At 39.3% G+C, this 128678-nt stretch overlaps 2 protein-coding genes across 4 annotated transcripts; one reads left to right on the plus strand and one right to left on the minus strand.

Moving 5' to 3' along the window:
* Positions 1-57809: 57809 nt before the first annotated feature.
* Positions 57810-101041, minus strand: GALC (galactosylceramidase). 3 transcript variants are annotated; one of them, XM_049828546.1, is made up of 17 exons: positions 100861-101041; positions 99757-99825; positions 97789-97852; positions 96230-96343; positions 94658-94797; positions 92372-92410; positions 81281-81411; positions 73837-73992; positions 71671-71795; positions 70323-70450; positions 69776-69865; positions 68376-68465; positions 67883-68027; positions 67168-67348; positions 64252-64415; positions 62410-62486; positions 57810-60667 (listed from the first exon to the last, which is right to left on the minus strand). In XM_049828546.1, the coding sequence occupies exons 1-17, from the start codon at positions 101026-101028 to the stop codon at positions 60524-60526; spliced, it is 2025 nt and encodes a 674-aa protein (XP_049684503.1). In that variant the 5' UTR covers positions 101029-101041; the 3' UTR covers positions 57810-60523. The 3 variants fall into 3 exon arrangements, 2 of the variants coding, with proteins under 2 accessions (XP_049684503.1, XP_049684504.1); XM_049828547.1 differs by lacking the exon at positions 81281-81411 and adding an exon at positions 87041-87168; XR_007509583.1 differs by having other exon boundaries at positions 60639-60667; positions 64252-64347.
* A 3672-nt stretch (positions 101042-104713) lies between these two features.
* GPR65 (G protein-coupled receptor 65) lies at positions 104714-111801 on the plus strand. The gene is made up of 2 exons (XM_049828680.1): positions 104714-104797; positions 109744-111801. Exon 2 carries the CDS (start codon positions 109865-109867, stop codon positions 110870-110872), a length of 1008 nt encoding a protein of 335 aa, XP_049684637.1. The 5' UTR covers positions 104714-104797; positions 109744-109864; the 3' UTR covers positions 110873-111801.
* The last annotated feature ends 16877 nt before the right edge of the window (positions 111802-128678 follow it).

The raw sequence follows: 128678 nt of genomic DNA on the forward strand, positions 1-128678 counted from the left end.
ATAAAAGTGGGAGTGGAGGGTGTGAGAGTCTATTGCTGCAAATGTCCAATATAAATTGTATAATAAAGGCAAAGCATCTGAGTTTTACAGTGCAAACATCAAACTGTAAAGCTCTGACTGGGGCAGTCCTGGATCTGAACACTAGCCTGCTCTTTCAAGAACCCTCTCTCTATATGATAATTATAGAGTCCAGAATACATTACTTAAAAATACATGATCACAAGTGGGGAATAACTCTTATAAATATAGCCCTAGATAAGTCATCTCAGGTTTTACACAAATAGCCCAATGAATACTGGGGCATGTTTCCAAAAGTTTCAGTTCATTATTGGTGCACACTAGGGTCAGATAAAAAAACCTGCTATTTCCAGCAATTTCTAAATCTAAATGCAGGTTACCTTTTGATCTGTTTGAAACAGTCTTGCTAATTTGCAGCTTTTGTTGGTTTGGTGCATCTTGCTTTCTGAACACTTTGCATAAGTATTTACTTATTGAAAAGGTAGTGCAAGACTTCTGATGAGAGGCATAAGTCACACTGTACATTTCTATTTTTCTTGTGAATACATATAACTTTTTAAAGCTAACTTCCAAGTCAAAAGGTTCAAATATGAATTTGACTTTTGCTTTCTCCAAGTATTTGTGAGCAAAAAGGTTATTTGAAGAAATCCCTCCTGCTAAAATTAGAGTATTTATGGATTACAAATTCCCAGATGGTACAAACAAAGTCACAGCACATTCAATAAAAGTTGAAACAATTAAAAGATCCATAGAAAATAAGTGGAATAATTTGTCTGCCTCCTTCAGATGTCCATGCAAGCGGGCCCGGTCCTTGAAAAATGTAGAGTTCTACCTCACATACAAGCTCCTCAGACTCCCACCATTCACTTCATCTTCTTTCATCTTCTCTTTGACTAGCTTCCTCCTTGAGCATTTCCTCGCTTTGTTTTTTCTCCTTAGTATGTGGTGACAAAGAGACTTCCTTTTCTCCTTCTCCAATGCCTCCTTCCATTTAGGAAAATTCTGTAAATATTTCAGAGGGATCATCCCTCACAGTGAAAGGCCTAAGGAGCTCAAATCACCTCAAAACTTCATTACTGGAGACTTCATTATTGTCTATAAGCATCTTTGCTATCACGTGATAGTCTCTGACTAGAAACATAACCAGGCTGGAAAATTCCTGCTACAAAATGGGCATGCAACAAAACTAATCAAGCACTGGAACAAGACTAACGAAGGTGGTAGATTCTCTATGACCTGAATAGTTAAATCAAGGTCAAAGATATAGCTGTATCTCAGCCACAGCTTGTGATCCCAATGTGAGAGTTAATGGGTAGCATTCTGCTGCCTACATTACTTAGGAGGTAAAGTTAGCTGGACATGTGTCCTGGTTTCAGCTGGAACAGAGCTAATTGTCTTCCTAGTAGCTGGTACAGTGCTAGGTTTTTCTGAGTTAGGTATGAGAAGAATGTTGGTAACACACTGATGTTTTCAGTTGTTGCTGAGTAATGTTTAGTCTAAAGTCAAGGATTTTTCAGCGGCTGATGCCCAGCCAGCAAGAAGGCTGGAGGGGGACAAGAAGTTGGGAGGGGACACAGCCAGGGCAGCTGACCCAAAGTGGCCAACAGGGTATTCCATACCGTGTGACGTCATGTCTAGTATATAAACTGGGGGCAGTGGGGGCAGGGGGATCGCTGCTTGGGGACTAACTGGGCGTCGATCGGCAGGTGTTGAGTAATTGCATTGTGCATCATTTCTATATTCCAATCCTTTTATCATTACTGCTGTCACTTTATTAGTGTTATCATTATCATTATTAGTTTCTTCTTTTTTCTTTTTATATTCTATTAAACTGGGGATAGATACTCTCTTAAAAATCTATTATCTCAACCCACAAGTTTTATTTCTTTTTCCGATTTTCTCCCCCATCCCACTGGGTAGGGGGGCAGTGAGCAAGTGGCTGCATGGTGCTTAGTTGCTGGCTGGGGTTAAACCACGACAGCATGGTATGTTCTTATGGATTTAAAATGTGAACATTTTCACTCTAATCAAGCTTCCTGTCATATTATACAAGCTACAACACGTGATATGAGTATTATGTGAAAGAATATCTTCTTCTGTGTTTGTTACAGTATCTGCTGCTTTTAGAAACTGACATCAGAGTGTTTTGAATTGCAGCCCATTGCGTGCACTATGTGGCATCACGAGTCTGATCTTGAGCCCACTGAAGTGAGCAGCACTGACTCATTAACTGAGAGAGAGTACATGACTACAGCCTTACTGATGGCTGTGGCAGCAGAACTTCAGCTTTCTTATTTACAGTCTGAGTGTTCTGAACACTATGTATTTGTGTGTGCATACACAGGCACACAAATGTATGTACTCCTGATCTAGTGAAAGATGATCCTACCAGCTTCGTTACCAAGACCAGCATATCATTAAAGATGAGAGAGAGAGAAAGAGATGAAGAGGTGGCAATGGCATCTACCAGAGTGGACTCCCAAAGTGGGATGGTATCGTGGCATCTCTGTCACAGTTTTGACAGACTAGCTTAAGGGTAGTGCACCTGGGTCACCTGGCAGATAGGTCTCTTTGAAGGCTGGATTCTTTCACAGGTGGACCAGAGGATCTGGGTGAAGGATGCCAAAGCATACAGGAGGGTATCTTGTAGCTAAGGACATGATTAATATGCCTGTTAATGTACCCAGTTTGTCATCAGGGAGCCCTGATGCTAGTCGTTCCAAAGAGCTAGATGCATGTTATGATTCCTCATGAAGAAAAAGCAAGCAGTATAATGTCTTTTGCCCTTCTGAGCTATTCTAACAGCTTTTCTGAGTGTTATGTTATTGACCTATCAATAACTATTCAACACTAACTCCAGCAGAAATGTGCTGGAGAAAGATATGATCGTGTCTGCCACTATAAATTTCCAGTTTGAGGCATAGTTGATTATTGTGGAGTTAATCATGGAAAAGGGGGTGTATCAGGAGTATTTCCTTATATCTTTTTTTTGCCTTCCATTAACAGGCAGTTCAGGATCATCAGGTGCTCAGATAAGCAAAAACCACATCAAAAAAAGGCAAGTTTAAAAAAAAAAAAAAGTACAATTTTCACTGTAGCCATCAGCCTGCAGCTATTATAAATGAGTAATTTATCAGCGTGTAATTTACAGAATGTGTATGGAGGCACATTTAATGCTGATACCAAGACAGCTTGGATGTGTAATGAGGTTTTTATAGCATATTGTGCTAGGTTTAATGTAGGCATGTAGGTATAGCTTCCTCAGCAGTCACTGAGGGTTGGTTGAGGGTGTTTCTTTTGATTGTAAGTCTGAAAAATGTGCATTTAATAGGACCCTAGGTAAATTTACATAATTATTTCAAATCTGTCAATGTCTGTTCTTTGGACATGATCACTCTGTGATGTATGGAGGCTACATTAGTTATGAGTCTTTTTTAAACTGTCACAATGCTACTAAGATGAGAAAACTAATCCTGTGCTTAATGCATGGCTGGATCCTTCTGGAATATGATGAGAGGCATCCTAGGGAGAAAGGTCTACCTACCATAATATACGTTTTCAGTATAGTTCTTCTTTTTTTTTTTTTTTTTTTTAATTTTATTTTTTTAAGCACATTTGCATGAGAACAAGATCTCTGGCTAAGGAAGACTTTTCTCTCTGCATTCCCAACCACCACCACCACCACCTTGGTATTTTAACATCCTCTTGTGGTGACGAGGGTCCAAATCCTGTCAACACTTACACACATTCTTAATCTTTCAAAGACACCCACTGATTTTCTTGAAGCAATCTACTGTAGTACAGTGCAGCACATGTGTAAGTGTTTGCAAGACTGGGGCCCAGATGATCATTTCCAGATGAGTGTGTGCTGTAAAGAGAGTGGTGGAACCAGCATTTCTGGAAGAAGGAATTTTCAAGGAACTGAATTCAGCCCAAGGTTATACCACCCAACAATTTCTTTGCCTGGAAGAGCTAGAGCACAGGACAAGTTTTGCCAGTGGATCTGAGGAGAAGCTAACGCTACAGAGGCTCAGAGGGAACCCGCGAGAGACAAGAGCAGTGCACACATGCACACCCTGAAGGGATTTCCTCCTCGGGATGCTGCTGGCCAAGATGGCAAAGCCGAGATGATTTATATCTCTGTGGTGTGAGCTGTGACTCCAGTCTTTATCAAAGGGCTCATTTTTAACTGAATCCACAGGCTAAATTTTCATGCAGTGTTCTTGATCTCAAAGAAAGACCACTGTAGTTATTGGATCAAAACCGTTAACTTTTCTAGTGCTCTTTTTCCATGATCACGGTACTGGAGAATACCATAAGTGTAAAAAATGTTGATGAGGTAGATTAAAGATTTTAAGGCTATTTCCTCTTAATTCAGAAGTGACTTTTTCTGTAGGAAAATCACATCTGTTTACATTTTGCTTTAAATAAGGAGAGATGCCTGGTTGTTTTCACATGTGTCTGAGCAAAAATTCTAGAAATGGGCTGCATAGTCCTATGTGCTGGTGTATTCTACCTCTGTAGCTGAAGACCCCAATGTGCTGGCAAAAGACATCCCATCTGGGGTGGTCACGACCACTAAGGAAGCATTTCCCAGGTTACCAAAGCCAATAGAAATTTTGGGGGAAAACAGAGAAAAAAGAATCAGGCTTACTTTACTGGCAGACAGAGCTGAAATTTGAAGAGGAGATAGTTGTGTTCCTCTGAGGGGTAGTTCTCATTTGGAATTTTATCACCAGAAGAAGTAGCCGGGTTTGGCCCTGGAACAAATACACAAATACTTCTGAGAGCCGGATTTTGCTCCGGGTCATGTATAGACCTGGAGAGAATAACATGAAACTTGGCAGTTTCATTGCATTGCAGTGCACACAAAGCTCCAGTGCACCTCCTCATTCCCAGTCTACCATTCAGCATCAAGAGAATTCTAAACCTCAAAGAAAAATTCAACCTAAACCACTGAGTTTCATCCTTTTCTGAGCTTAGTTTCTGAGATTGTTAGAGTTTCCAGCTAGATTCATAAGTCAGGCCAACATTTACCAACTAAACTTTACCCAAAGGTCCCAGAATCTCAGCAAATCTTTAAATAGACCTTGACCTGTGGTTCAGGTTTCCCATACAATATGGAACCTGGTGAATTTTGTTGTGTGGCTTGGGGCTTTGCTGAGGATCCTTCTCAGAGTGCTTATCTGAGGATTCTTCTCATAGCGCTTCCTGCGTGCATATACCTTCTTTATTCTGTTGTAGCTTTCACCATTCTAGATAAATGGCAATAAATACCAAGTTTATTTTATGAAAAATTAGACACTGCCATCTTCCTCCATGTCTTCGTTTGTAATTGGCAGTTAACATACAGTTGGATTTCACACACAGTTGCTGACCATTGCAACCACAACTTGCAGGAGGAATCTGACAAATAAAGAGAAGCAAAAGTATGAAAAAGAATAGATTTTGATTGGATACTAAAACTAAGTAAACATGGCATGTAATTTATCAAAAGCATAAATACAAGCAATGCCAACATGTTTTTTTCCTCTAGAATGATATATTTTACCAGAGGGATATTTTAGATTTTTCACTTTGAGCCAAGGTAAGTTTAATACCTCTCTAATCTACAACATATGGGTCATATGACATTACACATTATTTGCATCACCAATAAAACAGCCCATTAATCAAACATGCCACCATAACTTTTAACAGTAGAAACTGGAAAAATGTGCTTTTTAAATATTTTAAGTGGAATTATTTGCTTGAAATGCTGTCTTTTGGTACAATAACCATCTGTTAATTTTAACACTGGTCAAGCATACTGACAATTTAAGTCTCGGTTTAATTGAAGTCTTCACTGGAAGTAAAAAACACTCTGTGAATACATTTATTTCCAAATTATCTGATGTGGGTTTATTTATTTTTTCATCAGCATAACTGTGCAAGTTTTGAACAGCATCACTGTGAAGTGACTAATATCTATTCTTTGTGTAATTATATGATATTTTACTTGAGCTAGGTCAGTCTGTAGCAGGGTCTTTTAAAAATAAAAATCAAATTTACATTCAAATAGATAATTTTCTTTATAAAATCTGATATACTATAATGAAACATTTGTGTGAAGCAGGAAATTATATGTACTGTTCAGAATTCTCAATTCAGCCTTTGGCTTGTAACAGTTTCAGACTTTGAAAACAGGCACAAAAATATTTCAGATACAGGATTTATCAGCATTTTAGTATAAAACTTATCAATTTGAGACAACAGGAATGGCTTTTCTCTTAAACAGACAAAGGCAAGAGATCTGAATTCTGTTTTTATTACCATGTTACAGAAAATAGATACTTAAATAATAATTCTGCAAACATTTACATTAAGCTGTCTGGTAAATGGCAATGTCCAGATGAACACGGGTTTTGTTGGTCTCCATTCAGAAAAATCAAACTTATCCCTTTGTTTACCAGATTTCATCTCCAATTCTCAAATCGGGACTGAATCAAAAAGCACTTAAGCATAAGGTTGGCTTTAAGCACATTTATTAAGTCCTGTTTAAAACAATGATAAAGTGAGGCTATGAGTAAGCATTTTCTAACCAGGAATAGTTTGCCAAATCAAAGGTATAGTTATCTTCATCCCAGGTATTAGTAGTCAGTCATAAAAGTATATCCAAAAGAACATGGCTGATAAATATGGGAGAAGAGATTTATGTGTGAGAATAAGCCTGAATAACCAGCACTGTGGACTCTATTCAATATTTTCATTTTCACAGCTCAGTCTCTATTTTAGCCTCCTGTCTGCAGATGCAGCACAACAATACTGTTCCACTTAGGGTGATGTGAGATTCATGAGGCACGTTCAGAACCTACAATGAAAGGCACTATAAAATCACAAAGTGTTACTGCTGTTTATCAGAAAGTACATCCCATTAAAACTCCGTAACTCTTTCATTAATATTGTTATTTTGAAAACAAAACACTATTCTCATTATGGAAGGCCAAGCTATTTTCAGCTAAAAAGAGAACTGACCTTAAATTTCTTTCAGTACTCACAGGGACGTTTAAATTTCAGAAAAAGTTCAAGAACCTATTTTTACTGATCTCATCTGAGTCAGATGTAACCAAACTGAGAGTCTCTTCTGCAGATGCTTACATGTGTGCTCAGGTTTAGGAGGGTTTCCATCAAGATTAGTTTCTTGTATAAATTTAAGCAAGTACATCACTGTTTGCAGACTCAGAGTCTAAGAAATAATTTTTTTAGCATTTCTCTGAACCATTGCTCTGAACCTGCTAATGATAACAAACTCCTGCTGACTTTAAAGCAAACAACTCTTTCTCAGTAGTGTTATCAATTAATTTCCTGCTGAAAAACACTTCTAAACTCCCTAGATATTTTAATTTCATAAGAATTTATCAAAAAACCTATTTTCCAAAACATCAGAACAGGTATACTGAGCTAGCCAAAAGAGGATATAAGATTGAAAAAGTGTGAAATTTACACCAGGTGTCTGCCTAATGTAAATTTTCATTAGGTGTCAAGCTATCCAATTATTGTGAAATAATAAAATACACCCAAAGAGTGCTATATTTTTTACCTCTGGGTTTTGATGACAGGCACAAGCTGTTGGACCAATACTGTCACCAGCAACCCTGGATAAAACATAGTTCTATTTAATACAGTTGGGTGCAGTTCACTCTCTTTCTCTATTGTAAATATAATGCAGAATATCACATGAGAGTCACTAAATTATATAACTGCTCATGCAAACCTGTACAATACCCCTAATGGCCCCTCATAAATCTGGAATGTTTTGCTATTTCTTCCCCTTCTCAAGCATCCAGACTTGGGTGTATTTCTTTTCAAATACTTTATTTAGTTGTATAGATCTTTTTCTCCACCACTGTCAGCCAAGTTACCATTGGGGTGAAGGTTCAGTACTGGTCACTGTGCATAGCAGGAAAGCAAAACCTGCAGACAATACTTGCCAGCAACAAGAGGAAGAGCTGAACTGCCTGCTCGACAAATGCTCCTTAAACCTAAATAAGGCAAAAAGGAACAAGCACAATGTTTCAGAGAACCAGTCTGTGGTAGTTTGGATTTAAAGAGAAAGTGTGGAGGCCAGCACTCTCAACTGAAAACATTTAAAGTTTAGCTATTGTTTCTAAATAACAGTAAAACACATAATAAAATCCCTATTATATAGAACAAAAAATTAAAAATTTCCCACAAGAGTTGATGGCACTGTCTGATAAAACCAATTGATTTGGGGTTTTTTTTTTCCCATCAGAAAATGCCAGTCCATCAGAAAATTCCAGAAATATATCAATTTCCTTGACTTTGACCAAAACACATGGAAGGTCATAATGAGTCAAGGCAAGGTAAAGGCTGCTAACAGCTCCATTTTCTCATTGCAAAAATGAATTATGTCATCTCTATTCTTCTCAAAGCAATAATTTTCTTAGATTTTCTTCTTTTCTGACTGTTCAGGGCCCTCATAGCCAGCAGAGGACAGTCATTAAGAGCTTGCTTCACTTGACCCTTGAATGGCTGCTTCATGATAAGGACCAGCTAGACACCTCCGGTGAGGGCTAAGAGAAAAGCATGGTTTCATTCCTCTGAGCTATATACAGTTCAGCCTACCAAATGTTTTGCAGTGGGGACCTCTTCTGTTCTTCTTGAGGGATTTCATGCACTCTGGCTCCTGCAGATCCTAGCAAGTGACAGTGGGGCTTTGCTGGAAGAACCCAGGGGTTAACTGTAGTTGCCTCAAAGGTGGATGAGTTAGGTGGTTGTACACAGCTAGGTCAGAGATTTGTGTCCTAATGCTCCCAAAGCCTACCTCCAGACCTCTATACATGACCTTTTGTTCCAAGTATCTGAACGAGATGAGTTTGGTTTTGAGTGCAAGTTCTCTTTAGCCATTCTATCTCTATTCACATGGATCATTCCTGGTCTATCCCAGGGAGTGTTCCCTGTGGAAAAAATCACTAAGAATGAAATCTTACCCCTTTCTTCTCAGCTTTCTGGCTCTCCTTTTCATCTGCTTGTCTGTCACTTTGATCTGATTATTATCCAACTCTGCATAGACATCTTTTTTTAATAATCTGTCCAGGTTCTGCCCTGTCTTGACAGAGTGCACTTAAGTTTTCTTCCAAGATACAGTCAGTGAAATATCTTAAATTCAGAAATTACATCTGTAGAGGAGGAAACAACATCTGTAGGTGGATATCTCCATCTCTAATTACTGTACCATCACCTAACTCTTTTTTTCACATCTTCCCAGTGTTTTCAGGTTCAAGAAACATATTATTTTCTTCTTCCATATCTGTTATGTTTTCAAAGCTATTAAAAACTTGTCATACAGCATCATACAACACTGCTGAAACTTTTGCAGCTAACTTCCTATGTTTAGTATTGAAAATTACAAGCAGATAATAAACACAATCAAAACAAGTCCTCCTTCAAATGTATTGCCACCTTTTCAGGATTTCCAAGCACATAAGCAGCTTTATTTCACCATAAATTTGTAAAACTGTACAAAATACACCTGCAAGATCACGAAACCATCTAATCTACCCTTCTCACACCAAGATCAACCATATCTAAATCATCCATCACCTTTTCTTTTTCTTCCTTAAATTCCAGTTGTACAGATTTCATGTCACCTGAAACACACATTGATAATAAAGTGCCAGTTCGCTTTCTGGTTTTTTTCCCCTTTCTGTCTCTTGCTGTTAAAGCAAATTCACAGCTGTTTGCCCTAAGTGCAGGGATATGATACCAGTTTTAGTACTCTTAGTCAGCTGTGGTAAATTAAGGTATTTTTCTATCACACTCTAGATGACTGGGTTAAAGAGAGTTGAAGTGGCAGTTAAGAAACTGCTTTCTTGAAGACAAAAGAAAGTTAATGCCTTGGAAAGCATCCTGTTTGGCTGAAAAACTTTGCTTATCCAAAGAAAATCTCCTTTTTGCTACAACCTGGAAGAGGGAAGGCTGAATTTAAGCTATGCTGTTTGAGAAGTGTGTCGGTATTTTGACCATATTCAAAAACTATTCATAAAGTCTCTTGATCTCACAACATTGATCAACATTTGATCAACGCTTATTCATCCTATCAAGACAGAATGAGACCGCCTCTCGTCTCTCTCTCTGTACAAAACACTTACATGTAGCCCTAACCAAATGTACTGATCCCCAATTCACTTTGGGCTGTATTCCAAAACTGTCCTTTGGTAGTGGTATTTTGGGGGAACGAAAGAGAAGTTTAGTAGTGTGCTCCACAGACTCCTTCCAATCTGAGGCATTACTGCTCTTTGCTTACTGCCTCTTACCTCTATTCTGCGGTGATAAACTCTCCCAAAATCAAGAAATCTGCACCTTCCTTCATCAAAATTCCCTTCTGTTCTCAGCATCCCTCTGTGAAACATAAGTCCTTTGTTTTCAGCCATTACCATTTGTCTTCATCTCTTATTGTATTTGTTCAGAATGTTTGTTCTGTGTCGTGGTTTGACCCCAGCTGGCAACTAGGCACTACACAGCCACTTCCTCGCTCCCCTCTGGTAAGATGGGGGTGAGACTTGGAAGAGTAAAGTGAGAAAACTCATGTGTTGAGATAAAGACAGTTTAATAGGGAGAGCAAAAGCTGCGCATGCAAGCAAAACAAAACAAGGAATTCATTCACCACTTCCCATCGGCAGGCAGGTGTTCAGCCATCTCCAGGAAAGCAGGGCTCCAGCACACGTGATGGTGACTTGGGAAGACAAACGCCATCACTCCAAACGTCCCCCCCTTCCTTCTTCTTCCCCCATGCTTGAGCATGACATCATATGGTCTGGAATACCCCTGGGGTCAGTTGGGGTCAGCTGTCCCAGCTGTGTCCCCTCCCAACTTCTTGTGCACTCCCAACCTCCTCGCTGGTGGAGTGGGGTGAGGAGCAGAAAAGGCCTTCACTTTGTGTAAGCACTGCTCAGCAGTAAAGAAAACTTCCCCAAATTATCAGCACTGTTTCCAGCACAAATCCAAAACATAGTCCCATACTAGCTACTATGAAGAAAATTAACTCTACCCTAGCCAAAACCAGCACATTCTGTAAGGAGGGATGGATTCCACCAATATACAAAATAAATCTGCCCTTTTTCGTACTGACAGCATTCTGCCACCTTCATCAGCCTTCTGTTCAGTAACAGTAGTTGTCTGGGAGGTTACAGGGAAGCTCCCCAATGGAGAAGAAAATAGTTACATGGAGTCTGAAGATGTTACTTATTCTATCTATGTACATTTATTAAATGAGGTAGTCACATAGCATATAAAGCTGCTTATGAATCTCAGCCTAGTCTACTGTTTGGCATCAAGGGAGCATTTCTTCCTTGGCACTTGGCCTTTCAGTTAACTTTTTTTTTTTTTTTTTTTTTTTTTTGGCTAACATGCCCTCTTCCTGTACCTGCCTCAGCCCCAAAACTTGTTTCACTTAAGCATCTTCAGAGCTGGTGGTGGAAAAGGTGTAACAGTGGCAGGCTTACCAGAGACAAATCTGAGACAGCCCTAGCAAGCAAGCAAGAGAGTTCATTACAAAAAAAATCCCAAAACTAAGAAACATCATTTCAGTCACTGGACAATACAAGTTTGGTGAGCTGCTGGCTGCAGCTCTGCTCTATGCCAAAATACATATATTTCTCTCCTTGTTTGTTAGCTCTGCCTTTGAATTTTCTGTGCCAGTTCAGGACCTATTAAGGCCATATATTTTAACAATGATGATTTTACAGTCAAATATACAATGCATGAATTCATGGTGGCCAAACCCAAATGCACTCTCAAAATGCTAACGCTTAGGGAAATAGTCCAGAATAATATTTATTATAGCAATACCATAGATTCTGTTAGCAAAACCACTGCTGTGTCAGCATGTTCTGGAAAAAAAAATAAAAGGAACTATAAGTAAAATACATAAATTTAATTAAAAATTATATCTTTAGGCAGAAACCCCTCCTTAAAAGGGACTACAAATATGATTTCTGTTGTTTTTTCTTGGTGATATATCTTGGTTTTCTCTCCAATTTATACTTTAGTAATCTGGCTGTTTATTTACAGACATAGTAATTATTCAAAAGAATGAATGGATGGGTTTACAAAATCACTGGATACAAAGCTATTCATCTAATAAGTAATCCAATCCCTGCTATAATAATTCTATAGAAACACACCACAGAGGCAGCCAGGTCAAAAAAGTGAATTTCCTACATTTTTTCATTGCTGCTTTAAAACAGAATGTTTTTTCTATTTTGAAAGCAAGATAACTTGTTATTCTTGGCATATAGAAAAGGTTAACATTTAATAAACAAAACAGAAACATTTAAACATATATTATTGGTTTAGTATAACTGCTTATAATTTTGAAATGTTCCTCATTTCCTGGGCTGCCTTGTTTCAGCATCAGTTTGTGTTATAATTCCATTCTTTCCTGCAAGTTCTCGTGAAAGGCCTGTATTTATGCTTAGGACAGAGACATGTTACTATATATGATCAAAGCTGTTGTTCCTACAGATATCCTTAAATACCATTGTAGAGCTTTCAGATAGCTGGTGGAAAAACTTTTAGGATACTGTCATCCAATTTGGAGTACTTGCCTTTCAGAAGACAGCCTGTAGTGCAGGCAGATGGACATAGGGGGGTGTCTCTGAACAGCATGTTGTAGGAATCCAAGGTGGCTACAGATTATGTTTCTTACGTAAGACAGGTGACGTGTATTGCTTTCCAGAGCTGTCTCTCTAGGTGCTAAAGGCTGTAGAGGACACAGAAGGAATCAGGGGCTGAGATAGTAGCCCTAATTTTCAGTTAAAAATAAGGGACAAAAGAAAAAGACAGGTGGTTTATATTCTGATCCCAGGGTCAAAAGAGCAGTCAAGAGCAGCCGAAGAGAGGTATATCATGCATATTTGTGACGCCAGCCCACTGATGGATGTTGACATCGCTGCGGGGAATCTGAACCTGAGATCACCAGCTGAACAATAGGAGGCATTCAGTGGTCTGGATTCACATTCTGATGTCCATGGAGAGGTGAACAAATTGCTCGGCATCCTCTAAGCATCTACAAATATCCCAGAGATCTCAGGAGGGCATTGACTCATTGAGGCTAGTTAGTAGGCAGGTGCTAGCAGCAGCAAGTGAACAAGACCCTTATTTCATTGCTTGCCTTGTGGAAGATGACTAGGTAAAGTGAAAGGCCTCTGAAGTCACCGTCTCCTATTTCTCTTCACTTACTGATGGCTAGAGTCCGGAAGGATAACTGTGCATCCAAGATTGGCACTTTGTTATCAAGGCTGAAGCTTTGTTCCTTCTTCCAGGTCTTTGATTTAAACATGCTGGGGTGAGCTAGTCATGGTCCAGACACGGGTGAACACAAGAGCAAGACAAGGGCAAGAATTTGGCATGAGAATTGTCTTGCAGTCAGGTCTGGGCAAGGGCTAATGCTTAGACACAGAGGTGTGAGCATCACGTGTGTGAAAAATCTCATGTGTGTGAAAAAAGGCCATTCAACGTTAGGGACCTTTGAAAACTTGATGAATACAGACAGCAAATATGTTATAGAAATACCAAATCGCTGATGGGTACCTGCTTGCATAGAGCAGCCTAAAATGTCTAGAATGGGAGATGAGTCCCAGCTATGAAGCTTGGGCATGTGAATCCCAATCTTATCACTGCAAATAAAAGACCAATTAGCTCCCGAAAGGCGTATCTTGTTAAGAGTTTTGTGGGTTTATATAACAGAAATAAGGACTTTAACATGAGAGGACTTAGATTTTTATTAACGGGATAATAAAGCAATAAAATGAGTAATGTGTTAATATGTTAGTTTGAAGTATGTACAGACAAGATAATAAAGATATTTAAGTAGCCAATGTCCTTAAAAGATACTAGTGCAATCAGATTTTTGACATCATACATTTTGAGACAGAAGGTCAAGTTTTTATGCGAATGCATTATGTTAATTTTAAAATTAAATTTACTATCTGACAGATACCATAAGGTATCTTAAGTATCTTATGAACTGCATAACCTTATATAGCTAAGAAGCGAGTAATGGCCCTAGGTGTCTTTAGGTTTTAACAGTGTGTGTTTGCAGAAGAGGGGAGGAGCTGAGAGCAGTTTTCCCAAAATAAAGCTTCTGATATCCATCACTGCCCTAGCTACTGCCAAGTCAATGAGGTTCTAAGTATGATAAGCAACCGAAAAGTTCAAATTATTACTTGATTTTCTCAACCTAGGGGGAAATTTCATGTTGTTTCTTTCTCTTGTCCAAGTACATAGTACTTGCTCTAATCACTTCAATAAGTTTAATAACTTCCATTTGAATGTTTAGAGAGGCATAAGGGTATCTAATGGATGTGGTGTTAGTTGTTTTGCACCTAGCAGTCAACTAATCCTGTTTTCATTTGGTGAGAGAACATACCCTGCAGTATATGTCTTGATGGCAGTCACTGCACTATGGCCATAGTGCAGCTGTATCCGAGCTTGCCTTAAATTAGTCAGTTCAGGAGCTGGCAGCAGTTTACCAGCAACAGTGAGGAGCTCAGTACTAGCAAACGGACCAGCCATTTGCCCTGCAGGAATGTTTTCCAGGTAAGATCCAGGCTGTCACAGCTCTTGGTGTTGGAGCTAGTTAGCTGAAAATGGATCACTGCAGCTGTACTGTAGCAGTGTTTTTAGGCACCTATCCTGTTAGAAGGAGGTCCCTCCGATCCTTTAAGTACACAAATAGTACTAGCTCTGTGAAGAGCTCCCAGTTGGGAAAAAAGAATTCTCTGTGCTCTTACTCTGTTAAATTAGGGAGGTATGAGAGGAATAGCCCATGCCAAAGGCTGCAGCAGAAAGAGTTGCAGAGGATGGCCGTTTCTCCCTCTGCTATTACATCCCCCTTTCATGGCGCTCTCCCAGACTGCACTTCCATCTCCCCAGCCCTGGCAATCCTTCGTGCTCCCCCATGCCTGCTGTGCCTAACCCGCTCCCCTCCCTCCAGCGAACAGCCCTCTCCCACCAGCCTCTTCAGCACCTGCCACCACCTCCACACAGAACCTCTCAGCAGGGAGCATTCAGCAAGTGGCAAGTATGGCCAGATCCTTCAGACTTGCCCAGAGAAAGTGGCATTAGTTTCACAGCTAGAAAGTCACGTATCTTTGGTATCACTCTGATGTACGAATTCATCAGCCTTCACAAGAAGAACATCTAGAGCCCTGACCCCTCTCACGCTTTACCTGACAACAGCTTGACCTACCACACGTTTTGCTGTGCTATTCAGAGCCATAAATAATGTATTTGTTTCTCTCAACAGAGCAACAACACATCTTCATCTCTGGCTAGGCTTTATATAGAAACAGCATGTATCACCATACCTTGTGCTGAGACTGGAGTGGTAAGCATGGCATGAGAGCAGCACTCACATGTGGTAAGAGGGAGCAGCAGCAGGTGCTGGGGGCAGGATGGCACCATGCTGCCACACTCCACCAATCTGTTACTGACAGATGTTTGCCTAATCAAGGCCTCCAAGGATGTGAGCACTGCATCTTTAGGCAATCCATTCTGGTGCTTCAGTACCTTTACTGTTTTGTTTGGGTTGTTTTGTTTTTCTTTTTACCTAATGGCTAACCGGGATTGTTCTTGTTGAAGTTTAGTACTTATCCCATGTATGGTGAAGTGTATAGCCTTTTGGACCTGATTTGCTTTGATTCCTTTATCAGCAAAACCAAAACACCATATGAGATTGTGAAAAGTAGCAAATGCTTTTACATTCCCTGTTAATCAGATCTTTGAAAAAAAGAAAACAATTTTGGCCATATATAGGAGGTTTTAAGTTCTCTGAGACGTTTGTAAAGGAATGTGTTTTCAACCCTTTCATCCCCCAGAAAAATTTCAAACTTACAATCAACTCTGCAGAAGCTGAACACTGCACAATCTCTACATGGGTGGGTGTTTGCCCAGTTTCTCTCCAGCCTTAAATGTTAGCAGAGCATGGACTGAAAATGTTTTTCATATTTACAGTCATAGCTTTAAAAAAAAGCTTTTTTGCACCTTTTATAGTAACAAAACAGAAATGCAAGTTACCACGACTCCTTTACATTCTTGTTTCTAGTCTAATGAGCTGCTGAAAAATATAGATGTGAACAACTAGGAAAAGAAGTAAATAGCTAGTTGAAATAAGCACAGTACTGTTAAATTACATGTTGATGTTCACACAGTGACTAAAACCCACCATTTTCTATTGTGTGGAAGGACAAACTGAAAAAAATTCAGCTAATGCCTGTTAAAGTCAGGAAATACCTCTCTACTATGATTGAATGGCATAGAACAAGAAAGAATCATTTTGTCAGACATGAGACAGATTCCATTCAATACAATTAAACATTTACCTTTCCCTTCACCTTCATCATTACTATAACTCTCTGCCATGCTGACATGGCAAGGTTATAAACATGCAATGATAGAATACTGTGAGATGCCTGTATCTATCAAAGAAATAGCACAGAAATCAATAGCATAGAGGAGGAGGATCCTGGGAATTCTACAAGTGGATGGGGGAAACAGATATCTGCAGGTATGCCAACGTCTTTGTGTCTGTTCTGTGACAGATTGTTTCAACACTGCTACAGTGTTCTCTTTATTGCTTTTCCTCCTATAGCTATAATATAAACATCTCAGGAGACCTTGTGCATGTTCCACTTAAATATTTGGGTTTGTATCTATTGGAAAATATGTTTCCCACCCACCTTCTTAACCTCCTGAAGTCACTTGGTTTTCAGAAGTGAGTAATACAATATCTATTCTGCAGGAGATATAAAGCCTTTTGCCTCAATGTCATTGGCAGTAAGCAAATCCACTGGGGTTCACTGGCCATTAATTACCCAGGTAGGAAAAAGTACATGATGCATCTGAGAAAGCAAGCCAAGTAGTTGTGACTTATGTCATTCCTAAAACAAAAATACAGTTTAAAGACTAAAGCAATGAGAAACTGCCATTGCATTTCTGTGCAGTCAGAGAGCAATAGTCCATTCTAAAATGCATACTAATAAAAATACCTTCTATTTTATTACTCTATAATTGGAAAAGCCACACAAATTTTGCATGTAGGTGATGTGATAAAACTGTTACATTGGCTCAACTCTATACAAAAAAAGAAAACATTAAAAATTTTTGCTCTATCTTGAATTTTTAAGATTTATCATTTCTTACATTAACTGAAAATTTCAAAGGAGTGCCATTTTGACCCAAAGCATTGAGCTTCCTCTTTTAAAAAATAGGAAAAGAAGAGGCTCGGACTATTTCAGAACTGGGGTTTTTTTGGGTAAGGACAGTAAATTCATGAAAATATCATTTCCTCAAGAGCAGCTTCAATAAAGATAATTGACATTTTCCAAAAAAAATAAAGATTCTCAGTTAGCCATATTTCAGATTTATAAGAATCACAGAACCAACCCTGAAACTCTGCCAAGCACCCCAAAAGAACCACATAAAGGTAGCATGGGCAAACAAAGCACTTTAAGTACGACTAACTGAAAATGAGAGAAGAGATTGGAATGGTGGAGGCCAGGCTGGGGAACAAGCACATGAATTAGGTTAGCTGTTAAATCCACAATGCAGGCACCATTTGCGTTTTTTAATTCTATACTATTCTGTTGCTATGCAAAGCTTATTTATTTAAAACATTCGTGTAACTCCTCCACCTTCCTGCGAACAGTTTTGGAAAAGGATCCTTACTACTGAACTACAGTAAGAATGTGAAAAACTAAGTGAAATACTTTTAAAAAATGTCAACCACAAGACAGTAGTAAATATGTTTGTACCAAAAAGATAGCCATTAATTTTAATGAGATTTTCTCATGTGGAACATTTACAGGATTCAGCCCAATGGCTAAAGTGTAGCATGTACCACTGTTGGTAATAATACTAAATTTGTTCTCTAATGTTGTCATACTATAGAGTAATTATAGGTGCATTTGATGTGGAAGTGATAGCTCTGGAGTTTACTTACTTACTTTATGCAAAGTGTGTTCAAGTTTAGCTGGCCCACTGGGCAGGTGTGGCTAGCCACGTCAGCTACTGAAGCTGATGGGATGCATTCAGGATTTTGGACACATTTGATTCCTCTGCTTGAATGAGCCATTTACAGTTGGATGAACTGGGGATAAGGCTGGAAGTTTTACCACTTCAGTCATACTCCTTGTCATCTCTAATTCTTCTTTTCTGTGAACCAATATAATTTCAGACCAATTGCTTGAGTTAGAGGAATGATGAAAGAGGTTCCACGTTGTTCATTGAAAAGTTGGAGAACTAACAGATTGTTCTCTTGGTGCTTTGAAATACAGCAAACCACTAAAAGCAAAATATTAGCTGTCTGTCCTTGTCTTCTGACCCTTCAAACAAAATAACACATAACTGATAATCAGACAGAAAGATCCAGATCTCCTTTTGTGATAGGCCCAGAGGCATGAATTTGAATGCATCTAAGTTTTCTGATAAGTAAAATTTCTGTCTTCTATGCACTTTCTCTTTGTTTCTGTGTGACAAAAGGAGCATTTTGTGAGAAGTTACAGGCTGTAGAAGAAGACTTAACAGAGTCCAGACAGGTCAAGAAACAGGCAACTAATAGGCTTAGGAAGCAAGGGGATTGTGCAAAGTTTGGAAGTCCAAGGAGGCAGAGTCCTATTAACTCCTCTCTTCCTCTTCCTATTATGAACAGAGTGAGCTGGTGACATTGACCACTTCCAAAATCCTAGCTTTACAAGCAAAACTTTACAGACAGTTATGCTGGATGTTAGAGATAGAAATAATATATTCCTGTATGTAAATGAACATTTTTTTTTTAATATTATTTGACCTGCGATGTCTGCTCACTAGCATGAAGGATTAAATGGGAAGTTATTTTTTTCACCGATCTTTTTAAATGTTTGAACAGGCTTAATTCACCTCTTCACTTGGTTGCACTTTCATAGCCCTTTCCCATCTACTTGTCAGCTCTCTGAAAGGTCCCTCTCAGATTGGCCAACATGAATGCAATCAAATCATATGGGGGAAAAATTAAAAACAAAAAGCTGAACAAAATAAAAGAACTTTCCATCATGCAATTGTGATTTAAATTTGTATGTATCCAAATATTTCCTTTGGTAAATCTTTTCACAGTCCCCTGTGCAAGGTAGCAATCAGCTGTTAACAGGAGATAAATTAAAGAATGGAAAATTATAACATACATTCCACCTGCATATTGGCTTTAACACAAACATCAATCATTTTCCAAGGTAATTAGTATTGTGCTGGCCGGCAGGGACCAGGCAAATGAAAAGGGTAAGATTTAATGCTCTATGCAACATGCATAAACACATGCACATCCAAACACATGCACGCACCTACAGCAAAGAGTTTTTTCATTGCTAAAGAGCTTGCTGTAAAAGCTCCCTGTGAACGTGACAAATCTCTTGAGACAAATTTAAAAACTAAAGAGCCATATACTGATCATGTTTATACAGAGGCAAACCCAGAATAATACCACTAATGTCCACACCATTTCTCAAAGTTCACACAGAAGTAAATGAAATCTGAATCTGGCTTAAAGTCCTTGCCAAGTTCTCAGGCAACAATACTTTCTTGATTAAGCAACAGGCTATGAAGAACAAGGAGTTATTGTCCAAGCAGCTGGCAGCAGACTGATTAATAATAGCACTAGCAGACATCTGAGACATGCTAGAAGTTATTGAATTCATTAAGCTAAATTCTGTTGCAACTTGAAATCACTAGGAGTCCTGCCACTGATCACTGTTTAGCCCAGCCTGTCATTATTTCCCGTATAAAATAGGCAATGAAGCAACAGCGCCAAAAAAACATTGAAAACCAAAATTGGGCAGAATCCTAGGAAACACACAAGTTGTGAAACCATTTCATTTTAGAAACTGAGGATGGATAACAACTGTAGTAGAAATCAGAGTAAAAAGACTTATGCCACAGTTCATCAGATACCCTTAACCCCAATATGCTATTAGCTAATATAGTAATACATTCATAACTGCTGGGTTTTGTCTTTGCAAAATATTTTTTGTTTGTTTTCAGCACGCACACACATATGCGCACAAAAGTCAAATGAACAAATCTATGATCCACAGTCACATTAGGACATTCTATTATTCTTTTTGAGTCCATGCACAAAGGAAAAATAAAACAACTTTCACTATTGTAATTAAGCTTAAAACATTGGAAAAGGATGTGCAAGCCATCACTTGGTAGCTCATAAATGATTAAGAGGATGTCAGATAAATATTTTTAAGAGTACCTACAGTTTTAATTTCTGTTCCCCCTCCCTCTCTTTTTTTCCTTTTGTTGTCATTCGAACTGGAGTCACAGATGGTTCCTGACCCCAAAACCCCAAAGCAGCTTAGTGGCTAGATGCAGGGAACCTAACGCACTTGTGATTATTATTGCCATGGCATTGTCACTCAGCTTGTGCCCTGTGCCAATTCAGAAGATGAAAGATGAACCTGACCATTGAGAAACTTGCATACAACCAGCTTACCCAGCACTTACAGCTGCAGGGCAAAACATGGACGGTGCTTAATACAATAAGCTTTGGAGACAAAAGCCAAAGAAGAGGAGGGATTTCTTGACAATGCTGCAGCCTGCAAATGAGGAAGACTTGCCCTTTGGCTATTGCTCAGGGATGATACAGACTGGACATCAGAGACTAAACCAGGGAGACTTTACACTGTTATGCTGTAAATGCCCTTTTTCAGGTATCATGGAAAGAAAACAGGTTGCCCAGATCAGAAGGCAAAAAGTTGGTGTTACAGCCTGAACAAATTAAACCCCTATGGGGATACCAAACCTAGTTCTCAGTAGCCCAGCTGAGGTCTGGGAAGTAGTATGGCCCCATTCTTCTGGCAGTCTGTCTAGACTAACAGACAGGCTAACAAAGCTGGGAAGCTAGCTCTGCTGAAGTGATTAAACTGCATTCAATACCAGAAGGAGTTGCTCAGGGATAGCTGTATATCTGCACACCACTGACACAGGAAGAATCAACAGTGGGGAAAAAAAGAGATTGGAGGAGGTGGCAGAAGGTCCTCCTGTTCACTTGCAGCAAGCGTGACAGCAGCTTAGGAAATGGTTCTTTGCGACCGGTGTTACAAGCTCATAGTCCCTGCATGTTATTATTCAGCATCCAGCACAGGAACCAGCGAGCGGAGTAGTGGAGGACAAGGAGACTGGGACAGGAAAGTGCATGAGGGAGAAGAGCCTGGAAAAGGCTGGGCAAGGAGGTCAGTGTGAGTGATGACAAAAAAGAGAAAACAGAGGTTTGACCTGGATCTCAGGCACGCATTGGCTGACTGATGGCCTGAAGACAAGCTGATGGAAAGGGATGAAACTGCACAAGCAGTCTGAAGCCTAGGACTGAGAAATGTCGTTGGGGTGGGTGCAACAGCAGGCTGGAGGAGCAGAGACAGCAACTAGATGAGGAGGTAGGAAAAAAGATAAGAGAGAAAGACTAAGCAAGAGCCTGATTATAGAAACAGAGCAGGGAGAATGTGAGTTACAATCACACACATTGCTGTTCTTCCAGTATTTCCTCATGTGGGTGCCAACAGCTTTGTAATTTATACATCCTTTTAACCCCCTTGGAGGTCTAGTGAAAAAGAAACTCTGCACAAATGAGGTCAGCTTTGCCCTTCTTCCAGGGCTCAGGCTGTTACTTGTTTATTCTTTCCCCCATGCTGTGGATGACCCAGAAGAAATGACACGTATCCAAGAGTGGAGAACAGTGTCTACCCTTTGCTGTTGGATTTGGTCATCTTGCAAAGATACTGATGATAAATTCAGAGATTCTAAGAGACATCAGACACAGAAGTATATCTGTTCAGCAGTAGTATTTCTCACTTAAAAATCAGGCACAGGTGACAAGGAGACTGTGTGTGGAGGATTTTTGTTTGTATTCTTCTCGCTTGCTTTTATGTTTCTGCTCTTGAAGAAATCTTTGGAAAACAGCAATTTATTCAGAGTCTGTCACAGAGCTGACAGTCTGCTGCTGCTATCAGGAGATACAGCTCATTTCTGTTGAGCTGGTTTGACAGACACTTGTAAGGTTTCTCTGCTTTATATCTCAGCTCCAGGAGACATCCTTACAGAAACAGAGAATTCTATCTATTCCACTTGTGGTTAACAGATTATTATTATTTGTTTCTTATCCTAAACCATCAATACTTGGCAGTCTGTCCTGAGCCACACCACTTACATTTCTTTGTCCTCTTTGCTAGATGAGCTTTGCCCTGTTATTAACTTCATTTTCCTGCACGTAAAGCTGACTGGTGAGGCTCTTTGGGACATTGCTGTCAAAATGATTTTTCAATAGAAAACACTGTTTCTGCAAAACTGAATTTTTTTACTGAGAAAATGCAATGAGTGCCCAGCATTCAACCTCCCTCAAGAGCCAGGGTAGCTCATGGGATATGTCACTCCAGAAGTGTATATCTGCATCCTAGCTCAAGGGTCAGCCATCACTGTGGGGTGCCCTATGATAGGAGGTATTGGGTGGGAGATGGCAAGGAGGCAAACATGAAAACAAGAAGGACCAAGGGATGTGCAGATTAGATTTCTGTGGGACTCCGCTGTATCCCCTGAACATGAAGCTTGAGATGCAACCTGCATTAAGGTGAGATTTCAGCACATTTTAAGAAAGTTTTTGGGATGAAGGAAAGGAATCTGTGATCTGTCTTCAAGCCATTTGACCATATTTAATTAGTGGCAATATTGTGCCACTAAGCCCCGATATATCCAAGGCGCAATAGCTCAAACTATGTACTATGCAAGCATGATCATATGGCTTTAAATCAAAGCATGGCTTTGTCTTGCTTCTATATTCTTTGTGAAGCAAAAAACATTCATTAGTTCGATTTTTTAACCTGTTTTATTATTAAGCTGAATCCTGAAGTTTTTTCTGCAGGGCAGAAATTATGATTTTGCATGTCTGTCTTGAGTCTAAAATGTATTATGATCCTGATGGTCTCACCCTCCAGGACCCTGTAAGAACTTGTCCTGTCTTGTGTGCTTCAGAGTGTCAAACGGGTCACGGATAACCCAGGCAAAACCCTTCACTGCAGCCTCACCTCTGCTGAATCCCTTCTGACAGCACTGAAAGTCACAGCAAGACAGAAAATTACAGTCAACTTCCAGGAGGTCAGTGCTCCTTTGTAATCAAGGTCTTCATTTCCACCAGTTTAACAGTGCTCAAGGACCCTCAGTCCATGTGCATGGAGGCAGGCAGACAAGAGCCCATCTACAAAGCCAGCAAAGCCCCATGAGAATGGCATGTTATTTTGTCCACAGCAGATAGAGATAATCAAAGAAGATCATCCTATTTATTCCCCACTCCTTATTTAGACTGAGAGCTTTTCACAGCAGGGAGGTATTTTGTCCATGTTGCATAAGCACAGGGTGTATTCAAGTCACTTTTCCAGTGTGTTACACCAACCCTTTCCTCCTTTAAGTTTTCATCCCTAAAGGAGGTCCTGTCAAGCTCAGGGACAAAACACTATGTCAAAGAAGTTTGAATGACTGCTTCTCTTTTCTTTTCCTAGGTTGTTGCTGTATTTAATTCACAAGCACATTTTCAATAGATGATCAAAAAAATTTGCAGTTATGTTTCCAAAGAATTAAAGAAAGTAATAAGTGGATTCAGGACTTTTGTTAATCTGCTTTTGGTAAGACATGGAAACTTAGCCAATGGTGTCCCTGAGGGTATTTTCTAGGGCCAAGTCACCAGAATATTCTCCTGACACAATCTGAGGAAGGGAAAAGAGAACAAAAACATGGCTGGAGCTGCATGGCAGAACTGTGGATCAAAACAGCTCCCTCAGCATTACAGTGTCTGCCTCTTGATTCTTCTCTTGGCTTGCCCTGCGTTCCCAAGCAACCAATCACATACAGCTTCTAGTTTTAGGAAGTGCATGGCACTAGCAATGCAATCATAGTTCCACCGAAGTCAGATTTACTGAGGAGGTCAGCTGGCAGTGCAGCTGCCCCTACACCCTACCCCTAAACACACACACACACACACACACTCTCTCTCTCTTGCATTCCCAACGGGTCACACAAGGTAGTGACCACATGCACTATTGCACCCAGCCTAGGCTAAACGTAACAGCTAACCTGACTGCCAGAAGAAACAGAATTAACACTAAGGAAGAAGTTACCCAGAGCCAAAATACCTGGATTGCAGATGCTGTTGAATCTACATTTTCCCAAAAGGTAGGGTTTGCAGCAGTAGAAAGGAGAAAGCTTGGTTACAGTATTGTGGTACACCCATTACTCCCCAGCTACTATGCCAAACATAAGCCATTTTTTTGCCTTTTGAACCTGAGTTCAGCATTTCTGTTGGTATTACTGTTGCCTTTCAATTAGTGGATTTTTTTTCCACAGGACTGTACCTATCTCACTCATTTCTCAAAAATAAATTCTAGGCATAAACAAGATCTCTGTGGGGTGTGGTGTGTAAGAAGTCTTGTCAAACTTGTGTCAGAAGCTGAAAGTGCTGTCAGGCAGGGAATGCTGGAAGAGATGTTATGTGGTCTCCTTGTTAAGGCTGTTGAAATTAACCTTGGTCTGGCAGAGTCCTTCTCTGCCCTGCCATGGATTTCCCACCCTACCCCATGAGAGGGGATGAGGCACACTGGCCAACAGCTGGTCAGTTGTAGTAGTCTCACTTCCTGTCCCTGAAAAAACAAGCCTTGAGTTTCTCATATTCCACACACGTAATAACAGATACTTTGTTCATAATCTCACCATACCTCTCCTTCACTGCGAACAACTCCATCTGTGAAAAGGGGATAACAATAAGCCTTCACATTAGAGAATTATTTAGAAATAAATTTATGATAATCTATGAAAAGTATGGTCAATCTAAAGATGAGCTGCATTTTAAAAAAACATGAAAAATGGGATATTCCTTTGTACGATTTGAAGGAGTTCAGGATTAGGCAGAAAATGACACATAATGCTACATGACAGACAAGAAGAAAATAAAAACCTGAAGAATACTCAGCATCACTCTATGGCTGAATGAGGCAGCATTCCCACAGGAAAAAAGATATACTTCCATACATTCAAAAAACATATTGTGCTGCTCATACACATAAAGGTGGCATCTGGAGTGTCCTGTTTCTGACCACATAATTTTAAATCAGTAGTTGTATATGGGAACTCTCTATAGCTTGCCAAAAAGCAAAAGAGGGAGAACTATTTCTAAATGTAGTAAGAGTTTAAACATGGAGGAAGAAAAAACATCATTCGTGGTACTACAAAATGGAACAGGACCTGAAGTTTGTGAGGAAGATGATCCTAAGGAAAAGCTCACAAACAGCCCCACAAGCAAATCAATCTTACTTCTTGTCATGATAATCCTTCAGCACATACCATACCTGAGACTTAACCCATTATCAATAGAATACTTTGCATTGACTTCAGAAGAGCAGCCCTGAAAGCAGTGTAATAAACAGAAACAGCAAAAGGTAGTTTAGGTGAAGAAAACTTCCTGCCAAAAAGTTCTACCAAGATAGAGATCCTTAAAATTGTAGTGCTCCTTTGCTGAGGTTCTTGCACAAGAGTCACCCAATTCTTATTCCACAGATCCATCACTGGCCTGTAATTCACAAGCAAGTGAAAATCGGTGCTAATCAGATCAGTATGTGTTAGTCAGAAGACACGCCCAGTAAGACAACAATATATTATGAATCCATTTAGCAGATCACCCTTCAGGATGAGCTTTCTGCTCACGTCCACAGAATACTGTGTTGACAAGGAACTTAACAATACAACTTACAGCTCTATTATATGACATGGATTTTCAACTAGAGTCATCAGAAATATCACTTAAATGTACTTCAAACTAGTTCATTATTGACATGATGCCCTGGCTACAATATTCTCTCAGATAGCCATTGTCATTAGTGGAGCTGCTCTGACATTCTTTGATCCAACTGCCAAGCACAGTTATCTTCTAATTCAGTAATTTATAGAGCAACATACTGCTTCTATGAGAGACGGGAAGGAAAGAGGAAATCTTTCTCTACCGCTTCAGTCATTTCATCACTATGGTTATCCATGGAGATATGCCTTGCCTGGAAATTTTCTGTAAAGTGCGGAAGGTGGATTCACCTCCACAAACTGTGGGTAGGTAGGACACCCACTGAATTTATTAACACCATTTATTAGCAGCATAATCACCAGTATAACCCCAAGGAGGCATCTTCTGGCTTTACTCTTTCACTTGCATTGTGTAGTCCATGTCCTCTACATAGACATAGGGCAGTACTCCAAAGGGAGGAAAATTTTTCAGGAGCTGAGCTGATTCAAATACACATTTTCCTTTCCTTAATCCAATTCCTACAGCTACATAAATGTACACAGGTGGAAGTGAGATAGCAAGACGGCTGTATGTTCCAAATAAGAAATGAAATGGTCTTTTGTGGTCATAAAGGAAAGGACCATATCAGGAAGGCCCTATCACTGTGTTGTAGGTCACTATGATGAGAGGCGCCAATCCCCTCACAGATTCTTTGCACAGCTACAACATCCTAATTCCTTGTGTCTCACTCACATCACTGTCTGAAGCACAATCATTTCTGACTAGACTTAGAAAGCCTAAGTCTACTTCTCACCTCAGTCATGTAAAATACACCGTCCCTGAAGGCAAAGGGCTTTTGCCTGTGACAAAGTAGGCATTACAATTGATAACAGAGTTAGATCCTAAATCTGGGAGTCAGCTAATCAGTACACACACCAGGGATCTAGGAACATCTAAAAGGGTGGAAACAACAAATTGCTGTTTCAGAATTATAACCCATATTGTTATGACCACACAAGTCAGATTTACTGGGGGAAAAAAAGCAGCAAGAGGGTTAGAAGGGCTTTACATATATAATGCAGCCATCAGATCTGTCCCTGGCATTTGAACACATGCACAGATGCTTTCTACACTAAATAGGGGAAAAAAATAGACGTTCTTATCTAAGTCATTGAATGCCTAGTGGGCAGTCTCTTCTAGATTGAGCAACCTGTTGCATTTTTACAACTGGAAAGTGAGAATTCTACAAAGTATCACCAGGACATTCCAAACATCCTCACTGTCACATAATGATAACAGTGAACTTCCTCAGTGGCTTCCTAGTTGCTGCATTTGTTTGTCAGCCTGGTTGTCAAAGCCCAAGTTTATCCTGCCAGGAAATAGAGAAGAAAGAACTGAAACAATTGGTAGGAGAGTTGTTTGTGCATCGTACTCCAGAAGTAATAAGCAGGGGGAAATATTTTCTTCTCCTTCCCAACTTGACCCATATAATAGAGTGTTTTGATGCAGCTCTGTATGTACAGCCATGTTCAATAGAGTGAAGCTCAATCACTGAGACGGGAACTGCTGCAGATCACAACTAATAGTGGCTGGCATGTGAAGATCTGAAATGTCAGAGAGAAGCCAGCAGTCAGTCATCAAAAATGAGTAAAAAATTCATAGCTTGAATTACATCTTATCCAGTATGGCTTTGTATGAATTAAGTGGGATTTTTTAATAAAAAAATTCTCCCTCTTCCCAAAGCAATCTGACAATCACCACCTAAATTGGGCTTGGATAACATGAGGGTATAAACACAGACAACTTCAGAACTGGATCAACAGTAGGTCAGCTGTCCTACCAAAACCATTATTACCCACAGGGAGACAAAAGCATTAACCCTTAAAGGAAATTGTTTGTGTAGAAAGACTTCAGCATCCAGTTCACAGTAAATTCACTGATTTGGTGATAGAAATCTGTTCTAGAAAGAAGGTTTACCTTTTAGTAAGACCTTCAACATTTTTTGACCCACCATGCTTGGTGCATTCATGTGTGCATATGCATAAGCTCTGGAACTAAGTGTTTGTAGCACTTAGCTCTGGGAGTCCAGAGAATGGAGACTACGCTTGGTTGGCAACAATGTGTGGTCAAAGTGAGTCCACACACACACATATAAATGTATCCCATGCACCAATCAGGATAACCACTGCTAACCCAAGAGGCCTTCTACCACTAGCTATATCAGTCATGACCCCATCAAATCATGCTGTTGTTAACAGAGCTTCTTCAACTGTGATGCTGAAATAGCTTATCAAAGAATGCATCAGCAGCTTCATTACTTGGTTGCTTTAAATCAAGATGTCCTGTGTGAAAGGGAAAGAAAAAGCACACTGTAGTTTAAGTGCAGGTATCAGTCTTAAGATAGAAATTACTGCTTAAAATTTGATGGCCAGCTATAGGTCAGATTAGATTATCATAATGATCCCTTCTGGCCTTAAAAATCTATTAATTTTTAATAAAAAAATGAATTTAAATCAAACTCTGTCTTGTCTCTTTTATGCTGCTGCATTAAGATGAATTTTCAGGATCTGTTATGCAAAATATTTCAGTAAAACCTTACAGAATAATTCTTGAAGAAAATTATGTCTGTGGACAGGCCTAGAGATCTCCTTCATTTTTTAAATTTTATTCACCTTATAAAATCTCTCTCTCCCAACTTAAGCCTCAATATTCATAACTCAGTACCCCTAATATTGCATTATATACATGAAAGTGTAAATGAAAAAATAAGCTGCTATGTGACATTTCCCAGACCACATCTCCTACCAGATGTTTGCAGCTTACTGGGCAATGTACATTATTTGTTCCTACTTGATGATATCATAATCAGAGGAGGGGCAGTTCCTTGACTCTGAAGCTATGCAAATCTCTCTGTCAATGGATTTGCTAAATGAGACAAGGTTCCCAAAATCTCTTATCTGTGAACTCAAGCAATGGCATATTTCTTAAACTAACACAAGGGCTACATTCTGTGTCAGAGCAGAATACTAAGGCCAAAGAATTTGCAGAAACAAACAGTTTGTAGAGGATAGTAGAAATATCTCTTAGCATTTTGCCCTTTTTCCCATCCATCTTTCTCTATGCACAGTTGTGTCATATTCAATATTTTACACCTCCCATCCTGTGATCAGTTTTCCATGCTATCTGTAGCTCAGCTTTCCCCTCTGCTCTTTCTCATGATAGCTGACCTAGGCTGAAACAGGAAACCAATAAATTCTGCAGTTCTGTCAGACTTTCAAACCCACAGTACTTACATGAATTCTAAATTGGTTGACCACAGAATGGACAAAAATCCATTAAAGTGTGCATAGTCCTTCTGGAAACAATGCTTCGTCTAATCAGTTTTTTACCAACTCCAGTAGCAACCCCAAGGACAGCCATGATGATAGCCACTGTGTAGTGAAAGAGCATTAACAGCATTTTACATTTATTTTTTCTGCTGCACCAGAGAATTTTTTAATTTAATTTCAATTCTCATTACATAAGTTCTGATCAAAAGTAACAAACCTAAAAGGAAAGTGATCTTATTTAATTGTAGTGCTTGGTTACACTTCATTTTTAAAGGTTGCTTTCACTTTATTTTATATAACTGTTTTTTTTTTTTTTATGACAAATAGTGAGGGGGTTTCATTTAAAATCCTACTCAGCAACTTGATATGCCTCACTACCAGAAAGTGCAAACAGTGAAGGAATTATGGGCTTCATTTATCTTTCCCTTTTTATCAGCCATGAGTTACGTTAAGAAACTCACTTATTCTGAGTGCTGTTGGCTCAACTGCTTTTGGAGCTGGCATATGTTACATTGTAATGATTGATCATTGTGTACTGCTGCAGTGCTATGGCAAGGGGATGAATAGCAAATGAAGAAGTGTCTCTGGGAAAGGAAGGGCAAAATATGCCCAGTTTAAGACTAATTACAATAGTGCTTATCACTGAAGGCTCATGAAATATAGACCAAGAGTATAATGACAAGCAGCCCGATTGTTACAGATCACAAAGTACTGTCATTAACAAAAAAGACACGAACCTCAACATCCATATAAAGTGTGTAAGATTATCTTAATTTTGTAGACAATTTAAGACAGAGAGAATAATAACTCAAGTAAGGTGATGTAGGAAGTCAGTGGCAGAGTCAGGAATACAGTGCCAGGGGTCCTTACTCTACGCCGAGTGCTCTTGTCACTGGGACACTGGCCTAAGACAATAAGAAGGCTCCAACCTGATAGGAATTAAGACATCCCATAGCTTCTGCTTGCAAGCAGGATTTGAGCAGCTTGGCATGTGCATTTCAGTGCAAGGGGTGGTTCATATCAATCCCTGCTCCTGCTCCACAGCTAATGCAGAGGTCATGACCACTTCTTTCTTCTCTTCTCATTCTTCATCTTGATAGTTATGCCTTCAGGGATTATTAAATATGGTTGTACTATACATTTCAAAAGGCAGAAAGCTCATGGCTTTTTCTACTGGGAAGACATTGCACAGTCAAACAACAAAGATAGGATTTCTGCATGTTACTTCTTGAACACAACTCTACTCTTATACAGCCAATCTCACTCAGCATTCCCATCTTGTAAGGCAGAATCACGTAAAAAGAAGAATTAGCACTAGTGATCTGCTAGTGGAAAGGGAGAAGAACAGGCAGCAAACTGATTAAAAAACCTACTTCCAACCCTTTGTGAGAAATGAGATGTAAAAATATGAGCAATAATGGATAACTGAACAGATGGGTTATTATCTTCATTGAAACACAACATTTCCTCAGGTGGATGGCTTTACTGGTTGATCAAGATTGGCACTTTGCTCTCAACAGTCACCATTATTGAGTGCTTGATTTATTAAAAAAAAAAAAGAGAAAAAAAAAAAAGAAGACATAATACACATAGCCGTTGAGAATTCTCACTGGCATGTGACGATAGTTCATATTTCAGTCAAAGAAGGCACACACTCTTGAAGTTTTTCCAGTGCATTTTGGTTTGAAAGCATAACCTTCCAAACTAAGCTAACTTAAAGCTCGCGTTCAGATTAAAGTCATCAACAGACTCAGAAGTCAATGTAAACAGGAGATTTTGATGTAAACAAAGCATCAAAATCTAAGCAGAGCAGATGCAGTGAAAATCACTGAAGGTCTTGGCCCTAAACTAGTAATCCTGAGGGAAGAAATTTACCCATTGTCCCCATGTATCCACAGCATGAGTCTTCCAGAAGGATCCTCTGAAAGAAAGATATTTCCAGTCAGCTTGTTTTCCCTCTTGCCAGCATAGATGAGAGAAACACAAAGTCAGGCTGTGGGAAAAGGAGGCCAGGAAACATAAATTATTTTGATTTAAAAAAAAACAATACCAGAATGGGAGAACCCTTTTCTAAAGGTTATCTCACTCCCAGAAACAGGCTGATCCACCTGGATGTTATCTACCCTAAGATTTTTCAAAAGTTGGGATGTTGATTGAAATTTTGTGCCATGGTTCGTTTTGGTTTCTAAACTGACCAAGGAGTGATTTCAATCATTTTGTGTTTCTCCACTTTGCAAAAACCTTCAGTAACAATGTTTGAACCAATTTTATCCCCTTAATGATGTTTACTCTGTAACAGCATCCCAGGGCCAAACTTATCACTTCCCACTGACTTAATAAGGGTGGAAGGGAGCGTGGGTAATGTTTCATCACGACATCTTGTTGTAACACAACTATTTTTTTCTATTTGTGTACACAGAAAGAGTCAGGTTGTGGAGCTGTTAAATGGGATTTAAAATGTTTTGACAGATGTTACATTTGAAATGGGATTAACCTCTCTTCAGCCTCCAAAGTCTGAACAAATTATTAAATGTATCCTACAATGATACTGACAACAAACAGTTAGAATCCACCAGGTGAAAACTTCAGTGCCGTAGCCTTAAGCAATACACAGCTGGACAGGGAGCAGAGAAGAAAAATGGCATGGATAATTATGAAATATATTAATAGACTCAGCCTGGAACAGAATTGCCATGCTCCACTAAGAAGATGCAAAGGCACGTGCCGGCAAGATCTGATGCACCAGGTGTGGCATGGGAAAATGAGAGGAGTGGTATGTCTTCAAGACTAGAAGCCCCAGGGGAAGAAATCATCCTCTTCTCCCATAAGCTTGTGTCAGACTCCTGGATGGTCTGCTAGGAAATTTGTCTTTCCTACCTATTTAATCTTTCTCTCTCATGCCAGCAGAAGGAAACTCTGTGGAGCCAGCTTGTATTTAAGATTGATCAGAAAACAATACTTCTTCTCTGTCAAACAGCCAAGATTTTTAAAGATGTTTTCATTGCATATCAAGAGAAGCTGTGGATTTTTAATTATTTTAGGGGTGGGGGGTGGGGGTGAGGGGGTACATTTTCTAGTTGCTGTTTTTTGATGGACAACAGTGTACTTCCCCAGAACATGCAGCTAACCATGGGATAGGGCAGCTGCATGGTTTTGTGAGTACTTCAGATTTTAGGCCAATGTACTAAGCACCAAGCTGCTGGCCACACTGACAAGGGTTGGTGGTTCGCTGTTCCATTGTGGTCTGACCCAAATTCCACATCAGAAATTTTCTTGAGAAAAGAATTTAGTCAAAACTCATCTATTTCTGTGAAGAACTTCAATTTTATACTGAGTTCTCTAACAAAAGATTTTGCTGAAAATGTCCTGTTATGTCTACTCATGGACCAAAAATAGCTTCATTTTTCAATAGCTACGAGATAAATGTCTGCTCTCACCAACATCCATGTCTCCACCACAGCCATTTCCAGACAAATTAGGACAAAGGGCAAAGGCTGTCGTTGCCTTGAAAATCCCACTCCATGCCTTTCTTTCTTTCTTCCTACGGCTGCTGCTGGAGACAAAGTATTTCCAGAGCTGTATTTCTTCAAAGAAGGTTGAAATTCTCTTCTTAAAACCAACAAAACAGAAGAACCTTTAAGGGAAATAAATCTGGAACATAACCTCTGCCCACAATGTATTTCATATCCATAAACAAGTTATTCTCCAGCAACAGTGGCTCTTGGCTTAAGGGACAGCCTTCATGGGTGGGTGAAAATCAGGTGAGAGACATCAATATACCGTAACTGAAGATCTAAGTCTCTGTGCATGCAAACTACACTTCCAGCCAAGAATGTGTTTCATAACTTTTTCTAGCATTCAGAAAATAAAATAACTTGTTACCGGTGAGATGATACAGTTACTCCACTAGCTCAAAGTGGCAGGAATTAAGCCATGCCTATGATCTACAGTGAGGCAGTTAGACAGGTTTTATAGAAACCAGTCAATATCAAATATTAACTGCTCAGCAAAGGTAGTGAAAAATGAAAAGAATTATTTTACACTGTTTCAGGATCATCTCATCAGAAATTCATCTGATGATGTTCACATTTCTGTTGGCAGGTTACCACATGATGGGTGTTATGTGGAGTATATTCATACGAATGTCTGAAAAAACCAAATTCTTGACTTCAAAATTCATTTAACTGCAAAACTGAATTTGTTTCATGTACAGGCTTTGCAGTAGTGTCTTCTGTGGAGAGTGTAGCATTAGCTATTAAAATGCTAGGCTTTGAAAATATCTACAGTTGATATAGATAAGGATGAAAGAATATTTTCTGATGAAAGAAAAAGTTCAGGTCATCTAATTTAAAAAATAAAAAGAAATTGTATCATAGTGTAGGTGACCAACTATCCAATTTTAAGAGACACTTCCAGTATGGGAATAAAAATTCCCAGTGAAGAATCATGAGATATTCAAGGGTAGATATTTGTTTTTACAAAAGATTTAACAAATCCTAACAGTCAAATTCATTTAAAGAAGCAGTCCCCTAAAAAAAAAAAAAAAAAAAGGCAACAGGAAAAAGGTCTTAATTTGTAAAATAAATTGTGAGTTGTGAGTTGTTTCTCCAGATGAAATTTCCAATTTGAATAACCGATTTCATTCTTTCTCGCTCTCCTATGTTCTTTTCTTCTTCCCCTGCAAAAAAGAAAGTTTTCTTTCTTTTCACACATGAAAATATATAAAGTCAAGACTGTTTATTACCTGACGTGTACCAATTTGAAAATAAAACAAAAGAATGTATTTTTTAAACAATAAATTTCCAGTATGTTTACCCCTTGCATAAACAAATAGAGCTGGAGTTTGCAAGAAATATTAAAGTTAATTTAAATTGCAAATCTGACCTTATTAAAATGGCTTTTCAGAGAGCTATAAACAAACAGTGTGTGAGCTGGTAATGTCGCCAAAATAACAGAACACAGTCTCAACTAGCATTATAATTAAAGTAAAAAAATATTGTTTTCACAGTTCTGAAAATCTCAGAAGGGGAGGAAGAGTGGGGAAAATGTTTTAAGGAAATCTCAAGGTTGGGGATGGAGGGAAATGTTCCAGTGGATATCTCCTCTAAGAATTCTTGGGACATTTACTCTTTCAAACTCAAAATATATTCTGATGAACAGCTTGAAAACATTATTAAGCACTTACTAATTTAATGTGTTTTGAATACTTTTTTCCTACAGCTAGTACATTGCCTCTTAATGTTTGAAGCACAACCGTTAAGATTTACTGCATTTTCTGTGAGAATAAAAATGGAGCAATTAAGACCATGCTTGTATCTGCAATGGATGTGGAGAACTAATAAATTTCAGAATTAAAAGCCAACAGATAAGCTGGGCTGGTTTCTTGTTTATGGAAAATCTATACCTGAAGGTCTATTTAAACTAGTGTATTGTTAGCAACCAAATTGTTTCCTTTCACTTAGAAAAATAATACAGTCTGCAGAAGACCAGGGAAATTAGATGGAGCTGAGGTGAAACTCAACAGGATAATACTACCCCCCAAAAGTCTTACATGATTATGTTTTTTTGGTACAGCATGCATGGCTCTCAGTAAGCATAAAGGAGTACCAGCTCTACTGTGTGAAGATGGTTTCTGATCACAAATGTATTTTTACTCATGCCTGTTTTTACTCATGCCCATGTCGGAATAGTTTGTTTGTGCATTTATTTCATTGAAGTTGGTTTAAAATAAATTTATTTTAACGTAACTAATTTAGTTATTTAACTGTATTGTCAAGAGTACATTCTCATTTGGACTCAGTGCATCCAAACAGAAAATAGCCAAGGACTATTTTACTTATAGAAAAGGAGTAAATCGAATACTAAGATGGACAGTGATCCTCTAAGGCTACTTTAGGCAGGGTTGCAAAGCAGAGGTTCTCTTTCTTTGAGTATGTATGTGGGGATTGTTAGTATTTTGTAAGACCGGATTTGATTTGATTTCCCATTTAAATGGAGCATGCAAGGAGGGTATAGCAGCATACAGCCAAGGTGCTCTTTCTCATGGCTTCACAGGCACAAAACCTCCTAAAACTCTCCAACAAGCAGAGACACAAATATCTTCAATATCTAGAGCTATGCCTGAAAAGCACCACCTAGCCTCTGATGAGAACTTCTTCAGTCCTTCTTACTGTAGCAAAAGCAGCACAGCAATTCTGTGCAGGGCCTTCTTTCATGTCAGAGTGGTGCCTAGTGTGAGCACGTCCTAAAAAATGAGCTAAAACAAAGAGGCAGGATAGAGCAGGAAGGCAGAGGTGCTAGAAGGCATAGGGTTATAAAGTTACTATTTTGTATAACTAAGGTGTTTCTCTTCCCAGGGTCCTTCTACGTTTAAGCTACAAATACCCCATCAGCTACATGCAAAACCTGGGTTTATAAGTTTATATGGATATGATGAAGGTGTATTTGCTTTCTCTAGTTCATGTATACAGAACTTGGATCTACTTCAAGTGAGACTGGAGCCTGACCTCTCAGCCTGAGGCTTCAGTTGAAACGCAAGCTGCAGAGCACAGGCCTGTAGTCAGTACCACCCTGCAGTTCCTCTGGCCTGTTTTTCGGGCCCCTTCATCTACACTCTCTTCTACCTCAGCCATAAATGCTCTATGAAGTGTTGGCCTAAAGACTGTGGGCTGTCAGGCTGCTCCAAGCTTTTGGTGACTTCTGGCATAAAACCAGCAGGAATCACAGTTTGGTGACATGCATTGTCTGGGTAATAGTATAACAAGATCAAACAAAGTTACTGAGTGCTAACATTGAATTCAAAAATTCAATTACCCACTGTGTGACAAAGGAGCTAAGACTCCTGCCTACATCCTTATGCTATAAAGTCTGCCTGGGTACTCCTCCCCGTCTGGAAAGGAGTCTTCAGTTCCTGTTGGCATCTAAACAAATACAGCCTCCTTTTTAGATTAAGGCTAAAGCAAAAGAAATGATAATTTAGAACAGACAACCCCCTTCCCCCAAACCTTTGGCTGAGAAAAGAGACAGCAGCAGAAACACACCACTGCCAGACATGCAGGAATGTGAGCCATGTGGGGATATATCCAGGGACTGGGATGGAGATGAAATGTAATGGGAGCCGGCGCCTCAGCCACAGAAGAGCTACCTGCGTCCATATCATTATTATGAGGGAAATGCAGCCTAAGAGTATTTTCCATACTGCAGGAATGATTGTATGGAAGATACTATATTTTAGGGGATGACAGTAGTAATAGAAGCCATCATACATCTTTAGTTCCCTTTCCTTCATACTTTTTTTGGCCATGTGTTACCAGATGAATGTGAAATAGCCCATAAATACAAACCCAACATTAATTTCACTTTTTTAAGTGCAGAAAAAAAAAACCCTAGGACCACAGGTATGGCAGATGTGACTACATGAATAAACACATACTCTGCCACACCAAGAAGGTTCTCAGAGACTTAAACTGATATAAGTATTACCCAGACAGCTCTGATTACAAGTCTTGGAAGCTGTACGAAGTAAATGTGTCGTAGTGACAGCAACATTCGGCTTCTGCATTCATGACACACTGTAAATGTGGTGGGGTCTGAGGGGAAAGACCACCTTATGAGTGCAAACATCTGAATTCTAGTTCAGCTTCCCGATAAAGCTGATCTCATTCTAGGCTGGGGAATTTTTCACATAGGAAAAAGTGAAGATAGATGTTCCTGGGCTGGTAACTTCCATTGATTGTTTCCATTTGTCACTGTGAAAATCAGTGAAACAGCAACAAAAGATTTCCTTTTCATGGTTTTCCTGCAGCTGGAAAATTACTCCTCCTTCCAAGCAGGATGTCCAGCAGATTAAAAAACAGTATAAAATTTCCCTAAGTCACAGATAACATTTGTATTACTATCAGAGCAGATAGCCTGACTGCTTTCTGACCCGTTACAGACTATGGAACGGGTTACACATGTCATGATTAGGGTCATGCAAGTCAGGCCATATGATGGTTTTCAGTGAGATCATGAAGGAGGAAAGAGGAAGATGTTGAAGTCAGACTCTCAGAGGTAAGAGACTCCTGAAGAATGATTTCATTTGCAGGATCATATTTGGCCCTCTCCTGTATCAGTCTCTTGCCTGATTCCCAGATCCAAGGTCCTTCCCGAGTTCTGCTGCCAGGATCCCTGCCCAATGTACACCAGATTTTTGCCCCACCTGTGTTTAGATCAGAGAGCTGTCCCACAACACCACTGTCTGGACAGTCACAGGTGAAATTACGCTACACAGCTCTGACTGGAGCACCTTTTATGAGAATAGCAAATAGGTGACTAATCAGTCACTTGAAAGAAATACAAGGCAATGGAGAATGCTCAGAGAGATGCAGAATTGCAGCTTAAAACCATAACTACTTGTGCCCTGGGCATGGAAAATGAATTATTGCCTTCCTCTTTGCAGCAGTTTTTTATATACATTAGAAGATCAAACAGCCACACACTCATTTTTTTCCTCACAATCCATGTTTCTCTAGGCTGTTGATTATTCCCATTGCTCTTCTCTTCAATCACATCCACATATTTCTTTGCAAACATACAATTTACACTAATAATAGTCAGTAAATGGGATGACCAAACCTCCAAACCAAAGAAAGAGAACAGCTCTCAAAAAAACCTGGGCTTCAAATTTTAAGGGAGGGAATTGTTTCTACCATCAATAGATATAACAATACATAACAAACCTCTCTGGACTTGTTTCTAGAACTATTCCATAAAGTGATTCATCTGAAGCAGAGATGTGAGAATTCTGAAAAGAGAGAAAAATGTGAAATATTTAACTTAGAGCCAAATTAGAATATGATAGAATAGAATAGAACAGAACAGATTTCAGTTGGAAGGGAAAAATCACCTAATCCAACAGCCTAACCACTTCAGAGCTGACCAAAAGTTAAAATATGTTATTAAGGGCATTGTCCAAATGCCTCTTAACACTGACAGGCTTGGGGCACCAACCACCTGAATTACAGGACCAACAGTACCCATAGTTTAGCCAGATGATACAAGATCTGTCTGCAAGAAGAAATGACCCCCTAAAACACACGATGTCTGCACAGCCCAGTGTGTGGGCTCACTGCTCTGGAAATAAGGGAGCCCATTGTCTGAACTCAAAAAGTGGCATAAGCCTGGCGTACAGATGTCCCTGAAGATGTATTTAAATCCTGTCTTCAACTTAGAATGTTGTTGCCACCTCCTCCTTTGAAAACCTTTCCCCCGAGGGCACTGACTGGCTCAGAGGTGAGTGAAACCGTTATATAGTTTGCCCTGCATACTAACACTGCCTCTGAGACAAAAACACTGCAAGCACTGCAACTATCAGGACAGATATCTCTGGGTACATCTCATGGCATGTGCTGTCTGTCCTACAAGTTTGTTTGTATTTGCAGAGATCCAGAGGAGTCAGGGAAATGCTGTGTTTCCTCCCCAGTGCTTCCCTCCCCTTCTTAGATTTAACAATAATAGTAATTCACTGTGAGCATGTACAAACACACAGTTTAGAAAAGCTCTGCATGTTAATCCCTGCAGAGAAGTTAATTTTTTGGTTGATACTATAAACTGAACTATATTCTTTATTCTTATTAAGTTACAAATCATCTACCAACGTACTTCTTTCCTACTCCCCCACCTCCTTCATGCTGCCCCTACACAAGACTGACTGATACCAGAAGCAAAGGGGAAGACCAAAATCAAACTTCCGAAACAAACTCAGAAAGCACATTGCATTGCTGCAAAGCACATTTTGCAAAGAGCACTGAAAGCGATTTCAAGCACAGGCAAAAAAAAAAAAAATCCTAAACCATGGGATTGAAATTCATATATCCATGGCCAAGAAATTATACACAAGACATGCCAAAAATGAGCTGAAAAATTACATTCACAAACAGCCACATGCAACAGCCCTGACTGTTTCTTTATTACTGCATTAGATAACGATCAGACCAGGAAAAGCATCAGGTGACACATGAAGGAGGCACTGCAACGCTTACATCTCTCTGTTTCTTACTTCATGGGGTTGTTCGAATTCAGTCAGTTATTATCCAGCAAATAGATGGCAACAATTAAAGGCTAAAGGATAATATTCAGCTAGCCTATAGCCTACAATAGATGAAAATATCAGCAGGAAGAAAATGCACCTTGACTATGAAACTGATTATCAATTTTTAATAAAACTGGAAATATATTGAAGGTACAGTACACATATGCTGTATAGCAGGTAACATCATGCAGATTGTTATGGAAACACATTCTCACTGTCATTTGGGTGGAAACTCTTAGAAAATTGAAGTGACTGCTTGCAAAAAGTGACAACAGTCATATCCTTACATCTCAAGCACTGAATCAAGTATGAACTCCCCAAGACAACCCTTTGACACCAAAGAAATGACACTCACATGTAAAAGGGAGAGAGGCACAGACCATTAAGGAGTCTTGCTGTTGTTTGAGTTCCCCAAGTACCAGGACAAGAAGTCCTGATACCCTGTGACTAGCAAAGCAAAATGTGACAGTTTGAAGATGATTCGGGGTAAGAAAAGTGCTGGAAGACTGATGGAGATTGACTTAGACAAGTACTAAATATAAGGCAAATAGAGTTACTGTTTGATTAATAAAGCAATAGATCAGGCCCTGAAATAAGGACAAGCTGCCACATACTCATTTTGTGGAGAAAAACTGACTCAGATAATAGCCTCAGGTGGCTGGAGAGTTCAGTGAGGAGTAAGACGCTAGGACAGACTGACCTGGAGGGCTATTTAGAAATGAACCTACAGAGTCAGCTCAGCTTTGATGGTCAGCAGGAGGGTAAGTAGGACATGATGTTTCTCTTCACAAGGACTAGGCAAAAAAGGTTAGTACTAAGCACTGTTTTAATAGAGGGAGAGCTAACAGGTGAGGATTTGACCTTTCTGAGTACAGATCCAGGCAGAGAAGCTTCCTTTGGTAGAACCAGTGGGAATTTCAGCTAAACGTCTCACAAGCCCATCAGGCAAATATTTGAAAGAATAATGACACAATAAATGTGGCATTTTATAGCCTCAGCTAATGAGCAGGCTTCAGCACCTACAGCTCTAACATAATTGAAAAGCAGAGCATTACTTAACCTATTTCTCATCAGTGTAGGTGTTTCATCCTCAAGGCTCAGTTCAATCTCCTTCACTCACTCACTCCACCAGCGATCTGCCAAGAGTACTTCCCCAATTGCTAGGCTGATGAATTCTGCCTTCTGTAAAAAGCAGGACTATTAATTGGAATAACGCTGTCTGGGATTTGCTTCTGTTCCTTGTTTTGATGGGTAAACACCAGGTCCCACTGCCTTTTTCCTCTCTCTTTTTTGGTGATATTACTGCCTTTTTCCTCTCTCTTCTGTGGTGATATTAAACACATGCACTGCTCTTACAAGACCTATCAAATGTAAAAAAAATATTTTCATGCAGGTTTTGCAACAGTCCTCTTCAGAATAAAATGGTTAAACAGGTAGAATTGGCAGGTTAAAGAAGAAGACAAAAGAGCAAGGCATCAGTCTGATGCTATATACTTGCTACAGCTTGATAGGGACTGACTCTGAGGTGCTGTTCACCCCAAAACTCTTCCTCAAGTCCACTTGAGTTGTGGATGCTCAATCTATCCCTTTGATTAATCCTACAAACGTCTTATGAATCAAATTTGACCTGATTTTCTGAAGCACTCAAGATTTCCCTATCACTCTGATATCACAGAGCAGAACAGCAGCTGCTGGCTGCTCTGTTCATGTAAAAGGGGGGTCAAGAACACCCTTGAGAAAGTGTCGTGGAAGTCAAAATCCTGAAAATGAAGAACTCTTCATTAGAGAACCAGAACTTACCTCTTCACTTAGGAGTGTTCTAGGGCTGTTCAAGCCCTGCTCATCCCTTCCTTAGCCTTCCAAGGAAATCTCCAGTCAAACCAGAAAACATCATCTTAATGTTCCCAGCATCGACAGAGGTGGAAACAAAATGTAGGGAAAATCCTGGGGCTTTTTCTTGATAAAAAACCTTTTGGGTTTTTTCTGCCTTCAGATAAAGATATGAAAAAGAGTAGAAATTTGATTCTGCAGGTCACCCTTACAGTCCTGACTAAATAATAGACACAATGGTGTCGTTGACCCTCTTAGAAGATGGTCATCTGCTGACCTGCTTACAGCAAGTTGCACCTGCATAGAACTGGTCCCACTGACATGTTTACAGCTCTAAGCCCATTACAAAGGCTGAAGGGGTTTAGAAGAAGGAAGAAAGGAATATGTGTTTTCTGGGATTTATGTCTACAGGGGGGTGGTAGTATAAAGAATCCTATGGAAAAGAGAAGTCAAATACTAATCCTCTTTTATTTCTTGTCTCTGTAGCAGGAGCAGAAGGCTCCACAGGCAGCAGAAGTGCCTCCTTGGGAGAGGCAGGCAACGAGGCTGAGAGCCCTCGGCTGTATTTGTGCATCCCAGGCAGGGAGCCGGGGCACTCATGCAGGAGAGTCAAGGCAGTGAGTAACAGATCGGCTGCTCTGGGGTGGAAAGACTTAGTCCTCTTCTGCAGAAACCTTGCCTGCAGCTGCTATGGCAACAAGATAAGGAGGATGCAGAAGGGCACGTTCATTTTTTTTCCTCTACGCTGACACACCTGCTCCGCCATGAAAAGCAAGTGAGTTTGTTTCATCCTGAAGCAGGTGGGTTGTTTTTGTAGTTTGGGATGAAGCATCACAACGCAGTTAGTGCATATCACAGCTGTAATCCCAGTACTCTGTATGAAATAGGTCCTGCTCACTACACCTATTGCTGAAACGCAGCCACACCACAGAGGGACAGCGATGCAGAAGATAGTGTACCAGTAATCAAGAGCCAGTGCAGGTAGGCAGAGCACAGTGCACATTATTACAGGTTACCAGACTCAAAGCCTTAGTGTTGCAAAGCCTCAGACTGCCTAATTAAGTCCTACAAATAATTAGGCCTTATATCATACTACATCTAAAAGGCTGTTATTGAGGAGGCACCGTGCACCCTAACATCACTGCGTACCATCGGCTGATGCACGGGCCAGTGAAAGAAATCTCCAGCTCAGTGGCCTACAGCATCCTGGGTTTCCCTCGGAGCTTTCCTGCCCAAGTTCTGGCCAGCTTATAAAGACTCATGAGCTCAGGGTCCCCGAGTGTTGGTGCTCTGGGCATAGCTAAGATAAACAAAGACACTTGATTCCACCCTCAGCTGACTCCATCAGCTGTTGCAGGAAGAAATATGGTTGTGCTGTACTAAACAGGGAAAGCCTTGCTATCGCTGTCTAGGGAAAAACGACACTCCTGTAAATTGTTATTTGGGGAGGATTTTTTTGGTAATTAACATAGTGGTCCAAAGAACACAGCACCTTCACTGAGCAAAGCACACTCCAGAAAGAATACTGCCCCAAAGAACTGATTCCTACAACAGCCAAGACAAAGTGCAGGAGCGGGAAATAGAGTCACATCTGCAGAACTGAGGCAAAAGGGATTTACTAACTGCCGTGCAGGAAGTCTGTGGCCAAAACAAGCTGCTTTGAGACCTGTCAGTCTAACAGCTAAAACACAAGATGTTCCTTCCTTTGTAAGCCCAGCCCTGACAAACTTTCAGCTTGATTTTGAGGCTTTCATTTCACTGCACTTTCACTGCTAAAAGTAATACTGATTATCCCAAGAGGAGGAGAATATTTCTTTGCCTCTCTGAGGTGCCATGGCAATTAACATGGGTATAACTTTTTAGGAAGCTACAGAAATGGAAGGCACTGTGGAAGTTCAAAGCAATATTATTATATGGCTCAGAAAATGATACAATATGCTGACAGAAATTACTCAGTGTAGTGCTTAATAAACTTACAGCCAGCATAATAAAAATTCTGTCAGTAATAAACTCCTTTCCCAGTTGACTGCAGACCTGTGTTGCCAAAAGTTATCACCCCCTTGCGGATCCTGTAGCATTCCACCTTCATACTCAGTAAAATGACATTGGCAGCCATTTTATTTATTATCTACAGTAATGAAAAATACAAATAATTGACCTTAGAATTCTTGGGCTTAGTCCTAAATTGATGCATTAAAAAAGTAATAAGACTTTATGCACGCTTAGGTGAATGTGTTTGCATCTAAGTGAGTAAGCCATCAAGCTGTGGACCTATCTGAATCTAATATCTTAGAGGTAACCCTTATTCCCCTTTAGAAGTCTCTTCCTTGCTGCCCCAGATGTTACTTACACCATGTCTTATTGCAGAATCATCTAGGCAATCTGTTCTTACATCCCTGTCTGGCCTGCAAAGCAACCAACACACATCCAGAAGCCTTAAAAATAATACAGACCAACAATAAAGCATTAGTGGATATTTGTTCATTTCTAGCATGATGGCAGCTTTTCCTATTACTTTAACAAGTAGCCGCAAGGGATGTATTTGTGCACACGAGTGATTGTGGAGAATAAACGTGCCGCCAAAAATGTCAGTGGCCAGTAATGTCCATGGGACCATTTTGAAAGGCCTTTGATTTACTTCTTATTAGGCATAAATGATCTGGTCATCAATTATCTGATCTAAAACAACATCTTGTCCACTCGGCTGTCAGCACTCTCCAAAAGGAGAACAACACAGTCAGAGAATAATTTGTAAATAACAGAGTGAAAGCTGTTCACGTAAATAGATCAATGGACAAATGCATAGAGAAAACAGGGCCTATTGACAGATTAGTCATAAAGAGAAGTGATTAGAATTCATTAAATGAGTATTACCAGTTAGGCAGCTTTAACTATCACACCTCAGCAGACGCCTGATTTCAGAAGACATGCCTCAGTAGTCTGAGTACAACATGTTTGAAGTATTTGAATGCCCATGAACTACTGGTTTGAATCCAGGCATCAGTACGACCTTTTGTCCCTTTATGGATGATAGGCCACATATTGGGATGTTTACTGAATGCAGATAAGACTTAGAAAGCAGTCTCCCATGCCAGGATAATAACAACCACATATTAGCTTTTCATTAAAGGAAAAGAATTACAGTGTCCTTGGCCAATCTTCTGAAGTCCGGCACGAGCATGCTATGCATGGCTAGTATCTTTCTGTTCATTCCAAAGCTGTGGACACTGGCTTTTTATTTTATGCATGCCACATATTTCTGTTTCTGCACAGTCCCTTGCCTTGTCACACTGATCTGAAAGCTTAGTGCAGACCATGAAAGCTACAGGTTCTGTCTTTCCATTTCATTTACCAGACTAGACCGTAACTAACGTCGTTAACAGAGAAAGTGTCAGTTTGTCTTTCCCATGCGAAATGAAAGGCAGCCCATAAGCCAAATTCAGCTGACCTCTAAAATACAGCCCATGGTCAAAACAAGGGGCACACAGAAGTTGTGGTGATGGGGGGTGTGGGAGGGGGAGAGGGGAGCCCCTAGAGCCCCCTGACGCCAGGTTTGGGTTCTTTAGTCTCTACAAATAATTTCTATTTCAAAGGCTGTTGAAGCTGTGTGACTTCCAGAGACATCACAGCAGGGCATGACCATAGAGTGCTTGTCGCATCCATGGGTAGGACATCCAGATTTAAGAGAAAGCTGCTGTCTGCACCATGTGATTCAAGCGCAATGGCATAGATGGTGCTGGCCCTATCCATAACCAGCCAAAGCTGGTTATGCCTGGTCAAACAGCGTCAGCAGGGAATGTAATTTATTACAGGGTACCAACTGTGCAGCTAGAAAGATGCTATCACCAATGCTACAGCCATAAATCTTTACCTGAATCCTACTGGAGAGCTTAAGCACCACCCTGATGAGATTATTCTCTTTGCACTCATGACTTGGAACTGATTCAGAGAAAAATTATTGCGTGAAATACGCAAAGTCTAAGACAAGCCTGGTTCCTTCTTGCACTAAGCATTTGCTTATGGATCCTCAAAAAAGCACAAAAAAAAAGATAGAGAGCTGAGCAAGTCATTTGGCAAAGGAAATGATGAAGAGGGAAGTGCTTTCTCAACACAATAATATCTCAAGAACAATACAAATTTATCGTACCGTGGGAAATGTCAAAATTCTTTTGATATATTTACAGTGCTGTTACCCTGTGTTATGTCTTCTAAGGATGTGATGACCAAATGCCACAAAGCCTTCTCAGAAATGTAGCATAGACCTAATAAATACATAAATAATCCAACATTTCTTTGACATTTATTGACTTCCCAGGAGCTCATGGAATATGAAAGACAGGCCTCTGGAATCTTAAGCAGTGTTGCTTTGTGTAGTTGAAAAGCACAAGATGGAAGGACTTTGTGTACCTGTAGTCTGAGATGTGAAGAGAATAGAAGAAGCTGAAGGTGGAAGGTGAGGAAGTAGCTACTGAGCATGTTCTGAAGCCAGAGATAATACAGGTACCAATCTATCATACAGAGAGCACATCAGTTAAACCTCATCCATCTGAGTGAACTGGGACTGGTGTTTAACATTCGTATTCCGTGAAAGAAAGTAGAATTTAGGATTGAGCACAGTTCAAGATGCCTTCTCATGTCACAGTGCCTTTGCTGAGATTTCTCCCTTGTCCACTCTATTGGGATATGGATACTGCTAGAATCATTCAGTGCAGAACCAGGAAAAAGAGTTTTCCCCTCCTACTACTTCCTTCCCCATCAGACAGTGGTAAAGGGGAAACAGATTTTGTCATTATTCAGGTATTTACTCCTTCTACAAGATGCTTCAAAATGTGGTTTATGAAGCTACTCAGTTTGGACAAGAAGTAATGTACTGAGGAGGATTTCATGAAGCAAAACTAGCATTATTGGTCCAATATTGTGACAATCTCAAAATTTTGGCTGTTTTCTTAAAATGTATTGTGGCTGTAAGCAACACACTGAGTTGCAAAATTATAAATGCCAATAGTTTTTATGTCTGTGTACATATCAGGAAAGAAGCAGAATGTAAAGACAATGGAATAGCTCAAACTCCAATTCAGCTATCATGCTTGCAGAGCTTGATTTACTGTTTTTAATAGGGTGTCTTCTCTATGCTGGAGCTGTCTTAAGCATCATTAAATTACTAAAATTTGTTGCAAGCTAAGAACATACATATGTTTTTACAATGGCTCAGCTCAAATACCATAACTCATCTGACAGCAATTGTAAACCACCATGATGCCAAGTCCAGAGTGAACCCTCATATAGCTCCCCCCCCCACCACCCCCCCAAATAGCAAACGATCTCAACATTAGGGAATAACAGACTGCCAGTTTAATTTCCAGGACTAAATCAGAGAAAACAAGGGTCTGAATCTTTTTTTTCCCCCAAATCCACACCCACCAATCTGGCTGCCAGGCTATGTGTTGCTCTGAATTGTGAATCTTCTTTCCTCTATCTGAAAAATCCTGATCTGCTCTGGAATGGTATTATATCCTTTAAAAATCAGCATTAGGAAGGGCTGCCCATATCTACTATAAGCCATGAAATATGCATAGAAAGCACTGACGTCAAGCTTGAAGTCTCTTGTTTTGGTGCTTTTGGTTGAATGCAAGACAAGGAGACATGCCAGATGCATCAAGTGGATTCAAGAGAGGACTATACTGAAAAAGACTCTTCTTTTGAAGTTCTTATGCTCCTTAAGCAACAAATCCAGGGAAGTTATAGGACCTCTTATCTCACTTTTGCACATTTTTTGTGAACATAATGGATCTAGTATAGCTTCTCAGTCTGAATTCCCCTAAAGATAAAATCCTGATCTGTATGCAATTAATGGAAGCTCAAAGAAAGAGGTCACCGAAGCTACAATTTCACTGCAAATGATAAATTCATTTTTCTTATAACCATGATGAAAAATGTCACTGCCTTGATATCCTTTCCTCTCCCATTCCAACCACAGACACAGGTGACAGGTACCCTGTATTATGCTCAAGAGGATGCTGCAGCAATGAGATGGCTTTCAAAGTTGCCCATTAGTAGGTCTTTCTCTGCTCTTGCAGAAGTAGTCTTGAAAACATCACAAGGAACGTATTGCTATCCCTTTGCTACCCCATCAGGTACTTGTTAAACACCATCATTTATTTGTGAGAAACTGATTCTGATTTCCTCAGCCTCCTCATTTTTTTCCAGAGATCTGGCTGCCTTGACAAACTAGGAAGATATCAGAACCATGTTATCATTGTTCTCTCCAAGTGGAATTTTTCCCCAGAATTTTCCAAGATTATTTTCTTCCCATACCAAAGACATCTTTTGCCACAGGATGGAAATTCCATTTTTCCATGACAGTTATAAAAAGATGAATAAATAAAATATGAAAAAGAAGGCTTATCATTGCATTCATCCAAATGAAGTTACATATTTAGGCATACTTCACACAACAGACAAATGCCTCTTAGGTCTTGTCCACAGTCCTCTGCCTGAAGCAAGTCCCAGCAACCAGAGCTCGGCTTAAACCATTTTTGTGGGCATAGCAACTGATACTTCATTTCTGAGTCATTGCATTGCCATCACGTAACTACAGTCCAAGTTTTAGTATTCCAGTTCTCTAGGGTAAATACCATTACATGATGCTGACTTCCTATAATGCAAGCTATTATTTGCAGAGGGAAACAAAAAGGCGGGGGGGGGGGGGGGGGGTGTTGGATTTTAAAAGGCAAGAGTTGTAATTCTTGTATTTGCTGTCTGAGTTATAATTATAGTTTCTCATTTGTGATAGCATTTTTATTAATAGATTTCAGGGCTGGGAAAATGGAATAATGTCACTGGCACACCATTTTATAGACAGGGAATCTCAGATACAAGAAACTCACATCAGCGGCACAAGACTCTACAAAATCTTGACTCCAGGCCTGCTGTCAAGACTGGGTAATTCTTCAGTAATTCGCAAACATTTCATGTTCAGGTACACAAGTGTTTCTATTCTCCAGTATAAGAACTCTACCAATGGGCTGACAACACTTCTGTTTGTCCTATCACTCTACAGGAGTATCAGCGGTACTAAAAGCCACCAGCAGATTAAGGTAGCGGCCTTCTGTCCCCTTGCTCTGAAGGTGAAGTCCCACCTCCTAAACTTCCTTAATCATGTGAGAAGCCTTCCTGTCTTTTCACCAAGTGAGTTGTAAGGACAGACTGCATGAATGAAGCCTAACCAGAAACCTTCACGGATCTGATCTGCAGAAGGGCTAACTACGCACTCCTCCAGCTGAAGGTCACCAAGTTCCAGATCTTCACTTCCTCTGGGAGGTCTGTCCATTCCCTCACTTAAGACATCTTATGACTAACAGAGGGTTGCTTCTCCACCAGCTGTTCCCAGGTACCCTGCCTTACTCCCTTGGTCTAGAGACTGGTGCGAGCCCTCCATTTGATGTAGCATTTTCCACATTACAGCTCTCAGAAGACTGTGCTCTGCTGAGCGTTATGTATGGCTCTCTGAGGCACCGGATTATAGCTCAGCTCTGTTACTAGAACTCCTTCTTATTAACTTTACTGCTCTGTGCTATGTATTACAGCACGAAGCAGCCCAGGCACCCACCAGTGCTGCACATGGATGCAGTGCTTTGTCATTACGGACAGGGAAGCCGGGAACAGGAGCTCTTGCCAGCAACTGGCAAGCACAGATTTACAACAGCGGCTCGTCCAGGCTCTTCCTTCTCTCTCAGGAGCTAAAGGCTCTGTCTTAAGCAAATTCACTCACTAAATAATCCACAAGGAACTTTTCAAAATTACTCGAAACACTGCTAACAGGCTGCCAAGCTGCATCCCTGCGCTGACTACACAAAAAAACAGTCGTACTCCTGTTATCTTGCTGGTTGAGACAGGGCCATATAACTCACCTGCTCCAAAGACACTTGTAAATAACTACCATCCTCTACAGGCCATACAATATCTTGGGATGTCTCTTCCACTTTCCTGTATATCCTTCGCTTATCCTAGCACATTTTTTGGTAAGCAATTTGCCTTCAAAGTACTGTGGGTGAAAGGGAAAACCTATCAAGGTTTCATGATCACATTTCAGTCCCTTAGCATCTCATGGGAAGGTTTCTTTCTCACTTTTGCACAAGAAGCTAGTGTTGTAGCAAGGAAATGCAAAATGAAAACCTGAGATGTTCCTGAAGATCATGTTCTGTCAGAGCAAACTACAAGGAAAAGAGCCATGTCCCAGACAGCACAGAGCACCTAAGGACCTGTAAAGATAACCAACACCACTCAGAGGAATTTCATCAAGAAAATGGACAAAAAATACACAGACAGTATTGATTATAAACCAATAAGCAAAATTTCTGTATTTCTTCAAAGATGTTCCCTCTCATTAGATAGAAAGGCACAACACTCCCACAGAAAACATTATCTTCCTTCTCCACAGAAACTCATATGAAATGCTGGTCATAAGAGCCACTTAAAACAAATAAGCACCAAGTTCCCTGCCTTGTGCCTTCTCCCCACGACAAAAATGACATATCCACCCTTTAGAGAAGCAAATCTCATGGATGCCTTACATAAAAGCAGGACTAAAGAAGAACAGTCCCCACTTCAGTTTCACATGTCCTCTGGGTATTGCTATAGTCTCCATCAAAATCAGAAACATTTCTCACTTTGCTTTCCAGGAGGCAAGGCATAGCGTTACTTTTTCATGTCAGGATCTTGTACCTGTGTTTAAATACCACAAAGTCCTTCTGCTTGCTAGTCCCTACACACATCTGGGTAAGCCCTTTCTGGGGCAATGCAAAAGGCACAGAAAAAAACCCCTGTGAACCCATAACTAAGGATTTTCTTGAGCAAGGTGTTACCTGAGAGGCTGAGCCGAGACAGCCCACGCTTATGCCCAGCGTTGAGCTGCCTGACATTGGTGGCCTGTGAAGGACAGGTAAGGACATCACCTCAGGAAGTGTGGGGCTTAATCCAGAGTGAAAGCAAATAGCTGGCTATTAACCTACAGCACATAAAGCTTTTGAAAACCTGGCATGAGGGAGTGAATTGCTTTCCCGGTAATCACTGCTCATTTACCTGTCCCATATTTCTGATTATGCTGTTCTGAGACATTTGATAATGGCCAAACCAATCCTCCCTTTCTGCTTTCACATTGTTGACCCCTCTGTTTTTATAAGTTTCTCAATCATCCTGAAGTCAGCCAGTTCCAGTTTCTAACATGCTCTTTGTGTCCTCCCTTCACACGTGTTTACAGGGCTTCTGCCTTTCCTTGTCTCCAGACCTCTTTGGGCAAAGAACTGCCTTGTTCAAGGGTAAGCTGGATGACAATTCCTCTACCAGTGCAAAGACGTTGCTTCTTTCTCATAAAGTGTCTCTGTCCCTTGCAGCTGCCCAAGCTATCAATTCGGTATTTTAAAATTAAAGCAGAAAATATGAGCCACACACCTCAGAAAACCTCAAAGCGATGGAAAATAACAATCTTGCAGCTGTACGCTACAGAAAGCTCCTATACACCTTTCTCATTTGCTGTCAGACCTAGTCTGGGGTTTTGACCTGTGATCACACGTGTGCACGTGCACAGCTCTCCTGTGCAGAGTCTCAGCAGAGCAGCCGTGGCTGCGTGCAGCAGTACACATGTGTATGCTCAGAGGGAGACATTCCAATATCGGGGCTGTGGCATATAAAAGGCTTTTAGGATATGAGGTGTAGCACCACAACTACCAGTGCAGAACAAACTCATTGTGCAGTAAAAACAATCACTGCAGATCCTTTCATAGTTTGAACATGAGCTAAAGATTACCAGGACTCACACAAAAGCTATGGCACTGGCAGCAATTGGACATTTGGGGCTTTTTCTTGTTTTAATGACTTTGATCCAGACAAACCACTGTAGGTAATAGATGCTTTACAAAGCACTTGGATTTTATAGGTTAATCTGCTTAAAGCAGATGCAAAATTATTAAAAGACAAATTAGTATTCCTTGTAAGGGAAGCCTTGGGGTTTGTGCACAGAAGGCCGTCCGTAGTCTCCACCTTATCTTTCTTATCAAGTAAAGCTGCCTTCATTCCTTGTTTTCATGGCTCGGAGAGCCTGGCCCCAAACCCAGCAAGAGAGCTATTTTCTTAGTCATACTTCCACTGCCATCTAGTGCCTCCAGCACAGACCGCAAGTTCCTCTTTACGAACTTGTCACAAAAGATAAAAAGTCCTAAGGTTCATGTCAAACCTCAATTTTTCATTCGGAGACCAATCTTTGTGATACCACTATAGATTTTTTTTCTGAATACAGATCAGACTTGCTGTAATGAGGTTTGGTGGTTTTGGGGGGGGGGGGGGGGGGGGTTGTAGCCTGAAGTATAAGCTACCCCGCCTGAGTGTCTGGGCTAAGTGGTGGTTTCAAATACCGTGTCAGTCACACTCAGTGAACTGGAATAGCATTGCTGTTTATCTGGTTTTGGTTAGGACCAAGAGACTTTTCACAGGGAATTAGGTCTCCGGAGAAAAAGAAGTAGCTCTAGTTAGGCAATAATGTGAACAGTGTTCATTAGCTTCAGGAATACAACATTGAGAAGAGGTGACTGCAGATATAACAAGTGGGCTTGGCCTTGTTTTCCTCTCATACCATTCTGCTCTTTTGCTAGGTACAACTTACATCATTTTTTTTCAATGAAAAGAAGGGAGAGAGCTTGGAGAGAAGCATTTCTGAGGCCGTATTATAGACTCAGGCTTTTTATAGATGCATTAACACAACTCCTCCCAGCTTGTTAAGTCATGATAAGTACGCAGGGTCTAATACAACTCCAAGGAGACACTATGTAAGCTTCACATCACTCCCCTATGTGTTTCTATACCAAACAAGGCCATTTCCAACCTATCTGACTCATCTCCATTCTACTGGTTCCACTAGAAAGGCAGCCTCATGAAGCACAGCATGTTGCCTTAACTTCTCCGGAAGATTTCCTTGCAGGCAGTGGCAGCTGTTGGTGATGTGCCTATGTTTCAACTCACTAACTCCATTGCCTTTGCCTAGTTTTATCCTACTGCGAGACTGTTGGGCAGATAAACCACAGGGTACCAATGTACTGGTGGTACATGGAAATCAAGAAAGTCGCTTCCAAAACTCTGTGAAAAGACCCACACCCATAGTGTGACTGTCATTAGAGGCAGAGCGTCATCACTATCCTATGCACTGTAGCTCTGACATGAAGAATAAAAAAGGAAGCATGTTCAGTAGCAGATTCAAAAGCAAATAAGTCACCACTCCCAGTCCCCCACCATCACTAACGCAGAGCTGACAACTGCCGAGCGGAGGCACATCCGCAGTGGCTTGCTGTCAGAGCACTGTCATTTTCCCACTTACACTTTCGATAGGAGGTGACACTGAGCTTTTAATCAGTCCTTTTCCCTGCTAATGCTTTCAGTCTTTGTAGGAAGGAAGTTAAAGTAGCAGCTCTATTTCAGGTCTCTTAAAGCAGGCGCGCTCAGTGCCACTATACCCCTATGTTGCATCCATTTTCTAATGAGGAAACTGAGGCATGGAGTGAACCCAGGATACTGTGTTAGGAATAAATACCATACTATGACATCCAAGACTTGTTTAAATCTTCACGCTACTCATATTCATTCTGGGTTGCACAGGCACTTTGAACAACAGTTGCAGTTTTCTATCCTTTAACTGATGCACTCCAAATCTCCATCCACCACTCACTTAAAGCTCTAGTAAGTGTAGTGAAATTAAATGTTATTAAAAAATCCAGGACTATCCAGGACTGCACATAGGGCTCCATAGTCACTTAAAAACAGAACAGTATGTTTTGAAAAGTTAATACAGCTTCATAGGTAAATTCATTACATTCTGCTTTCAGAGCACTCTCCCCAACAGAGATAAACCTAAATAATCTCCAGATCATCAGAAATGTACAACATGCAACATGCACTCCTCTTGTCTGCAGCAGAGGGCACTGGCAATATTTACATGGTACTGAGCTCCTTGCAGGATTAAAGAAATGGGTTGTGGCCCACAATCTTTTGAAACAAGCAGGTAGAGGGAGAAAAGACACTTCTGTTAAACAATGCAAGGCTAAAACCTCACAGGGCAGAAAATAATCATCACCACACTTACGATGAACACATCACTTTAGTGGAAGCTAGCAACTTTTTCAGAGAAATTGCCTTCTGAAATGACCTAGTATGGATAACTACCCCCAACAGAAGTCTTCAAAGGCATCTGAGAATGCAGTATATGATCATCAGAGAGGCTGCTAAACACAAAATTGATGTAATCAGGTTTTGAAGTAATGAAGCAAGCCAGCACCCTTTCTGCATCAGGCTTCTTCGGGCGGGGGGGAGGGGGGGGAGTAAAATGTGAACATTTTGATGGTAGAAGGAGAAATGATAAATAGAAACATGGTCCAAAAGGAAAGAAAGAAAATCCTTCAGACTATTAACACTCCAATGCCTGATTCTATAAGAAAAGTGATCAAAAACCTGCCTGACTTGTAGGAGGTTCAGTTCTACAAAGAAGGTACAGAAGATTGGCATCTACCATTCTCAATTCACCATGTAACACCCAAGAAAAAATACTCACCTTCAATCCTTAATACTACCATTGAGGATGTTACCATGGGAGCCACCCTATATGGCACAAGGGAGTGTGTGGGGCAATGAAGGTAGGGAAGAAAAAATACAGGTAAGATGACTTGTGGCTTGGCAGCTAAAACACCAGAAGAAAGTTTAGTTGCCTGTAGGGTCCTGCTGATGCCTCCTTGCAGAATGTGATTTATATGAATTTTATTTATTATAAAAATCAGGTTCCAGTGAAAACCTATTCAGTTTCATTAACTGTAGACTATGTGGCAAAATCCAGTGAAGTGACAATATTTAGATTCAACACAAGATAAAAATATTTAGCTGTAATATAGAGCTAAAAAGATGAAATTGTACAAAAGATGAAGATTATTGCATTTTCACCTGTCTAAGTGTTTGAGTGGGAAGGGTGACAGATGTCTGTGAGTATTCACCATTTAAAAAGTGCTAACAGGGAAGGAGAATGAAACCAAGGGGTGTAAAGAATATATTTACATTCGGGGAGGGTGGGATTTGTGTTGCAGAGATCTACTAGAACTATCACGAAGACAAAATTATTTACCTTTTCTCATTATGGCATTTGAAAGCAGTCTCCCACATGGATTCAGTAACACCATAAGAGAAACTCCCATTGGCTTAGGAAGTGGTTATTCATAGTTGATATATCTATATGAAAGCATTCATCTAATCAAAGCATTTTGTCTCTCAAGGTAGAATCACAGGTGTTTCATGAAGGACTCAAGCCACCCCACAAGTAAATACTAGAGCTCAATAAATATTAGACACATTCTGCAGTATTAGCCTTGCTTTTAGCATGAATTGGGAAGAAAAGCTGAACCATCTCCCTCCACCCCTTACACAGATCATAAACAAAACTAATAATGCCGTTTGTTTTACAATCAATAGTAGAATAGCCACCTACAAAAGAGAAGTGGAAGCTTTCCCACCCTTTTGTCTCAGCACTCAACTAAGGTGGGCCCCAAAAACGTACAACAGGAAAAAAATTCTAATTTGGCAAGGAGGTAGGCTGAACGATCAACAGGGTATTCTCAGCCTCCTCCTTCTGGTACAGACTTGCCCTGTTGTGTTGAGAAAATTTCCTATAATGCTGGCCAAACATTTTTTTTAGGATAAAGTATCAGCGGAGCAGTGAGAAAAAAAATTGTAGTTGAACCTTTAAGCAGCACTCTTAGACTGAACGGGAAATAGGCAGTTTATGCCAGAGACATCGTACATCCCAGTGCAGCTTTACAGATCTCTGCACTGAGACATTAACGTGCACCTCAGCTCAGCACAAAACCTGTCTGATCTCTTGCCAGCAAACACTACCATTTATTGCTCTCACTACAAGAGCAGTCACATCAGCAGGGAATACGAACATCCTTAGTAGGATTTGCTGTTCATCATTGCCACATGCTCTTTCAAATGATTCGGTTAACTCTGTATAATCAAGCTAAGAGGCTACAGAGCCACTCCTGTGAGATCTCAGATTGACTGATGTACAGGAAGCTTCCCAAAACCTTGGAAGGAGGGTGGCAGTAACAGAGAAACATGTTCCCTTTTCTTACAGCTCTGCTGCTACTCCAGCAAAGAAGAAACCTTCTGCAACCAGGAGCAAGACCGATTCGCACATCAGACATGCCTTTCAGCTGCATAACCTGTTGCCATGTTTCCTAGCCTTTTCTAATCCTAGTGTTCTTGGAACATGGCAGCCATCTATAATTAGCTAAACAACATTTGCTTTTTAGCAACAATGAAGTTTTGTATTCTCTATAGACATTTTAATTATTGTTTATGGAAAACAGCAAAGAAGAGGACTGCATTTCCCAGCAGGAACTGAACAAAGGAAGTCAGGCTAAACCTGGACTGCTCTTTGCTTTTACCCTTATTATTTGGGTACACATGTGCAGAGTTTCTTTTGGTTGTTTCTTAGTGTTTTTTTTTAAATAGTCATTTTGGTGTTATCTTCTCTGTCTTAGACCATCAAGGGTTTCCAGACCATGGCTGCACAACTTTAGCCTAGTGTATTAGGTTCTGTTTCCTCCTGCAAACCCTCAAGTTAATATTGTGCTGAGCCATCCTTTACTACGGTTCTGCATTTTGAAATGCATCCATGAGCACAGTCAAATCAAAATTACTGTCTTCCTGCTCTAAGTGAAGTTTTAACTCTCAGTCAGGTACACTTGATACCAACAGAAAAGGCATTTTAAAAAAAGTCAACACTAACGAATTCTTTTAGGTTACTTTCATCTCCATTTTCCAGAGATATGTCTAGGTTTAGCCTGGGGTGTACAAAAGTAAAGGACAGGTTTAACGCACTAGTTGCAAAGTTACTTGGAGCCCCCTGACAAAATTGATGTTTGGGTTCTGCATCTGTTTCTAACCTTATCCGAAAATAATTCCTTAAGGGGAAAAATACTGGTTTATAGTTGTTTGTCTCAGCAACTATGAAAACCACATAGGAGTATCTTGGCACAGCGAAACCTTGGCAACACTGCTGCAACACACATTTTTCTCTGCTCAGTTGCTAGTAGGTGTTTTGTGTTTGGTTTTTTTTTTAATAAACACAAGTTCTAGAAACACCACCTTTATTTTTTCAGTGACACTTGAGCATAAATGGAAGGAACATATCTTAGTGGCAAGAGGAACTTGCTCGTGCTAATTTTTCATGCATTATCAGTACTGGCAGGATGATTGCTAAGGTTCCCGCCACACACAAAAAGCATTTAACCTCTACCTAAGTTATCTTTGTTAAAAAAATGGATAATCATTTGCTTTTTATTTCTCTGTTTCAGAAAGCCTTGATGTTAATTGGCACATAATATTTCTTCTCATCAAGTATCAAAGTATATGCCTAAAACCTTAAAATAGCTACCTGATGATTCTGCGACAAGCCTAGCAAGTCTTTTAAAATTAGGGGTTTTTACAACCTTTTTCCCCTTACCTCCCAGCATATGCTAGACTTGTATGAACGTGGTACTTACAAAGCACCAATTTAAAAAAAAAACCTAAAAAATCAACAAACAAAAAAACCACCCCAAAACATCTAAGTGAGGATAATAAGGTCTCCAAGCACTGTCCCTCTGGTCATGCTGCTGAAATTTTCAAAGAGCAATAATTATCGTGACTATTTTCATAATAGGCACACCCCTCCAGAAAATGGACTCTGGACAGAAACTTCAGGTAAGCCAATGAAAAATTATGAAGTAAAAAAAAAAAACCAACCTGCTGCTACCATGCAGAAAAACTGATTCAATAAGGAAAGACCAAACCACTACCACTCCAAATCAAATCCCAAACTAGAAATTTACTTTTGATACAGTGAAACAAGGAGGCGGCTGCAAAAGGAACCATCATCAGTAGCCTAAAGTAGTAAGAGTCTCCTGTAATTTTAAAGCAAAGGAGTACTGCTGTTTTGCAGGAATTTGAAAATCCTAAGAACTGTTCATCATGTCTAACCTCAAAGGTGGTGTGGCAGAGAAGGGACGGAATTGATTCTGATGCAATGTTTGTGTAGGTGGCAGTACGTACCTGGCTACTGGAAAACAGTAATTCCAGGGTAATTTGCATCTACTGGCATGATGGCCTGGAAAACATGACTAGCTCTGTGGAATTTCTCCCCTCCTTTTAAAGTTGAACCCTTAAGTTTAGGGAAAAAAAAAAAAAAAGCAGCACGTTTGAAGCTAGATTCAAAAGGATATTCAAATTAAAGAAGCCTAATTTAAACTTTAAAAGTACATCTGTACAGCAGTGTTTCCACACCTAGAAACAGACTTTCAGCTAAATCTCACAAGGCCTTACTACTCAGCAGTTTTGCATGACTGGACCTCAAATACAATTTAATTCCCTTCAACTAAATGCAGGAAAAAAACCCAGAAAGAAGCAAAATTTATATTGAGCGCTATAAAAACATTTTATATACAGCACAAGTCCTAATGCATATGGCTTTTGAGATATTTGTTAATGAGGACTGTTTGGCTATTCAGTGTCAGAAAAAAACTCTTCCAACCCAATTAAGCTAATGCCAAGCATATTTATCAGGAATCACAATGGAAAAACTGTCAGCTTTCTTACTGGAGAAAACCAAAATGCATTTACAGAAGCATTCTGCACAAATAAAGGGGTTTTAAGTGTTTTATTTGTCCATTTGCAATGATTAGTATTTATAATCAACAACATAAATCCACCCTTCAGTGAAAGACCTGACAGCTTGTTATTGCCAAACATATTACAGCCTACTGAAGGGTGAAGAATTACAGACATATAAAGATGACTAACATTATATCACCATTAAATCACTTACTCTGTTCATAACAGTTTAATCCTCTAACATTATAAATTAAGATTAGAAAAAAATCAGCACTTCCAGTGATAAAATACATTGTGTTTAGTGCACAGTATAACAGTACAGTTTATTCCACTATTGCATTAAAAGGTAAAAAAACTGGACAGCTCCTTTGAAATAATTGCATCATTGCTGATCTCTCTCTTACACAAACACTACTTGCAGCCACAGAAGCTACCAAGAAGTCTCCAAGTATCCTACCAGGAAAAACCATCACAGCTAAAATAAGTTGGGTTTTTTTGAGAACTACTTCTCCTATACTCATATTATTTGAATATGAGGACCTAAAATTAGATTCCTTCATATCTGGAGTTACCAATGACATCCCTTCTGAAATCAAGCAAGTAATGAACAGATTTGCACCTATACTTCAACCATCAAAGGAAACTGAAGTGGAAAAATGGCTTTCATTTTTCACCCAGTTATGTAAATAGTTACTTAATATTTGGAAGCCTTCTAAAAGAGTTTTAAAGTTTAGTGGTTTGGACCATTTTCAGGGTTACTAGCATGTATGAAACTTGCACATATGAATGACTCATAACCAATCAATAGCAGTATCAGTATAACAGCTAAACTTATTAGAGATCGAGTTACTAATTAGAGTAACTTATTAGAGATAAAATTTTGAGATCTCTCCTCCAAAAGCTAACTTGGAAGATAACCTTTATAAAAATTTTCCAGTAATGATTTGTATTAGATTAACTCTGTATTAGATGACAACTTCGAAGACTAAAGTTAACACTTACTAGAATCAGCCTTCAAAATAAAGTGGATCAGAATAATTATCTGTATAAATCAAAGAAGACTGCAAATCTGTTTCTCAAGATAAGATACTGCCTGCTACGGATAGTCTCATACAGCTATCAGTGCACTATCAAGTGTGTGGAACTACTTGCTTGTCAATTAAATAGGATGTGAATGTGAAAAGTAGACGGACACAGGAGGCATGTTTTGCTATGGCAATAGATATCATCTTCATTCAAATTGACCAACAGCAAACAAGAAAAATTCAGAAGCCAACTGAACTTGGAACGTGTGTGATGAAAATCCCATTCAGTACCTCATTATATTCTCAGTGATTTTTTTTTTTTTGGTAGCACAGTAACTTGGAAAAAAAACAATGAAGCAACAGCAAAACAGAATCCCTCTTTTCCCAAGGACCTGAAATTCCCTCTGAACTTTACTCCGTGATGCCTAGGAAAAGTTTAAAAACAGACACTATTGTGTCAATACCACTGCCTGGCATACTAAACAGTTCTGCCTGTGTCCACCTGCTGTCACTTAGCTTATGAATAGACTGCAAGCTCTTACAGGCAAAGACTATTTTTTTTATTTTCTTTTATACTAGGATGTCATAGTATCCGCATCTCCTCTGTGCTACAGTAATATAATAAGCTAAAGAACATTGTCATGCTTTAATTATTTTCTGCTCTAAGCTTTAGATCCATCAAAAGTGAGAGATGGTTCCCAAGTTTCTAGGAATAAAAGGCCATTTTTCCCACATGTGACCCGACATGAAAGTAAGCACTCTGCTTGCCAGCATCCATGATGCAAAGTTTTTATTATTCTTCACACCATGCAATGCAAAAAAAAAAAACAAAAAACAAAACAAAACAAAAAACAAAAAAAAACCAAAAAAACCCAAAAAAAACCAAAACAAAAACAAAACAAAAACAAACAAACAAACAAAAAAACAAACAAAAAGACCCACAGAGCTATCATTAACAAACTGCAAGTTACGGTATCTTTTCAACCATTTCAACCCTTTCATTGGAAAGGGGAGGTAGTTTAGAAGTAAGGCACGTCCTGCACCGTCTGACCAGCCATAAGGCACATTTCCATTCGACTGAAAATATGATCTATTTTAAGACTGGCAATGAAAGTTTGAAGAAGTAATCAGGAAGAAGTAATCAAATGCACTTGGAGTACTGTAATGTCTAGCCTCAGATTGTAGCAGAAACACAGACAAAACATCTTTTTTTTTACTATAGAAAAACTACGTACTTCATCCAGTGAAATTTGAGAATGACAGACCTACAAAAGTATGGGGCCACTGGCTCATAAGGCTTACTGGCATTTAATTCTTTCTTTCAGAGTGAAAGGAATGGACACAATCATGTAAGTATTAAAAATGCAGCTTGAGATGCCTCTGTCTTCTGTTAACTTCTACAGTTATCTTGAAAGTGAGCTGGGAAGTTAAGATGTTGTTTTATTAAAAGAGTTTTAAATTGATGATTCTGTTTTCATCATTACCTTGAACTAAAATTTACCCCCAAAGATCGAAGGGCAAAAATCACATCGCAACCAGGGGATAAAGTTACAGCTGTGTTCATACCTGCTCAAGTAAACCTTTAACAAATAATAAGGACAGAATTCAGATTCCTTGCCAACAGATCAGTCTCAGCATAGCATTAAGTTGTCCTCAAAGTTTGAACTGGCTCTTATTCAAAGTAATATGAGAACTGGGTTCTCCAAATGCAAAAGCCACCTCAGCTAGCTTCAATATGAAAGTTGTCAAACTGTGCAAACTCAAACGAGCGAGTTCCAATAGCAGCCCAGCCGTTACTTGGTTTCGAAATGGTGACATTCTCCCAGAGTGGATAACCATTTAACAGTCCTGAGGCAGAAGTGCCCTGTCAAAAAAAAAGAAGAAAAGTTAGCTTTGTATAATCCAGTGATTGTGTTGACACTGAGCTTACTCACATGGGCGAAGAGACAAGGCAGAAAGATGTCAAGTCAACTTTCAACTACATTTCACACATTTTCCATGCAGAGGTGCTTCTAAATGTTGCACAGAATCCTCCAGTGCCTATGAGCTCTGTGAAAAAGATCTAATGCCTTTACAGTGAACATACAAAAAGCTCATCTTCCCCTAACTCGCAGCTTTGCATACTCAGTGTAGAATTTGAAAGGTAAACTAGTTTTACTCTTTCACTTGTGTCAGGCTCCCTCAAACAGCTGCAGTGTCTTAAGGGGATATGATACACCTGGCACTGATTCTTCAGAAGCGAAAGTCAAAAGGAAAGACAAATGTATTTTAGTCATTAAGCCAAGAGGAAGAGGGGATAGCAGAACCTTCAAGTATCATGTTGCCATTAAAATTAAAAACACTCTCAGGAAAAGTTACAATTTATTTTGCCACTGTTCCACTGAACAGTAGTTAGGAAAAAAGTACTTCAGTTTACCTGTATTTCTTAACCTGAAAGACAATTACAGACACAGGTAAAAGCAAAGAATATCTTTCAAGGAGTCAGCGTGAGAATTCTTTAAAGAGGACTCTGCACTTCTGTCACTACATCAAAGCCATATTTTGTACAAAACACTTTAACAGCACACATGGAAGTTTGTAGCATCATCGTTTTGCATTACCACCACTGCTTTGTGTTTTAAACGATTTATGTTCATCTTCAGCACCCGATTCTGGTTAGCAAATATCTTGGCCCATTTTACAGATGGCAATCACTGTCTTAAGTGTGTGTGTGTACAAAAGCCAAAATTAAACTACACCCATTCCAGTGAATGCCTCAGGTATAAGTGTCCCTTTGTCTCCCAATGTGAATGCACAAAAGACAAAAAAAACTAATACAGACATTTTAGGATGAGGATAAGACAGTGCATAATTCCAAAAGAGAGTTTGCTTCAGTAGAAGATCTCCCCAGCTAGGATTCAAGCTTCCCCACATTTCATGCCACGCTGCAGGCACAAAGGTTACATTAGGCAAAGGGATCAGGCATTCAGCAGAGGCATGTAAAGCCTTTTAGTTACTTGCACCAATGTCACACCCAGCTAAGTGCATAGGTATGTTTAAAGTAGAGCTTGGGACTAATTTCATCACCAAGTGACTGTGGCCAAAAGGCGGGGGGGGGGGGGGGGGGGGGGGGGGGGGTGGACAGGCTTCTCATTAACTGTGGCCCATGTTTACATCAACACTATGCCCATGCTTTTTCAGTACAGGAAAGGATGGCAGCTCATCTGAGTTCCCCAGTCCTAAACTAGCTCCACGTACAAGTCCTTAGCATGGAAAGCGAATTGGTGGGAGCCAGATTTGTAAAACAGGCTGGTTTAGTAGTTTACTGACAATCTTCAGAACACGAAGTCAAGTCATGATCTTTTCATTAGATTAATCAAAATATTTGCCTCTCTAGCCTGCCTATCTCCATCTTTCAACTCATCTTTCCAGTTATTTTCTATACTCTCTCCAGTTTTCCAAGATATCTTTAAAAATACAGGCAGAGAACTTGGTATGGTATTTTAATATTGGTTTAAAATAACAGAGATATTATTTGTTGTTTAGACAGGGCAAACTAATGCAAGTAGACAGTCAATAGTATAGCACAGTTTTGTCTAAACCATTTAGGATTGCAAGTGTCCTTACCTGAATGTTGAGAGTAAGTGTATGCCACGCATTATCCCGGACACCAGACAGTCCTTTCATTAATATTTCTTCTCCAGCTGCAAAACGTGCTTAAGGTTAGCAAAGTGTTACTTCACCATTTTGCTGAGACTGATAAATACCAAGCCAGCAAAAGGAAAATAATACCTATTTTTCACGTGTTCAAGACTGACATCTTACCAATTTCAATTGCAGCATGGAAGGCTTAACAGGCAAACATAGACTCTACATTATCAATGCATTCTCCTGTTTCGCCAGGACTGTTTTTCCACTGAAATCTCCAATGCTCTTGGGAATTTGGCCTGAGATAAGGATTCCCTCTATTGACAGTATGGGTTCCTGAAGTTTGACAGTAGCTATTGCTCTGCTTGTTCTATAGATCTCCTTGTTTATGTATTGGAACTTCTTTAAATCAGAGGGTTTGAGTTGTAACATCATCATGTTGCTTAGTTCTAGACAAAATTTAAGCTAAGCAAAAATTGGGTGTGAATGACACCTGGATGGAAGACCTGAAAAAAAATTGAGTGCTACAAGTAGAATCTTCAATTATTCAGTAAACAGTTCTAGCTGCAAGTTAATTTAACACTCAGGCTCCCTTCTAGATAAATATAAAGATCACTGAAAATAGCAGTACAGAAAAAAATTATCATATTGTGTAACGAGCATCTCAGTCTGAAAAATGAGGTGGTTAATCAAAATCCTCTCATTTCATCTAGGAAAAATTATTTCTGACAGCTTGAGAAACTAATTGGGTAATGTTGTTATGTCTTATTAAAAATAAATACTGGAGTCAATCCTAAACATGAGTATATTTTTACATACAGCTTAAACTTAAGTTGTTATGAAGTTAGACATTGCAAAGTTTCCCTAGGGAGCACCAGTACGTTAAGAGAAGCTGATGTAAAGCCTTCTTTATGCTACCTATCCATGGTAAAAAAGGAAAGAAAAAAATACAACAGAAAAAAACCAACCAAACAAACAAACAAAAAAACAACAAAATGAGGAGAAATGAGAAACTACAGCTACCAAATAGAAGACAAGACTATTTCTAAGGTCCAGTATAGTGTGAAACAGGTCATTATAGGCTATCTTCATATCAGATATACTGCAGATCTAGAAATTGCATTTGACTCAACAGAAACTATTGAAGATTTGAATTTATACTCATGAAGTGAAAGGAAATGCATTTAAACAACAAAACTTGCCACTATTTCAAAGCAAATTAAAAAAAACTTCTAGCTATTGATGAAGTATTATGACATACACTCTTTCTTGTGCCTGTCAAATGCTCTATAGATGAACACATATGAATGTCAGCATCACAAATAGAATATGCTCTCACTCCACTAAGCTAGACTACCAGTAGAATGCATACTTTGTGGAAACAGTAGGCCATTCATCATCACTTAAGCCAGATGTAAGTAAGTTGATTTGCACTGCTCTACAAGAGAGGCCACTGCATTTCAAGCAGGATTTTCTTTTTAGGTGTAGTATAAGAATACAGATCAAACTTTTCTGTAATTAATGTTGTACCAAAGTATTTATGAAAAGCAAAATAATTTACATTTGTTAGTGTAAAGTAGGTTTTGTCAGCAGAAAAAAAAAAAAAAAAAAAATCCAGAAATCTGAGACTGAGAAGTGGACCAGCCAGTAGCCTTCAGATGCTCTCTTCACATACAAAATGTGGCAAGCATTAAAGGACAATAGGTTAAATTCATAGTGATAACAACTGAATTACAAAATCTGAATGTTAGTCATTTTTATCAAGACTATCAAAATTACATGTCCATATCTCAGCATCCACTTTAGCAAAAAGCTGCTTACCTAAATCACCAGTGACTCTGTAGGTGCCATCTGCAAAAACCCAGAAGAAAACTCCTTTGGTACGTCGAACATATATCCCACCATTGTCGACTCTTCCTGCAACAAACACGCCCCCATCACGTTGTTTTTCTATGTAGATGTCACAAGTGACTGTCATGTTTACCCTATAAGGGAAGTTGAGTGTTTTAACAAGCAAGGAATTAGGGGTTTTTTGAGCAGACAGTAGGTAGAAGAGTATTCCCTATGTAGTACAACAACCTTTTTGAGGAAAGATTTAGCAATCGTAATTGTGATCTACAGGTGTGAGATGCACAGGACTTGTCTAGAGTGGTTGTTTCCCACCTGCGAGTCCATAGATTTTCTTACTAAGAGCAACTCTCAGAAACCAACAACAAAATGAAGTGTATTGTCAGCAACTTTCAATTAATTATTTAAAAAAACCCTAACAAAGAGAAGTTTTGCATCTCCACAGAAAAACTGTCAGATCTGCAAAATGAAAATTTGCTTTTAGGTAACTAAATCAAACCCAAGACTCAAGGCCATAGCACCACATCTGCCAAAATTTGATCTCCATTTCTCTAGGATTTTTAATACAGACCAAGTCTCAAGTAATACAGACCTCTTGCTCAAAAGCCAACCAAACATTTTTAAACAAAATGTTCAAATGCGTTGAAATTATTTGATCTTCCTGAGGTGATACTTCAGCTCAACAGTAAAGTACCGTGTTATACATATAATGACAGCTGTAAAGCAGAATAAAGCAAAGGAATGCCAGAACAATCAAATGGCACCTAGAAAATTTACACAACTTCCCCCACCCTGAAGCTGCACTACAAGCCTCTTAACAATAAAAATTAAAAGCATTCCTTACCTCTATTAATTTACATTCAAATTAAAAATCTACATCCCATGTCTAAAAGGACTTGCAATATGGATACAGCTACAAGGTCACATATTTAGGAAGTTTCTTATTATCTATAATTATTTACAGAATGTGAAAAGACTCTCTATGACATCAGCTCAGCTGATAACTAAATAAGAAAAAAATATTTATTTTTGCAACTCTTCTGCCCACCTCTTACATAATAGTAAGAACGACCTGAGATTTCATTCTAATGTAATGCTATTAGAAGTATCAGATTCTTGGATACATACTCATTACACAAACAAAAAATTCTTTCTTGCCACCCTACATATTAAACAGACCCCCACATCTTGCTTAAGCCATTATAAAGAGATTGGAAGCAATGTAGAATCAGTTAAATAGTAGTATTTTCAGGATACAGTTAGGTTCAATAAAACCATCAGAGCAAAACACTAACAAATTCAGGAGTAGAAACAAAAAGCTTTCACAAGCACAAGATTAAAATCCAAACTAAAACCAACTAAATAATCCTGAAATGTAATCACAATAAATTGCCATCCATGACTGCAGTCAATTATCATTCCACAGAAAAATTCAGTGCAAGATTGGTTCAGTATTTCAATAGCATGCCCTAATCATTGAAAACAACTACACAGGACAAGATAAGCCTTAAGGTGAGGATAAAGCAAACAAGTCAGAGGGCCTGAAATTGATGACTATCATTGCAAAAAGTTACAGATCAGTAAAACCCGAATAATCAGCTGAATATTCAGGAAGCAAGCTTGGTTCTAAAAACAAGATGAAAATTCAGAAAGAAACGGTACCAAAATGAAATAATAAGTGTTTAGGAATCTCAGTACAGTAATTTACAGTAGCTGTTATAGGGACTACTGAATATGATCAGTGAATGCAGATGAATAGTCAACACGGAAAAGTTGATTATAGGGGGAATATGAGACTTTGCTTAACAGAGGGCTGCAGAAGAAAACATCAGGTAACTAACTGAAGAACAACCTCCAAGATGATGGTGTCCTTCCAGGCTTCAGAGCAAAGTGATTTAATCACTTATCCAGGCCAGAAATTAGAAGCATGAAACATGTTCTGAAAAAGCATTTGGGAGATCAATGATCCAATCAAGGCAAAAAAAACCTGACAAAATGGCTGTTTTAAAGAACATATCAAATGAATTTAAGGTAGATTTCCAAATAGAAGAAAAAGTTTTAAGCATAAAGTTTATTATTACTTACTATTACTAAACCAATTAGTTAACAGGCTGTTTTCCCAAATGCTTTTTAAATAAACATTATGCTAAAATATGCCACTTAATTCCAAATTACTTTCATTATAGTTCCTCGAAAGAATTGCAGTCATAACCATACTTTTATCAAATCAGTAAATCTCAGTTACGTTTACCCAGAAATAAAACTGTTTTAAGCAGTTGAATCAAATCCACACAATTCTAGGAACTGCTCAGAAGATGGCAGTCTGCAACAAATATAACTTAATTAACTCACACTATTTCATTGATATGACATTGATCAAATTGCTAACAATCAAGCAAGACAACTCAAAACTAAGTAATTTAAACGAAATAATTTTTTTTGTCCCATTTAAAAACTTATTGAAACTCAGTGCACAGTCTGAATTAGGATTTTAACTTGGTCTTTCTGGTACACTAACCCAGATCCATTATTCTGAAACATCAGCTTGAACAAATATGCCCAGCAGGACATTAGAAAAAAAAAATTTCCAAGACATTGCATCAGTGGGCCAAGCTACCAAGAGATGTGGTGGACTCCCCATCCTTTCATGTTTTTAAGACTCATTTAGACAAAGACATAGATCTCTTAGAGTTGGCAACAGCCCTGAGCACGGCTCAATGACTTTTGGAAGTTACTTTAAGTCATCATTTCTACACGTCTACAGAGAGTCTGAATGCAAAAGCCCTCTGTCCAAGAGAAATGAGGCTTGAGACAGATTAACTGATGATAACTCACACTTGGAAAGGAGGACATTTCCCCAGGTGTCACAAGAAAATACTATTTACATACCACTGAAAATTTCCTATGACACTGATGGTCTGGTCTGCATCAGAAGCCCAAGTGATAGGTCGCTGAACCACCACCTGGCGGAGTGTGAACACATGATCTCCTGGGTCAGAAGCATTTATGAAGTATTCAAATACACCTGTCTGATCTGCGAAATTTGGGGCTTCACTGAATGGTGGATTACCTAATCAGAAAATAAAATACATATCAACACCAAAACATTATTTTTCTTCTGTGTACTCTTGTTTTCAGAAATTTCCCCTGAAAATATCCTCCAGAATTTTGACTTACTCTATCAAAGCACAGTCTCCAAAACTGAAGTTTTGGAAGTTGGAAGGTGATTTTAGTTTTGGTTTTGTTTTTAAGCAGATACCAGTTTTTGCAAACACATTAACAAAGTCAATTACCTTCTTCCCCATCTTCCTTCAAAAACTAGTTCATTATAGTTATGAGCTATATCATTTGCATCAAGAATTTTAAAACTGTTAGTGAACACCCACTTAAGTCACAGAATTAAATACACTTTATTGCAAGTTAAGTATGCAGGTGTAAGTTGTTGGAGAAGCAGGTATAAATAAACAAAAATAAAACACACGTTCAGACTACTTCACGTCTCTTACATTAGAGGACTCAAAAAACATAATTGTTATTGCCTTTCTACATCAAGACTATATCTGTGTGTGAATTTAAGTTTTTGGATAAGAGAATTCTGACTTACGAATATTGAAATCATCTTTGTAATTTGAAGGAAAAGGCCGAGGTGGTGGAGGCTCTGGGCAACCACATTTCTGCCCTGTCTTGAGTGTAGTTAAAGTGTAGACTTCATCCACATTCAGATCTAAAGAAAAACTTCCCTTCCACACCTGGAATTAAAGAAAGCTCAAGCTGCAAAAATCAAACAACTAAATAACAAAATACCCAAGCTCCTGAATTAAAGGAGACCCTCTGAAGTCTTGATTCAAGGCAAAAATCCTATATTCTATATAACTATATCATTTAATATATCCAAGCTATTTTGAAAACCCCTTTCCCCCAAACTCTTTATTACCTCCAGGTAAGCTTGTATATAAGCTAGTAAAATTGTAGTCAAACAGAGCTAATAAAACATGCCCTAATCATGCAGTTTAGGCATGAAAGCCCAAGAGTTCCAGCAAAGGGAGAAGAAACACCTGAAATTGTAGAGAGACTGTAATTAACACTGATAGACTTACCTTTACAGGATGGAGTTGCTGGAAAAGACTAGAGTTTCCAGATTCAAAACCAAGTCTAGAATGCCACACTTGAAGGGTTTCCACCATATACTACAATGAAACACAATATAAAACTAGAAAAAAAAAAACCCAAACAAACACCACCCCCCTCCCCCAAAACTCTTGAGTATTCACCTTGAGAAATATCAGTCCTCTAAGGATGTCCAAATTTTTATTTTAGAGCTGTTGATCACATTAGAGGCCACTCTATTCAGCTAGCCATTACATACGGCTTACCTTTTTATAGATTATACATCAGTAAGCCATTGTCCTAACATGCAGTAATGTTGCTTATACAGACAGAAAGCCTTGCCATCACACATGCAATCTTTCGCTTCTCTATTACCAGCAACAGTATCCCTTTGATACAAGCTCTGCGTAGGAGCAACCAGGCTGAAATAATACCCTGCTTTCATGATACCTTTAGTTTAGTTGCTGGTTCTTTGATATTCATTTTTGAGCAAAGTACTTCACTTAGAGATCTCCAAACTTCTGCAACACTATGGCATATCAACTACATTAGTTACAGATTTCAATCATATCCAACCCCTACAATTTTTTTTAGTTACCCAAAGCAAGCAACCTAGAGTTTGATTTGGATAAGCTGTCTGATACTTCTCCCAAAGGGAGCTGTATATCAGAAATAATGCTCAACTACTTTTCCTAAGCAAACCATTTTATTGCCAAAAGTATTGTCCAAACTATCTCCTCCTAAACAAAAAGAAACTAATGCCACCAAAAATCAAATTCCAAGTAAGTAAACACTTTCAGCTTCTGACAAGCAATCATCCAAATCAACTAACACAGATTCACTCCAGTTTACACTGTGAAAGTATTGTTCACATTTCAGAGGGAAATTCAGTTTAGCAATATTAAAAAAAAAAGAAAAAGAAAAAAAAAATAACTGGGACATTCTCAGAATATCTCTTCATGGGATGGAACAAAATAACCTACAGTATATGATCAACTGCAGTAACTTCACTGGAAAGGAGCTGATAACAACTAGAAAGGTCATGGCCATGCTGGCTGGTCAAACTATGTCAGAACATCAGAGCACTCATCCTTGGAATAAATCCTAAAGAAAAAAATCTAATTGCATTTCTGTTCTGAGGAATTTTTTCTTCAATATACAGATGATTAGACTGGGAGGTGGTAATTCTACTAATTCAGTTATGACATTATATCTCATGATAAAAGCAGAACTAGAATGCTTAAAACTTTGGCAGGTGTGTAACAGCCTCTAGTACTGGAAGTAGAGAACTCCAATTTCTTGATAACCTGTGATATTGTCTCGCATGTATTTGATTATGGACAGCAATTCATTTTACAAGACTGATCAAATGTATTCAGTATCTACTTACAAATGACCCTTTGAGGTAGAAAGTTGCTCTCTGAGGTGTGACACTGAAATGAGGCAGTGGGGGCCTGATACATTGAGAGTGATTATGAGTCTGAAGGAAAAAATAAATGTAACAGAAGGAACATAAATTACTGTAATGCATCACATAGCAATGTTCATGAAAAAATTGAAATTAAAAAAGCAACTTTGGGTCAATTTGCAACTATTTATTTCACTGTTATCTTAATGATAACTGCAATTACACTAGCTTAATAATTTCATTTTGAATACTGCTTAAAATAAGCATGATTTAATTTCCTCCCAGAATGTGTCATCAAATTAAAGCTAATTTGTGATATAAAGTTGACATATACATTGGTCTCCAGGAAGATTCAACTAGCTATTCAAAGTTTAGATAGAAAAAAGGACCTCTAGTGGTCTCACTAACAAAGCTACAAGCATCAAAGAATATATTCACAAATATCGAACTACATAAATCAAAACAGGTTCCTCATAACAAAATATTTCCGTTATCTTTTTTAGTTCACTGGAATTGCTGATGCACATACCATAGTTTCAATGATGATGGTAAGGTTTCCCAGGCCATCTGTGAGAGCTACAAAGCTGCCACCTCCTTCTAAGTGTCCATCCACTTGTAAGTATGACCAGCCTGGCTGAGTAAATTGTGTTGTGTGTGCTAAGACAAAAGAGAACAAAAATCAGAAGAAAATAAAGTCTTAATGAAAAAATAATACCATTTGTAGCCTGAATTAAATTTCTCTCTCATCCACGCTAACACAACAAAACTTGATTTGGGGAAGAAAGTAATGGAACTTCCAAAACAAATTCTACCTATACAAGAAGAAAGATTAAAGAATTATACTAAGGCACAATTAAAAACATCAGCTCTGTGGCAGACAGAACAGTTAAAATTATAGCAATCATTTAGACAGGATGAAAAAACTATTACACCACTATGTAAGTCAATCACATACATGCAATATTAATATTCATCACAGCTTAGATTTTCCTAAATATCTCCTTTTTTTCTTTTTTTTTTTTTTTTAGTAAACAGGTGAGCCAGAGAAAGCATAGATGGACATCTCCATGAGGAATAACTAAATAAGTAAGATTTTCAGCATATAATAGAGAGTACCAAAGAAGAATGTGACCTAGATAATGAAAATCCTGAGCAACATGGAAACAGGAACAAATACTCAGTTGTTCTTAACTGTTCGTATGGCAGTATGGCCATTATTTTTTTTAATGCTTTTACATATACAGGTAACTAGAAGAAGAATAAAAATGAAGGCATTTGCCTTGTTCCTCCTTTATGGCATTGCATATGCTATTTGCTCTACTGAACTGTGGCAAAGACAGTAAAATATTACAGAAGGACTATAGAGTAACCAGTGAATCCATGTGTCCATAGACACTATGTGAACATACTGCCCTTTCCCCAAGCACAAGGAAATGCTGACTTACACAAGCCAAGAATCTCAAGCAGTACGAGAAAACAGAGGTTCTTTGTTCCATTTTCTCAAATTCAGAGGTATCAAATGTCTACTTAAGGATTTAAAAAAAAAGGGAAAGGAACTAGGAAAGCACACTAACCTTTATGGGCACTTCAGATCAAAATATTTTAATAGTAACAGCTATACAATGCAGCAGTTTATTCATTTCTGCAGTATGTAACAGTCAAGTATTAAGATTTCTCTTGCTATTAGATCCTTCTGCTTTCTATTAAAAGAAGTTTTTTTTTTCTTCTTCTTCTTTTTTAAAGCATTCACAAAACTTTCCACAAATCTACTTTAATTTGGTACAAGAAATAACACACATAAAAAACACTAAATAAATAAAGGTCTCAGAAAATACAGTTATGCTCTGTGTCAGATCACCAAACTGTAAACTTTTTACCTGTAATCCAGATAGGAGCTTCTACTTTGTAGTGGCCACTCCACGGCTCTTGCGCTGTCATTAATCCACATCGACCAAAGGGCAACTCTTCATAATAACTAGCCACCAAGTTCCATGCAATGGTTCTGGAAGAAAAACAGGTTTGTTTGCTCCATTCATATGGATAGTACTAGAGGAATTTAGTACAAGAATTTATTCCTTTTTTCTCTGGCATACAATAAAAAGAAGTTTAAGGAAAAAAAAAAAAATCCTTCCAGCTAAAGAAGAGAAAAAAAAAAACACAGGAGAGGAAAATAAAACAAATCAACTTCCAGTGTTGAGAACTTTTTACAAAACTGATGATATATTCTCTGGCTGTATCACCACAAAAAGTGGCACAATAAAGGAAACATGTACTGAGTGTTAAAGACTCCATTTGTATTTTTATTTTTTTTTCCTGTTTTGAAGGGGAAAAAATTAAGTTTTCAAGGTTTACAGCTTTTTGTTAGGGTGTTTTGGTTTTCTTCCTTGGTTGGTGATGGTTGTAGGTCTTTTTGTGGGGAGGGGCTTGGGGCCATGGATAAATACCACTGAAAGATAATCCTTCCTTTATCCATATAAATAACAAAGAGAAAACAACTCTAACTAGCCATTTCCAGGAGCTGTTGCTATTTCAAGAAGTTGTCAGGATACTGAGAAGGTTAATTACTTCAGGTCTTTTGATTTGGTCTTTGCTGAAAATCTTTTGCTAGGACTTTAAACTTAAGACCTGTGTGCCATAAATATGGAAATACAGCTTAATAAAGCAGTTATGTACAAAACAAATGCTGGCATGCTGTTCCAATATTGTTTATAGATGAGTGCAAAGGCCTCATTCTAAAGTCATTGCCATAATTTATCACACTACACATGCATTTCAGAAGAGATCCTGAAATCCTGCAAGAAGGAGTTGTAAACCCAACTTTCTCACATTAAACTTGTTCTGCAGAGTTTCAAACTTAGAAAAGAAATGTAGGGAACTCAAGTTCAAAAGAAATGAGCTTTGCAGAAAGATAAGCTTCCTTTCATCAGGAAGACTCAATATAAAAGCCAAGGTAACTTCAATATTGGATAGATGGACATGGAACTATTCTACAATAATTTCTAAATACAATACATAGGTCTGAGCTGTCAGGTTGCTAAACAATGGGGCATATATATAATTACAAAGGCCTTGTAAAAAAGAAAAAAAATAGGAAAAGAAAGACCCCAAAGTAAGATATGTAAGTCTATGAGGAGTCAAGATGCAACCAGAATGGTCAGGAATTCATGTAGGAAATACTCATCTGTTAAAAAGTTTCAGCTTGCAGAGAAGGAGACAGAAGATTCATAGAAACCAGGTGACTCAAGCAACCTCCCTTTACAAGTATCTAAGTGCTTTGTGCTGTGCTCCGTTTCAAGCATTTCAGACAAAAAGATTTCTCTTTATTGTTCGAAAATGAAGTTAGATAAAAACTAAAAGCTTTGAACAATTATGCTTACATCTTGATGCCTATATTTTCTTTAATCAGACTTTTTTTTTTTCTTCCTCTTTCAGATTAATAGTTGTTGCACTGGAAACATCAAAGCATGTTTTCTATTCTCTTCTAAAACCGTGAGTTATGTAATTTCCCAATAAATAGAACAGCTTTCTTCCAGATTTCAGTTGGGAAAGAAAATGTGCAAGAAACAGTAAATATATACAGCGTGTTTTAGGATGGACTCCAAGAAAGAAGTATGGAAAAAAATAGATAATTGCATCCATACCTCCTACTTTTAACTGAAGACAAACAACCTGATAAAGGCCTTAAGAAAAATACAGATAAATTAGCTTTATTGTTATTCTCTTCCCATGTTTTTCATGCTGTTAGTTCTTCTTAACATTCTCTTTTTAGCAAATATCATTAGAGTCGCAAAGACATCTGAAGTCAGCTGCATAAGCCATTGGATACTGTGGAACAGTAACTCAAGAAAACATTAGAACATGTGGGACTTCTACCCCACAAAAAGGTAAGGACAGTAGACTTCATACTTTGCTATTCAGACCAAGAGTGGAGAGAATTTCAGTTTACCTACTATCTTACCATAGCAGATGGATGTGCTATGTAGTACTTTAAACAATTCTTATGTATGAAGTTGTGAAAGTGAGCAACAGCGCACAACACTTACGAGGTCATGTTTCCATTCACGTAGTTTTGGTTCAGGATCCGAGCCCAGCAGCCTGCACCTACTTCATCATTGAAAGTACTGTAATCTTCCGAAGACCACAGTTTCTTCTTAGTTAATAAGGCATTTGGCACTGTTTTTGTTCCAGGATAGTGAGCCCTACACAATATTTTAAAAAGAAAGAGCATTTAACACAAAAAGAAAAATCAAAGCCTGTAAGTACATACACCAGCAACGATTCACCTCCTCCAAACTGAAAATTAAAAACAAACTTTCTTTGGAATAATACTAATGGAATAGAACAAAATGGAATGAGAACACGCTGTAATGTTCCATAGCTTATTGTATTTGCATCAGCAGAAGATTATTTCTTCTGATACTGGACAAACTCAAACACAAAAAAGAAAGCCTACAGTGGGTGGAAGGAAGGACAGGCAGCCTGGGAGGAATACAGAGAAACTGTCTGAGCAGCCAGGGATCAAGTTAGGAAAGGCAAAACCCTGACAGAATTAAATCTGGCCACAGACATCAAGGGCAACAAGAAAAGCTTCTATAGGTACATCACTGATAAAAGGAAGACTAGGGAAAATGCAGGCCCTCCCCAGAAGGAAACGAGAGACCTGGTTACCCAGGACATGGAGAAGGCTGAGGTACTCAATGACTTTTTGCCTCAGTCTTCACTGGGGAGTGCTCCAGCCACGCTGCCCAAGTCACAGAAGGCAAAGGCAGGGACTGGGAGAATGAATAACTCCCCATGGTAGGAGAAGATCAGGTTCGAGACCATCTAAGGAACCCAAAGGTGCACAAGTTCATGGGGCCTGACGAGATGCATCTGAGAGTCCGGAGGGAACTGGCAGATGAAGTGGCTAAGCCACTATCCATCATACTTGAGAAGTCATGGCAGTCCAGGGAGGTTCCCACTGACTGGAAAAGGGGAACATAACCTCCAACTTTATAAAGAAGAAAAAAGGAAGACCCAGGGAACTACAGGCCATTCAGTCTGACCTCTGTGCCTGGCAAGATCATGGAGCAGATCTTCCTGGAAACTTTGCTAAAGCACATGGAAAATAAGGAAGTGATTGGTGACAGCCAACATGGCTTCACTAAGGGCAAATCGTGCCTGACAAATTTGGTGGCCTTCTACAACACGGTTACAGCATTGGTGGATAAAGGAAGAGCGACTGACATCATCTGACTGGATTTGTGCACAGCATTTGTACTGCCCCACACAACGTCCTTGTCTCTATAAACTGGAGACAGGGATTTGACGGATGGACCACTTGGTGGATAAAGAATTGGCTGGGTGGTCGCACTCAAAGAGCTGTGGTCAACGGCTCAGTGTCCAAGTGGAGACCAGTGATGAGTAGCATTCCTTGGGGGTCAGCATTGGTACTGGCGCTGTTTAACATCTTTGTCAGCCACATGGACAGTAGGATGGAGTGCACCCTCAGCAAGTTTGCCAATGACACCAAGCTGTGTGGTGCGGTCAATGTGCTGGAGGGAAGGGATGCCATCCAGAGGGATCTTGACAGACTGGAGAGGTGAGCCCGTGCAAACCTCATGAAGTTCAATACAGCCAAATGCAAGGTCCTGCGCACAGGTTGGGGCAATCCCAAGCACAAATACAGGCTGGGCAATGAGTGGATTGAGAGCAGCCCTTCGGAGAGGGACTTGAGGGCATTGGCTGACAAGCAGCTAAACGTGACCCAGCAATGTGTGCTTGCAGCCCAGAAAGCCAATTGCATTCTGGGCTGCATCAAATGAAGTATGACCAGCAGGTCAAGGGAGGTGATTCTCCCCCTCTACTCCACCTGGAGTACTGTGTCCAGCTCTGGGGACCCAAACGTAAGAAGGACATGGACTTGTTGCAGCAGGTCCAGAGGAGGGCCACAAAGATGATCAGGGGGCTGGAGCACCTCCCCTGAGAACAGGCTGAGCGTGCTGAGGTTTTTCAGCCTGGAGAAGAGAAGGCTCCATGAAGACCTTATAGCAGCCTTCCAGTACCTAAAGGGGCCTACAAGAAAGCCAGAGAGGGACTTTTTACAAGGGCAGGTAGAGATAGGATGAGGGGTAATGGCTTTAAACTGAAAGAGGGTATATTTAGATTAGATGTAAGGAAGAAATTCTTTACTGTGAGGGTAGTGAGACACTGCCACAGGTTGCCCAGAGAAGCTGTGGATGTCCCATCCCTGGCAGTGTTCAAGGCCAGGCTGGATGGGGCTTTGAGCAACCTGGTCTAGTGGAAGGTGTCCCTGCCCATGGCAGGGGGGTTGAAACTAGATGATCTTCAAGGTCCCTTCCAGCCCAAACTATTCTATGACGCCACAATACATGCCAGCATATAAGTAAACCTTGCTTTAAATATATAATGCAAAGCTTTATCCTGAAACTGAGCTTGAAGATTTTCATAACCGTAATATGCTAAATAGAGAACATACATGCTACCTTGTACGATCTTAAACAGAACCACAAGTTCATACAGTAAGATATAGTACTAGGCATTATTCTAAGAACTTAACTGCATGAATGTCTTGGCACCTAAACATGAACTTGGCTAGTTTTGCACAGCTTCTTAATAAACTCGGGTTTCAAAAAGACATGCTAGTTGGACTAGAAAAGTTACAGAGCTGTAAAGTGAAAAGAGTTGAAAAATATAATGAAAGCTAATTTTCTTTCCAAGATCTTCCTTAGTATGAGGAGAGATGCTTTCTCTCAAATGAAGACTATTGATTATACTTACAACATTGATTCACTGTGCCAACTTAGCCTGACTGAAATAAAACCTTTAAAATCACTTGCAGAAAACAGGGTCATGATTTTCCCCTCACTTAGCACACTCAGTGAGCACACTAAATACATGCACTAAAATGAAGCTATCAGCACTGGGAAGGAAGGCATAAATATTTCCTTTACTACTAGCCTGAAACTTGGCAAATTGATAAATTTGTGACAGGGACACAAGAAATACCAGTTTTTCTAGGCTGACTTGGTGGGGGTTTTTTTCCATTATTTCCCCCCTACTGGACAAGCAACCATTTCCTAGTGTTGTAGTCCTTCATACATAGCTTCACTAATGATAATGTAACAGACAGTAGAAACTTTAGCTACAACCCTCTCTGCTGTACAGATTACTGTGTATTTCCCCTTTGGCTTGGAAACACAAGTATTACCTTAATACCAAGAAAAGGTTTTTGTAACGGCATAAAGTATGTAGCTTGCAAAGACAAGGCAAAGAAGGAATAATTTGTATTTCTACATTCCATATCCTGAAGAGCTGTTTCTTAAATATTAAGAGTCAACATCCTTGTCGAATACAAGCTGTACTTTACAAAAAGAAAAAAAAGGGAGGGTGGGGATGAGGAGGTGTTATAGTGAGCCTTACGTAAGATTACACAGAACAAGATCTATAGAGCTCTGATTTCCTGCACTAAAACAGAGGGTCACCTTTATTTGCATAAGAAGGAAGAAAAATAATTCTATGTAAAGACACTAAAGCCATTGAAATAAATTGGAAAAAATAGGGATGATAAACAGGATTAAAGTTACAGGGAGAACAAGCAGGTTCTAGATGCAGACTCCTTCAGTGTATCTTTATTGGCAGCTTTGCTCCACTTAAAGCCCACACCCTTAAAATATTCTCATTTTGACCCATTGATATGCAATCAGATAAAACAGCTTCACCACCAGTTGAGAAATGAATCATTTTTCTCTACTCTTAGATGCAATTTCTATTACTGTTAATGAACACAATTTACATTGCTTTTCACTTACAAGGCTGTTAACCAAGGAGTTTTGTTTTACTTTAATTAATATAAACATTAGTCCTTAAAAAGCAGGACATGACTAAAGAGTGTGTAACTCCTGTTTTATATGATAACTAACTTATTTTTTTAAGAAGTATACCGATCCTTTTTTTTTAAGCTTTTAATAGCACTGTAGAATGTATACTTTAAGACCCACCCAAATGCACAAAATAAACATTTGCTATCAGATTACAGTGAAGGCTTTCACAACCACTGTGTGCTGGATTTGTTGAACTCTATGTGATTTATATTTAAAGAAAACACTAGATCATGCTACAGCCCTCTTTTAGACATCTCGTGCCACTCTACAGCCTCAACAACTAACACAAAGTGTGCAGCAAAGGACAGGAGATTACCTGTGTCCGGAACAGCGTGCTCTGCTCCTTCAGTAGTGAAAACAATCTTTTTACTGCACTGGAAATGAAAACTCCTACAAAGGAGTGACTACACTCCAATCATTCTCAGGAAATAATTGGTCCACTCAAGGACCACTACGATTTGGAAAGACTTGAGTATCCTGATTAATGTTTCAGGAAAAACCACAGACTTCTAAACACCTACCCTTCTTACCGCCTGAAATGAACTGGAACAGAGTTTATGCATCATTCTTATAGATGTGATGCTTCAGGAGAAGCAGTGGGATTTTGGATTCTCTGCTCAAAAGAGCAGAGTCAGTAACACTGTAACAGAAGGCCGTTGCAAAGAGAGAGGAAAAAGTGATATATATCATGAGAGGGGGAAAAAGAATGGATCTTGGCAGAGAAAAGGTAATGAAGGGAATAGTAGGAACAAAATTATAAGAAAAGTGACACAGGTTTAAACCTCTTATTACTGAGAAGAGTTTACCAACAGCTATTACTATCAGTGTCTGCCAGTTACTAAAAAAGTATTGTCATTGTTCCCTCCTTCTTTCAATCTCACTGGAACCAGCAGATGGTTCGTTCATCATCAGGGCCTCTAGCTGTTAGAGTGGTAACAAAGTATTTTTAAAATATTAACTATTATGAGATTAAGTGTGTTTTATACAGTAGATGATGAAGCAGTAACTCCAATGGGAAAAATAATTCACAGTTGACTGTGTAGGGTAACTAAACTAAATCAGATATATTAAGAAAGTAACATTAATTAAGAAAAGCTCTGCTACTTATGGATTGTAAATACTGCTTTGCACAACTTCCCACAGTGACTTCATTTGGATAACTTAGTTTAAAAAAAAAAAAAAAGAAGTTTGTGTTATTTTTTGTTTTGCATATAGCAATGGCCCAAAGGGGAGGAAAGGGAAAATCAGGATAGAATAGCAGGGTTTTCCACCATTTTTCTCTCATGCATCAGTATAAGGCTGTAGAAATTAAATAAATCTTTAAAAAGATCAGTCTATATAATAACACGACTACAGTGAATGAAGCTTTGCAGAAAACCACTACCTATGAAAAGCTCAAAATCTAGTTCTCAAAAACATCTCTAGAAAACAGAAATCGTCAGGGACTTGGGGCAGTTTGAATTCCCACTCCTACAGGCACCACATCATGATTCCATCGTGCAGTAATGTCACAACATCATCTTGTTTTTCTTAGGTTGTTAACTTGGGTGTAATTAGGTCTAAAAAATTTCTTTAAAAGGCTTGGTTTTCAGTGACACATTCAGCCAAATGTGTGTTTTGAACAGATCTGGTTAAGAACACTGATGCTTCTAACCAGAAAGACTGAATTGTCACCTAATGGCATACTAAATTTATATTAGGTGAAAGTACAAGCTGTTACTCCTAAACTCACTGACACTTTCTAAACACTTCCTATTTTCTTTCAATTAACAGTGGTGGCAGGGGTGGGGTTTCAACAGGTAGAGTCAGAATAGCTTGGTTTCTAACTGTATAGCATGCAAAAACCTAACTGGTTTAACTGTCACAAACAAGTAGCTCATCTAAAGTACTCCTGAGTAGCCCTGGAATTTGTAAGCCCATCCTTGAAAAATACTGTTTTCAAGAGCTACAGTGTAATTTAAATGTGTTCAAAGTAGGAGTAATACTTGTTTATAATTCATTATATTTCATTTCACTGGTAAAATTGATGCAACAATAATAGCTCTGAAAAGGTGTTTGGAAATATCACATTATAAAGACCTTTGGTGACCTGGGTCATTCTTGTGTGGGTGAACATCTATTCAATAGTTTTACAGTGTGTCTTCAGGGCTCCCTCTAATTTCTAGCCATTAAAACATCTTGCAGATGAAGCCTAGATGCAAATAAGAGCAAAATGAAACAAAGCAGCAGCTTTAACTAGTCTCCCATCCAGCTTGCCTGATGAGACACCTCACAGATCACAAATTATGTTACCAAGTCCAAAATTGATTTTATGTACATCCATGTAAAATCCTGGCTATCTGAAATACTTTTAATAGTTTCAAATAAAAAAGAAAGCCAACATTTTTTTTAAAAGCTACATGATAAGATGTGCACTACTAAATGTCCAGCAGCCAACTGATCATCCATTACACAAGAGAGTATTTCATCTCCCTGTTAATATTGAATCAGAGTAGGGACATAAAACTTACACTTGAAAAGAGTTAAGCAACTACAGCTTACTGAGATAGTGTAAAAACAGTTAAGCTTCATGAACTGACTCTGGGTGCATACTGCCAAAAAACAGAAACAAAGCATGCTCTCTACATTGGGATCATGGTAATTACAATGGGTTTTCATCTGGTCCGAGTAAGTTCACAATTGCTTTCACTTCTTGATCAGCACAAGATCCAAGACTCCACTTGCAAAAAAACTGTCAGGGTACTTTTTGTTGTTCAGAATGGGGGGAGGCATTGACTGGGGGAAGGGGGGCCACTGACTGCCTGTTGCATTTGGAGGGAAAGCCTTCATTTCTACACTTCCTATGGGTCAGATATATAAAGATGAATGAAAAACAGTCAAGTTGAAGCAAGCAACAGCCACATTTGAAGCATGTGACTGGGTCAGGCAAGTTTATGGAACCTACTAATTAAAATTTAGAGCTACTGTAAAAAGAAAAGTTAATGAGCAAGTCTTACACACATATCCATTCAGCAGACAAGTCAGTAACCAATCTCAGATTTAGTCTACTACTTTTGCAAAATATTAGCATCATATGATGAAACCCAGAACTAGAAAAACAAGTCAGCTGGTTGCATGCTTTCCAAACACAACCTTCCCATCAAAACAAAATGGGAACTAAGAATCAAGACATTATTGTAACTAAAATTAATTTCTGGATCATACCCACTTCTGTAACAGACCGGTGGAAGTCAGTAATACAAGGCTGTATACAAAGCTATAAAGATAAAGCACTTTTTGCATACCAAATACAGGAACCAAAACAACCCTCAGAATAAACAGGGCTGTCCAAAAAAACTCCAATTCATCAAAAGTGCAACAACAGCCCATAGGAATCTTCCACATGATAGGAGATTCATGATTCAATTAAAGGGTTGAGGCTGTCACTAGGACAACAGCCCATGTGATTTGATGTGGGTTCATAGGAAAGATTATAGTATCAATCCTTTCATTGCAGGTAAGAGTATAGAGAGGTAAAGTTTTGGCTGTGCTAGTTACAAATAAGCAAGATGAAGACAAACTATGAACAAAGCACCAAGAAAGAAAAACAGAGAGAACCCCCTACCCAATCACATCGACCACTCCGTGGAGCTCAGAGTCAAGCAGCAAGACAAAGGAAATGGGCTCCCACAGTCTATCGCTGGCTATGATCCTCACCTGCTGCAGACCGTGCTTATCCAACGTGTATCTCAACAGCTTTGGGGACAAGACAAAAAAAAAAAAAAAAGCAAAGAACAGAGAGAAGGGACAAATAAAAAAAATGTTTTTCAAATTGCCAAAAAATTGTATTGGGAAAGGAAGCATGTTCTTCAGCACTATTTGAACTTATTCCAAAACCAAATCATGTTCCAGTTCTTGTTTTTACAACTTGGACAACAACTGTTACACCAAACAAAATGTAATAGATTGTCAAGCACAAAGTGCCTTCAAAGAAAGACACCTTCTTTCTCTACCATGCCAAACCACAAAGTACATGACAAAAGGAAAAATTAAAGACATTTGTTTCTTATTTTCTTACACACACAAAACCGCAGATAAAGACAAAGCATATCATATTTCGTGCAAGATACTCTATTCCCCAGCCAGCCACTTAGATGTTACAACGTTGAGGGTTAGGCCACAATGACGACACACAGGGCAAGGACAACTGAATTATAACTTACAAACCTTGTGAAAGCACAGTAAACATTTAATTAAGAAAAGGAGGCGATCCCCCCTATTCTCCCTGCTAATCAACTATTTCAGTTTAACAGAGAAGCAACACAAATGAGATCAGCTCTTCCTAAACACAACCAACACAAGAAACAAGTGAAACCCCACACACATACACACCTTATTATGCAACTGCGCAGTAGTCCCTACAGACATTTTAAGGCCTTCAAAGTCAATGAAACAAACCTAAAATGTCACGTAAGACCAAGTCTAACAATGTAGTTTCTTGAAGTCCAAAGGTCGCCTAAAGAGTACTTGTAAATTCAAATAACATCAAATGCTTACATACCTTCAAATCACTCTGTATATTTCTACCATATATAATCTCCTCTAACAGAACACTATCTGCAGCAAACAGTGCTGCAAGACTTTTTTGTCCCACCGATCAGAATCTGAACTAGCTTATGTGCAGTCTGACAGTCGCCTGAAACCTCAAGATTTCCTGCCCCAAAGTCTTAAGAACTTTGCCTGAAGACAATGTAGTACTACAGTGTAGTATTACTTCTGCATCGTATTTTCCCCATTACGTCTTGCATTAGAATAAGGCAGTATTTGGTTTGCAGACTTAACACACGCACAAAGGCTAAAGTATTTAGTGATTATGAGAGGTCCCCGATGACTAGAGAAAAAGTTTTAATGCCTGTCTTCAAAAAGGAGGAAATGAGAAACTACAAGCCAATCAATCTAGCCTCAGTCCCCAGGAAGGTTACAGAGCAAGTCTTCCTGGAAGCCATTTCCAAGCATAAGAAGGATAGGAGGATGACTGGGAATGGCAGCATGGATTTACTAAGGGCAAATCATGCCTGATAAACATGGTTTCTTTCTACAAGATGACTATCTGTGTGGGCAAGGTGAAATCAGTGGATATCATATACCTTGACTTTAGCAAAGTCTCCCACCAAGGTGGATAGAGAAGTACAACCAAGGTGCAGTTGGCTAGCCATGTCCCCATATGCTGATATTAGGGACAATACTGTTTGATGTCTTCAATAAAACTCAGGAAGTTCACATTTTGCTTTGCTTGCACACACAGCTTTTGCTTTCCCTATTAAGCTATCTTTATCTCAACCCACACTTTTTCCTCACTTTCACCCTTCTGATTCTCCCCTCCCATCCCATTGACAGGGAGTGAATGAATGGCTGTGTGGGGCTGAGCTGCCTATCAGGGTTAATCCACAACAACAGTTGTATGTTGAAAAGGAGGGCTGTTATTTAGAAGGAACTAACAGACTGGAAAAAACAGGCTGACAGGAACCTCGTCAAGTTCAACAGATGCAAACACAAAGTCCTGTACCCAGGACAGAATAACCCTTTGCAACAGTACAGGCTGTGGACTGATGAAAAATTCAGTTAGGTGTAAGAACTGGAGGGGGGGGGGGGGGGGGAGAAGAATAAGAGCGTGAGTATGGTCACGTGGAATATATTGCCCAATGGGGTTATGAAGATATCAAAGCTGAACAAGCCTCAGCACCATGATCTACTTGCACCGGCTTGATGGGGGGGTTCAACCAGATGGCCTCCAGAGGTCCTGTGCAAACCAGGTTAGTCAATAATTCTGACTAATTACAGAAATAATTTTACCTAATCCCCAGAAATAAGAAAAAGGAGAGGAAAAAAAAAAAAAAAAAAAAGAGACAAGGCTGTCCTACCAGTAAAATCTATTGGTTTAAATTGAGACAAACATTACAACTTAAGATCACTTACATAACTCCAAAATTAAGTTTCTAGCTTGTGCTTTGAACCATGTAATACAAAAATCCTGTCTAAAACAATGGCAAAAGCAGCATGGTCCAAAATCATAAGTCCATAAGACAGTATTTTCTATAATTAATCTTTATTAATCTTTATTCTTCTACCATCTTAGCATAGTCTTAGACAAGTCAATTCATCCTTCTCTCTTACAGCTAATGTTTTCTACCTTAGAGAGAGCAAACAACAGTGAACTGAACTTGTTCTTCCTATTGCACTGAGAAAGCGCTCCTGGATCATAAGACTGATGATTCCTCTCAAGCTGCAATTATATTAACTATGAAAATCAACAGAACAAGAACCAGTTACATAAAAGCCATAGTAATTGACAAATAGCTCTTAAATACATCACCCATGTTCTTTGTCCATTAAAACTTACCATGTTTATTGTTTTTAAATGACAGACACTAGGAGACAGGAAAAAAAAGATAAATTGAAATGGCAGCAATTATTTCTGCTATTTGATCATTGTAATAGAAAAGATGCATGCTGCATCAACTAGAAATAAAACATGATTTGTTCTGTCTGGTAAATACTGACAAAGGCAGATTTTTTTCCACCACCCAACATACAATTACTGCCCACTAATAATGACTTACAAGTCAAAGATAACTTAAATAATTGAGAACTATGGAAAAACATTTTCAATTTGTCTACTTCTAGATAAACATCAGAAAAAAAAAGACTGTGGAATATATTCAAGTCTAATTGTGTATTGGCAGGTAGGCCTTTAAGAAAGGACTTGCCAAATAGAGCTATGGGTTCTGTAGGCTTTATTAAATACAGCAAACAAAATCCATGCCTAACACAGAAGATGTAGTACTGAGTCATAATACATCCTGGGAGAAAAGTAATATGAATATATACTATACAAACACAGAAACAGCACCTATCAAAATAACATAGGAAGACAGTAGTAAAGATGGTCTTGCAAACAAAATAAGGAAGCATAACGTAACTGTTTAAGACTCGAACTAACTATATTACAATTTTATTTTTTTTTTCATTTTCAAGCACTTTATGAATACCAGGTAAGTAATTTGATTTAGTAGCACATAAAGGCTTTTTTCTTTTCTTCTTCTAATGAAATTCCTGTTTTCAATGGCCAGTGCTGCAATTCATTGGTACGAAATGATGGAAAGCAGTATGTTCAGAAGACCACTCCTTTAACCAATGAAATTGAATGGTAACAGCTTAGTAGCCTTTGTTCTAATGAGAAAATATAAAGTCCTCCATCTTTTAAAACATAAGCCAGCAAACCAAATATGGAGGGGAAAAAAAGGACATAGAAACTTTAGCTTAAGTCTACCTTACATATGCTTCAGATTGCAAATGGTATTTTAGGCAGGGATAAAGCTCATGGGGAGCAATGGTATCAAGGTAAAGTCACCTGATGCGAAAATGAAAGGAAAGGAAAAAAGAAAATGAAAGGAAACGCAAAGAAAGGGAAAGGTCAGTTACTTTTTGTGGATGGATGTCAAAGCTATAATTTCAATTATGCTGATGATTTCTAAATAAAACAATAAAAATTTAATCCCAGGTTTCCATTCCAAAATGGAAGAACTAAGAAAAAGTCACAGAGAGGGTTATACTTGAAAAGAGATTACAGAACAATGTACAGGAAAGGATTTCTGAGAAAACAATTCAAGACTATTTAGGAAAACAGATTGACTAGTAGATTTTGCAAACAACTATACACAGTTATCTACGAGACATACAGATACAGTGTACTTTCAGCAACTTTCTGAACCTGAGCATTTGAATGACAGACACCTAAATACTGTTATTGTTCTCTAGGTCAGCAAGAACTCTGTTTGGTAGTTGGTGCCTTAAAGTCAGCACGGGCTGAAAAACCATGGTGTTCTCATTTTGTACTAACCTTAATTTTAATAGGTAACAACACTACTGCACGAGTTATAGTCTCCTAACTCTTCATTTTTTGTGATCAGCAGGGCTGGGGGAGTTGGAGAAAAATCTGTATGACATTCAAGGAAAAAGTCTGACAAAAAGAACTTTCATCTTAAAAAAAACAACTAAAACATGTCCGTGGTCCTAAAGGCTACAAACAAAAACAGGCACTCCTAGCCTTGATTCTGTCAAGCTCTTTAAGAAATATGAACCATACACACTCAGTTCATACATTCTGCAAGTTTCATTGGCATGGAAATCATAACTACAACATTTCCTAATGTGCTATAACTTGCTGAGGTGCAAATCTTGCCTAACTTAAGAAAGTTATATGTTTTTATACCAAATGAGTTACTCAATGCTGGCATTATAATTGGTATTTCTCAGGCAGCCACTTCCAGGTGATCAGTGTTACAAGTTCAACACATAAGCAGGGATTTTATAAAAAAATCTGCTTTCTTAACTGACTTGCTATAACCTTTGAACCATGCATTAGTTTAAACAATTATAAGCATATCACATATAGATGAGGATAAATGGTACACTAGTGACCACAAGCACGTTCTTATCAGAGTAAGGTTAACAACAGAGGTAAGCAAGTTAACAGATGTAACACAAGTGAACAATTTATACACATATAGGTCATTTCCACTGGGAATGTGCTATAATTTTTAAAACTATTTATAGTTTTGAGAAATCTGAGATTATAAAGAAAGTAAGGGCAGCAGAATAATTACCAAGTCAGTTGATAGAAGCAAGGTAGTAAGAAAGCGTATTATGGAGCAAGAGTGCAGGCAAACAATCAAGTTGCCACTTGCCAGAACTACAACAGTGGGCATTCCTAGCTGCTAAAATTGAGATAGGTTGTATTAGTTTAAAAACAAACTTTGGATGCTTGTTTTAACTCCTACTTTACTATCTGTGTATGTGCTTCTAACACTATCTGTTATCAGATATAAGGAACAAATAGAAACTCCTAGCTTTAGAACATGACCAGAAAAATATCAAGCAAAGCATATGTAACAGGGAATGCTGCAATCATGGGAAGTCCCAGGGTTGTAAGCTCCAGTGTGAAAGTTCAAGTTCACCTGAAGTTAGAACTGACTGCAGACCAAGAATTCAGTCCTAAGGTTTTTCTGACTGAAGATGCACATGCAGATTAGCTATAAGTCTCCTGTCATTTGCTAATGCTAGGATAAGAAGCCTAAAACAGAGCTCCTAACAACATTTGAAAGAAATGATGGAAGAGCAATAAGGCTACCTTACACATGTACTAAACTGAAAGAAGATAGGAAGACAGGAAAGAGTAATCAGTTATCACTGTACGTGATGATGAAAAAAATGGGAATTGCTAGGAAGTATGAAATAAGAATATATGACTTCTCAAAATGAAGACTTACTTACAGAAATGAAACAATAAGCAATGTGTAAAACTCCTCCCTTCTCCCACACTTACCCAACTACCTCAACAGCATCATTAAGATAGGGATCAACTATCATCTCCTTTGAAATGTTCCAATCTCCATCCGCAGCGATGATGCCAATGTTCCTTAGACCCAGTCTGTCCAAAGATTGTCGAAGTACCTTAGTAACAGATAACACCACTTAAAGGACAGCCTTCATCAACCAGACAACATGAAGATTTAAGACTGAAAATAATTTAAGAACTGCAGGAGTTGGTGGAAGCTTTTGTCTTCAGACCAAGATGGATAAGAAAATTCTCACTTCTCAAAGGAGAGCCATAATGACAACTGAGACAAAGTTAATGATAAGTATTTTTAACACTGAAGGGTTATCCATGACATTCAGATAGCCATTACACAAAATTCGGCTTCTCATCACTTGGATTACTTTTGACACCCCATGCGCATACAGGTACTCTACTCGGACACTCTCAACTTAGTGATTCCATCCACTGCATGCATGTAATTCATTATGATAAATCCATTACTCATATGTAAAGTCAGTCATGTTAAGTTGATCTGAAAATGATGACTGGCTGGAATGTGGAAGTGGACATACCTCCACAAGTGATCAAAAGTGAAAGTTAACCTGATCCCCAAAAAAGTATATTGAGAAAACAGGAATTGAAGTTTTAAAATGGAAAAGACCTTGTAACCATGCAGGTCTCTATAGGAACTGAAATCTTTGCCAAACATATGTCTTTTTCAAGTGAAGAGCACCTAAGCGTTCTTTTCACAGGCTATTTTACTGAACAAATAAAAGATCCTTGATGTTGTGTCTGATATTTAAGTTTACCCACTAGTTGGCTCTCATAATGTCTCGCTAATTTTCAAGAACATAATGCATAAAACTGGAATTGCATATTTACAAAAAAGCTGAGGGCAGTCAACTTTGAATTCAAACATCCAGCAGACGAGAATTCCTGTTCTGTCTTTCCAGCTTCTCATTACTATTTCACTGTCAAAGATGATAAACCTTTCACATCTGCCTGTGGAACTTTTTAGACAAAATACACCTAGGCAAAATATACCCAGCTCTAACAGCTAAGAATGAACCAAGGGCTGATATTATACAAGCATGTTTTATCTGAACATTCATATTAAAAAAAAAAAAAAAAAAAAAAAAAAAAAAAAAAAAAAAGCTTTTTTCAGCAGCTTCCACATACAGTTGCATCTGAAAAAGGACATCAGTCCACAGTCTAAAATCCTTTTTTCAATCTTGGATATAAAGGAATGATGTACTATGTGTTGTATGTATGCATGCATGCATATATACATAAGAAAGTTTCTTCCACCCATTTGAAGATCAGTAAGCATGAATCCTTAAATAATTTATTGTAATAGCCCTCCAGCAATGTGAAGGAGAACAGTAAGCATTTCTATTTTGATGTGTAGTCAAATTAGGACACAAAGCGAAGTCCAAGTGTTGGTGACAATGAAAGCCTAGATCTAAAAGACATAAAACTTACTAAGAAGAAAAGTAGCAATGAAACTCTGTTCAACCGCTTGAAGCCTTTGAAGCATAAAGTTTACCACAAGAAAAATTCATAATGGTAAAAATACTTACAGTAAGGTCCTTGCAATTTAAAGCTTTCTAGCTAGTTAAGATATTCGGAAAAACTGCCTAACCATAGAGATAGTTCAGAAGAACAAAATGACTAGAAAGGTTGCAGAACTTCCATGTTGAAAGGTAAGTACCAAGAAGACAGAACTGTAGACACTCAAAATGCACTCCATAACAACATATGCAGAATGGTTTCCCCACGGCCAGTATTAAATTTTATATACAGATACTCCTTAAAGTTTAGGGTCAGTTTAAGATGACCATATTTAAAAATATAATTGGAAGAATAGGATCTTCTTGAATAAGAATTTATAAGCAATAGAATCATAATTTCTTTTTTCATTTTTTTCTGCTTAATAAGAAACATAACTAGCGTCTTCGTGGATGAACTAACTAAAATAACTTCTTACAAGTAAAAATTTAGCAAGATAACTAAGAGCCTATCTATGTCATTTATTTGTCAGACATTACAGAAAATGTTTGGTGTGCATCAGCACACTTCAGTAAATAGACCTTTTTCAAAATGGCGGACTGCAAATAGAACTATTGTGCTGATTAGAGAATAGATACACTATGCAGTGGCACATGGCAAGAGAATGAATGGTAAAACAGGTGTTAAATAAAAAGCCTTGTATCAATTAATGTACAGTGGAGGGAAGGCTGACAACTTTTCAGCAAATACTTGGGTGATTTTAAGATCAAATTTTAAACAAAACATTTAGTTTTAGAAGCCAAAAGCTTAGTCCCAATTCAACAGCATTTAAAAAGCTAACAAGTAGAATGCCGCACCTACACTTGACTCTTCTCCACATTCATTCTCCCCACATTAGAAAGCCAAGACAAACAGATGAGAAAGCCTCCAGGTGACATGACATAGGACTGAGCAAAATAGAATGTTTCTATTTCTTACAAGACATACAAAAAGCCAGAAAACCAGTTTTAAAAAAAGAGCCAATCAGTGATATAGGGAAATAAAATGAGTATTTTATTTATATTAAGATCGGCCTTCTCTCTCTGATGAATCTTTCTACAAAGGGTTCAGTCTCATAGGTATTCCAAGCAACATAACATCTAGTCAGTGAAGAGATAAAACTTGCAGCTCAAAAAAAAAAAAAAAAAATCACCAAAACAAACCAAACAAAAAACCTCACTATTTATCTTCCACCTTCTTTGCACTGTTTTATTCCAGCCTGCAAACAAGTGTTTTCAGTTCTGTTTGATTTTGTTTCTACAACATACACACTGAACAACTAGAGATTTCTACTTGAAGCCCACACATACAAACTATTTCCCCTCCTCCCCTACCAGCATAACTTACCTATGATTAGGATTATCCTTTAGGAGACTACTAGTATCCTTAGCGATTTCTCCATCAGCCTGTACCAGATTAGTGAACCACTTTTATTTTTGAAAAAGAAAAGCCTGGAACCCACACTGCCTGAGGCCAAATAGAACAGAAAACTTCTAGTTCCTGAAGGGGGGGGGCGTGTAATAAAGAGAACACCCTATGAACTTATTTCCCAGCTTTAAAAACAGTTAGGCTGTGGTTTGTGCTGAGCACACACTGGGGTGGGATATTTTAAGAGGACTCTAAGCACAGCCACTGAACAAGTTTACACAGGGATTTAAGAGCTTCACTAGCAAAATCTGAAGCATCTCCATCACAGTTTTGTTACTTAACATGCTGTGGAATAATTGCTGGAGGTGACTTATTGATACCAACCAAAATAAAGGTATGTATGACTAGAGTCACTCAACCTCCACCTAAAAATAAGAAAATAGTATGAAAGGGCTGAAGAGAGGAGGAATGCTAGGGAAGACACCATCATAGACAAGTGGGGAGGACATCGCTGACTTCTGGGATCAGTCGCCAGGCTGAACCTCTCCTTCCTCCCATATGGACACCTACTGGGTAACATTCAAACCCGTGGTTATACCGAGTGCTTCCCCAGGAAACTGAGAAATCTCTGTAGAGTTTTTCCATAATTTAGCACACTTGTAGTCAACTGTACTATTCATATTCATGGTATTTGCACATGCTTTGCAGACAATGTATTTATCACCGGCAATCCAAAAGAACTTGCTCTCCTGCTTTAATAAACTGTACTGTTCATTAAAATCTAGCCGTGATAGTTTGTGAAACGCAACCAAACTTCTTAAGTCTGGCCGTGATAGTTCATTGAACACAACTAGATTGAAAGTATATTGCGCTATTTGTGCATCTGTAATCGTGGTAGTTCAATGTATATTGAATGCAACCACACAGTGTTGAATTGGGCATCACTCAGAATCTAAGCCTAGCTTCCCCCAGCCCCTCTGATATCTGAGGATAAGCTGGTTTATTTTCTGCCAAACTCCTTTATACTTTAGTGCAACACATGCCCAAAGAAATGACACCTTGACATAGATGCCAAGATACACTGCTGTGTCACACTTCAGTGCATTTGTGTTTTCTCTGGAAAGGATTTTGTAAGTCACCCAAAAACTCTAGTGCCAAACCTCTGTGTCCAAAAAAGAACTAATGGCCTAGCAGCCTACAAAAGTGAGAGTCTAGAAAACACCTTCAATGAAATTAGTTGTGAGTATACATAACAGAATTTGGTCTAAGATGTGTTGAGACTTGGAAACTAAGTTACTGTGGTGGCAGTAGACCTGGTAAATCAGTTTAAAATACATGGTTGATTAACATATTTGTTAACAGAAACCCATAAAGCTGGATATAAGGTATTCCTCTTTGTACAAGGTATACAACCAGCAACAAGCTTTCTGACAATGCTTCCTGCCCTCCCTCAGTCAAAGCACTGCACAAATCATAGGAAACAGCTATAAGGGTATTCATCTAATTCTACATTCTAGGAGATACAATTTTAAAAAAGAAATGTTTTATAGGAGATCATTCTCAGTTTTCAGGAGTAGGCAGAATTTTATATATGCCAGCCTCATGAAAGATACTTAAAAGTTACCTTTTTCCTCTTAGTGCAATGTCAATTTTTATTGTTGTAAGCAATTTCCTGTATCATTCTCCTAAATCTAATCACTGAACAAAATAACTACAGAAGTTGCCAAGGACAGATGATGTGACTAACCTCATCCAGTTTACACAAACTGTCAGAATTGAAACTTTTGTAATAGCCACTAATTGACTAATTTTAAGCAGATGTGATCAAATCCCTGCTGAGTTTGGAAAAAAAAAAATCAGCAGTTTTTCTATACACTCAATTTAACTCATGTGCTTTTAAGAAGAGGTAATGCTACTGCTTCTTAGCCTCAAAACAGCAACAAGAAATGAACAAACCAGAAGCTTGTACTTCAGATTCCACTTAAAGATAACATAATAAACAGAAGTGAGTTTTCAAAGAAGGGCAAGGGAGCAGCAGGGGCTGGCAGCAGTGAGAGATGTTAGAGATATCTCAAGATTGGTTATGTGAAATACTGTGTATTTGATGATGAATTTAAAGCTGAATTTGTATGATTTCAGTAGCATCAACTGGAGCTTCCATTAGTTTGTAGAGGTCCTAAACATTAGCATACACTGACACACTTAAATTTCGAAGTAACAGACAGACACACAAAAAAAAAATAATCTGGAGATCTGATCCTGTCAGCATTCCATGCCTGCAACTACAAGAAACAGAGTTCAGTAAGCAAAGAAGTTTCAGGATTAAAGTCCCTTTTCTAGGTAAATTCAGAAAAGCTAATTGTTTACATGTGATAACAAAGACAAACATTTCACTTCAGAGAAATAAGAAAAAATACATACCTTAATATATTTGCTACTAAATGCCCTTTCATTCCATATCTATAAAGGAAAAGTAAAAAGCCATTTAGAAAAATCAGGATATGTCAATACATAACGAAAGATTTTATTTATGTATATGCAAGATCATACAATCCATTAATGAACTCCATGGTTTCAGTTTGCTAGAGGAAAGTGCTCTGTTGGTTTTGTTATCAGCTCTTCAGAGGAGAATTCTGTATGAAAGTTCAAAATAGCAGCTTGTTTATCTGTCTCTAAGGTCTACTTACTGCCTTCTTGCTGAAAAGACCTCTAGAGCTGCTTGAGCTCTACAATGGTAGCAGCGTTACACATGACATTATTACCAATGGGTCTACAGTTAGTTAGAAATCATTGAGAAACACATTGTGGCTTCAAGCTGTGGTCCTAATGAATGAGCCCTTTTGACATACACTGACATAGGAGAGCTAGAATAAGCTACAGATCGAACAACTGCCTACAGTTTTCAGGGGTTATTCAATGACACTGACAGTTCTCTTTCTAATTTACACAGGATTAGATCCATACTTGAGCACAAGAGAGATTCAGCACAGTTTAAGTAAACAGACACAAAACGATCTAATTTCTGTTGCTCTGGATTTTCCATCTTTTATGGAAAGAGTGTTTAAGCTAAACATAGCTCAAAATTTAAAAGCAGGACTGCTGGTCTTCCTTTCTACCAAATACCCTGGCCAATAAAATGCCTAGTCCAAAACCTTCTTACTTTTTTTTTCTAACGACAACATGAACACTGTGACTCACATTCCCCATTAAAGGTAAAAGTATCCCCCGTAGATGTAGATTACCCAACCATGTACAAGCAGAGTTTCTTGCAGGTGGGATATGTCCATTTGATTTTGACATTTCTAGATCTAAGTGCTAATATGTGACTTCAGAAATGAGCCAAACAAAAAGTTACTGAAAGGCTCATTTCATCATAAAGCAAATAATTATATATAACATACGCTATAAACCCAAAGAGCAGTAAAGGCTATCAGTGTAGAATCAGAACAGCATTAAAATGTTTTTGACAGTTTCTGCACCTTCAGACCTCACTGCTTTCCTGTATTTCAGATTATACCCACAAAGAAATCAGACAATATGCAATGTCACCACAGTGCCTGTAGACGCAGTAATTCCCTTTTCTTAGAAGTACAGAATTCAGAAGGCAAATCACTGTGAAGTAACAACACAGAAGCCAGACATTACTCAAACATGTGAAGTGCAGAACTTGCCTCCTGCTCTAAGAGCATAGCAAGGAGAAAATTTAAGAGCAGTTGTTCTCCCTGTCCCCACAGTGGAATTGCTGAAGCATCACTGTGTTACCCAAAATGCAAGACTGACACAGCTGAAATAAATCGGCAACAGCAAGGGGGATGCATTCTAGAGTAGCTATACATCAGATATACCTTCCCACATTACAGCAGAAAGGTGAGACTTCCTTTGAGGCATGGGAACCATAGTTTCAGAAGCTTTGCTCTGGACTACCAAAGTGATTTTCAGCTTTTCTGCAGTTAAACAACTGTCTCATATCAAAACACTTAAAAGTCAAAAATAAGTGTGTCAGTAAGTATAGGACTGATTTTAGAGGAATCTTAGCAACACATTTTCTTAATCAGAAAAAAAAAAGTTGAATCTCAGTCAAATAATGAACTTGAAAAGTGTTTTTCCACATTGTCTGCTTCTCTTTCTCATCTCCAAATCATGACATTTTTCTCAGACATTAATTCACTACTTCCATATATTGCACTGTAACACAATACAGTAGTTATAATGTACTGTAACATACACACCTTTATCTACTATAAATAATGCAGGTAAAAATGGAAGAAATTTTAGAGGATTGCCCTTCTGCAAAACAGTGACCATATTTTATGCCAAGAAGTCACATCAGCTGACTTTCACAAACTCTGTCTTACCAGCTAACAGAAAGAATTAGTTAACTGCTGAAACCCAAGCAGAACAAGCAATGCAGAAAATTACAAGCCCAAGACTCAAACGGATTTCAGAATTCTCATATTCTCTGGTAACTTTGTTCTAGAACTGAGAAGGCAGGAGACTAGCCATTTTACACTGGTTCTGCTTTAATGGACATTATTGCAGGAAGACTGTAGACTAACATATCTTCTGCCTTTCCCCTTGCAACAGAAAAAGCCAAAACTGCAATCACAAAATTTATCTTCCCATTCCCCTCCCCCAGTAATCAACAGAGACACCAAGATCTTAGGAATGAAGATAGATAAAATGTACAGGAGAATTTGCTTTACTGACCCCAATATAGTCAATGTCCAAATCATGATACTGTTTAGCTCCTAATATCCAAGAAACAATATAATAAGCAGTGACATCTGGATAGTCATAGGGCCAGTTTTCACCCTTCCCTATCCATGCCGGAAATGTCCAAGGTAATCCTGGAAAGAGAGAAGAAAAACAATAAGATAAGTGGTTGGTCTACATTACTCGGTAAGCTTCAATAGCAAGCTGTAATTTGTTCTACCTAAAATAAAGGAGCAGATATGCACTTCAAATTCACATAGTTCCAGTGAAGACAATGACACATAACTTAAATAACTGGAGAGTATCCTCTAATATAAACTGTGATCAAACATATTAATAACTGCCTTTTTTTTTTTTTTTAAAGCTAGAAAAAATTTCATTAAAGCTAGAAAAAATTTCATTACTAGGGAACAACTGACTACATACAATCTTTCAATTGTGTGGTATTAGCTCTAAGGTTTAAAATTCCAAAGATTTTACGATAAAAATTTACGAAGTTACAGACAAAGGATCAATACTGAACACCAAAAATTTTTAATCTCCTGAATATGAATTTTAGAAGTCATGATCTGATCATAAAGAGGAAGAAAGATTAGGATCATGAAAAAGCATTTCTAAGTCTCAGCTCTTTACTGGATCTTGTAGTAAACAAGAACAACAAATTAACCTAACCAGATCATGCTGTTTTCAGCTGACTTTTTATAGGCTAATTCAAAGGCAAACCCTCCTTCCTTTGTTGAGAGCTTCATCTGAAGGAAGAGGGAGGTTATTAATAATCACAATTAGTCATACATGGTAAGCTTACTGCTTGTCACTGTGCCTGTCTAATAGAACCTGACTAGCAAATCCTGCACCAAGACATGCCTTGTGGCTGGATATGGCAAAGCCTGATCCCTGGAAGAGGGGGGGGGATTAGACACTTTTTAATTGATAGATTTTTTTACCTGTTTCTTATGGAATAAATTTCGTGAAGTGTTTCAATTAAAATCTAGGGTTTGACATTTGTACTGTCACAGCACACACACAACCCACGATCAAACAGGGAGACAGCAAAGTTCTCTTACAACTCAACTACATAGAGTAAGACAAATCAGAAGACGAGAACTACTATAGTGGGGAGGGGGTGATTGATTTGTAATAAGAACATATAATTGAATTTAGTGCATATAAGACTTACAGATTCATACTTCCTATAAGTTTACTTTATCCCTCCCAATTTTTTTAGTCTATTATTCAGAAATTCAGCTCTCATGATAAATCATTTAAGTTCATTACTGTGATACAGTCTAAGCATTAATGTTACTTAATACAAGCAAATTATTAGAGTCATTTCTTATCCTATGCTACTTTTTACAAACATCCTCGTTATGCTACTTGTTAAGTAAAAACACAGTTTAAGTGAAGCATCAAGGCAAGCTTACCAAATATTAGAGATTCTTCTTTGTCTACTGCAACATCAAAACATCTGTCCATTAAAATTAATATGCTAATTAAGGGTCAGGAATGTAATTTGGTTAAGGGGGAAAAAAAAAAAAAAATTAAATCCTAAAGCTTGAAGCTATTTACCAATCAGTTTAATTTTGGGGTTCCTCTTTTTAGCTTCTTTCATCAGCCACCATTCATAGCCCCGGAAGTAGTTCTCATCATTTTCATAGTGCATATGGGAGGGTTCAGTACCATCTAGGAAGCAAAGAGACAGGTAGCTCACAATTATCTTCTATGTCATAAGCTGTTACACATTATAAAGTTTTCTGTATTGCTCACTGCCATAATATGCAAACACGTATCTCCAACATGATTCACACGTTCTTTGGTATGTATTTCAAAGCAAAATGAGTAGTGGGAAGGAACATGCAAGACTTGCCACCCTTCATTCTTAGCACATTAACTTAGCATAAATTTTAACATTTTTTATTTTTAAGGGACTATGCCTGCTTTTAACATCAGAATATGATTAACTGTTGGGACATTTTCTATCCCTAGCTATAATAATATTAAATCTATATTCATTATTATCTTGGTCCCAACAACCACTAGGAAAGTTACAGCATTAAGATCAGCAGGGGGGGGACAAAAAAAAAAACAAAAAAAAACACCAAAAACCAACAAACCACCACATTTGTCAAAGCAGGCTGTATCTACACCAAAAACCAAACAAAAGGTTATAGTTTGTTTCTTCTGTGCAAGGCAAGTCCAGGGAGAGAAAAGAAAGGAACTGCTATTAAGTTTTTCAGTGACAGGAAAGAGATTTTTTATTTTTTATAGTAAAAGATCCAGTTTATCATTTCCATGGTGTCCCATGACTGCAGGAAGTTTTCAGAATTGAAGGCTATGCACTGAATTCCCTCAGACAAAAGGTAAACAAACTAGAAAGGTGCAAAAGAATCGGTGTTGCATGGGAAGTCATTACACACAAAAGTCAGTTAATAACTTGTGCACGCAACTGCAACAATTACTTATGCTAACCTACATGCCTAATTGTTCCAGAGGTCTCTTCTGATGAGACTTGTTTGTTTTTTTTAATGAAGCCTGCTGAAACAGCACATTTTATTACAGAAGATAGGATTGATTTATTTTTGTTAATCTTACTAACGCTTGACTATTTGGAAGTTCTATTTGTCAGAGACATAGAACAATATGATTCCAAACTTAGACCTCTGATCACACCTGCTGTCAGACAACGCCAGTCCAGTGATAAGCAGCAGCTCATTAAACCGAAGAAACGTAACTGCTGCTGACCAGCTGTCTTCCCACTTTCATGCTTTTAAGACATAAACTACCTAGTCCTAAACAAGTTTTACAGTTTATATTGCAAAACTGGTGCTTGAGAAATGCTCTGCAATTCACAAAGCTACTAGAGCTTCCTTAATCTTGTGAGGAAAATAAGACCCTGTTTGCTCTAGAACGCAACCTATTGACCATGTGATAGTGAGAACTGTCTCCAGAATGTTAGTGTAAATTTCTCTTCCACAAGTTAGCAGACATTGTTCATGTTTTTCTGCAACTTCAATACAACTACAGAATGCATCTCCATGCTTCAGCTAAAGCAACACGTGCAGGACGTGTTACTTACCGCGTCACTGCAGAGAGAAGTTAGTTAAACCCTGCTCATGCAAAATTCATACCTGTTGATTGTCCATCACCTCCAATTTCTACTTTGAGTATATGTAAAGAAGCACCAAAACTTGGCTAGAAAAAAAGAGGGGACAGAAAAACAAACAGAATCCTGCTGTTAACAAGAAGAATGCAATTAAAAAGTGTACAATTTTGAGGATGCTAAAAATTCAATACATTTTTTAAACACCCATTATAGATGCCATGAGAGATTATACAAAATTCTTCTTCAAAAGTAAACTGAGCAAGACAAATAGTACTTATCTTTAGTCAGTTTTACTGACTGGCACCATTAACAACACTTCTCCCCAGCTGTGCACATTTTACATTGCTTATGCTCAAGAAAATACTGAAGCGCTCTTGAAGCAGAACATGGGCTACATGAGGAACACAATGGTATTTTTAATGTTACTAGAAGTCAAGTTTGTTTTCATTTAAAATGAAATTATTTAAGTTAATATTTCTGTAAGTAATTTATTCTTTGATGTGAATAGTTACACTGCTTACTTGAAAGAGCATACATACAGGTCAGAAATAATCTGCTAATTACAGGCAGAAAGACAAGAGAGAAAAAAAAAAAAAACAACACACTGGAAAACAAATGGCCACCTAGTCCACTACCCTCTTCCCCTGGCATCTGACTGGTGTAGAATATAAAATTCAAGCTCATACAGGTAATCCCAATCCTAGTATGTCCTTCCAGCCATTAGTGGCTTAAGAATTGCTCAAACCAGAAGTTACAACTAATCATTATTTTAATAAGCACTAATGAGCTGGCCTCCTCCATGAAATTACCCAAGTATAATTTTGGCATACAAAAAAAAAAGTTTTAAGATTTGAGAATGCAGTTTGATTAAGAAAATATGCTGCATAGACAATAGTTTGCTTGGCTTACAAATTTTGTATTTGTTTTTAAATAAGTAGCAAATATTCCCAATTTACCATTTCTTTTCCTAACATTTCTCATTTTAAACTTCTAACACATTTGCTCTCCCATCCCCATCAGGAAAGTTGACATTAAAAGACAAGGAGAATGAGGCAAGGTATACCCCCTCCCAGGTATCTCATGACAGCTTAAGAGATGTTGGTGAAAAAACATGTCAAAAATTATTTGAAAATTATGATCTCTCAGCTAGATTTTCTTTTATCACATGCCTAGTGATTCCTTCAGAAAACTCATATTTGTAACACACAGCTTTGGTCTCCAAAAAACATAGGTTTTGATCCCCCAGTCACACATTATGCCTTACTCTATCCTTTAAAACCAATTCTTTAAACTACACAGTAAATTATTCCCCTCCAGCCATCTGGATTACACTACTTGAAAGTGACATGACATTGTCTTCCAGCACAGTAATTTACAGTGCCAAAAGCAAAACAAGTTATCACTGTCCAGTGCAATAATCTTACCATATATTGAGTTGGGCAACTCCACAGGTTATACTTGCTAACTAAAGCAGCTTACAAACCAGTAACATTCACACACCTTCTAGAGTAACTGCACTTATACTTGGGACTAGTTTGAAATACATATGCTATTGAAATGATGCAGTCATTAGCACATTATGTGAATCTCTGTGCTCCAAAAAAGTCAAAACTGCCTCAAAGACCCACTTCCTGCAATCGCTATGAACAGCTAAAGCCCTCATTTTAGCCACAAAAATTATTTAATCCCCATTAAGCCCACATGGATGATGAAAATAAGTTGAAAACATATTTTTTTAAAACATATTGTGAAAACATAAAAGGAAATTTCATAATCATTTGAAGAAATAGGCTCCTGAACAACATGCTAGTTGTCAAAAATGACTGCTAAAACTTAAGGTTCTAATAAAAATCAACATTAAAGTAGATGCTTTACAAGATGAGATTTTGTCTAATTTCAGCTAGTACTGAATATACTACAGGAGTTCCAAAATTACACAATAAGAAATTCTGCATGAAATTGTACATTATTGTAGCAGCAAAACCAACTTTACCTTGAACAGATAATCTAAAATCTGGGAGCGATAAGGTTCTTGGTAGTTCACCAGAAGTCTAGATGTGGCCTAAAATGGAAAGAAAACATGAAAATACAAAAACCAAACATTCAAACATGTAAGTACATCCCTGTTTGTCAGTCTAGGACCTTCACATAGCTAATAAACCTAGAAAAATAATTATAGCACCAGGAACTCAGCTAAGCCCCTACAAAAACTCTTTTCTAAGCATTCAATTGTGCATTTCTGGTTTCGCAGATTGCAATCGCCTTGTACTCCAGTTACCTGCAATTTACTGCAAAGAGAGTCGAGAGACTAGAGAAACAAAGTGATCTCACAGCCTTAGCGCAAGCAAAACACAGCTCCCTCCCGGCACCATTTCACCCGCTAAACTGGAATCTCCCTGCTTTGGCTCACTGTAGAGCAAAGGCAACGGGAGCTCATGGGCCACACAGGCAGGAGGGCAAGGAAAGCAACTCAGCAGGTCCAAGAGGGCGTAAAAACACGCAGGATCTCACAGCTCTGCTGGCTGGACCACAGGAAAGCGTACGCCTGGCTGTTGGCTCCTCCAGCATTTTGAAGCTCATAGAGACAAGCAGCTAGGAAGACCCTCTACAGAAAAAAACCACCCTGGCTTAGCTCTCCTCCACTGGCACCGAGGACGTGGCTGGCCCTCGGCACCCCCAGCAGCCCGATGAGAAAGAGCCATTGCGCAGCTGAGCGGAGGGCTGGCACGAAGCAGGGCCCGGCTCCAGCTCTCCTCGCAGCCAGGACTGCCCGCACAGCTCCCCTCAGGGCCTCCAGGACTCCCCCTCAGATCCCCACTCGCGCCCCCCCACGCCCCCCCTCCGGTTCCCCTCACAGTTCTCCCCTCCCCCACCTCCCACGGCTCCCCTCAGCGACACCCCCCCAGCCCCCAGGGCTCCCCTCAGCGACACCCCCCGGCCCAGGCCCCGCCGAAGCCTCTCGAGGGCCTGCACCGAAGCCGCCAAACGCACCCACTGACGGAATCCCCCACCCAAGCGTCCGTTGCAACCGCCGCCCCGACGAAGGCATTAACACCACAGCACCGGAGGAGCCCCCACACCCGCCGGCGCCGCTCACCCCGCCACCGCTGACAGCCCCGATCCCGTCGAACTGCCTGCCCGGCCCGCTGGCATCGTCCAGCACGTAGGCGGCCGTCAAGAGCGCAGCGGCACTGACCCCAGGGGGGGCCGGGCCCCAGCTGCAGCCAAGCAGGAGCCAGCCCCACAGCAAAGCCGCGCACCCCATCCCACCCGCTCCGCGCCGCGCCGCGCCGCCGACAGCGCCCCAGGCGCGCCGCCCCGTCCCTACAGCAACGCGCCACTAGCCGGCTCCGCGTGTCACGTGACCGCACCACCTGGCAGTCACCTGGGGGGCGGGGCCTGGGCACGCTTCGTCGCCATTTTACTGAGCGGGAAGGTGGAGGGAGGGGAAGGCTTTCAGCCCTTACGGACAATCGTCCCCCGCCCCCGCCTCCTCCCGGGTTGAAGTCAGCGGTTGCCATTTTGAGAAAGGGCAAGGCAAGCTCCGGCTGGTGGGGAGCTTATCGGCATGCTGGAATTGGGCACTGAATGGCGAGTGTGAAGCTATTGTAGGAGCCGTTTGGGATGTGGGAAAGCTGACTAGTCGCCTGTGAGGGGAGGAGGGGCGAGGGCGTCACGGCTGGACAACTGACGGGGTTTTTCGGGGCCTCTGGCAAGGCACAGCAATTTTCCTGGGAGAGGGGTGGTGTTTCCCAGTGAATCTCTCACTTCCGGGCCCGTGCCAGCACCTGGCAGCTAGTTTCCTGGTTTTACCCTGCTCTCAGGCTGCCACCAAATTTCTCGTAAAGTAGGCAACAATCGGCACTTTAGAGGAGAAAACTCCAGCGCCTTCTGAGAAAGACCTTTGATCGCTTGTACAGGAACGGGCAGGGAGTGGCCCTGGGGCACAGGGCCAGGCCCGCAGAGGCCCTGCCCTGGAGAGGGGTGGTGGCTGCCTCACGGGCTTCCCCGGGAATCCCAGTTGGCCCCAGTTAGGTCCGCAGCTGCGTCAGCAGGACCCCAAAGAGAGATCCTGAAAGCGGGTTTTCGCTTGCACCGCTAGGAGGGCTGAAAAAGCCTTTCTGTTTTACAGCCTTCCTGGGGCACGCTGCAGGGCAGCTGCATCATAATGGGACTAGCTGAGATGGCGCTGTGCCACATGTTTAAAGTTTCCATGAGCATAGCCAGAGTGTTCCCTCAGACTCCAGCTCATGAAGGCATTCCGCTCATAGGAAAAGTAATCAGGACATTGGCAATCAGTTGATTATCCTATAAAAATCTTTAAAGGGGAACTGTTTGTCTGCTGATCTCGGTGTTCTACAGAGGCAGTGCTCCTTGTGCTTAAAAGAGGAATGAGGCATTCCAGTGTTGGCTGACGTCATGCCAGCAGTGTGTTAGAGCTGTGGAAAAGCCCAGGTTTTGCACATTTCTGTTCATAAAGAATGCTGTTATTCGAGCCGCTGCTTCTCTTGTCCATGTTATTGAGGGATCTAATGTCTCAGGGATGACATTACCTGACTGACGTTTCCTGTTTATTTCTTTTTTAATAACAATGCCAAACACTCACAAAACATTTTGCACTTTACAGCAATATCAAACATTAACTCATGAACCTGCTCACACCCAAATGAGCTATACGATGTCATTATTACATGCAGAAGGACAGAGTGACTTCCTCAAGGCTACAGTGAGTCAGTGGCAGAGGTAGAATTATGCTCATGGTCCTAATTCACATTCATTCCAGCAGACTGTACAGCTTTGCACACCTGGAAGGTTTGCAAAACCATTATGAATTATTAATTGGTTAATTCTGATAATTTCTTAAATTAATGCATCAATTTATTCCAGGTAGAAGGCTTCAGCTGTGGAATTTAGTCTCTTACTTGGAGCCTAAAAGTGTCAGCTTTCAAAACTTGTATTTCCATCCTATGATGTGCTGAGTGCCTCCCCTTTTCAGCTGGTATAGAAAAACATTCTTAGAATCTGTTTTGGTGGAAAAAAAAGGATATATTGGTGGGACTCTGAGGACTTCTATTCTGCATTAGGAATCCTGACCTTGTTTTTTACCTGTTTTTTTCTTTACACCTTTGTCCATGACCTAAGGACATGTGATCTGGACCCTTTGAAAGCCCAAATATAATCAATAAAATTATTGAGGACTTATTCATTGCTTCTTTTGTAGATAAGATAATTTTCCACTGTTAATGCTTTTCTATTTCAGCTGTTATTTCTTGATAGTACTTTCATCTCTGCCAACCCAAAGAACACCTTTTGTTTCGAGATGACTGATTTGAGATACTCTGTATGTCCAGATCTCAAAAAAAATCCTGAAAAACTGTGCTGGTTGCATCAGAAATTAAATTGTTCCATATGGACACAGTCAAGAGTTGCTTTTTGCATATAGCTTTACTTCCAGAATGTATAAAATGCATCGTGTCCCCTCTTGCTTCCTTTGATCTTTCAGTCACACTATCAATTGTTACAGTGAAGAACTGTAGAAATATATCAAATATGTTTCTTTATTTCTAATAATGATAAGAACTGCTTTTTCTTCAGTGAAGTATAGGAACCCTCAACAGAACAGCAGAACCAGCTCACCAGACGTTGTTCTTAGTAGGTACCATGTTAGGAAAAGGCAGGTGAAAAGTGATAAAACAGGTCTTTGTCTAATGACTTTTCTCTCAGTGAAAATAAAGGTTTGACTGAAATTTATTTTAGAAATTAATCTAACCAAGTGGCTGGAAAGCCTCCCTTTCACCAGACTGGAGGGGACTGTGATACCAGTTCAGGAATGACCACAAGTACAGAATGATTTGATAATTTAGGCTTCATATAACAAGTGCACCAGTAGAAAAACTGTGGATGAAAAAGTCATGTTCTGGCTGGAAAAGAAGAAGGAACCAAATCTCAGAGGTTAAATACTATATTGCTGCCTGGTATTGTTCTCAAGGAAGTCAGTATGTCCTATTTTAGAGCTTTTAAATTTGCTGTTTCATTTCTCCTTAGCATCTGAATCATCAAACAGGCTAGTTTTTGTGTTACCCAATAGATGTACATTTAAAGTGAAATTGTACCCCGGTTCTTAGAAGTACAATTTAATAATTCCAAACAGAATTAAAAAAAAAAAAATCAGAGCGCACAATAAATTATTCTGATCACAGTGGGAAAAGAGAAACTGTGCTCATGTAACAATTTTCCACCAAATTGAATAGAATTATCTGTTAAAAGAATCTCCTGTGAAAGCCACAGCCAACCTCAGATTCAGTTAATGTAAAAATATATAAAATGCAACCTGTTGCAGTGCATAAAATTCTGTTATCTTTGTTAACTAGGACTGTTCACAAACTTCCTCCCATCATTAGGCAAACAGAAAAAAAACAGTTACACAAATTTTGAAAATAATTCATTCTTTTTGCACAAACTCCTAAAGTTATTGTGATATATTTTTATGGGCTCTTCTTACGTGGATTCTATCTGATTCTATGATAAATTTGTTGGGAAAGGCAAGTGACAAGTCCTGCAGTGAAAAAAAAAGACCCTGTGTTTTGAACATATACAAGTAAACACAAATAAATACATATACACTCCACAGTATTTTATTTCTGTGGAGCAGTTTCTCTGCAGAATGTATTGTCCCCTAGATAAGAGGTTTGCAATATACTCCACTCATGTAATTAGGCAGTATTTTCATGAAACTTTTACAAATTCACTAAAAGTATTCATAGATTTACCAAGGTTGGTACCATCCTTTGTGTGTACTTCTACATAACTATGTTGCTTTTTTCCCCGTGGTTAAGTTTAGCTTAACAATGTATTTTAAAAAAAGGCAAAAAAAAAATTGAGAGACGTGTGAGCTGTTGCCTTATTGGTGTACCCAAAAGCAGCTTCCTGTTGCTTTATCTGGTGAAGCAGTTTTTCTCCTCAGAAGCAGACACGGGTTACACTACTGATGGCATCACAGTGAAACTGCTACATGGGGACACATGGCTGCCTAGGTAAGTGTTCAAAATCCAAGAAGTCAGATGCACAACTTATATTCTGGTACAAATTTCAACCTGGCTCTCCTTTAATGTGATGCTGACATCATACAACAAAAAGAAGGAACACAAAAGGGGCTGGAAAAGATTGCTTTGGGAGAAGGAGCATTTTACTCCCAGCACAAGTGAAACATGAGACAAAAGGGCAAATGACATGAAAAGATTGGATTAGGAAAGACATGCCATCTTGATTTATTGTTGTAATGGTATTGCCATGATCAAAATACCTGTTGGTTAGAAGAGGGGGGAAGGATGGAGAAGAACAGTATTTGGGGGTGAGTTTTCAGGATTCTGAGCTGTCCTGTCTTCACTGCAAAAAATGCCTCAGTCCTCACAAGGGTTCTATTAGTTCTATTATTGTTCTTTAATATTTTATGGCACTAACAAGGTACTCAGTGCTATTTATATGAATAAACACAATGCTTAAAACTTAGAAAAATAAGCTGTGCTAAAAATAGTTTCTTAGAATGCCAAATATCGTGTATATGAAAATATTTTGTACAGCATCTTTGTGTATGCATAGAGGAAAACGTGATGCACATAAAGATATAGCAAAATAATACTCGCCTGCATGGTCTACATCCTAAAAAAACATAGGTTTTTTTCTGTTTGCACACGTTAGCAGAATTTTTACGCTCTATCAAACAGTCCATAGAGTGTATCTCAAAGTTAAAAAGACAGCTCTTTTAGACCTGGGAGTCTCTACAGAATCTAATGGAGACCTGTGAGTGAAATTTAGTGTTGCATGAGGAAAAATGCAGTTCATTTTAAGCAAAAATGTCCGTGTTACTGAAAGGCATATTTCAACTCTCCTAAACTGTGAAGTTTTTCAGAATTCACTTTTGAGATCTGCTTATGAGGAAAAAAGATCCAGCTATGCAAGGTCCTTGTACTTGAGGAAATCAGCTTGGCACTGTAACTTTTTTTGAGAACACAGAGCAATCTACTTTGCTGAAATTGCTTTGAGAGAAAAAAGAAATCAAGAAAACCACCTGTCCTTCCATCTTATGGCTGATCTACAATAGCACGAGGACAGCAGCTACTGCACTAGCTCACACAACATTGTCTTCTTCCCCTGGAACTTATCTAAAAAGCAAAGTACTTGCAAAAACTTACTGCATTATAATGAATATTGCTTACAGCAACTTGCCCTATTATGAACATGAATCTGAAATAAAGGGTGAAATGTATCAGTTGCAGATGTTTCTAAAACTGGTGTATATTAGCTAATGGAAGATTTTATTTTTTTAATTAGTGACTAAACTTCTGTTAATAACACCAAATCCTTACAGTCTTCTTCATATTTCCTAATTTCCCAAACTATAGTAGAATTAATTCATCTGAAAAATAAAAAACAATCTTCCATTCTTCCCTTAGAAAGTTGTTTACAGATGAGAGTATGGAATATCATTTTGTATTTGTGCTTATGGATGTATAACTTTATACTTACTTTGTTACTTTCAAAATGTCGTAAATGGAGAGACTGCATAAAGCGCTCTTTGAATCTGAAAAAGATACTGTAGGAATGCATCAATACAAAACAATATATAATGAGTACTTTTCTCAAAAAACTTTCACAAGGTTCCTTTACAGGCTTGTTTGCATACATTACTTGAAGCGTAGCATTTGCTAGTCCGTTTCTCTGAATTTTATGTCTGACTTTTTTCAGAGTCTTGTACAGGAGGCTTTTGTAGCAAAATGTCAAAAAGAGACAGGGACAATGATAATGACTGAATACTATGGCTAACAGAAAAAATTACTGTTGAGAATTTTTATTTCATTTGAAACACATCCGATACCAAAAGAAGTCTATAAAACAACTCTATAAAACAAGTCACAGGTCTACAGAATTAGTCACAGTAGGTTTGGACCATGAAAATCAAACCATTAGACTGTATCATTAAACAGAAATTCCTCAATAGTTTTTTAGAAAAAAATAACAATCAGTGGGAAAAATTAACAAACATTGTGGTTTAGGGTAGCTGTAAGCCGGTACCATCCTCCTGGGCAAAACCAGCAGGTGCGCTCAGTAGCTGAGAGAAAACCTGGGAATGCTTCAGATCATGCATTCAGGTTAGACAAATCATTTTGTATTATGTATTTCTAAGTATGAGAAAAAATCTAAGCAAGGAAGTATGGTATGGACCACTTCCCCTCAGATAAGGTCCCACGTAACTAACAAAATGTGTTGTAATCAGGGCAAAACAGTACTTTCTGCTTTTATGTTTCTGTGCAAGCAACTGCAGCATGCATTGTGATATACTTCATTTGCTGGCTCTTTGACACACTTCAGTATAGGTCATTAGTACATGCCAGAATGACACACTTCTTGTTATTATTCTCGTTAAAAGCATCAATGTGTCATCAGAGCTGGGACATGGATTACCTGGGGAATTTTAGACAGCTTCCAGGGCTTTGTTCATAGAAACTATTGATGATACTGGTTAAAAATAAAAGATAACCATGGGGTACAGTGGCCTGTGAACATGAAGGACAGAAAAAATTACCATGATGGCAAATTTCATGTGGTCTCAACCCTTTTCTTTGAATCCCATCTTCAGTGTCCCAGCCTGCCATTAGCCAGTCATATCTTAAGATATTAGTTTCTTAAGGCAGATGGCAGAAGAGCAAAACAAGGTCTTGCCCAAAGAACATGCGGTTTATTCAGACAAGTGCAATATAAGGACAAGTGTTTTACCTTACAATCAGTGAGGTCAACAGAGCAAAACTTTTAGAAAGAATGAGCTAAAAAGAGAAAGCTGAAGAAATAAAGGTGGGTGGTATGAAGAAATTGGCACGTTGGTGTGTGAGTAGATATGAAGGAGCTGATAAAGGTAACTGAGAGGAGCTGTTGCGAGTTACATGGAGACAAGTCGGGAGCTTGTAAGGATGATGAGTCTGTAATATAACAAGTCAACTAACAATGGAGAAAGAGTTTGTGGGGGAGGGAGAAGGAATTCCAGTTTCTCAGCCACGTGACTAGTAAACACTGCCTCATACACTTGCTATATTACACACATGCTTCTGAAAGGGCACGTTTCCGTGTTGGACATGAAGAGACCTGTCACAGGAAACGAGATGCTAAAATGTGGTTAGACGAAGAGGTAGGTATTTTATCTGATACTCATCTGGTCAGTCTGCATACGTTTGCTTTGCTTTTGGTGAGAAGTGGGTCAGCAAAACCCTGGGATCCAATTTCTAGAACTAGATTTTTAATTCGTGATACTTATCTGTACTGGTAAGCTTATGATGCCCTATTTACCGGGTGGTTTTATTAAACCACACTGAAAAGCAGATATCTTATATTTGTCTTAAATATAGACACTGCATTTTTTTTTAGTTAGTCATCATGTAAGCAAAGCTGCTCAATGGACCAATTTGGCAAGTGCTTCTCAAGATTTTCCTTGTCTTTCAAGCCTGTGAATGAATTTAGCTCTAACTGTGAAAAGTTAGCCAACTTGATCAAATAAAGCAGTGGCTGCTAAAGTTAAGTATGTGCTTTCTGACTAGTTTTGTCATTGCCCCTCTTTTTTCCTGAGTATGCATGAAATTATTTTTTTTTATGGAAAAGAGATCCATATAATAACCTCTCAGCAGAGGCAGTAAACCTACTTGGGTTTCTCTGACAAATCCACAACCCTACACACATGTGCACGCATCTAACCGGCAGAATGAATTTGCCTATCACATGGGAAAACCCCTGCACCCAAGTTACCTCCAGTTTGAGCTATTTCCTATGTAGGAACAGTTGTAGAAGGTCCTATCTTGCAATCTCATTCTACAACCTCTTCACCTCCTCTGCTGGCAGTCTAGGCTCAAACCACAGATGAGTTATCACAGGCAGTCTCTGAAGCAGTCCCCATTCTCATATTTCCAGAACTTAACAATTGGATCTTTGGAGAAGGGAATTCCTGAGTGTCAGCGCTGTGATACAGTCAGTGAGTGCCAGCTGTCTCATAGCTATGGTTGTACACCCTTTCTTACTTAAAGGTCAGGTCATCTAAGTGCTTCTGAAGCTCATGCACGCAACTCCTCCAGTCCAACTGCTTTCGTCAGGGCTGCCATTTTACTTGGTTTTTTTCATGTTGAAGCTTTTGACACCCACAGACCTGGTAGTGCCTAAGATAAGCTTAATTGCTAATGCATGGCAACTGCAATTCTTAGAGGAAAGAAATGTAAATGAAAAATTGTAAGACAATGTCCACTTCACATGAGTTTAAGTGACACCCTGGCAGATTCTCCTGTGTGTGCAGCAACCCAATAGCCTGCCAGGTTTCACATGAAGGTTCCTGGGACATGTGGTGAGCTTTGCTGGAATAGCGCAGTTGATGGCAAGTTCTTGGGGGATTGCATACAAAGGAGGGGAGGCGAAGCAGGGAAACGTGAGAATGCAACAAGACGAGAGTGATTCGCAATAGGGAGACATATCAGCCACACATTCTCCTCTTCTGAGCAGATCCCAACCTCTAGCAGTTCCTGAATCCCTGTCTTTCTATCCTTGTCTCTCCATTGACTTAGAGGGGAGGTGGTTATTGAGGATAAGAAATCTACCATATTCATATGACCAAAACCTTATTCTGCTCACCAGAATAATAGAAAGTGAACTTCTGATGTCCCTTGACTCCCACAAGAGACACCTGGGATTGCAGGACCCTACCCCTCTGGAAGAGTCTTAACTGCTGATCCTGCTTCTGCTGTAGAAGTTCATCTAACTGACCTTCACCATCTTAGATGTTTGGGTTCCTCTTCCTATGCACTCCTAACTCTAGAAGTGTTTAAAATCTCTTATCTCCTACAAACACAGTTTCTTTCTTCTAAAAAAAAAAAAAAGACACCCACCAAGAAGCCCATAAAAAAACCCAAAAATGTTGTTATAACTGACATTTTTTTCTTTTTGGTAACAGAAGGCTGGAATCTTACCAACCACATCCTGAAGAACTAACAGATGACCACCCATCAGACTGAAGAGGGTTTTTTACTGCATCCAGGCTGGAATTAGCCCAAAGATACTACTCGTGTTGGACGATGAACAACACTGCTAAGTGCCATGATGATCACACCCTGGATAAATATTTGTTTCCATTTGTCTACAGCATTGTGATGATGATCAGTGTTCCCATCAACTGCATATCCCTCTATGCATCTTGCATTCAGGCAAGGAAAAAGAATGAGTTAGCAGTCTACGTCTTCAGCCTGTCCCTGGCCGACCTTTTGTACTCTCTGATACTGCCTCTGTGGATCGATTATGCATGGAATGGAGATAACTGGAGGCTCTCTGCCCTGCTTTGTCAGATTTCTGCCTTCCTTATGTACATGAATTTCTACACCAGCACTGCATTCCTTGCTTGCATCTCTGTTGACAGGTACCTGGCATTAGTTCACCCCTTGAAGCTCCAGCACTTGCGCACAAGAAGATTTTCGTTGACTGTCAGCATAATTGTTTGGTTTCTGGAAAGCATCTTGAATTCAGTCATATTGGTGAACAAAGAAGTATTCAATGATCCTTGCAATTTCACTAATCATACGTTATGCTATGATAAATACCCCCTGGAATGGTGGCAGGCATGGATAAATTTATTCAGGATATGCTCAGGGTACCTGGTCCCTTTGCTAATCATTGTGTTTTGCTACTGTAAGATCTACCAAGTAGTGAGGCGTAATCAAGCCACAGTAGATGAAGAAAAGAAAAAAGTGAGAAAACTTATTCTGAATATCACAGTTACTTTCATTGTTTGCTTCACTCCTTATCATGTTATATTGCTTATTCGCAGCATCAGAGAACCTTACACCACTGATCTACAGCTTTTGCAGTTGATGTATAAGGTTTACAGAATCACACAGGCCTTAACAAGTTTGAATTGCATTGCCGATCCCATTCTTTACTGCTTTGTGAGTGAAAATGCACGAACAGACATACTGAATTTGCTCAGGTGTTGCTTGTGCCTACGAAAACGTGAGGGAGACCAAGTGAAAGACCATGCTCTGTACAGTTCTCCTACAAAGAACAGTGTGCTGATCACATACAGAACGTGAAATGGAGACTGTCAAAGATGTCTGAGCAAGCACATTCAACGCAAAATTGGATAACCTAAAGGGGAAAGAAAGAAAAATTCTTCCCCCAGTCTGTACCTAGGAAATACCCCAACAGTCACAGATACTAATCTAAGTGAAACCAGTAGCTGGAGCTAATAAGAACTTATTACAGGGTCAATGAAATCAATGGAGTATCAACGCGTATCTTTAAATCAGGCATGGTACGTAAATCAATGTCAACAAACAAACGCATGGTCAAGAAAGATGACCATGACACACTGACAAAATTACTGACGATCCCCCACAGAACTTATGAGAAGATCCCGCTGCGTGTAAATTACCAATTTCTCCATTACAGTTACAAATTTCATTGGTCTCATGTTGGTTCCTGTTTCTGTCTATTTATACTTTCAATTAATTTCATATTCCAAGAGGGGAACTTGAGAGGCTGAGGAGGTTGGGCTTGTTCAGCCTGGAGACCACAAGACTTTGGGGGGACCTAATGGCAGCCTTGCAATACCTGCAAGGAGGGTATTGGGAAGATGGAGCCAAGCTCTTCACAGAGTGCATAGCAGGAGGACAAGAAGTCATGTGCATAACTTGAAGCAAAAAGGGTCAGAGTTGGTATAAGGGAAAACATTGAAACTATGAGGACTGCCAAGCAGTGGAGCCGGTTACACCAAGATGTTCTGCATGCTCCATCCTGACAGATATTCAAGACCCAACTGAACAAAGCCCTGAGCAACCTGGCCTGGCCTCATAGCTGACCTTCCTTTGAGCAGAAGGTTGGACTAGAGACTTCCCAAGGTCCCTTCCAACCACAAGTGTCCTGTGATCCTATGAACTGTGTATGTCACTAATCTGCCTGTTGCCCTCCTCTCTAAAAATGTATGTTCCCTTCCCTTCTTTGTTTTAATTTGCTGGATTTTGGTTTGGGGGGGGGGGGGGGGGGGTCTGTAATACCTTCATATATATTATGAAGGAAAAAGTATGCAAGCAGCAGTGCAAGTTACTTCACCAGCGACTGGTTCCTGTGCTGACCTATGTATTTTGCAACAAAATGTGAAACTTCACTGCAGCACTGAAATAAAAGCAGAACCGAGCTTCACTGTAACTTCATGGAAAAAAGAACTCAGTGGTTCATTTCCAGAGCTTTCACATGCCAGAAAGGTTGGAAAGCTAAGTCTGTTTTAATTTATTCCAAATAAAGAATAATGAGAACTAAAACTAAGCAACAAAACTGAGTCAAATTTAACTTGTGCATCAGGGAGTAGTGAGAGCTGGCTGCTCTGCAAGGGACGGGGAGCCAGGAGCTGAGGGTGAGAGCCAGGCAGGCTGGGCAACATCCTGACCGAGAAGCCGCGCAGTCCCATGGCAGCCCAGCGAGGCACACAGAGCAGGTCCGATGATGGTAACCAGCGCTGGCCAACAGCTCTGTGATCACCAGACAAACCCGTAGTGACGAGGCAGGTCTGAGGTCAAGATTGGAAGCCAAGTCAGAAAGGCAGGGTCAGGATCAGCAGGCTACGAGGCCAGGCACGGCTGCACCGTGGCCTCTGCAGAGGCAGCCAAACCCCGAGGAGGCAGGAGGAGAGACCGCAGACTCTGTTGGTAAACTTAGAGCCTTAACCCTGTGCAAAGAGCTTAATTTCCACAAAATTTGGCCCTGAGATTTTATACTTTTTAGTAATCCACCAATGCTCATGAAAGCCATAGCCTGGACCAGCTTACATTGGTATGTGTGGATGTTTTTCATAGCATCATTTCCTGTAGTACCTCCCTGCATTTCTGAAGCTCCACTTCAAGGTAAAGGAAAACAATGACAAAGGCTGGCCTATAGGCTGGGCTTCACAAAAAAGCTCAGATAAATTCAGGGTTCTGTCGCTTTATGACAATAAAATGTAGGTACCTAATCCCTTAGATTGTTCTGAAATGCTCAGTCTATGTGTTCAAATCACAACCTTCGGGAGAAATGAGGAAACTTTTAGATGTAGAGAATACAATGTCCTATACTTAAATCATTTGTGTATTTACCTCATTATTCTTACATAGCTAAAAATTTATGCTTTTTTCATTCTCTCTCCAAATATGTTTGTCCCAGCTGGACCAAATTTACCATATGAAAGTGAACGTCTATGTTCTTTTTAAAACTGCAGTGTTACAGGAGAGGTACTTTTCACTGTGCAGAAACGGCATAGTGAAAAGTAAACATCTTCATCCAGGCTCCAGTCCATGCTGTGTATCATTGTTATTGAATATTCCACTTAGAATTCCTGATGGCTCTGCAGGCAAAACCAAGTGCAAATTCACAGGAACTCTTCCCAAAGCAAGGATATTCATTACAGAGAAGAGTTTATACAGTCCAAATGTCTATTTAATGGCAAAAATAAATGCATACATTCAAATTCCATTTTCCTCACAGACAATGCCTATAAGCATTAATATGTGGCCTCACTGAGTCACTGTATTTCCTATCTCACTTCCCAATCTATACAATAAGAATATGGATAATTAAAAGGGCTGTGATGGTAATTTAATTAATATCCAGAGGGTATGAAATGTTAGTGCCAAATGATATTGTTGTCAGCATAATAACGTCAGAGGAAAGATATAGTGCAGCTTTGTAAGTTGGGAACTTTTCAGTGAACTGTGGTGGCATAGCTGGTGGAATTTCAGACTTCATTTAATCTGTTTTTGCTAGAATCCTAGCCACAACCTGTGTCACCACATTCATGATGCAGATCATTATTCTCTTCTGATGTAGCTACACACCAGCTTTGCTTTGTTAATGTCAGTGGGGTCAGTCCTGACTCACGTGGTTGTAGGATAGCAGAGACTCTTGCCTAGTCTTTCTTTTTTTTTTTTTTTTTCTTTTTTTTTTGAGTCCCTGACACGTCTAACTTCAGAGCCACTGAGAAAGATGAAGGAAAGTGTGAATTTGAGTTATAAGATTAACAATGTATTCCACTTCCTGTTTCCATTCACGGAGAATGACGCTACTAAAACAATTCTGATTAGTCTAGTGACAATCATCAGCAATGTCACTCTTAATTTAATGCCAGTAAAGAAGGGAGCATTGGGCCATAGTTTAGCCACGTGCCACTTTCCATATTACTTACCAGTTTCATCAGTGTCACCATTGGTCTAGTTCTCTATTTTCTAAGGTGGTAGAGGAGCAAACTGTTCATTTGCTCCCCGCCTCCACACAGCATAGAGAGGGAACGTGGGTTGGAGCATTAGGCCACATTGGGACCAGCGCGACCACAACGGCAGAAGATCTGCTTGCGCAGAACGAGGCTACGGGGAAGAAAAGCAAAGCGTGGCTCTGAGCTCAGCAGTAGCCAGGGGCAACTGCTGCACCCACAGGTGGGTGCTGCCAATTGCCAGGCTTTTCCTTCTGCGTGAGACGGCAGCTCCCTGCGGTCCCGGGGCCCTGCGAGACAGCAGCTTGCCCCTGCCCAAGGCCGCCTGCTCCGCCACAACTGCAGGGTCCCCATCGGCGCTGATCCAAGGTGGCATCTGATAAGTGATGCTCCGGCGCTGATAAGGGGTAAAAGAGCAAAACACCTGGTGCATATTGTAAAGGTTTTTCTTTTATTGCTGCACCACAATGGCTGTGTTACTGATAAATTGCGAGCCTAGGCTGACACAGGGAGGCTTTGGCTGCTCAGCTGTGAATTAAAAGTAACCAAGCTATTTCACCTAAATCTTTTCATATCCTGGAAAGACATGGTCTGTTCAGAACTGGGGCTTTGGGAAAACAAACAAACAAACAAACAAGCCAACAACAAAAACAAAAACCAAACAGAAAACAGTAAAGAAAAGGCTGTATCGAATGACATGTATAAACCTGATCCAGGTGAATTACAAAGACACTGCCCCAGATACAGTCAGATCCTCGTCTGTGCCAGCCCAGAGGCACTGTCAGTAGAGTGTATCACCTACAACCTCTATCTAGCCTGCGTACAGCAGAGCTAGAACGTGTGTCCCAGAGCATCTCTCACTGAACATCAGAGTGCACACATATATACTACTAATCACATCACTAATGTGGAATGGGAATGCTAAAACAGTGGGAGGTGTGAAACACTTGCAAAAAAAAAAAAAAAGGGAAAGTAGGTCAATCCCTTTTTTGTTCTGTGTTTAAAATTAACTTTGAGTATTTTGGTAATGGGAATACAGACTTGCAGCTTCTTTAAACGAGGTGTGAGAGAAATTGGGAGGGGGGGAATAAAAAAAAGATGATGTCTCACAAGAACTGAGGTAGCTCTCAGGAGCTGTTCTCAAAACACTAATTTTAAAGTAAATGTTATTGCTATAGCAACTACTTCATTAAAGATTCAATACCCAGTACAAAAGATTATTTTCTTTTCCATTGTTTTGTTTTCCTAATAGAGTCAAGATCTGTTGCTGGATGAGCAATTGAGATGGTGACAGATTGGGTAAAAGCACACCCAGATACTATACTAGTGTCCAATTAAATTATATATAAACATCACATTTACTTTTATCTTCATTACATACAAAGGTAAAGTAAACAAGATGGGGTGCAGCTCATGCCTTATCACGGTTTTCTCCATGGCTCTTCAGATCATCTACATGTGGCACATTGCCTTTCAGATGAGTTACTGAAGTTCATTTACATAAGGAGCGACTTTCATGAGCTTTTCCCAAGAGCTGGTCCTAGTATCCCCAAATTTGTGCCATACTCCATCCCAGCTGAAGCTTTATTTTGATTTCTTGTAGAACCTTGACCTCACCTGTCATTTCTCATTGTTTGAAAGCTTCCTCCCTTTTAACAACAGATGTGCAAAGTAATGGCTGTTTTTCTGACCCTGCATGAAGAACTACATCCAGGAACAATCTTGTTCCAAATGTCTAGCATTTTAGCACATTGTTTCTGTATCAGTCCCAGCTCTATCTCAGGGATATATTGAGCTATTGGAAAAAAATGGTCACCTCAGTTTCCTTCATCCGATAGCTGGTACCTTAGGAGATGTCATAGCAAGTACTAAATCCAGAAAGCTACAGTCTAAAGGAGAGGTCCATACATTGTCTTCTGTTTCACATACTTCATTATGTGTGTGAGGGAACATTGTTAGGAAAATGCAGTTCATCCTGTAAATGCAGTATGGGCAGAATCCCTTAGGCTCACATCCTTAAATGAAATGAACTGATGAGGCACGACCAGTGAGATTGTCTTGTCTGAGGGAGTTGCAGAGATTAGCAGCTCCACTCCAATGGACGTAAAGAAAGAAGGTAGGGTTGGAAATTCAACTCCAGCGAAAATGCATCCTCCCCTCGTATTCCCTTGAACAGACTACTTCTAGATTCCAGATGGAAAACTGAGCCACAGCACTACAGCACCCACAGCAGGTCACCCTCCTGGCTCCACAGCTCTTAGAGTCTCTTCCATTTCAGCTTTCTGCGGTCCATCCAGACACACAACAGATGATTACTGGGTGTGAGAGTGGGCAGCCAATGGCCTCAGCACACAGCTCTTCCCCACTGTTTCCCTCTCCTTCCCTTGACACCCCACTGTTCCTACTAGTGTCCTAGTTTGAGGCACCAGGTCTCACATACGACATCTCCAGGGTCTCACAAAGGGGGGCTGGCTTATGGCAATGCATCTTCTGAGGTATCTTTTCACCTTCGGAGACCCAGGGACTCCTGAATGGGAAGGAAGGTAAAAAGCCCTCTTAGAGGGTAAGAGGAACTCTATGCCAAATATCTATGAAGCAATTCCTGAGATCCGTTGTATTCTCAGAATGAGGGAATAAATACATGGCTTCACCCATCTTCTTTGCTTATCCTCATGGAGTGCAACACAATAAATAATCTTCAGTAAACTAAAGTTTCTGCTCCTCAAAATGCAACACAGCAGAAAAAAAACAGAAAAGGTCAAACTGTTGATGACTGCTGATATATTGATGGAAACACCATGCAGGCAGAAGTCAGGTCTCCTTCCTGGCATGCAGAGAATGAGCACATGTCACTGTCTGGCAGCTCAGTCAGCATCCGTGAACCTACTACCGGTTCTGTGTAGTGTAACCAACCTAAGAAAAAGCTTCATACAGAGATGTTATACAGGGAAACAATATTGCACTCAGATTTGTTACAGAGTTAGTGCCAGAATTGTGTGAAATACAGGATGTAATTTCTTGGACACCTGTTTTGACGTGATCGGTGCCAGTCTTCCCCATCTTTATGGCTGTTGGAATACAATGCAGTGTCTCAATCCAGTTGACGTATCACTATAGGACCTCATAATTTAAAAGAAGTAGTAAGATACTACAGTGTATTCTGAAAGCATTGCCAGTGACTCAACGTTTAAACTCACATTGAAATTTGCAGCCGTTGTAATTCCCCGTGTTCTGTTTGAGTAGCACATTTCATCACTAAGTCTAGTGTTCACACTTAAAGGATGATATTTTTTTGTGGAAAGCAGGAAATAAATTTAGGCAGTGGCATTTAGCCTTTTAAAATTAGCTCCTTTTAGAAAGGAAAAATACAGTCCTGAAGTTTTTTTGGATCCCTATTACATCACTAGTAGGTTCAAAATTTGACTTTAGATAAGCCTGGCATATGCAGTTTCAAAAAGATCTAGAAATATTTATCAGCAGTAAGCACCACAACTCCATCTCTACCAAGGGAAGTCACAGGAAATAACTTCATTTGAGAAAAAAACCCTGATTCTTCCTGTCTCACTGTTATATATACTAATGATTTCTTGAGAATTTTTTCATGTGGTTATTTGAAAGTCACAGCTCTTATCTGGAGGTTCTTGTGCATTTTCCCTTACCTTTTCTGGCGTTTTATGTTTATCACTGCACAAAGAGTCTTGACAATGTGAATTTTACATGCCTAAATGTAAGAGGGGGAAAAAAAAGGATCCAAAATATAGAATGTTTTAAAAGCCATTATTTTTTAATAAAATCTTAACAGTGATTTACTGTGCATTTTTTTAAGCTTAACATTCAGTTCATTTCTTCACTGTAACCAGAAGCAACCCACAAAGAGTGTCAGGGTAAAAAAGGTGTAAACTTCAAGAATGATTTGGTAGCTATGAAAAGTTTTGCAGATTACAAATTACCATTCAATCACTCAGGTCAAGCCGAAGGAACCTGCAAAATTGATTTAACTGGAAGTCTTTGCAAAAAAAAATGCTAACTTGGTATGTGTATTTTTATGTTTTCTTCATTGTGCATTCATTTTAATTCATTACAGACATATGACAAGTGAAACCACTTCTGGATACTTCTTTGGTTTTTTTAGCCAACTATGCAGTTTATTTATTTTTAGTCATTCGTTCGGAGAAACCAGGACCAAGAACTCAGAGACCCTTTGAAACGCTACCTGTGCAGGAGGCGTAAGACACCCAGTGCAGACATTGAGTCTGGCCCTTCACTCAAGACCCCTGTAAATACACTCCAAAGACATTAAATTAAGCACCTTAACGATTGCAGCGAGAGGTGTTAGGCATCCCTATGCTTGGGTGCCTATTATTTTCTGGAAAATGCCTGCTTTCCTGTCACCTCAGCAAATTCTTTTTTCGTTATATGCTTGATTTGTTCTTGAAAAGTATTATGTAGCATTTTCACTCAAAGAAATGCAGGAAAATATTACACGGAGACGTTTGTCTCGGTTGTATTTACAGCAGACTTTCTGAAATGAAGGAACCGAGAGACTGTCCTCACTAGGTGGCGATTTTGGTCTGTTTAGCCAGGCTTTATAGACGAGCAGAAAAAAAATCCTAGTTTAAAGATGTGTTTCTTGTACAGAAGGGAGTCTGGGACCAGAGCTGGCCACTGCGCCCTGAGTCCCCGTGACGTTGGAGTGAGCCATCATGATCCTTTTTTCAGCCTCTGCCTTGAGCTGCTGCAAGCTGTCAGGCTGTGTGGGTCATCAGACCCAGGAGCTCAAAACAAAAGGCCTGACACTGAGCCTTGTGAGCTTTCTTCCAGCCTGGATTTATTATCAGCTGCTTTATGCTTACTTTTCTTTGTAAGAACTTTTTTGCTTAATTGTGTCTCCTTTCTTGCCAGTATTTCTTCCAGTATAAATATGTACATACATATTCAAGAACAGACATCTGTACTGCTAAACAAAGCAGGCTTGTCCAGCCTCTAGCCTGATGAGCCCCTCATTCCCAAACTCATCCCACTAGCCTTATTCTTCTCGTGTCCTAGCCAAACTCTGTTCTTGGGGCTGGCACCAGTTCCACGCTACCACCAGTGCTCAGTGAGAGCTGCGGTAATGCTCCCCTATGTCTGCCAAAACACCACATTTGATATGTCACACCAGCACACATATGACACATTTCACCAGCAGTTCAAGCTCCTCTCCTTAGGCATTTGTAGCGGATGAGTTCCCAAAGCTACAGCTCTCTTATTGTCAGGTTCCAAGTACATCAGAATACATTTTGCACTGCTGAATAACCACCCCCCCCACCCCACCCCCAAGAGATTCATGCTTTACCTTTTTATTTCTTTGCAGACATTCACTTCCCTGAAGTACAATAAATCATTTTCATCTGCATGTTTTCTCGACGATCAGACCTTTCAGTTGCTCACTAGAGTCATGTTCTTCCACACCACTTCTTTAATGTCTGCAGTATCCAGCTTCACGTTCTGCGCAGCACTGGTTCTTCCCCATTTTCTCCCAGGAGCTCGCATTAGGGTAAGGCTTCTTAGGTGCTTTACGCTCACCATACCTACTTCCCAGAAGGATTAGGCCTGCTCCTCTTGTTAACTCAGTTACCAGCTGTTGTGGTTTAACCCCAGCCGGCAGCTCAGCCCCACTCAACCGCTCACTCATTTCCCCCCGGTGGGATGGGGGAGAGAATCAGAAGAGTAAAAGTGAGAAAACTCACGGGTTGAGGTAAAGGCAGTTCAATAAGTAAAGCAAAAGCCACGCACGCAAGGAAAGCAAAACAAGGAATTCATTCACCACTTCCCATCGGCAGGCAGGTGTTCAGCCATCTCCAGGAAAGCAGGGCTCCAGCACGCGTTACACTTACTTGGGGAGACAAACACCATCACTCCAAACATCCTCACCTTCCTTCTTCTTCCCCCGTGCTTGAGCATGACGTCCTATGGTCTGGAATACCCCTGGGGTCAGTTGGGGTCAGCTGTCCCAGCTGTGTCCCCTCCCAACTCCTTGTGCACCCCCAGCTACTCGCTGGTGGGGTGGGGTGAGGAGCAGGCAATGCCTTGACACTCTGCAAGCACTGCTCAGCAGTAGCTAAAACATCCCTGTATTATCAGCACTGTTTCCAGCACAAATTCAAAACTTTGCTCCATACTAGCTACTATGAAGAAAATGAACTCTATCCCAGCCAAAGCCAGTACAAGGGGCCAGTTACAGTTTTAGCTGGTGCTACTACTTTCTTCTCCCTGTAACTACAATCAATATTCAATTATCCTTTCCTGTATTCATGGTTTTCTTCTTTCTGTGGATTAAGACCAGAACAAACAAATACACAAGCTTCTTTCATTACTTCAGTGACACCTGTGAGTCTCCTCAACCCTAGAAGTCCAAATACCTATTAATTAGCTAGCTTTTTGAACAATGTTGGTCTTAATTTCAAAGTGATTTATGTGTTTCAGGAAACAGTATGGAATTAATTAAATTCTCAGCAGTTATTAACTTTGCTCCTGTGTGCTCAGTTTTTATTCTAAGCTATATTATTCATATGAAAAAAAATGACATTTCAATAACGTGGTGCTCCAAATGTCTGCAACTAGAACAAGGAACTAAAGCGAATGAACCCTGCATTGAACTATATGTACTTCCCTTTTTTCCATCAGGACATACTTGGCCACTAAAATGCAAATAATGTCCTGTAGTACACCATCAGCTCTCATTTTGTTCATTCAGCCATATGTATTTAAATACTAAATTTAACAAAAAAAAAAAAAAATAATTACATGTTAGGTTGTACAAGTCCATCCAATATGAAACATTAGGCTCCTCTTCTTCCTTTTCCTTCTGCCTCCATTTCACTAGCCCTTGACATGCATTCCCTTCTTTTATTTTGTCTTTTTCCCAAGTTCATTCTTCCATATTGCTCCACCTGGTTCCCTTATATCTCCAGAAGAATATGAAATAAACTTTGCTCACCCCCTCGCATCTTTATTACTAACATAAGCAACCCTGAGCCACTGCACAATACAGGGAAGTGTCATGTTGTTGCGGAAGGAAAAGAAAAAAACCTCACTAGTCATCAGTATTTTGTCTGGGTCAGAAGGGACACATTTACCGCAATGACAGCCACAGCAGGATTCAGGAGAATTTTCTCAGACCTTCAATGAACTCCAGAGCCAACTACCATGAAGTCTGATATACATGTGATTTCACAATAAACTGATGTTCCTTTTTACTGCAACCTTCTGGGTTTTTTCCCCTTTTGTGTTTGTCCTGTTATTTGGGTTATTTTTGACCCTGTTAGTTATTTCTCTGAAAAACTTCTTAATATGCAACTGAAGTAACTTAGAAAATGTGGGGTTAACATTAAAAGTTGTTTATTAGAATAAACGTCAAATCCTTACCATACCTTAGAATACTATGACCATGATCCAAATTCATGTTGAATTTCAAGAAATTACTATAAGCAGATAAATGAGCTTTGCTCAGAAAAGTTCAAGTTTAGACATAATACTGACTTGATTGAGTGGTTTCTGAGAAATTTGTGATCCTGTCATGTTTGGGATATCCCAAGGTCTTGAAGCCACCTCGACCTACCTCTAGTTACTTTCAGAGGCGCTTTTTCAGAAAGTCAATGGGTTCATCTCTGAATTTAGGCAGTTTCAGTTAGTAGCAGTTTGGTTACAAGGATTGGCCCAACTGCCTTTCCCCAAAACCTGGCGAGAGCTCTTTGCACATCTGGTCAGCTTGGTCATTGTCTTTGTAACCACAGTCCCTGCTATCAGCAGTGCCGCTGGTGACATCCCACAACACTGCTCGCGTGCAGAACCTGCCCACCAAGGGACGACAGCCTCACTGGTGTTACCGTGGTTTGCCCTGGCTGACTAAGGATCCTGTAAAACGCCCTTTTATCAGCCTTCAAATCAAAATTGTGGTGTCAAGATCTACGACGCACACAGTTCCCGACTCTTGTCCCAGGTGAGCATGCAGAGGACTAAGTATTTTTGTGATGTGGAGGCCATGACGAGCTGTAGGTGCATGTCCTTACATACAGGTCTTACCTCTATTTCCCTGCATGTACCTAAGCCTCATACCTAGATGTCTCTGGGATAATACAATGTTTCAAACGATGTACTAGTCTTCAATTCACCATTTGCCTGAAGTCTCCCACCTCCAGATAAGAGAGAAGTATTATGCAGAATAGCTTATAGCATAAATACACGTATGAGGGGGAAAAAAAAAAAAAAAAGAAATTATCATTTATAGCTGTTGAAAGTTCTTTGAGATGTGCTGTCTATTTTTGTAGCTTTTTTTTTTTTTTTTTTTTTTTTTTTTTTTAGTAATGTAACTGTTGGTGTTTCTTACATGTTTCCTTATTTGGAGATAGGCAAAAGAAAAACAATATTTATTAAAAAGAATAGATAACACATTCATGAATTCGTATCAATTTAAGCCAAAGAATTTAGAAGATAGTATTTGTAAAAACAGTACTGCTTTCTTTTGGCATTTTCTAAAACAAACTTGCCAGATTATTTGAAATAGTGTTCTCTTTATAAAATTTGCTAGTATTTTGGAGATGTTACTGTTTTAAAACTCAAAGCCACAATGAAATATTCCCATTTGAGACAAAAGATTAAGGTGAGTTTTTTGCTTTTCTCTTTAACTAGAAAAAAGATTATTCAATTGATTTTGTGGTCTGCCAGGAAACCCACCTAAAGCGCTCAATCTGAAAATGAAGAAGCTTGGGCATAAGGAGAAGATATTTTCATTGGAGTCAGGCAGCTTTGCATCTATCATCTATCATGAAGCTAGCCTTTGGATAGTAAAGCCTCCTGTTGCTGCTATGAGGAGCTCTGGCTCTTTCCATCAGCTCACTTCAGGCTTTTATTTCAGAAAAGCTTCCAACTTGTAAATGCTAGGTGTCACTCAGCACGCTGCTTGGTGTACACTCACTGGAAAATGGTCGTATGCATCCCCAGAGGGCCAGCAGGACAGATCCTTAACCTTTCAGCACCATGCTGTTCTCCCACACACTGCTTTAGCTCTTGGTAGCACACTGCTAGTTCATTTTGCTCTCATTTGGGAAGGATAATGAGAAGAATCTTGCTGAGCCCTTACATCATATTAATAATTATATGGGAATAAACACAGTTAGAATAACTGTAGGGTGCTATGTTGGGCAGGAATAACAACTACCTATTTGAAACAAGATGTTTTTTCCTCTGTGCAATGAAAGGCAGAAAAAAAAGAATTGCCAGAGAATGAGATGGGTTTGTGTTACTTAAAATACTAAATTTCTTCGTCCTGCACCATTTACTAAATGTAACTTTCTTGGGCTGAGAGTCTTCCACTAGTCTTGTTGACTCAGCAAAGACTGATATATAGTTCACAAGCTATTTTTCAGAAATCCATCACTGGAGTGATGGTTAAGGTAAAAGACATTTAATAAAAGCTAGGGTACCGAATGAAACCATGTTTTAGAAATTCAGCCCTGAATCAGACTGTGGGGATACCACTGTAGGTTAAATTATGCATGAGCTAAATTCACTGGCAAAAACACTATTAATCCATTGAAAACCTAATTAAGGAGTCAGTAATGCTTTTCTAACAAGTAAGTATGAAATCTACATCTAGACTCTTAAAAATAAAAGTAAATATCCACATTTCAGAACTTGAGTTACAACAGCACTAATTAATAATGACATGACTTCATCATCCCTTTCTCCTACAGAATTGTTCCCCACTGTCTTTTCATTAGTCTCATTTCAGAAGTCCCACGTGAAGAAATTTCAATCATTAAGTTGGCTTTCATTGTTGAGAAATCTTCTTCATATTCTCAGATATGAGTAGCAACGAGGAAACTATTAAATGTATTTATTTGCTTTGAAATGTTTTCATAGATATGCAAGCATTGCAACGAGGCACTCAAAGGATTAGGTGAGCCATACCTAATTAAAAGTTCTCTGAGCTGTTGACCGTGGAGCTTGATACAAGATCCACAAAAAGCCTTTCCAGCTCCCTCAGGAGTCAGCACGTCATTGCTTGCTTATCCTCTAAGTACAGCTTGCCAAGGAGGCACAGTTACAAGGACAGCCAGGCTGCTGTAGGATGGACAGCACTGCACACACAGCTGAAAAACTTCCTAAGGTAAGGAGTGAGGACGTTCACAGGAGGCTTTGGAAAGGCTTAATAGCTGCCATTTCTGAGGGTGCTTCATCTGTGGACACATCGGTGATGTGTGCCACTAACCTGTTCTGCTTCCACGCTGGGACTTCAGTTGCCGAGTCATGACAGCATTTGTCTGAGGCATGACAGAACTTGCCCTTTGATGACAGGACAATGTAGGTAGCAAAGATGAAAGACATGTTGGCTCTAGCTCTAGATCCCATTGCTAGTATTGAATGCTCGGCCTACAGTTTTTGTCAGAGGGTCTCAGAGCACCACCAGAAACACACAGAAATTTCCAGAATTGGTTTGCACGCATATAGTCTCTTACCACTCTTATCTAGAACTTCCTTTAATTAAAGTTACCAAAGTCTTCTGAGAATAAAAAGCTTGAAACTCAGTATTTCCCCTAGCCAGTACAATAAACAAGAGAAAGAGGAGGCAATCTTCCAGTTATAACCCCTAGTTCAGTACCCGACACATTTGTACGTCCTCAGATTGTTTTAATGCATCTGCTCCTTGTGGGTATTTGTGTTTTCCGTAAAGCATGTCATTGCTTTAAAAATGCACACATTACTTTGTTTTATTGTTTTGTCATTCCTACCTGCAGAGTAAGCCCATTTTCACATTATCAGACAAAGTAAGGAAATCAAGAACTGAAACAAGGAAATGGAGGCTTTTTGATTTCTTCTATTTATACTTCCCTTTCAAGAACCTTGAAAAATATCCTTCATCCTTCCTTTTTGCAATCTAGGAATAGTAATTTGTGCCAGAGCTGAACATAGGGAGGATGCGTGCTCTTGCCTCAATTAGTGTTGACTCTATCATGGTCTGTAGTTGTAAACAATGCCAACAACACTTATCAGCAACAAAAATAGAACTAATCAATAGTGGGTCAGGAGGACCAGTGGTAAGTTCAGCTTCTGGGAATATAAATCCTTGGCAAGAAAACATGATTTCAGCTTCAGACTCTGTAACTGCAAGACTCTTTGAAGTGTTGGAACCAGGTTTAGTTCTTAATCTCAGAATATATTTTGGTAATGTTCTCAAAAGCTCCCACCAACACTATTATCATCATCATCATCATCATCATTTCCCACTAATACAATCTTTTTCAAGAACAAGTAGTTGTGTTATTCGCCAACAGAAAAAACAGACATCCCAATCATTTTCACTCTATGCCATTCAAGACAGAATGAGAAAGTATGTGCTGGAAAGTTTTGTCAATAAGGAAGGTATCTGAAATTTCTGGTCTTGTGGGAACATGATCAAATGAAAGAGATGATAGATACTAAAGGAACATACGGGCCTGATCCTATGCAGAACTGTCTGTTTATGTAATTAGCATTAGCAATAGCTGCACTTGCCATTCATCCTAAGCCACATACATGACTTCTGATTAAGGTAGAGGCTTATCTGCTGGGCCAGACTTAGTAAGCCCACACTTTCCCCTCTCCTATCATGCTGTCATTCCGGTATGTTCTTTTGCTCTTTTCTTGTGTCAGGCATCACTACTCCTTGAGGACACGCTGCACACAGTCAGCAGGGGAGCAGCATGCGTGCAGGTATATGTGTGCACACACAGACACCTAAGACTGCTGGAAAATGGCTTTGCAGAGAATCACCTCAGCCAAGAAAATTCCCTTTCCTGAATTATGGGAAACCATGACAAGACACATACTGTATTGCATGGCCACCCCTACCTAAGCAGTATCATCTTAAACACAGGGCACCAGTACAGTCTCTATTTTCTAATGAATATAAAAACATAGATTTTAATGGCCATTCTTTCCCAAATACCCATTTTTCTTCTATATTCATTATTAGTGAACTGTTGCTGCCAATAGTATTTGCTTTACCAGTGACTACACCAGGTGGTTAAAAAAGGCTATAGCCGTGCTGGTCAGTCACCACATGTGGATCTAAATCTCCTACAACAAAGATATAAATAAGATCAGAGTCTGAATACAGTGCAGCAAGTAGTCCAATTATATACATGTTATATATATTATGCTAATATCAAATATTACAGAAAACTGATGCCAAACAGACAATACAGAGCTCTGAAAAGAATGTATTTGTCCTGAGATAATTGTATACCTTCCTTGCCATGAGCTGTTTATGGGAAAGTATTAAGTTTAGTATGAGGTGCTAAACCATGAAGATTCTTATAAAGGGGGTATTGAAGAAGTCTTCATCTCAGCACAGAATGGGAGAACCCCATTGTCTTCAACCTGGCTTACATTTTTCTATCTATGGCACATGAGAATTCACATAAAAAGTTGCAGCTATTAGAAATTATATGTACATAGTGACCTTTAACTATAGCGTGCACCAATTCAATAAATTAATTCAGCTAAGTGTAAAAATAAAATTGTGTTTCCCTCGGGTATGGCAACAGTGCTTGCCTTGCAGGGATTCATCTATCTGTAATAACATTCTGTTCAAAGCTGCATATGAATATACTATTTAAAAAAAAAAAAACAAAAAAAACCAAAAAAAAAAACAACAGCACATTATCATTCTAAAAAGACCTTAACTCCCTTGGTAATTGCTGTATCTATGTTGTGAAAAAATAGCAGGGTGCCCGATCAAGCCAACTGAAGACATAAATTATTGGATGAGAGGAAATCAGTATTTTATTAGAAGCACAAGGCTTACTATGATGAACCTTGCAGACGTGTGCCTTTCTGTTTATAGGTAAATCATGAGATTTCCTAAAATAGACAAGGCTGCTAGCCAGCTGATTTCTTCAGCTTGGGGCAATGGGTATTATAATATAGGCATAAAGGAAGAAGGTACAGAATGGGAAATGTAGCTATAAAAATCCTCTTGAAGGGAAAGGAGAGGGAGGAAGGTACAAAATGTGACTAAACAACCAACACGCATCTGCCTCCTGCTTTCAGAGCTTCTCTTGAACCTTATACTACTGTTGGCCGTGTGCAAAGTTATTAAATATAGCCTATTTTACAATGCTGTTTTTCATTACAAGCCGATTCTGAGTGGTTCTGAGCATCTGAGACTCCAGCTGAAGTCTGTTTGCCAAGTTCCTGAGAGGTCCTCAAAATCCTGTTAAGTCGTTAATTATACCTTATCCAGAAGCTTTGAAGAGCAGGATCCAAGACAACATGGCACTAACGGGAACGGAGGCTGCTGAGCTCCTGACAGATGCTTGCGACCTCGCAGAACTGGACTCTTGCTCCCTGCACTGAGGAAAGAGCAACACGTGAGCTCTTTCTGTGCACATTAGGGAGAGGCCTGTCAAACGTGCACAAGCCCCGTGCCAAACCTATGCCCCTTAAATCATAGTGTACCCTTGGGCCCCGACAGAGGCTTCTGCAGACATCCTTTGAGTGCAGGTATCTTTTTGTCACATTTCAAATATATTTCTCTCTTCTCTCAAACTGTTTCTTTGCAGGTAGATACGATGGTGAAGAAATAACCTCACGGGGCTCCAGAACACTGTCGAAATGACCATTCACGTATTTGTACCGCCAAACCCCACTATTGATTAAAATATACTTGATGAATTCTGATAGTTCCCACCTGCACATCAAAGAAAAGCAAAAAAATGTAGTTCTAAGTAGAAAGACATAATTAAGTGGGCTTACAAGAAACTTACACCGTTACCCAGGACTGAATTTTGCCTGAAACCCCCTGCAGAGGGTACATCAGGAATATTCCCTTCTCAAATCCAGACTTAGCGCAATTTGTGAATTGAACAGAAATCAGGTTAGAGAAGTGATTAATGATAACTGTAGTAAGGTATATTATTTATCACTCTTTCTCATCATCTTGTCTCAGCTTGTAAATGTTTTTTTCATGGAGCATCTTCCTTCCCAAAATCAGTATCAGTATACAAAAGGCATAAGCTAGATCCCATCAAAGTGCGAGGAAAGATTCCTAGTGATTTTGGTGAGATCTGGGCTACATCCTATTTCGTAAAATAAGTAGCACTTGTGATATTAGTAATGGCAAGTTCAAATTTTAAATAGAAAATAGTATTTAATCAGTGTGATTCACTTTTCCAAAACAGTGTCATTGCTAAGGGTTTCATTTGGGTAGGCTGCTTTTTTGGAGTATCTCAAGTATTACTACACTGTTTTGAAAACACTGTATTGCAAATCTAACCACAAACTTTAGCATTACCAAGAACTGCCTTCTTCATGCAAATTCTGGCATTCCTGTACTACTCGCCATTTCAGTAGATGACACAGTATAGTACATTCTGCTGTCAATGTGCTTGTCACCTCACTGTCACTGCAGAATGACTTTTTTGACTAGTAACTGTGGGTGTCTGGGAAGCCCTATCAGTCAATCCAAAATAAACCTAGACACCATCAGCAGTCGTACCTGAACACGTTACATAGTTTGTCACTCTGGTGTGCTGTTCCTGAAATAAAATACTGCCCTTGGCTATTCCTGCGCAGCTGCGCTGCCAGTGCATGGGCCAGGATATGCAGCACTGTGAGCACGCTGGACTTCTCAGGTGAAT

The sequence above is a fragment of the Accipiter gentilis genome, chromosome 25, assembly GCF_929443795.1.
Source record: "Accipiter gentilis chromosome 25, bAccGen1.1, whole genome shotgun sequence".
Lineage (NCBI taxonomy): Eukaryota > Metazoa > Chordata > Aves > Accipitriformes > Accipitridae > Astur > Astur gentilis.

What these genes read in the sequence shown, in the direction of transcription:
- GALC (XM_049828546.1), bottom strand. Translation starts at nt 101,028, where the DNA reads ATGGGGTGCGCGGCTTTGCTGTGGGGCTGGCTCCTGCTTGGCTGCAGC. An exon ending in CCCCAAAATTAAACTGATTG is followed by an intron (nt 94,798 to 96,229) that starts GTAAATAGCTTC and finishes CTCTCTTTCCAG; the next exon opens with GATTACCTTGGACATTTCCG. An exon ending in CCATCATCATTGAAACTATG is followed by an intron (nt 69,866 to 70,322) that starts GTATGTGCATCA and finishes TTTTTCCTTCAG; the next exon opens with ACTCATAATCACTCTCAATG.
- GPR65 (XM_049828680.1), top strand. Translation starts at nt 109,865, where the DNA reads ATGAACAACACTGCTAAGTGCCATGATGATCACACCCTGGATAAATAT.